Source organism: Arachis stenosperma, chromosome 3 (assembly GCF_014773155.1).
Source record: "Arachis stenosperma cultivar V10309 chromosome 3, arast.V10309.gnm1.PFL2, whole genome shotgun sequence".
Taxonomy (NCBI): domain Eukaryota; kingdom Viridiplantae; phylum Streptophyta; class Magnoliopsida; order Fabales; family Fabaceae; genus Arachis; species Arachis stenosperma.
In genome coordinates, this window is record NC_080379.1 from 96,705,272 (window position 1) to 96,836,914 (window position 131,643).

The window sequence follows — 131,643 nt, forward strand, 5'->3', positions numbered from 1 at the left end:
AACTTCTAAAATCATGCCTAGCTACCCATAATTTCCACTTTTGTATCACATACTCATGTATTAACTTTTCTTTTAATTTGTGTCACATATGCATTGATCTTAACATTGGGGTAATTTTGTCCCCTTTATTTATATATATATATATATATATATATATATATATATATATATATTTGTTTTTTTCTCTTTTCTTTTTTTTCTTTTTTTTCTTTTTTTTATAGAGACATAAAAACTAAAATAACATATCAATACATATGGAATTTTCAATTTCTATTTAACATGAGTAGATACCCAAACTTCCCAATATTCAGAATTAGAAACATGATACATTCCCTTATTAACCCATGTTTCCACAGTTTTCCCACACTTAGTTGATGCACAACCTCTATCTTAAGCTAACCAAAGATTCAATTGGGATATTTAATTTGTTTTTCTACTTAAGGCTAGTGATGTGGTTATAAAACAGAAGGGGATTAAAAAGTTCAAAGTGGCTAACAAGGGTGACATAAAAGGGTAGGCTTTTTTTTGGGATAAGTGAGCTAAAACAAGTAATGGCCTCAATCATATGCAAGCATGTAAATACACTAAATATTGGACATATAGATTGGAACAAAATAAAGATTACAATCATAGAGAAGAAAACGCACAAGAATAAAATATTTATGGTTAAATAATGTAACCATGTAAATAAGCTCAAATCTCACAGGTTGTGTGTTCTTTAGCTCAAAAACCATGTTCCAAATACAACTTCAAACAAATTTAACACAAAAGTTTTGATTTAAATTAGTGAATTCTTTTTTTCAAAAATAGGGTCTTAAAAAGAAATTTATTATTTTAACCAAGTAGTAACTAAATGCATAAAATCAAACAAACATGCAATTAAACATGTAAATGCAACAATGAACTAACAAATAAAAATAAAAATTGGTGTTGAGAAGGGACTAACTAACCCGCGGAGATCGGTATCGACCTCCCCACACTTAAAGATTGCACCGTCCTCGGTGCATGCAAAGCTGTGTAGATGGATGGGGGTTGTGGTTTCTCAGCTGGTGCTCTTTTGTTCCTTTCCTTGCCGGTGGTTTGGGAGTAGCTTTCTTTTCACCCTTTTTGGTGGCCATCCTGAAAAGGAAAAAAGTAAGTAACTTTAAAACTAAGGGTTAGAGCAAGGAAGAGGATAGTATAAGTGATAATCAATGCACGGTAAAGAAGGATGTTGTTAACACATGGTCATGACTACATGTGAAAAGGTCATCAATGAAAATATAGCAAGTGCATGTAATGGCAATTAGATGCAAGATGTTTATTGGCATGCTGGCAAAGGCATGAGTAGCATAGATCAAGCACTAAATGTCCAAGTTAGATTATCATCTCTTTCAAACTAATAAGCTGTTCGTATTGACAATTATATTTAATTAATAAAACATAAAAGGGGTTTTGTGAAAAGCAGGCATTAGAGTAGTAGAATAGAATAATTTAAAATAATGCACAATGCCATACGGGCTTTTTCACAAACACTTAGCATACATGGTAAATATGTTATTGAAAGTATTGAATTTTGAACATGCAAGTGACCCTAAAAATAATTAATAATTGTCAAACAATTCCTAAGTAATCCATAGAAAAATATAGAAAATAATGATCCAAATAAATTTCCAACACCAATTAAAAGAAAAAGAAAGAAAAAGAAAGTAAGGAAGAAAGAAATAAGAAGGGAAAGAAAAGATTTAGATTTGGGGAAGAAAAGATGAGATATTTGGATGATTTAGATAAGCTGTGCAGTGCAAGCGACGCGAACGCGTGGCAGACGCGGTCGCGCGACTTGTGCTTAAATTAATCGACGCGGTCGCGTCGGTCACGCGGACGCGTGACACATTTTGTGCTACTGGCACGAGGGCAGCCTCGCGCTCGCACAACTCTCTGTTCAAAAATTCATTATTGCCAAATTCCAGGGTGACGCGGTCGCGTGGTTGACGCGATCGCGTGAGTGGCCATTATATGGATGTGACGCGGACGCGTCAGCCATGCGTCCGCATGGTAGGGCTTACGCGTTCAGCACCAATCCAGCACCACTCCAGCACAACTTTCGGTCGTGCATCCTTTCTTACGTCGAATTTTAGGTCACACATCCGCGTGGGTGATGCGGACGCGTGGGAGGCATGTTTCCCATGGGACGCAGACGCGTCAGCGACATGGTCGCGTGGGATGATTTGTGCCAAAGGCAACCCTCTAGCCACACTTCTGCGTGACTCTATGTTCGATATATTATTCTCTCTGAGCCACCTGCGACGTGGTCGCGTCGGCGACGCTGTCGTGTCGCGTGCTCTCCCTTTCTCTTCTCTTTTTTTTTTTAACATGGAAAAATGCAGAATGCAATGCAAATGCGGATGTTATGAACAATTCCAGGTTCAATAGAAAAAAGTAAAACTTAAAAACAAATAAAATGAAATAGAATTAAATTGAAAAAGAACGACCATACCATGGTGGGTTGTCTCCCACCTAGCACTTTTAGTTAAAGTCCTTAAGTTGGATATTTGGTGAGCTCCCTATTATGGTGGCTTATGCTTGTACTGATCCAAGAATTCCCACCAATGTTTGTACTTCCAATAGCCTTCGAGATCCCAAACTAGGCGCAGAAAGCCTTCAAGCAAGCTAAAGCAAGTGACAAGGCCCCAAGAGTATTAATTTCTAGAATGAATTCCGGGGTCCCGAACCTTACTTTTGCACCCGTCTTCTTGTTGATCATTAGTGTTCCAACCGGGTGGCAAGCAATCTGAATTCTCACTAAAGCGGCCAAATAACTTCCTAGACCCATTCAGTTGAGCTCTACACCAACCTTTGCGTTTAAACTCAAAGCTTCCAACCATAATGAACTTTGCAGGACAATTCTTATCATTGACCATCTTCCTCTTACTCTTAATGCCAAAAAGAGCTCTAAGCTGACCATCCGTCTGTAGTAGCCCATATTCAAGTGGGAAAGTAAAGGATAAGGATAGGAATTTTACCCACTTGAATGTGTGTTGGACGGTAATGGTCTTGGGAGAGATATTTCTAATGAATTTGCAAGCTCCACTTCCTTGTGCTCTTCTCTGACAACTTCCACCTCTTTGTAAGCTTCTTTAATTTCAACCTCTTTCTCTTGGTGGATTTCTTCCAATTCAATCTCTTCTTCATTGTTTACCAAGGGCATGGGAGGTTGTGCTTCTTCTTCTTTAAACTCCATATCAAGTCTAATGGAAGAGGATTCAAATGTAGATAAGAATTCATCAATGATTGAATCCAGCTCTTGATCATCCCTTTCAAAGTCTTCAACCTTGAGATGCCTTGGAGGTTGTACACCCTCCTCAGCATCAGTTTCAAACGTCTTTGAAGGAGGCTCTATAACTTGACTTTCCCATGGAGGTTCAGCATCTCCTAAGTCTTCAATCACTGCCTCCTCTTTTTCTTCAATAATTCTGGCTTCCTCCACTTGTTCCAATACCAAATCATGCTGCTCACTATCCACCGGAGTGCCTAACTTCTCCTTCCTGCTACGTTCTTCAGTAGATTCTCCACATGAAGCCATGGGGGTTCCTTGAATGTCCAAACATCAGAAAGGTAATCGATTTATTGCTTGATCCAGGTGTTTAAGTATGAAATCATATTCATCCTTGATGATTTTCCTGTTCAACTATTTTTTCACCTTCAAGTACAAAATCCTCATTGTTGTCTTCTTTCACTAGTTCTTTAATCGCGCTGTCAACTTCAAGGGTCTCTACTACCTTCACCTTTAGTGCCTCCTCTAGCTCCTTATGAAGTATGGATTCGCGAAGATGATCCTCTCTCTCTTGTTCCATGTCAATAGTATCGGTGGGATCATGTTGCTCTTGGATTGATGGATGTTGGTGCTCTTCCATGGATGGTGGTGATGGGATGGGTGGATCATTATGTGGTTGAGATGGAAGTGCATTGGAGCTTGAGGGTTGAATATTGGGGGTATTTGGTGGTCTGATTTGGGTGGCGAGAGCTTGTATAGTAGAGTTTAGATCGGCAAATGCTTTCTCCATGGAGGTTTGGGTGGATAGGAGGGTTCATTTGTTGGGAGAAGAGGTTCATAACACGGAGGTGGTTCCTCTTGATAAGGATATGGAGATGGTGTATATTGAGGTGGTGGTTCTGGGTATGGTTCATATGGTGGTTGGTGTGGTGGACAAGGGTTGGGGTCATATGGAGGTGAATGGTGGAAAGGGACTTGTTGAGTATGGTGGTTCAAAGCTATGTTGAGGAGGTGGTTCATTGGCATATGATGGGACTTGTTGGTAACTACAAGGGTGTCCACCATATCTATCATCTTGGTATGCATTATAGAATGGTCTTCGTCCATGATATCTTGGAAGGTGTTGTCGCCTAAAGGGTTGATCAGATACTCTTGGCTCCGTCCATCTTTGATTGCTTTGACCTTGATGCATATTCCTGTTATAGCTTTCTCTTCCTCAAACATAGTTGTAACCAGACTCATAGCCAGAGGGGTGAGAGTTCATAGTAGTAGGAGAAAATAGAAACAAAAACTAACAAAAAAAAATATTTTGAAAAAGATAAGATTTAGGATTTTTGAAAAAGATATGATTTTTGAAAAAAGATTTGAATTTTGAAAAATAAGATAAGATAAGATAAAAAAATTTTAAAATAAAAATCTGATTTTTTTTATAAAAATATTTACAATAACCAATAATAAGGCACGCGTTTGCAACTCCCCGGCAACGGCGCCATTTTGACGTTAGGATTTTTGCTAGTAAAGAATTTTGTAAAAATATAGTCGCGTTGTAAGTATAGATTCTAAACCAACAAAAAATCCCTTTGTACAAATGTTTTGGTTGTCACAAGTAACAAACCCCTTTAAAATTGATAACCGAGTATTTAAACCTCGGGTCGTCTTCTCAAGGAATTGCAGGGAGGTATGTTCTTATTATTGGTTATGCAAAGGTATATTTTGGGGTTTTCAAAAGGGTTGAACAAGTAATATAAAATAACAAGTCGTCAAAATAATAACTAGTAAAGCTCTTGGCAAGGTATGGGAACTGGAAGTCCTATCCCAGCTATCCTTATCAATTGTGATGAGAATTGGATTTTTCTTCCACTAAGTCAACCTCTAACTATGAAGGTAAGTTAAGTGGATGAATTAATTTTAATTCCTCAAGTCCTAGTCTTTCCTTGCGAAATGCTAGAGTTAGTGAAACTCGAATTAATTCTTGAAGAATTTCAATTTTCAGTCAACAATGAGTTTGACAACTCAAGAGTTACCAATTAATTAACCAAAGCCAAGAATATAGAAAGCTAAACTAAAATCATAAATATCTGGAATACCTCAAACTGCATGAAGATGTCAATTCTAACATGGAAAATATTCATAAGCCAATTGGGCAACATAAATCAAACACAAATAAAAGCATTAGAATATCTAAAAATAGAAGAGAAATATAAAGTAAAAGAAATATTGAACATGTGGCTGAAGAAGAAATAAACCCTAATTTCTAAAAATCCTAATCCTAAATCCTAAGAGAGAGGAGAGAACCTCTCTCTCTAAAAACTATATCTAAATTGTAAAAAGTGAGTTGTGGTCTGATCTGAAGTGTCCCCTTCATTCCTCCACTTTGCAGCCTTTAATCTGTGTCTTCTGGGCTTGAAACTGGGTCAGAAACAGTCCAGAAATCGCTGATTGTGAAATCTAGTCCGTACAGGTCGCGGCAAAGTGACACGGAGGTGTCATCCACGCGTTTGCGTGGAATGAGATTTGCAGATGCGATACATCCGCATGGAACGCGCGTTCGCGTTGCCTATCTGTATGGCCACTATGGTGAATTATATATCAAATCGAAGCCCCGTACGTTAGCTTTCCAACGCAAGTGAAACCGCATTATTTGAACCTTTATAGCTCAAGTTATAATCATTTTAGTGCAAGTGGGTCAGGTTGACAGCTTTGCAGTTCCTTCAACTTCTTGTATTCCTTCCACTTTTGCATGCTTTCTTTCCATCCTCTGAGCCATTCCTGCCCTGTAATCTCTGAAATCATTTAACACACATATCAAGGCATCTAGTGGTAATAAGAGAGGATTAATATTAGCAAATATAAGGCCGAAGAAGCATGTTTTCAATCATAGCACAAAATCAGGAAGGAGAATGTAAACCCATGCATTTAGTATGAATAAGTGTATGAAAGATTGATAAAATCCACTCAATTAAGTACAAGATAAACCATAAAGTAGTGGTTTATCAGCACACAAGAACATGATGAATGTGATGATTATGTGGCACTCATCACCATTCTCACTTATGAACGCGTGATTGATAACCACTTTCGTTCTATATGAAGACAAGCTTGAATGTATATCTCTTGGGTTTCTAATCAACGATTCACATCGACTCCCCTCTGACAATGGGCCATCTGAATCCGAGATTAGAATCTTCGTGGTATAGGCTAGAATCCATTGGCAGCATTCTTGAGATCCAGAAAGTCTAAACCTTGTCTGTGGTATTCTGAGTAGGATCTGGGATGGGATGATTGTGACGAGCTTCAAACTCACGACTGTAGGGCGTGGTGACAGACGCAAAAGGATAGTAAATCATATTCTTACACGATCGAGAACCAACGGCTGATTAGCCATACGATAACTGTGCATGGTATTTTTTATCCGAGACGAGCAATCCGACAGTTGATTAGCCAGTACGGAAACCGTAGAGGACCATTTTCCCTGAGAGGACGGGAAGTAGCCATTGACAATGGTGACACCCAACATACAGCTTGCCATAGAAAGGAGTATGAAGGATTGGATGAAGGCAGTAGGAAAGCAGAGATTCAGAAGGAACAACGCATCTCCAGACGCTTATCTGAAATTTCCACTAATGAATTACATAAGTATCTATATCTTTATTTTATGTCTATTTATCTTTTAAATTATTAAAACTCCATAACCATTTGAATCTGCCTGACTGAGATTTACAAGGTGACCATAGCTTGCTTCAAGCCGACAATCTCCGTGGGATCGACCCTTACTCACGTAAGGTTTATTACTTGGACGACCTAGTGCACTTGCTAGTTAGTTGTGCGAAGTTGTGAAAAAGAGTTGAGATTACAATTGTGCGTACCAAGTTGTTAGCGCCATTGAGATCACAATTTCGTGCACCAAGTTTTTGGTGCTGTTGCCGGGGATTGTTCGAGTTTGGACAACTGACGGTTCATCTTGTTGCTCAGATTAGGTAATTTTCTTCTTCTTTTAACCATTATTTTATTTTCAAAAAGTTTTCAAAAATCTTTCAAAATTTTTCTTCTTTTTCATTTTTCTAAAAATAATTTTCGAAAAATCCGAAAAAAGGTTATAAAATCATAAAATCAAAAATATTGTGTTTCTTGGAGTCTAGAGTCAAGTTTTAAGTTTGGTGTTGATGAGCGGATAATTTATACGCTTTTTGGCATTGTTTTTAGGTAGTTTTTAGTAAGTTCAAGCTACTTTTAGGGATGTTTTCATTAGTTTTTATGCTAAATTCACATTTTTGGACTTTACTATAAGTTTGTGTGTTTTTCTGTGATTTCAGATAATTTCTGGCTGAAATTGAGGGACTTGAGCAAAACTCTGATAGGAGGCTGACAAAGGACTGCTGATGTTGTTGGAATCTGACCTCTCTGCACTCGAAATGGATTTTCTGGAGCTACAGAACTCCAAATGGCGCGCTCTCAACGACGTTGGAAAGTAGACATCCAGAGCTTTCCAGCAATATATAATAGTTCATACTTTATTCGGGAATTGACGATGTAAACTAGCGCTCAACGCCAGTTCTATGTTGCTGTCTGGAGTAAAACGCCAGAAACACGTCACGACCCGGAGTTGAACGCCCAAAACACGTTACAACTTGGTGTTCAACTCCAAAAGAAGCTTCAGCTCGTGGATAGATCAAGCTCAGCCCAAACACACACCAAGTGGGCCCTGGAAGTGGATTTATGCATCAATTACTCACTCATGTAAACCCTATTAGCTAGTCTAGTATAAATAGGATAATTTACTATTGTATTAGACATCTTTGGTCTCAGTTTTATTTTATTCTTCATCTTAGGAGACTATTCATCATGTTTCGGGGGGCCTGGCCATTCGGCCATGCTTGAACCTTTCACTTATGTATTTTCAACGGTGGAGTTTCTACACACCATAGATTAAGGGTGTGGAGCTCTGCTGTACCTCAAGTTTTAATGCAATAACTACTATTTCCTATTCAATTCCATTTATTTCTGTTCTAAGATATTCGTTGCACTTCAACTTGATGAATGTGATGATCTGTGACACTCATCATCATTCTCACCTATGAACGCGCGTGATTGACAACCACTTCCGTTCTACCTTAAGCCGAGCGCATATCTCTTGGATTCTTTAATCAGAATCTTCGTGGTATAAGCTAGATTGATGGCAGCATTCATGAGAATCCAGAAAGTCTAAACCTTGTCAGTGGTATTCCAAGTAGGATTCTGGGATTGAATGACTGTGACGAGCTTCAAACTCGCGATTACTGGGCGTGATGACAAACGCAAAAGAATCAAGAGATTCTATTCCAACATGATCGAGAACCGACAGATGATTAGCCGTGCCGTGACAGAGCATTTGGACCCTTTTCACTGAGAGGATGGGATGTAGCCATTGACAACGGTGATGCCCTACATACAGCTTGCCATGGAAAGGAGTAAGAAGGATTGGATGAAAGTAGCAGGAGAGCAGAGATTCAAAAGGAACACAGCATCTCCATGCACTTATCTGAAATTCCTACTAGTGAATTTACATAAGTATCTCTATCCTTTACTAATAAATTAATTATCTCTTTATATTTTCGAAAACCCACTAATAAATTATTATCCGCCTGACTGAGATTTACAAGATGACCATAGCTTGCTTCATACCAACAATCTCTGTGGGATCGACCCTTACTCACGTAAGGTATTACATGGACGACCCAGTACACTTGCTGGTTAGTTGAGCGAGGTTGTGAGGTTATATTTAGACCATAGTATTGAGCACCAAGTTTTTGGGGCCATTACTGGGGAATTAATTTTGAACAACAATTCAAGCATGAATCACAATTTTGCCCACCAAGTTTTTGGCGCCGTTGCCGGGGATTGTTCGAGTATGGACAACTGACGATTCATCTTGTTGCTCAGATTAGGTAATTTTCTTTTCAAAAAGTTTTCAAAAAATTTTTCAAAATTTTTTTTATTTTTCGTTTTTCTAATAATGTTTTTCGAAAAAAATAATAAAAATACAAAAAAAAATTCATAAAATCATAAAAATAAAAAATATTTTGTGTTTCTTGTTTGAGTCTTGAGTCAACTTTTAAGTTTGGTGTCAATTGCATGCTTTAAAAATTTTTCTTGCATTTTTCGAAAATTCATACATTCATGGTGTTCTTCATGATCTTCAAGTTGTTCTTGACCAGTCTTCTTGTTTGATCTTGATGTTTTCTTGCTTTGTGTTGTTTGTTGTTTTTCATATGCATTTTCGTTTGTTAGAGTCCTTGCATTAAAGATTTCTAAGTTTGGTGTCTTGCATGTTTTCTTTGCATTAAAAATTTTTCAAAAATATGTTCTTGATGTTCATCATGATCTTCAAAATGTTCATGGTGTTCATCTTGACATTCATAGTGTTCTTGCATGCATCTTGTGTTTTGATCCAAAATTTTTATGTTTTGGGTCACTTTTGTGTTTTTCTCTCTCATCATAAAAAATTCAAAAATAAAAAAAAATATCTTTTCCTTATTTCTCTCCAAAATTTCGAAAATTTGAGTTGACTTAGTCAAAAAATTTTTAAATTTAGTTATTTCTTGTAAGTCAAGTCAAATTTTCAATTTTAAAAATCTTATCTTTTCAAAATCTTTTTCAAAAATTATATCTTTTTCATTTTTTTCTATTTTTTTCAAAAATTTTGAAAATTATTTTCCAAAAATCTTTTTCTTAATTTTATTTCAAATTTTTGAAAATTATGCTAACAATTAATATGATTGATTCAAAAATTTGAAGTTTGTTACTTTCTTCTTAAGAAAGGTTCAATCTTTAAATTCTAGAATCTTATCTTTTAATTTCTTGTTAGTTAAGTAATTAATTTTAATTTAAAAAAAAATTTAAATCTATCTTATCCTATCTTTTATATCATATCTTTTTCAAAATTTTATCTTTTTCAAAAATTTGATTTTAAAATATCTTATCTAACTTCTTATCTTCTTATCTTTTCAAATTTGATTTTAATATCTTTTTCAACCAACTAATTAACTTTTTGTTTGTTTCTTATCTTTTTCAAAACCACCTAACTACTTTTCCCTCTCTAATTTTTGAAAATATCTCATCCCTTTTTCAAAATTCTTTTTAATTAATTAATTTTTTTAAATTTTAATTTTAATTATATCTTATCTTTAATTTTCGAAAATCACTAACTACTTTTTCAAAATTATTTTCGAAATCCTCTATGTCTCCTCTTCTTCTATTTAATTATTTATTTACCAACACTTCTCTTCACCTCTCTTCATCTCCAATCACTGCCTCTATCCTCACCATTGTGATTGGATTCTCCACTTTTATTCCTTTCTTCTTCTACTAACAATAAGGAACCTCTTTACTGTGACATAGAGGATTCCTCTTTCTTTTCTTGTTCTCTTCTTCCCTATATGAGCAGGAACAAGGAAAAAGGCATTCTTGTTGAAGCTGATCCTGAACCTGAAAGGACTCTGAAGAGGAAACTAAGAGAAGACAAAAGCTTCCACCTCTGAGTCATGGGAGATGGAGAGATTCATCTCAAGGGTCCATAGCTCAGTAGAAGAGCATTTGACTGCACATCAAGAGAGCATGAGAAATTCCCTCTTCAAGAAATCCCTGAGATACCTCAGGGGATACATGTTCCTCTACATAATTATTGGAAGCAACTAAGGATAGGAACACCAAAATCACTAGGGATCATGCAACAGAAGCAAGGAAAAGACATAAAGGAGCTCAAAAAGCACCATTGGACCTTCAAGAAGGCACCACCCTCACTCAGGTGGACTCATTCCTTGTTCTTATTTTCTCTGCTTTTTCGGTTTTTATCCTTCATGTCTATCTATGTTTTGTGTCTCTACTTCATGATCATTAGTATGTAGTAACTATGTTTTAAAGCTATGAATAAATTCTATAAATCCTTCACCTCTCTTAAATAAAAAAATGTTTTTAATTCAAAAGAACAAGAAGTACATAAATTTCGAAAATTGTCCTTGAATTTAATTTAATTATATTGATGTGGTGACAATACTTTTTGTTTTCTGAATAAATGCTTAAACAGTGCATATTTTTTATCTTGTTGTTTATGAATGTTAAAATTGTTGGCTCTTGAAAGAATGATGAACAAAGAGAAATGTTATTGATGATCTGAAAAATCATAAAATTGATTCTTGAAGCAAGAAAAAGCAGTGAAAAAGCAAAGGCTTGCGAAAAAAAACTGGCGGAAAAAAAATAGAAAGAAAAAGAAAAAGCAAGCAGAAAAAGCCAAAATCTCTTAAAACCAAAAGGCAATGGTAAAAATGATCCAAGGCTTTGAGCATCAATGGATAGGAGGGCCCAAGGAAATAAAATCCAGGCCTAAGCGGTTAAATCAAGTTGTCCCTAACCATGTGTTTGTGGCATGCAGGTCCAAGTGAAAAGCTTGAGACTGAGCGGTTAAAGTCGTGATCCAAAGCAAAAGATTGTGCTTAAGAGCTCTGGACACCTCTAACTGGGGACTCTAGCAAAGCTGAGTCACAATCTGAAAAGGTTCACCCAGTCATGTGTCTGTGGCATTTATGTATCCGGTGGTAATACTGGAAAACAAAATGCTTAGGGCCACGGCCAAGACTCATAAAAGTAGCTGTGTTCAAGAATCAACATACTTAACTAGGAGAATCAATAACACTATCCGAAATTCTAAGTTCCTAGAGAAGCCAATCATTCTAAACTTCAAAGGAAAAGTGAGATGCCAAAACTGTTCAGCAGCAAAAAGCTACAAGTCCCGCTCATCTAATTAGAATTAATATTCATTGATATTTTGGGATTTATAGTATATTCTCTTCTTTTTATCCTAATTGATTTTCATTTGATTGGGGACAAGCAACAATTTAAGTTTGGTGTTGTGATGAGCGGATAATTTATACGCTTTTTGGCATTGTTTTTAGGTAGTTTTTAGTAAGTTCAAGCTACTTTTAGGGATGTTTTCATTAGTTTTTATGCTAAATTCACATTTCTGGTCTTTACTATAAGTTTGTGTGTTTTTCTGTGATTTCAGGTAATTTCTGGCTGAAATTGAGGGACTTGAGCAAAACTCTGATAGGAGGTTGACAAAGGACTGCTGATGCTGTTGGAATCTGACCTCCCTGCACTCGAAATGGATTTTCTGGAGCTACAAAACTCCAAATGGCGCGCTCTTAACAACGTTGGAAAGTAGACATCCAGAGCTTTCCAGCAATATATAATAGTCTATACTTTATTCGGGAATTGATGACGTAAACCGGCGCTCAACGCCAGTTCCATGTTGCTATCTGGAGTAAAACGCCAGAAACACGTCACGACCCGGAGTTAACGCCCAAAACACGTTACAACTTGGCGTTCAACTCCAAAAGAAACCTCAGCTCGTGGATAGATCAAGCTCAGCCCAAACACACACCAAGTGGGTCCTGGAAGTGGATTTATGCATCAATTACTCACTCATGTAAACCCTATTAGCTAGTCTAGTATAAATAGGATAATTTACTATTGTATTAGACATCTTTGGTCTCAGTTTTGTTTTATTCTTCATCTTAGGAGACTATTGATCACGTTTTGGGGGGGCTGGCCATTCGGCCATGCCTGAACCTTTCACTTATGTATTTTCAACGGTGGAGTTTCTACACACCATAGATTAAGGGTGTGGAGCTCTGCTGTACCTCAAGTTTTAATGCAATTACTACTATTTCCTATTCAATTCCATTTATTCCTGTTCTAAGATATTCGTTGCACTTCAACTTGATGAATGTGATGATCCGTGACACTCATCATCATTCTCTCCTACGAACGCGCGTGATTGACAACCACTTCCGTTCTACCTTAGGCCGAGCGCATATCTCTTAGATTCCTTAATCAGAATCTTCGTGGTATAAGCTAGATTGATGGCGGCATTCATGAGAATCTGGAAAGTCTAAACCTTGTCTGTGGTATTCCGAGTAGAATTCTAGGATTGAATGAGTGTGACGAGCTTCAAACTCGCGATTGCTGGGCGTGATGACAAACACAAAAGAATCAAGGAATTCTATTCCAACATGATCGAGAATCGACAGATGATTAGCCCTGCCGTGACAGAGCATTTGGACCTTTTTCACTGAGAGGATGGGATGTAGCCATTGACAACGGTGATGCCCTACATACAGCTTTCCATGGAAAGGAGTAAGAAGGATTGGATGAAAGTAGTAGGAAAGCAGAGATTCAAAAGGAACATAGCATCTCCATGCACTTATCTGAAATTCCTACCAGTGAATTTACATAAGTATCTCTATCCTTTACTAATAAATTAATTATCTCTTTATATTTTCGAAAACCCACTAATAAATTATTATCTGCCTGACTGAGATTTACAAAATGACCATAGATTGCTTCATACTAACAATCTCTGTGGGATCGACCCTTACTCACGTAAGGTATTACTTGGACGACCCAGTACACTTGCTGGTTAGTTGAGCGAGGTTGTGAGGTTATATTTAGACCATAGTATTGAGCACCAAGTTTTTGGGGCCATTACTGGGGAATTAATTTTGAACAACAATTCAAGCATGAATCACAATTTCGCCCACCAGGTGTCAATTGCATGTTTTTATTTTTCTTGCAAAATTTTCGAAAATTCATGCATGGTGTTCTTCATGATCTTCAAGTTGTTCTTGGTAAGTCTTCTTGTTTGATCTTCATATTTTCTTGTTTTATGTCTTACCTTGTTTTTCATATGCATTTTTGAATTCATAGTGTCTAAATATGAAAATTTCTAAGTTTGGTGTCTTGCATGTTTTTCTTTTCTTAAAAATTTTTCAAAAATAAGTTCTTGATGTTCATCATGATCTTCAAAGTGTTCTTGGTGTTCATCTTGACATTCATAGTGTTCTTGCATGTATCATTTGTTTTAATCCAAAATTTTCATGTTTTGAGTCATTTTTGTGTTTTTCTCTCTCCTTATTAAAAATTCAAAAATAAAAAATATCTTTCCCTTATTTCTCTCATAAATTTCAAAATTTTGGGTTGACTTAGTCAAAAAATTTTTAAAATAAGTTGTTTCTTGTTAGTCAAGTCAAGATTTCAATTTCAAAAATTTATCTTTTCAAAATCTTTTTCAAAAATCAAATCTTTTTCATTTTTATTTCATATTTTTCAAAAAATTTTTAAAAAATTGATTTTCAAAAATCTTTTTCTTAATTTCATTTCAAATTTTGAAAACTTTACTAACAACAAATGTGATTGATTCAAAAATTTGAAGTTTGTTACTTTCTTGTTAAGAAAGGTTCAATCTTTAAACTCTAGAATCATATCTTTTAGTTTCTTGTTAGTCAAGTAATTAATTTTAAGTTTAAAAATCAAATCTTTTTAAATTTCTTTTTCAAATATTTTTCAAAATAAATTTCAATCATATCTTTTTCAAAAATTTGATTTCAAAAATCTTTTCTAACTTCTTATCTTTTCAAAATTGATTTTCAATTCTTTTTCAATTAACTACTTAACTTTTTGTTTGATTTTAAAATTCTTATCTTTTTCAAAACCACCTAACTACTTTTCTCTCTCTAAATTTTTAAAAATCACCTTCCTCTTTTTCAAAATTCTTTTTATTTAACTAATTGTTTAAATTTTAATTTTATTTTACCTTTTCTCTTAATTTTTGAATTTTAACTAATAATTAAAATAAAAACAAAAATATTTTTCTTTTATCTTAATTAAAATTCAAATTTCCTTCTCTCTTTCTTCTTTTTCTATTTTTTATTTACTAACACTTCTTTTCTTCTTATAATTCGAACCCTCTCTCCCTCTCTGTGTTCGAATTTTTCTCTTCTCCTTCTTCTATTCTTCTCTTCTTCTACTCACATAAAGGAATCTCTATACTGTGACATAAAGGATTCCTCTTCTTTCTCTGTTCTCTTCTTTTTCATATGAGTAGGATCAAGGATAAAAATATTCTTGTTGAAGCTGATCCTGAACCTAAAAGGACTCTAAAGAGAAAGCTAAGAGAAGCTAAAGCACAACACTCTGGAGAGGACCTGACAGAAATGTTCAAAAAAGAAGGAGACATGGCAGCCGAACCCAACAACAATGCCATAGATGCAAGGAAGATGCTTGGTGACTTCACTGGACCAAATTCCAACTTCCATGGAAGAAGCATCTCAATCTCTGCCATTGGAGCAAACAACTTTGAGCTAAAGCCTTAATTAGTTTCTCTAATGCAACAGAATTGTAAGTTTTATGGACTTCCATCAGAAGATCCTTTTCAGTTCTTAACTGAATTCTTGCAAATCTGTGATACTGTTAAGACCAATGGAGTTCATCCTGAGGTCTACAAGCTTATGCTTTTCCCTTTTGCTGTAAGAGACAAAGCTAGAATATAGTTAGACTCTCAACCTAGAGATAGCCTGAACTCTTGGGATAAGCTGGTCACGACTTTCTTAGCCAAATTCTTTCCTCCTCAAAAGTTGAGCAAGCTTAGAGTGGATGTTTAAACCTTAAGGCAAAAAGAAGGTGAATCCCTCTATGAAGCTTGGGAAAGATACAAGCAATTGACCAAAAAGTGTCCTTTTGACATGCTCTTAGAATGGACCATCATGGATAAATTCTATGATGGTCTGTCTGAATTGTCTAAGATGTCATTGGACCATTCTGCGGGTGGATCTATTCACCTGAAGAAAACGCCTACAGAAGTTTAGGAACTCATTGAAATGTTTGCAAATAACCATTTCATGTACACCTCTGAGAGGAATCCTGTGAATAATGGGACGCCTCAGAGGAAGGGAGTTCTTGAAATTGATTCTCTGAATGCCATATTGGCTCAGAACAAAATGTTGACTCAGCAAGTCAATATGATTTCTCAGAGTCTGAATGGTTTGCAAAATGCATCCAACAGTACTAAAGAAGCATCTTTTGAAGAAGAAGTTTATGATCCTGAGAACCCTGCAATGGCAAAGGTAAATTACATGGGTGAAGCCTATGAAAACACCTATAATCCGTCATGGAGAAATCATCCAAATTTCTCTTGGAAGGATCAACAAAAGCCTCAACAAGGCTTTAATAATGGTGCAAGAAATAGGTTTAGCAATAGCAAGCCTTTTCCATCATCCTCTCAGCAACAGACAGAGAATGTTGAGCAGAGCCCCTCTAGCTTAGCAAACATAGTTTCTGATCTATTTAAGGCCACTCTAAGTTTTATGGATGAAACAAGGTCCTCCATTAGAAATTTGGAGGCACAAGTGGGCCAGCTGAGTAAAAGAGTCACTGAAACCCCTCCTAGTACTCTCCCAAGCAATACAGAAGAGAATCCAAAAAGAGAGGGCAAGGCCATAACCTTACTTGGTGTGGCCGAACCTAGAGAGGAGGAGGACGACGTGAATCCTAGTAAGGAAGACCTCATGGGACGTCCTCTGGACATAAAGGAGTTCCCATTTGAGGAACCTAAGGAATCTGAGGCTCATCTAGAGACCATAGAGTTTCCATTGAACCCACTTCTGCCATTCATGAGCTCTGATGACTATTCTTCCTCTGAAGAGGAGGAAGATATTACTGAAGAGCAAGTTGCTAAGTACCTTGGAGCAATAATGAAACTGAATGCCAAGTTATTTGGTAATGAGACTTGGATGGATGAACCCCCCTTGCTCACCAATAAACTGAATGAATTGGTTAGGCAGACATTACCTCAAAAGAAACAGGATCCTGGTAAATTCTTAATTCCCTGTACCATAGGCACCATGACCTTTGAGAAGGCTCTGTGTGACTTGGGGTCAGGCATAAACTTAATGCCACTCTCTGTAATGGATAAACTGGGAATCTTTGAGGTACAGGCTGCCAAATCCTCATTAGAGATGGTAGACAAATCCATGAAAAAGGCTTATGGACAGGTAGAGGACGTGCTAGTAAAGGTCAAAAGCCTTTACATCCCTGCTGATTTCATAATCTTAGACACTGGGAAGGATGAGGATGAATCTATCATCCTTAGAAGACCCTTCCTAGCCACAGCAAAAGCTGTGATTGATGTGGACAGACGAGAGTTGATCTTTCAATTGAATAAGGACTACCTTGTGTTTAAAACTCAAGGATCTCCCTCTGTAACCATGGAGATGAAGCAAAAAAAGCTTCTCTCAACGCAGAGTCAACCAAAGCCCCCACAGTCAAACTCTAGGTTTGGTGTTGGGAGGCCACAATAAACTCTAAGTTTGGTATTGAACGCCCACATTCAAACTCTAAGTTTGGTGTTGGGAGGCCCCAACAATGCTCTGAACATCTCTGAAGCTCCATGAGAGCTCACTGTCAAGCTATTAACATTAAAGAAGTTCTTATTGGGAGGCAACCCAATTTTATTTGTCTATGTTATTTTCTTTTTTATAGGTTGATGATCATGTGGAGTCACAAAAACAACTGCAAAAATTAAAGAAAAATCCAAAATAGCAGTAAAAATAGCACACCCTGGAGGAAAAACTTACTGGAGTTTAAACGCCAGTAAGGGTAGCAGAATGGGCGTTTAACGCCTAGTCTGGCACCATTCTGGGCGTTAAACGCCAGAAAGAAGCAACAAGCTGGCGTTAAACGCCAGAAACAGGTTGCAGCCTGGCATTTAACGCTAGGAAAGGAATAAAAGCTGGCGTTTAACACCAGAAACAAGTAGCAGTCTGGCGTTAAATGCAAGGAATGCACACTAAGGGAGTTTACACGCCTAATTGGAGCAGGGATGACAAATCCTTGACCCCTCAGGATCTGTGGACCCTACAGGATCCCTACCTACCCTACCTCTCTCTCTCCTCCTCACACATCTCTATAACACTCTACCCAAAAACACCACTCACCTATCAAATCCTATCCTCTTCCCTATATTCTTTTCACACATCACAATCACCTTATACCCCCTTGGCTGAATTCAATCTCTCCCTCTATCTCCTCCATTCTCTTCTTCTTCCCCTTCTTTCTTTTTTTTTTGCTCAAGGACGAGCAAACATTTTAAGTTTGGTGTGGTAAAAACGTTGCTTTTTGTTTTTCATAACCATTTATGGCACCTAAGGCCGGAGAAACCTCTAGAAAGAGTAAAAGGAAGGCAAACGCTTTCACCTCCGAGTCATGAGAAATGGAGAGATTCATCTCAAAGGTCCATCAAGACCACTTCTATGAAGTTGTGGCCAAGAAAAAAGGTGATCCCGATGCAATTCAGCTAGAATTGTCATAGAGGAAAATACCCTCATTGAAGAGGACAAGCCCATCACTAAAAAGAAGATGGAGCAAATAAGAGAGCCCATTCATGGACCTCAACAAGAGCATGAGGAGGATCATCATCAAGAAACCCTGAGATACATCAAGGGATACATTTTTCTCCACACAACTATTAGGAGCAACTAAGGATAGGAGCACCAAAAGCACTAAGGATGGAGCAACAAAAGCAAGGAAGAGACATTGAGGAGCTCAAGCACTCCATAGGATCTTCAAAGAGGAAGACGCCACCCTCACTAAGGTGGACTCGTTCCTTAATCTCCTTGTCTATTTATTTTTCTATTTTCAGATTTGATGCTTATTGTTTGTCTATGTTTGTGTCTTCATTACATGATCATTAGTGTCTAGTGTCTATGTCTTAAAGCTATGAATAACTCCATGAATCCTTCACCTCTCTTAAATGAAAAATGTGCTTAATTACAAAAGAACAAGAAATACTTTCGGATTTGATGCTTATTGTTTGTCTATGTTTATGTCTTCATTACATGATCATTAGTGTCTAGAGTCTATGTCTTAAAGCTATGAATAACTCCATAAATCTTTCACCTCTCTTAAATGAAAAATGTGCTTAATTACAAAAGAACAAGAAGTACTTGGATTTCAAATTTTATCTTGAAATTAGTTTAATTATTTTGATGTGGTGGCAATACTTTTTGTTTTCTGAATGAATGCTTGAACAGTGCATATTTTTTATAGTGAAGTTTATGAATGTTAAAATTGTTCGCTCTTGAAAGAATGATGAACAAAGAGAAATGTTATTGATAATCTAAAAAATCATGAAATTGATTCTTGAAGCAAGAAAAAGCAGTGAAAAAGAAAAAAAAGAGTAGCGAAAAAAAGTGGCGAAAAAAACAAAGAAAAAGAAAAAGCAAGCAGAAAAAGTCAATAGCCCTTTAAACCAAAAGACAAGGGTAAAAAGGATCCAAGGCTTTGAGAATTAATGGATAGGAGGGCCCAAGGAAATAAAATTCAGGCCTAAGCGGCTAAATCAAGTTGTCCCTCACCATGTGCTTGTGTCATGAAGGTCCAACTGAAAAGCTTGAGACTGAGTGGTTAAAGTCGTGATCCAAATCAAAAAGAGTGTGCTTAAGAACTCTGGACACCTCTAACTGGGGACTTTAGCAAAGCTGAGTCACAATCTGAAAAGGTTCACCCAGTTATGTGTCTGTGGCATGCATTTATGTATCCGGTGGTAATACTGGAAAACAAACTGCTTAGGGCCACGACCAAGACTCATAAAGTAGCTATGTTCAAGAATCAACATACTGAACTAGGAGAATCAATAACACTATCTAAAATTATGAGTTCCTATAGATGCCAATCATTCTGAATTTCAAAGGATAAAGTGAGATGCCATAACTGTTCAGAAGCAAAAAGCTACTAGCCCGGCTCATCTAATTGGGACTAAGTTTCATTGATATTGTGAGATTCATTATATGTTCTCTTCTTTTTATCCTATTTGATTTTCAGTTGCTTAGGGACAAGCAACAATTTAAGTTTGGTGTTGTGATGAGCGGATAATTTATACGCTTTTTGGCATTGTTTTTAGATAGTTTTTAGTATAATTTAGTTAGTTTTTAGTATATTTTTATTATTTTTTAAGCAAAATTCATATTTATGGACTTTACTATGAGTTTGTGTGTTTTTCTGTGATTTTAGGTATTTTCTGGCTGAAATTGAGAGACCTGAGCAAAAATCTGATTTAGAGGCTGAAAAAAGACTGCTGATGCTGTTGGATTCTGACCTCCCTGCACTCGAAATGGATATTTTGGAGCTAAAAAACCCAAATTGCGCGCTCTCAATTGCGTTGGAAAGTAGACATCCAGGGCTTTCCAGCAATATATAATAGTCCATACTTTGCTCGAGTTTAGACGACGCAAACTGGCATTCAACGCCAGCTTTCTACCCTATTCTGGCGTTAAACGCCAGAAACAAGTTACAAGATAGAGTTAAACGCCCAAAACAGGCTGCAAACTGGTGTTTAACTCCAAGAAAGGTCTCTACACATGAAAGCTTAAATGCTTAGCCCAAGCACACACCAAGTGGGCCCGGAAGTGGATTTCTGCATCATTTACTTATTTTTGTAACCCTAGTAACTAGTTTAGTATAAATAGAACTTTTTACTATTGTACTAGGGAGCTTTTGGAACATCTTTGGACCATTGTTCACATTTTGGGAGGCTGGCCATTTAGCCATGCCTACCCTATTTTTACTTATGTATTTTCAACGGTGGAGTTTCTACACCATAGATTAAGGTGTGGAGCTCTGCTGTTCCTCGAGTATTAATGCAAAGTACTACCGTTTTCTATTCAATTCATGCTTATTCTTATTCTAAGATATCCATTCGCACACAAGAACATGATGAATGTGATTATTATGTGACACTCATCACTATTCTCACTTATGAATGCGTGATTGACAACCACTTCTGTTCTACATGAAGAGAAGCTTGAATGTATATCTCTTGGGTTTCTAATCAACGATTCACATTGACTCCCCTCTGAAAATGGGGCATCTAAATCCAAGATTAGAATCTTCGTGGTATAGGCTAGAATCCATTGGTAGCATTCTTGAGTTCCGGAAAGTCTAAACATTGTCTGTGGTATTCCGAGCAGCATCTGGGATGGGATGACTGTGACGAGCTTTAAACTCGTGACTGTAGGGCATGGTGACAGATGCAAAAGGATAGTAAATCCTATTCCTACACGATCGAGAACCAACAGCTGATTAGCCATACGATATCTGTGCATGGTATTTTTCATCCGAGACGAGCAATCCGACAGTTGATTAGCCGTACTGAAACCGTAGAGGACCATTTTCACTGAGAGGACGGGAAGTAGCCATTGACAACGGTGACACCCAACATACATCTTGCCATAGAAAGGAGTATGAAAGATTGGATGAAGACAGTAGAAAAGCAGAAATTCAGAAGGAACAACGCATCTCCAGACTCTTATCTGAAATTTCCACCAATGAATTACATAAGTATCTCTATCTTTATTTTATGTTTATTTATCTTTTAAATTATTAAAACTCCATAACCATTTGAATCTGCTTGACTGAGATTTACAAGGTGACCATAGCTTGCTTCAATCCGACAATCTCTGTGGATCGACCCTTACTCACATAAGGTTTATTACTTGGACGACCCAGTGCACTTGCTGGTTAGTTGTGCGAAGTTGTGAAAAAGAGTTGAGATTACAATTTTGTGTACCAAGTTGTTGGTGCCATTGAGATCACAATTTCGTGCACTAGCTCACACCCACATTCACTGAATTAAACCCCCTTCCAGAGTGAATAATTCACAATCAAAGCAGAAGATACCCAATAGCTACACAATTCAATTGAGAAGAAGAAGAATTTCATTGATTCATTATAATTACAGTAGATCACCTCCCCCTAATAAAATTGGGGTTTAGTTCATCATTTCTCTAGTACCAAAACAGAACAGAAAAGTGCAGAAGATGAAGAACCGAAAAGAAATTAAAACCAGATCTAAAATTCTAAAGAAATTTGAAAAGGAAAGGTGAAGAAGAAAAATATGCTGAAGAGATCCCCGAATAAAAGGTAAAAGTCCCCTAATGAAATTGAATTTTCTCCTATTTATACACTTTCTAATTTGGTCATCCCAGTACTTGAAATAGGCTTTCTGGCCTTTGATGAAACAGATCAGAATGGATCCTTAGTTAGTATGGTTGGGAGCTTGCTTCAGGAGAGCATAGCGTTCTTAAAGTGAACGCTGCGTTTATTTACCTACGCGTGCGCATCCTATATGCGTGCGTGTCCCTTGCAATGTTGCACCATCGACGCTGCGTGTACTGCATGCGTGCGCGTCGATGCGATCTTCAGCTTCAACCATGCTTGCGCGTACCATCCGTGCATGCGCGTCCTTTGTAGCGTTCATTGATTGAATGCTATGTTCGTGCCATGAACGATCTTCACATGTGCGCGCCTTGTGCACGAGGGCGTGGATGGTAAAACTTCACTTCTGCGTTCCAGCGTCATGTACGCATTCACGCCAACCACCACATCTGTCACATCGACGCGTGCGCGTCATGCACGCGTGCGCGTCGGTGACCAATTTCAAATCCCAACTCTGAAATTATCACCGGCGTTCATTCGAAGTGAACGTTGCGTTCGTGGCTTGTGAACGCTAATCCCTCACCCACGCGTGCGCGCCATGTACGCATACGCGTGGATTGCCAACATTGTCATCCTGCGCTAGAGCGCCTTGTACGCGTGCGCACCACTTGTGAACGTAGCGTTCTTCAAATGAACGTAGCATTCATCTGCACCTAGTGATTCTCTGTTTTTAAATATTCATCTTTTCTCCTGTCATCAACCAAACCAGCAATCAAAGTCTCACCAAAATCACAAGGTTTTGCATCATTCATAATAATCAACTAAATTGTTCATAAATCACATGATTTTGTATAAAATCAACCATGTTTGATTGAGCCAAGATAAACACGAAATTCCACTCTAATCACTTACTTATTGTGCAAGAAAGTGTAATAAACCTAATAAAAGTAAGGAAAAAATGCAAGTAAAACTAGCATAAGATGACTTGCCATCACCTAACACTAGCAAAAACCAACAAGGAAACAAAAGGCAAACATATTCACAATATTCACATATATACAATAACCAGTAGCAAGCGCACAATTGCAATTCCCCGGCAACGTCGCCATTTTGATGAACGGATATTTTGTCGGTAATGAATTTCACAAATGAAATCTCGTTGCAAGTATAGTTTATAAACCAACAAAGAATTCTCTCATACAAAAACTTGGTTGTCACAAGTAACAAACCCCAAAAATATAAATCGAAGTATTCAAACCTCGGGTCGTCTTTCAAAGAAATTGTAGGGAAGTGTTCTTGTTATTGGTTATGGGACAAGTATTTAAGGGTTTTGGATAAGGGACAAGAGAAGTAAATTGCGAGAATTAAACTAATAGCTAAGAAAGCTCTTGGCAAGGAATGAGAACTAGAAGTCCTATCCTCATTATCATCCTCAATTGTGACAAGAATTGTTCATTGCTCCACTTAGTCAACCTCTAACTATGAAGGAAAGTCAAGTGGAAATAATCAATTTGATTCCTCAAGTCCTAGTCAACTCCTAAGGAAAGACTAGCATTAGTGGAATTCAAATCAACTAGCAACTTTCAATTATTAATCAACAAAAGAGTTTGATAACTCAAGAGTCTCCAATTACTCAACCCAAGCCAAGAGGATAAAAATCTACTGTAGCATCCTTCCAAGCATTTTGTCAAACACTTAGAAGGCATAAAAGGAAAGCAGGATGAAATTGCAAGAAAAGTAGATCTACAACTACTAATTGCAAGAAATTAATAACAACAATTTAAATCAATAGCAAAGGAACATGAACATAAATTGCATTAAAAGGAAAATAGAAGAAGGAAGAGAGCATCAATATAAAAGTAAAGAATTACAAGAAGTAAATCACTAATCTAAGAAAGCAAAGGTAGAAGAACAAGAATTGATAAAAGAAAAGTAAATCAAAGCATGAATTAAACCTAGATCTAAGAATTCCTAATCTACATCTAACATAATTCTAGAGAGAAGAGAGAGCTTCTCTCTAGAAACTATCCTAAAGCATTCCTTCCAAAATTCAATTATGACATCCCCCCTTGACTCCTCTTGATTTTCGCATGAAATAGGCTCAGAAGTGAGTTGGATTTAGGCCTGGGAAGTCCAGAATTCGCCTCCAACATTTTTACTTTAATGAAGTCACGTGCGAGCATCGATGCGTACACGTGGGTCACACATACGCGTTGCTTGGCAATTTTCCATCCACGCGTATGCGTCATGTATGCGTACGCGTCGCCATGCAACTTCAAATTCACGCGTGCGCGTCGTTCTACGCGTGCGCGTCGGTGAATGCATCCCAATTCCTTGGTTTTCCATGATTTATCCATCTTGCATGCTTTTCTCTTCCTTCCTTTGATCCATCCCTTGCCTTTTCAACCTGAATTCACTTAACAAGCACATCTAGGCATCTAGTGGAATTAAAGGTGAATCAAAATTAATTAATTAAAGGCTTAAAAAGCATGTTTTCACACTTAAGCACAAATTAGGAGAAAATTATGAAACTGTGCTATTTCATTGAATAAATGTGGGAAAAGTGGATAAAATCCACCTAAATTAAGTACAAAATGTACCACGAAGTAGTGGTACATCAAATCTCCCCACACTTAAACCAAGCATGTCCTTATGCTTAACCAAGAAAGAGAAAAGGGTACTATCATTGATTAAATGCAAACTAAGCTATATGCAATCTATTTATATGCAACTATCTAGATGAATGTACTTACTTGGTCAAAATAAATCAACTTCCAAGAAAACATATGTAAGCGTAAGGGCTAAAGGTATTAACAACCAAGCCAAACCCACAATTGAATTGAGTTATTAAAGATTTTTGTAACTTGCACGAAAAGTGATGATTCTAGGTGAAAACATGTAATTGAGAAATCAAACCCTCACCGGAAGTGTTTGCACTCTAGTCGCTCAGTATTTAGGGTTGATTTACTCAATTCCCCTCTAATGATGCTTTCCAAGATTTATTTTTCATATAACAATCAACAATTATTCTATGCATGCATACATATATCACGAGGTCTTTTTATAGGTTGTAATGGGGCTAGGGTCAAGGTAGGATGCATATGATCAAGTGGACTAGAATTTGAATCTTTGATTAACTTAAACTTCCCACCAAACCTATATAGCAACCTATACAATTTCAAAGCTAACCTAACTACCCATTCTTCACTTTTTTACACACTCATGCATTCTCTTCTTGATCATAACTCATATGCATTGATTATTATTGAGCTTCACTTTGGGGCATTTTTGTTCCCTTTTTATTGCTTTTCTTTTTCTTTCTTTTTCTATTTTTTTTCTTTTTTTTATTTTCTCTCTTTTTTTTGCAATATATCATATACAAAAGCATCAATGCATATGGTTTCACATTTAATTAACACATGAGCATGTACCCAATTCCCAATATTTTTAACAAAACTACAACACACACACATCTTTTTCCAACCAATGTCCCAAGTTTCCCCACACTTGAATGATACACACTCACTAGCCTAAGCTAATCAAAGATCCAAATTAAGGATATTTATTGTTTTTCACTTTAAGGCTTGTAATGTGCTACATTAAAGAACAAAGTGGGTTACTCGTAGGCTCAAAGTTGGCTAACAATGGAAGATAAAAAGTAGGCTATTTGGGAAAGTGAGATAATGAAACAATGGCCTTAATTATATAAATGCATGTATACACAAAATAATGGACATAAAGAATCAAACAAATCAAAGATTATAATCATAGGAAGAGAATAATGTACACAAGAAGGAAGATAAGTGGTTTATAAGATGTAACCACACAATTAGGCTCAAAACTCATAAGCTTGTGTTCTTAGCTCAAAATATGTCCCACAAAATATAATTCAAGAAAGTTCAATGAAAAGTTTTCACTCAAATCAATTGGGATGTCAATGCCCTATAGGTAATTTTCTTGAAAAATATCATTATTTTGACTAAGCTTATTATGTATATGTATGTAAAATAAGAAAATACAACTAAAATCCTAAAAGACCTAAGAATGAAATGCAAAAGTGTTGGGATTAGAAACTTGTCACCCAAAAATACCGACTGGTCGGATGACCTCCCACACTTAAAGGTTTGCACCGTCCTCGGTGCATTTGAAGATGAGCAGTAGGGTACGACGACTCTCCGAATTGCTACCTTCAACTGGTAGGTTAACCGGTTGCTACATGTTCTTTCTCCTGCTTCCTTGTTTGCTTATAATGACTCATCTTGAAATTAGAAGGCATGATAGTAAGAAAAGTAAGTGCAAAAGTAAGGAAGCATACATTGTTGGAATGAGATAATAATCACTAGAATTGAGTGAGTGAATTAGTGTGATGTTAAGGAAAATAGGTGTGTGAATTCTAAATTAGGCGCCCTTTAGAACACTCACTAGCATAAAAAATGTCACAAGAGAAGCATGCACTTCACTCATTCTACTGTGCTTGAAATACTTTAAACTCGTAGGTTAAGATAACCAAACAAGCAGTAAAGAAGTATGAAAGCATTCAAGCCAAACACACATTTGGATGCATATGATCATGAAACACAATGCATTACGAGAAATGCACAACATCCAACATCAAGAAATTGCCTAATCAAAGAAAGGATTCAAATCACATGGTGGCCAAATCATGCAATTCAAAAAGATTTAACAAGCTCTAAAGGCAATGTTATTCACTTGGTATTCACAAAAGTTAAGCATGAAAGATTCAAAACCAAGTAATGAATTGTAACCTCAACAAAGAATCCAACAATGAAAATCAACAACAATGATGTTAGACTAACATCTCATCAGTAATCAATAGCAATAAACAGTAAACAAGATTAATAATCTAACACTTATCAAAGAAAAAGGAGAAAATTAAATGAAAATTTAAACTAACTAAACAACTAACTAACTAAAAGGAATTGTTATCAATGGTGTTTGGTAGTGTTGGATGAAAGGTAAGAGAAGGGAAGAAGAGAGGAGAAGAGAGGGAGAAAGAAGAAGGGAAGAAATGGAGAGGAGAGAAGAAAAGAGGAGTGTTGAAATAAGGCGATCCGCGTGTATGCGTCGTGCGACGCGTGCGCGTGGGATGGTGGAATGGGAGCGACGCGTACGCGTGTGTCACGCGTACGTGTGGTGGGTTATTGAGAGCGGCGATGCGTACGCGTGAGGTGACACGTACGCGTAGGTTAGCTTGTGCCAAAGGCACAAGTCTAGCACACTTCAGGCACAACTCTCGGGTTTTTTTGCTGGGAGGTGAAAATCTTGAATCCACGCGTACGCGTGGGTGATGCGTGCGGGTGGATGGTCGAAAATACTTGGGTCACGCGTATGCGTGGGGCACGCGTACGCGTGGGTTGGTGTTCTGTTTTTCAAAATTCTTCCAAGTTCTTGCACCAAACCAAGCATTCCAAACCTCCAAACAGCTACCAAAACACCATAAAACCTTATTTAACATACTAGACTACCAACTACACTCAACAAACCAATCAAAACATGAATTTAAACTAATTTTGCTAATATTCACAAAAGAGAAAATGAAAAAATTTTACCATGGTGGGGTGTCTCCCACCTAGCACTTTTATTTATTGTCCTTAAGATAATAAAGCTAATAGAAATGAATTTTACCAACTCAAATGTAGAAGTAGATGACAACCTAGGCAAAGAAGCTTCCAAGGATCTTGACAAAGCATATCCCGTCCTCCTTTTTCTAAGGCCCTCTACCTCCTCACAAGATCTCTTAATTTCAATCCTTTGTTCATCAATTTTATCTAAATATTTTCCCTTACTCAAATCATAAATGGGAGGATGAGAGATCATATGGAGGTGTTTGGTGGTAGAGGGCTTGTGAGTATGGTTGATGGTTATGTTGAGGATGAGGTTCATAGGTAAAGTATGATGGTTGTTGATTGTCATGAAGAAGTCCACCATAATAATTGCCCTGGTATGCATCTTGGAATGGATCTTGCTCGTGGTACATTAGAGGGGGTTATTGCCAAGAGGGTGGATCAAATCCTTGTGGCTCGTCCCATCTTTGATTGTTCCATCCTTGATGCATGTTGTCCTTGAAATTACCATTTCCTACAACATAATTTGAACCAAACTCAGAGCCAAAGGGGTGAGAATTCATGATAGCAAGAGTAAATGAAAACAAAATCTAATGAAAAACAAAGAAAACCAAATCCTAAGACTAGCAAAAACCAACAAGGAAACAAAAGGCAAACATATTCAAAATATTCACATATATACAATAACCAATAACAAGCGCACATTTGCAATTCCCCAGCAACGGCGCCATTTTGATGAACGGAATTTTCGTCGGTAAAGAATTTCACAAATGAAATCTCATTGCAAGTATAGTTTCTAAACCAACAAAGAATCCTCTCATACAAAAACTTGGTTGTCACATGTACCAAACCCCAAAAATATAAACCGAAGTATTCAAACCTCGGGTCATCTCTCAAAGGAATTGCAAGGAAGTGTTCTTGTTATTGGTTATGGGACAAGTATTTAGGGGTTTTGGATAAGGGATAAGAGAAGTAAATTGCGAGAATTAAACTTACAGCTAAGAAAGCTCTTGGTAAGGAATGAGAACAAGAAGTCCTATCCTCATTATCCTCCTCAATTGGGACAAGAATTCTTTATTGCTCCACTTAGTCAACCTCTAACTATGAAGGAAAGTCAAGTGGAAATAATCAATTTGATTCCTCAAGTCCTAGTCAACTCCTAAGGAAAGACTAGCTTTAGTAGAATTCAAATCAACTAGCAACTTTCAATTATTAATCAACAAAAGAGTTTGATAACTCAAGAGTCTCCAATTACTCAACCCAAGCCAAGAGGAGAAAAATTTACTCTAGCATCCTTCCAGGCATTTTGTCAAACACTTGGAAGGCATAAAAGGAAAGCAAGATGAAATTGCAAGAAAAGTAGATCTACAACTACTAACTGCTAGAAATTAATAACAACAATTGAAATCATCAACAAAGGACCATGAACATAAATTGCCTTAAAAGGAAAATAGAAGAAGGAAGAGAGCATCAATATAAAAGTAAATAATTACAAGAAGTAAATCACTAATCTAAGAAAGCAAAGGTAGAAGAACAGGAATTGATAAAGGAAAAGTAAACCAAAGCATGAATTAAACATATATCTAAGAATTCCTAATCTACATCTAACCTAATTCTAGAGAGAAGAGATAGCTTCTCTTTCTAGAAACTATCCTAAAGCATTCCCTCCAAAATTCAATTATGACTTCTCCCATTGACTCCTTTTGATTTCTACATGAAATAGGCTCAGAAGTGAGTTGGTTTGGGCTTGGGTAGCCCAGAATTTGCCCCCAGTGTTTTCACTTTAATGAAGTCACATGCCCACGCGTACGCGTCGCTTGGCAATTTTCCATCCACGCGTATGCGTCATGTATGCGTACGCGTCGCCATGCAACTTCAAATTCACATGTGCGCGTTGTTCCACGCGTTCACATCGGTGAATGCATCCCAAATCCTTGGTTTTCCATGATTTCTCCACCTTGCATACTTTTCTCTTCATTCTTTTGATCCATCCCTAGCCTTTTCAACCTGAATTCACTTAACAAACGCATCAAAGCATTTAATGGAATCAAAGGTGAATCAAAATTAATCAATTAAAGGCTTAAAAAGTATGTTTTCACACTTAAGCACAAATTAGGAGAACATTATGAAACCGTGCTATTTCATTGAATAGCACCAAGCGCGTTTGTTTTGGGTACAAAATGTCACGGGTTCAAATCCTGTCATCCCTATCTCGAACTAATACTTATCGTAGGAGAAGTAACAAGGGATCAATTGAGACTGATTCAAATTGGAGATACATATATATCAATATTTATATATAGCTATATTCGAGTAATTATGTTGGAATTGAGTCGTATAGCTTCTCACCTATTATGGCTGGGACCTTTTATGGCGGATATTGGTGCACAAACCCCTTTCTTCTATATTTTTAGAGAAAGAGAATTAATATATGATCTATTCGAAGCTGCGACAGGTATGAGAATGATGCATAATTTTTTCCGTATCGGGGGAGTCGCGGCCGATCTACCTCATGGTTGGATAGATAAATGTTTGGATTTCTGCGATTATTTTTTAACAGGGGTTGTTGAATATCAAAAACTTATTACGCGAAATCCCATTTTTTTAGAACGGGTTGAGGGAATAGGCATTGTTAGTGGAAAGGAAGTAATTAATTGGGGTTTATCAGGACCGATGCTTCGGGCTTCCGGAATACAATGGGATCTGCGTAAAGTTGAAAATTATGAGTGTTATGGGGAATTTGATTGGCACATACAATATTGGACCTTGGACATATATTCACTTGAATATATATTTATATTCATATATTCAAATGAATAAGAAGAATTCGTATATATAGAAAGAGCTTAACAAAAGATATAAACATTTCAATAATTATTATTATTATCTCGTCGGAAATGGAACAAAAAATTCGTAGTTTTTCATTTATTATCAAATCTTTTTTATTTCTATTTCATTTTTGAATCCAAAGAGATGCATATTCTTTTTTTCTTTTTTAAAAGAAATTCAAAAATTTATCATTTTTGGATCACCAATTTAGTATTCCATTCAAATATTCCATTCAAAATATTTTTTCTTCTTATAATAAATAGATTCTAAAATAGATATTTATATGAGTTATAAGTAAAAATTTTTATTTAATAGAATTATTTTTATTTAAAAAAAATAAAAAAAGATATAGATATTGAAATTCAAACTTTTTTTTACATGAAAACTTAGAAATTATATAATATTCTCTATTATATATGATATGATTTTATAGTAATATTGATTATATATTAATATTTTTGAATATGTGAAAATTTCAAATTATTGAATGAATATAGAAATTCTATTTCGAATATTTCGAAATTTTCTTATATATATAATATATATCAATGATTATATATATATATATTTTTTGTCCCATAATTCTCCACTACTTTACATAAAATGATATGCCCTAGTTGTGCACTTTGTTTTTTTATATCCATTAGGCTTTTTATTTAAAAACATAATATAGCATCCCCTTTTGACTTAATTTGCTTCTGCAGAATAAACGCAAAAACTGGAAAAAGATACTCAATTCAATAAAACGTAAATTATAGTATCATAACCATTTCTTTATCCACATCCACAAATCTCATTTATTCCTATTCATGTTTTGTGTTGTGAACAGACATTTCTATTTATATAATTTTCATTTTTTATTTTTCTAATATATAAATATTCTAATTGATCGAATTTGTTTGACCTAAAGATGATTCTAGTTTCTACTTTATCATAAGTAAGGTTATGCTTTTACTAAAAAAAGAAACATTTCTTATTTTTCAAATCGATTTTTCTTTTCATTTCTTTAGTATTTATTCAAATTTTTAATATAAAAAAGAAATTGTTTTATTTTTGAGTAATCTTATTATTATTAGAAGAACATGAAATTTCACCTTAAGGACGAGACCTATTATCATTTTTCGCATGTCCTCGGAAGTTTAGAGTAGGTGAAAAAAAAGAGGGGTATTCTCATGGGTTTGCCTTGGTATCATGTTCATACTGTTGTATTAAATGATCCCGGCCGCTTACTTTCTGTCCATATAATGCATACGGCTCTGGTTGTTGGTTGGGCCGGTTCGATGGCTCTATATGAATTAGCAGTTTTTGATCCCTCTGATCCTGTTCTTGACCCAATGTGGAGACAGGGTATGTTTGTTATACCCTTCATGACTTGTTTAGGAATAACCAATTCGTGGGGCGGTTGGAGTATCACAGGAGGTACTACGCCGAATCCGGGTATTTGGAGTTATGAAGGTGTGGCTGGAGCACATATTGTGTTTTCGGGCTTGTGCTTTTTGGCGGCTATCTGGCATTGGGTCTATTGGGATCTAGAAATCTTTTGTGATGAACGTACAGGCAAACCCTCTTTGGATTTGCCAAAAATCTTTGGAATTCATTTATTTCTTGCAGGGGTGGCTTGTTTTGGTTTTGGCGCATTTCATGTAACAGGATTGTATGGTCCTGGGATATGGGTGTTCCTTATGGCCTAACCGGAAGGGTTCAATCCGTAAATCCCGCATGGGGTGTAGAAGGTTTTGATCCTTTTGTTCCGGGGGGAATAGCCTCTCATCATATTGCAGCAGGGACATTGGGCATATTGGCGGGCCTTTTCCATCTTAGTGTACGTCCACCCCAACGGACTTGTTTTGAGTGCCTATTTATTTTCTATCGGTATCTATGGATTGATCACGAGCCGAAATATGGTTAGAGCCCTTATGTGTCTTGAACTTATACTGAATGCAGTTAATATAAATTTCGTAACCTTTTCTGATTTTTTTGATAGTCGCCAATTAAAGGGAAATATTTTTTCTATTTTTGTTATTGCCATTGCAGCCGCTGAAGCTGCTATCGGACCGGCTATTGTTTCTTCAATTTATCGTAACAGAAAATCAACTCGTATCAATCAATCGAACTTGTTGAATAACTAGTATTTATATTATTTATATTGAATAAAACTAGTATTTATATTGAATAAATAGTATTAATAGTGATTTATCATATAAATATTAATTTTGAATAGTGTAATTCAACAAACTCGCACGTTTGCAAAAACGTAAGAAATCAAAGTATCTTGGTCCCCTCTCCTCTTATGAATTGATCCAGAAGTCGGTTTTGAGTATCAAAATTCAGGTAAATCGTTGATTCATCTAGTGTCTAAATATATGATTTATTTACGAGTTTACTAGATCGAAAATTTTCCATTTTTGGTGTTAAAAAAAAATTATAGATCCAAATCCAATGTCACATTCAGTAAAGATTTATGATACATGTATAGGATGTACTCAATGTGTCCGAGCCTGCCCCACCGATGTATTAGAAATGATACCTTGGGACGGGTGTAAAGCTAAGCAAATAGCTTCTGCCCCAAGAACGGAGGACTGTGTCGGTTGTAAGAGGTGTGAATCCGCCTGTCCTACAGATTTCTTAAGTGTTCGAGTTTATTTGTGGCATGAAACAACTCGAAGCATGGGTCTAGCTTATTGAGACCGCCCCTTTCTTTTTTTCAAAAAACAAACACCACGAGAATACGTTTTTTACTGGCAAAAATCTGCGCTCAAAATAGAAAGATATTTCTATTATCTTTCTATTTTGAGCGCGGGTTTTTCTAGCCCAAGTGTATCTTATTTTTATCACGAATTATTTTCCTTGGTTAACAATAGTTGTACTTTTACCAATAGCCGGGGGTTCCTTAATATTCTTATTTCCTCATCGAGGAAATAAGGTAATTAAGTGGTATACAATTTGCATATGTTTAATCGATCTGCTGATAACAGCCTATGCATTTTGTTATCATTTCCAATTGGATGATCCATTAATCCAACTGACAGAAAATTATAAATGGATTAATTTTTTTGATTTTTACTGGAGATTCGGAATAGATGGACTCTCTATAGGACCCATTTTATTGACGGGATTTATTACCACTATAGCTACTTTAGCGGCTCAACCGGTTACTCGAGAATCCCGATTATTCCATTTCCTGATGCTAGCAATGTACAGCGGTCAAATAGGACCTTTTTCTTGTCAAGACATTTTACTTTTTTTCATCATGTGGGAATTGGAATTAATTCCAGTTTATATACTTTTATCCATGTGGGGGGGAAAGAAACGTTTGTATTCAGCTACAAAGTTTATTTTATACACTGCGGGAAGCTCTATTTTTTTATTAATGGGAATTCTAGGTATCGGTTTATATAGTTCTAATGAACCGACATTAAATTTTGAAACATTAACTAATCAATCGTATCCTGGGGTGCTCGAAATAATATTTTATATGGGATTTCTTTTTACTTTTGCTGTAAAATTGCCGATTATACCCTTACATACATGGTTACCGGACACCCACGGAGAGGCACATTACAGCACTTGTATGCTTTTAGCCGGAATCTTATTAAAAATGGGCGCATATGAATTGGTTCGAATTAATATGGAATTATTACCTCACGCTCATTCCATATTTTCCCCCTGGTTAATGTTATTAGGTTCAATTCAAATAATCTATGCAGCTTCAACATCTCTTGGTCAACGTAATTTAAAGAAAAGAATAGCTTATTCCTCGGTATCTCATATGGGTTTCATAATTATTGGAATTGGTTCTATAAGTGATACGGGGCTCAACGGGGCCATTTTACAAATTATCTCTCATGGATTTATTGGTGCTGCGCTTTTTTTCTTGGCGGGAACTGGTTATGATAGACTACGTCTTCTTTATCTTGACCAAATGGGTGGAATGGCTATCCCAATGCCCAAAATATTCACAGTTTTCAGTATCTTATCAATGGCTTCTCTTGCATTGCCAGGCATGAGCGGTTTTGTTGCAGAATTGATGATTTTTTTTGGAATACTAACCAGTCAAAAATATCTTTTAATGACAAAAATACTAATAATTTTTTTTAAACACAATTGGAATTATATTAACTCCTATTTATTCATTATCCATGTTACGGCAGATGTTCTATGGATACAAGCTTTTTAATACACCAAACTCGTATTTTTTTGATTCTGGTCCGCGAGAATTATTTATTTCGATTTCTATCCTTATACCCGTAATAGGTATTGGTATTTATCCAGATTTTATTTTCTCATTCTCGGTTGACAAGGTTGAAGCCATTCTATCAAATTTTTTCTAAATTTTTTTAATGAAAATTAATACAACCCCCCAAAAAAAGAGAAATAAACCACATAACAAAATTGGAATTAATTATATGTAAATATGTTTGTTGTTTGTGAGAACCCCTTGAATCATTACATTACTACTTGATTTAAAGGGTTCTCGACAATTCCATTTTTTCTTTATTCTTTCTATATTCATATCAATTGTATTGGGTAGCTGTCGTTAAACCCGGTAGAATACTTTATGAAATGGGCGGAGTCGCAGAAAATATAGCCAAAAGGGCTATCTCAATAGCCGCATCAAAAATGCCTATCCAAACTCAATTCATTATTTCAAGATAATAAATAATAAAAACCAAAGGAAAGAGGTCTTTTGGAGGAAAAAACATGGCAATTTTTCCTTGTTTTGAAATACTGTACTGCGATTCGAAAAATTGTTTGAAATCCTTGTTTTGTTTGTATTACCTCAATTTTCCGGTAATATATTAATTGAAACGAAATTGGATTTAGAATTATCAACTTTTATTTCTTTGTCATTTTTTAGACAAGGACTCCGTTTTTTCCTCTTTTCGGATGGTAAATATTTCTCAGAACATGGAGTGTGAATCAAACCCACGTTTGAATTCAAATTGAGATACTGATGCAAGTTCTTCCCTTCTGAATCAGGTAGATTCATATCTGAAAGAGGTTTACAATAAGTTCTTTCAAAATTGACTATTTGTCCCTCTGTTAGAGGTGTTCCCGAAATGTCTGCGATCGAGTAAATAGCTCTACGAACGAATGGATCGAATCGAATTGGAAAATGGAAAGATTTGTACAAGTTATACCCTTCGTCACCACTTTGCGGAAAATGGTTAGATATCAATATGTTAGATACCTGTGACTCGATTGGTGGAATAGTATCTCTCTCCAAGAAAGCATGTTTTTTTTTACCGCCGCACAAAGAAAATATTTTGTTCCGAATGAACAAGATATTGAGGAATTGTCCATACGTAAAATAATAATTATTGATACAGGCCCTTTCCACAAAAAAAGGGAATCTTTTGTTACAATAGAAACAGAAGTGATATTGATTATTCAAGAATCGAAGTCGATTTGCTTTAAAAAAAGAGGATATCAATGAACTTCTATGAAATGGTTTCACGGGATTCAGCCAATTATCTTGATCGTGGGATATCATTGAAACATAGGAATCCGTGTTATCAAAAGATTTCCTGCGATTCTTTCTAGTATGGAATGAGTCAATCATCCACTTTGGTATCTTATTGAAAAAAGATGGTGATATTGTTCTTCCATTGATCAAGAATTTCGATTTTTGGGAAGTATCACGGCCATCCAATAAGAAGGGTTTCAATTTTTTCAAATTTTACGAACAGAGGCCCGTATTTTCATATTTATCATTCCTTCAACTTAATCTCGGATCCATTTTAATGGAAGAAAATAAGGTTTCCTTCAATTTTTAACTTCTATTCTAATCGTACCCCTCAAAACCAATAATATTGAAGTTAAAAAAAAGTCTAATTAAAGAATTTATACTTGCATTTTTTATTTCTCTGTGGTAGAAATATATATAAAGAGTATGTTGAACCTTTTCAGAAATATAGCCTAGACTGATATTTTCATTATTTAAAATTGAAAATAAATGAACCAACCCCGAACATACCCCACAGGGGAAATTGATTCAGCAATATTGAATTAAACCCTCATGAATCCGTTTCTTTATAACAATTCCTGTTAAACCCATTTCACGCATTCATTAAGGTATGAGGAGTGATATGAGAGACTTGTGTTTTGTTTTATCTCTCTTTACTTTTTTACAAAAATTGATAGAATTTTTTCTATAATTCGGATATCAGAAAGATTACCATATATAACATAAAACTTCTCCGCCGATTCGTTCTAATCGAGCCTCTCGATCTGTCATTATACCTCTCGAAGTAGAAATAATGACAATTCCCATCCCCCCTAAAATTCTTGGAATTTGTTGATAATTAGAATAGATTCGTAGACCAGGAGTACTGATCCGTTTTAAATTCAAACGCGTTTTAGATTATCCTTTTCTATTTCTTCTATATGGTAGAGTTAAAACTAAAAAAAGATTTCCCCCTTCCCTATGTTTTCTCACGTTTTCAATAAAACCCTCTCGTAAAAGCATTTTAGCAATGTTTTCAGTAATGTTAGTACATGGTATTAGAACCGTTCCTCTTCCATTCATGTCAGCATTTCGTATAGAGGTTATTATGTCGGTGATGGTGTCCTTACCCATAGGAAAATAAATGTTACCCTTTACTTACTTTTGATATAATCAGCATGCTCCGTGTTCTATATTTTCTAATATATATTAGAGTAATATAATTTGAAAATATTTTAGTTAAAATTAAAGAAAGATATCTAGTATATTTATATATCTTTAATAGAAAGATATCTATATAATATCTTATTTATATATTTCTTTTTATATTTTTATATTTATTTTTATACTTATTTTTATTCAAAAAGAATAATATATATTAAAAAAATAAAAAACGAAATCCAATTTTATTAATAATTAGATATATGTGTAAGACATAATTTATTAATTTATCTATTTCATTTTCATTAAATAAAAAAATGTTTTTTCTTATAATACCTCAGGTGCTAATGAAACTATTTTAGTGAAATTTAACTGTCTCAATTCCCAGGCGATTGCGCCAAAAATTCGAGTTCCTTTTGGATTTCCCTCTTGATCAATGACAACCGCGGCATTATCATCATATTGTATTATCATGCCATTGCTACGTTTAAGTTCTTTATTTTAATAATATAATATTATTATGTTATTAAAAAAAATAAATAATAAGCGCTCTTAGTTCAGTTCGGTAGAACGTGGGTCTCCAAAACCCGATGTCGTAGGTTCAAATCCTACAGAGCGTGATTCGATTCTTGTTATATTGGAGAATGACAATGAAATAATTAAACAGTAGTTTAAAGGCTGAATTTGACCTCCTGGGGATTGTGGTTAAAACAAAGAAAAGAAATAGGAGGTCAATAAACATCACTAAACAAACGAGATGTTAATTAATCAAAGGTCCAATTGATCACCACGTCGGTATTGTAAATATGCAGTTAGGAATAATCCAGCCAAAGTAATAGGGATTAGTCCTAACACAATTCCAAATAGAAAAACTTCAATCATTCTTTTTTGTTTGAAAGGGAAGGAAAAGGGGAGATACACACGAAATACGTGCAGGATCATCATTAAAACCATCATACTTGCCGACCATCGATGAACAGATCGGATTAACCAACCAAAGTTAGCCTCAGTCATTATATATTGAACCGAAGCAAAAGCCTCAGTAACGGTCGGACGATAATAAAAGGTCATAGCAAACCCCGTTGCTACTTGGACTAAAAAGCAAGTAAGTGTAATTCCACATAAACAATAGAATATGTTGACATGAGGAGGGACATATTTACTAGTTATATCATCAGCAATCGCCTGAATCTCAAGACGTTCTTCGAACCAATCATAGACTTTATTGAGATAGGTAAACCAAAGGAACTCCCCCTCTGAGAACCGTATATGAGAATTTCATCTCGTACGGCTCAAACAGAAAAACCCAATACTGGTTGTAACGGAAACGGATATGTTAAATTTAAATAATAAAAAGTTTTAAACTTCTTAATTTAATCCTATTATTCCAAATCTTATTTGAAGATAAGAAAAATATATAAATCCTTAAATTGATCTGTGCAGGGTTATAATGCCAAAATCTCAAGTCGGCGCACTCGTCTTTATCTTGATCTTTACAGGCCTCTTGAATATTCTATTTACTTCATTTTTTCTTTGATTTTTTTGTAGAATGTGACTTTTTTAGTGCCGTCTTCTTTATTATTAGTATTGATAAGAATTCTCTTGTTAAGACCCTATGAACAATTAAACAAAACCTCAGATTCATACCAGAACCACAATGATTCAAAAAAACCTTTAATGTCCAAAAATTCCCTGAGTAAGAACTGCTGGATTATCACTTATTCAAGAAATAGATAGGATAGAATGAAAAAAAGAAATCAAAAGACATTTTTTTGCTTTGATAAAAAAAAAGACAAACAGTGGCAATTTTATTTGAAAGAATCAAAATTTTTTTATTTATTCTAACTTACGTATCTTCTAATAAAAATTTATTAAAGTCCGGTTGCGAGGTCGAAATATTAAGTATGAATCATAGTTCTAATACTTTATAAAATCTATTTTATATATTCCGTGCTCCAGATACTAGAAAATAATATCTGACGGGGTAAAACCATCTCTATCAAGATGACAGATCCTTTATTTTTGTTCTGTATTTGCAATAAGATCAATTAGAACAAGTCACACACTCATATTCCGGAAATAAAGAAAGAACGAAATTCCACGGTTAAACTACCAAATTCAAAATGAACTGGCCTAGAAATAAAAAACCAAAATGGGTAAATTTACCCCTTTTATTTAAAAAACTATATAAATAAAAAAGATAGTTAGTCGGTTCTTATGAATCTAATTCATAGAAATTCCGTCCAGTAAAATGGACGAATTATAAATTTCTAAAATAATAGATAGAAATATAGCAAATAAAGCCATTGCAACACCCATTAAAGGAGTAGTTCCCCACCCCGGAGCTACTTTACCATATTCTGAATTCAACGGTTTCAATAAAGCCCCTACAGTAGTTCGTCTTGGACCAGATCTAGAACTACTCTCAACGGTTTGTGTAGCCATAAATCCTATTTTTTATTCATTGAGATCTGTTGACTTTGTATACCATTTCACTGTAAATATAGGATTTTATCCTATAGATTCATTGTGGTTTTGAAATTTGAGAAAAATGGAAACAGCAACCCTAGTTGCTATCTCTATATCTGGTTTACTTGTAAGTTTTACTGGGTATGCTTTATATACTGCTTTTGGGCAACCCTCTCAACAACTAAGAGATCCATTCGAAGAACACGGAGACTAGTTGAAGTAATGAGCTCCCAATATACCAATATTGGGGCTCATTATTTCAATCGAGATAATGAAAAATCATTTCGTCTTTTTAGTTGGAACTTTAGGGGGTTCTCTAAAAAAGATAGCAAAAAAAATTATTCCTAAAGTCGAGACTAAGAGGAATGTATAAACCAATGCTTTCATAGATTTCATCCTGGTTTACAATTATAGCTTTCATACCTGTTTATTAGATTAGAGTAAAAAAATACAATCATTCAAATCAAGATTAATCAAATTCCCTATGATTTAATTTAAATCACCCCAAACAAAAGTATAGTAAAAAAGAAACAACAAAAAAAATAACGTTTTATCCGAATCAGACTATTTGCCTTCTTGTAGTCGGATCGCCCAGTTTTTGGAATGCTCCAAATTCTACTTGAGCATCCAAATCGGGGTCGATGCCAGCAAAAACATCTCGGAACAAAGTTCTAGCACCATGCCAAATGTGCCCGAAAAAGAAGAGAAGAGCAAACGAAGTGTTCATACCCTGACCGGGCTCCTCCAACTCGGCAAATTCATAAAAGGTCCGACCTCGTCCTAAGGCTCACGCCTAAAGGTCGGACCTCGGACAAAAAGCAAGGAAGACCCATCAAAAGGAACGCAGCCCAAAACCTAAAGGCCGAAAAAGGCCTAGAAGAGGCGGTTCCGCAAAGATAGAGATAAACTCCCAAAAGATAAGATAAGATAAGAATATCTTATCCAGAGAAGATCACGGCCAACTACTATAAATACACTGGAGCACCCAGGTATGGCATTCATTCCACATTCTACGCATATCTGCTTGGACCCATGCTAACTTAAGCATCGGAGTGTCATTGCAGGTACAACCACCAACCACTCCGCATATCAAGTTCGGGTCCCTGAACCCCCACCTCGGGCCTCTCCAGACGACCGAGCTACACGTTTCAGGTAACCCTCGGAACATTGGCGCCGTTGCCGGGGAACCTGGAAGTCATCCCTCTATCATGGCGGACGACCCTCTCAACAATGGCCACGCTGCATCTGAACAAGAGGACGAAATTGACACCGGAGAACGACCGGACAGCCCTCTATCACCACGCACTCCAGGAGGAAACAAACAGAATCGCCCAAAAACATCACCCCCAAACAAAGATCCACAAAATTCCAAAAAAGAGAAGAGCTCGGAAATTCTAGAAGCAGTCCGAGCACAACAAGACCGACTAAAACAACTCGAAGAAGACATAAAAAAGCAAAAAGAAACTGAACAAGATCTGAAAAGGGAAGCTCGAAAGCGCAGAGAATTAGAAGAAAAACTGCGGAAAATAGAGGCCAACCTGAAAGACCGGACAGAACGCGGCACCACCACCGAGGGCAACCACGATCCCTTCACGCAAGAGATCATGAAGGAGAAGGTACCGCGAAACTTCAAACCACCCGATATGGACCTCTACGACGGCACCACCGATCCAAGTCATCACCTCAGCAACTTCAGAAGCAGAATGTACCTAGTCGACGCCTCCGACGCAATTCGGAGCAAAGCCTTCCCCACCACTCTCACCAAGTCAGCCATGAAGTGGTTCGACAACCTGCCACCAAGATCGATCACCAGCTTCGAAGACCTAACCAAAAAATTCCTAACAAGATTCTCTATTCAAAAGGACAAGACAAAACATGCCCCCAGTCTACTCGGGATCAAGCAAGGTAACCAAGAAACCCTCCGAGAATACATGGAGCGATTCAACAAAGCCTGCCTGGACATACAACACTTGCCCACAGAAGCAGCCATCATGGGACTAGCAAACGGCCTAAAAGAGGGACCGTTTAGCCAATCCCTATCCAAACGATACCCGACCTCCCTATACGAGGTGCAGGAGCGGGCAGAAAAATATATCAACATGGAGGAGACCTCCCAGCTAAGAGACTCTTCTAGGAAGGAATCAACCTACCCACTCCGAGATCGGGATCGGGAACAGAAGAAGAAAGAAGACCCCAACTCGGACAAGCCACGGAAGTACCACAACTACACCCCCCTCCGAGTCTCCCTGGTAGACGTCTACAGAGAAGTATGCCACACCGAAAAGATCCCACCGCCCCGACCGCTAAAACACAAGAGAGCGGGGAGAGATCGGTCCGAATACTGTGAATATCACAAACTCTATGGTCATTCTACTAACGACTGCTACGACCTAAAAAATGTCATAGAAAAGCTAGCCAGAGAAGGAAAACTCGACAGATACATAGCAGAGAAAGGAGAAGAGACCAGGAAGAGAAGGCGGGGAGACAACGAAGATCGGGCCGAACAAACCCCGCGAACCCCTGAAAGACATGTTCACATGATAAATGGAGGTTTTGCAGGCGGAGGAACCTCCAAATCCTCGCGAAAAAGACACCTCAAAGAAGTCTATCACGTCCGAGAAGACAGTCCCCTGCCCGAATTACCTACTATCTCATTTACCCGAGAAGATGCTCAAGGGATCATTCCCGGGCACGACGATCCAATGGTAGTCACCATTATCCTAGCAAACGCCAACTTACATCGAACCCTGATTGACCAGGGAAGCTCAGCAGATATCCTGTTCAAAACGGCCTTCGACAAGCTCGGACTTGAAGAAAAAGAACTAAAGGCCTATCCCACTGACCTATTTGTACTAGGGGATACCCCGATCCATCCCTTAGGATACATCTCACTACACACTACCTTTGGAAGAGGCGAGCAATCCAAAACATTAAGCATCGACTACATCATAGTCGACGTCACTTCAGCATACAATGCCCTCATTGGGCGACCAACCCTAAACAGGCTGGCAGCTATAGTCTCAACCCCACACCTCTGTATGAAGTTCCCTACCGCAAAGGGAATCGCTACCCTAAAAGGCGACCAAAAACTAGCGCGGCGATGCTACAACGAAAGCCTAAGCCTAAAAGGGAAAGAGGTCAACACAATAGAACTCGGACGAGTTCAAGCCCGAGAAGATCTTCGGCCACAACCAGAGGGAGAAACCGAAAAAGTCCAGATTGGGAACACACCTGAAAAAATAACAAACATAGGAGCAAACCTCGAAGCAGGCCTAAAAGAGGAACTCATAACCCTCTTAAAGGAGAATTCCGACCTCTTCGCCTGGAAAGCCTCCGACATGCCAGGCATAAGCCCCGACCTGATGTGCCATAAGCTATCAGTGTACCCGGGATCCCGACCTGTCCAACAAAGACGCCGGAAGCTCAGACCCGAGCGCATGCAAGCAATAGAAGAACAAGTACAAGCACTGCTAGATGCAGGGTTCATTAGGGAAGTAAAATACCCCCTATGGCTCGCAAACGTGGTCCTGGTAAAAAAGCCCAACGGAAAATGGAGGATGTGCGTCGATTACACGGATCTCAACAAAGCCTGCCCCAAAGATCCATATCCACTACCAAACATCGACGCCTTAGTAGACGCAGCCTCAGGCTATAGATATCTCTCCTTCATGGACGCATACTCGGGATACAATCAAATCCCGATGTACGGACCCGACCAAGAAAAGACCTCGTTCATAACCCCAAGGGCAAACTACTGCTACGTAGTAATGCCCTTCGGGCTGAAGAACGCAGGGGCAACCTACCAGAGGCTAATGAACAAAGTGTTCTCAGAGCACATCGGATTACAGCTGGACGTGTATGTCGACGACATGCTGGTAAAGACACAAGAAGACAAAAACTTGCTGACCGACCTCACTAGTGTCTTTGGCACCCTCAGAAAACACAACATGAGACTTAACCCGACGAAGTGCACCTTCGCCGCAGAAGCCGGAAAGTTCTTAGGCTTCATGCTAACTCAAAGGGGCATCGAAGCAAACCCGGACAAATGCCAAGCGATACTCAATATGAAGAGCCCGACATGTGTCAAAGAAGTACAACAACTGAATGGAAGGCTAGCCGCCCTATCAAGATTCTTGGCAGGATCAGCAATAAAGTCACTACCTCTCTACTCACTCCTAAAGAAGGGGAAACCCTTCTCATGGACCCTGGAGTGCGAAAAAGCCTTTCAAGAATTCAAGAAATTCCTCGGGCAGCCACCAATCCTAACCCGACCTTTAAAAGAAGAAGAACTCGTACTATACCTCTCGGTTGGAAATCGAGCAATCGCTTCAGCGTTAATACGAGAAAATGACCGAGGACAACACCCCATATACTTCGTAAGCAAGGCACTACAAGGGGCCGAATTAAACTATCAGAAGATAGAAAAATTCGCCTACGCCCTAGTGTTCACAGCTCGGAGGCTCCGTCCCTACTTTCAAGCCCACACCATCAAAATCCGGACAAACCAACCCATGAGACACATCCTCCAAAAAACAGACCTGGCAGGACGGATACTGCAATGGGCAGTAGAATTGTCCGAGTTCGACCTCCGCTATGAAACCCGGACTGCCATAAAATCTCAGTATCTAGCCGACTTCATCGCAGAATACACTGAGACCCCTGGAACCCCACTCTCATGGAACCTGTATGTCGACGGGTCCTCAAACAAAACTGGAAGCGGAGCCGGGGTTATACTCGAAAGCGACCAAGGAACGCGGATAGAACTATCCCTAAAATTCGAGTTCCAGGCTTTGAACAACCAAGCCGAATACGAGGCCCTACTAGCAGGTCTAAAGCTAGCCGAAGAGGTCGGAGCCCAGAAGATCACGATCTTCAGCGACTCCCAGGTCGTCACATCACAAGTAAATGGAAGCTACCAGGCCAAAGACCCCACCATGAAAAAATACCTGGACCAAACACAGGCACAACTACGCCACTTTTCAGAGATACAGATTCAGCACATACCTCGGGAACAAAACGCCCGGGCAGACGCCCTCTCAAAGCTCGCCAGCACCAAGCCCGGAGGCAACAACAGAAGTCTCCTCCAGGAAACCTTACAATCCCCCTCCGTGCTAAAAGAAGAAACGCTAAATATATCCAACCAACAGCAAGGATGGATGACCCCCATACTCAACTACCTGAAGTCGGGAACTCTTCCCGCCGAAAGAAAGGAAGCTAAAAGACTCACGAAAGACGCCCAGAATTATACACTAATTCACAACGTATTATACAGAAAAGGATTCTCAAACCCCCTCCTTAGGTGCGTCCCGACCTCAGTAACAAAGAACGTCCTCGAAGAAGTCCACGGAGGCATGTGTGGGAACCATCTCGGAGCTCGGGCATTATCCAAAAAAGTAGTCCGAGCCGGGTTCTACTGGCCGACTCTGCAAAGAGACGCAACGGAATTTGTGAAAATATGCCTCCCCTGCCAAAAACACGCCAATTTTCACAAAGCACCACCCGAAGACCTTATCAGCGTCACCGCACCATGGCCCTTCGCAAAATGGGGACTTGACCTACTCGGCCCGTTCCCCCAAGGACCGGGGCAAGTCAAATACCTCATAGTAGGGGTCGACTACTTCACAAAGTGGATCGAAGCTGAACCCTTAGCCACCATTACGGCTCAGAAAAGTCGCAAATTCCTATACAAAAACATCGTCACAAGGTTCGGAGTCCCCTACTCCATCACCACAGACAATGGAACACAGTTCACAGACACAAGTTTTCGGAGCTTGGTGGCCGAGCTAAAAATCAAACAGCAATTCACCTCAGTCGAGCACCCACAAGCCAATGGACAAGCAGAGGCCGCAAATAAAGTCATCTTGGCCGGATTAAAACGAAGACTCCAAGAGGCCAAAGGGGCATGGGCCGAGGAGCTCCCCCAGGTACTATGGGCATATCGGACAACTCCACACTCTACAACGGGAGAATCGCCATTCCGACTAGCCTACGGGATGGAGGCAATGATTCCTATCGAAATAGATGAAGGGTCACCCAGAGTCATCTTCTACAACGAAGAAGGTAACCCGCAGGCACAAAAGGAAGAACTCGACCTCCTCCCCGAGGTCCGAGAGAGAGCTCGGATCCGAGAAGAAGCCTTAAAACGGCGAACGGCCCTCAGATACAATCAGAAAGTAATAAAGCGAAGCTTCTCCATTCACGACCTGATTCTAATCCGAAATGACATCGGAACACAAAAGTCGGGAGAAGGGAAGCTAGCTGCAAATTGGAAGGGACCCTACAAGGTAACAGAAGTCTTAGGAACAGGCTATTACAAAATATCCGACCTAGAAGGCAATGAGTTGCCCAGGGCCTGGCACGCCTGTAATCTAAGACGATACTACAGCTAGAAGAACTTGACCCGAGGTGTACTCTTTTTCCCTACAAGGGTTTTTTAATGAGACACCCGGACAAGAAAAACACCCGACCTAGCCAAGGGTAAACACTCTGTAAATATTCTTTCTTTTTTAAATACTAATCAAATTTTTCTTTTTCTTTTCTTTTTCCCTTCTCGTGATAAAACAAATCCTGAAAAGTATCCCGCCAAGGCGCATTAATTTATGCTCGGCAAAACGCAAAAAATCATTTGCCAAGAGACCACACAAGGTCGGCAAAGATAAAGCGACGAGGTTCAAATTAATGTGAGAAGTTATAAAGCAACTCTGAAAAGGCTCAAAAGCCAAAATAAAAGAGGTTGCAAAAATAACTTAAAGAACCGACCAATAACAAGGTCGGACCCAACAAAGGGAATACACCGAGGTCCGAGTAAAAGCCCGGATACAAGAAGAAGCCTTAAAACGGCGAAAAGGCCAAAGAAAACAAAGATTTCGAAAAACGCTTACTAAAAGGTTGCTATACAAAGACAACTAAAAAGTACAAGCGAAAAAACGAAATCAATTGGTAAAACAAAGTTTCAAAAAGCGCTAGCTAAAAAGTTGTTATCCAAAAACAACTAAAAAGCATAAAAGCGGAACTAAAAGCCAAAACGCAAACAAACACCACATAATAAGCTAAAAAGTTACTACAAGTAGCTAATAGCAAAAAGGTGTTCAAAGTATTTAAACCATCCAAAAAGAGCCCACAGGCCGGGCACAAAACCAAAGACAAAGGATTACAGAGAATCAAGATCCTTTCCGGACTCCACGTCAGTAGGAGGCTGCGGAGGAAGAACCATAGAAATCGGGACAGCCTTGACAGCACCGTCATCTCGGTTTAAAACCTCCACACCAGACTCCTCCCTGGTCGGAGGTGAGGTCGGGTTCGCAACCGGAACTTCGGGGTCAGACACCGAAACTTCATCCTCATTGGGAGCAGGAACAATCCTTCCCTCCACGACAACATTATCCATACTGAATAAACTCAGATCCAGGTCAGGGGCAAGAACCCGGACCTGAGCCTTCAAATTTTCAAACATAGCATCCATACCCTTAGCCACATGACCTTCTAGCTCGAAAAAATCATCCTGAGCGGATTGCAATCTCTCCTTTGTCTCCACAAGCTCGGCAAATGTTCGAGTATAACTCTCCTTCGCCGCCTTCGCCATCTCCTCAGATGCATTCGCTGCCGCCACAGCCGCGATAGCTTTAGCTTTCTCCTTCTCCAAAGATGCCTCCAGCTCAGTAATCCTAGCAGCCTTCAGCTTACTAAACCTCTCGAGCTCAGACTGAGCTTTCTCAAGTCGGGAACTGGTCGCACCAATGGGGGATTTCTTGAACTCCCGGGCAATAGCGGCATGAAGACTAGCCATCCGGACACAGCTCCGCGCCATATACTGAAAATGGTGCTCCATAGACACATCATCAGTAGAAATAAAGGTCTGAGGGAGAATATGCTGTTCAACCCAACCAAGAGCATCAAAATCCTTATCATTAAAACCGGCAAGCTCTTGAGAGGTCTTCTGCTTCTTGGGAGGAGGACCCGAGGACGAAGGAGGAGAAGAGGTAGCAGGTCCAGAAGTCGGAGGATCTTGATTTATAGGTCGGAACTGGGGAGTCGGAATAGTCTTCGACCGAGTAGTAACACCCACAGTAGCCTTCTTCGGAGAAGATCGGGCAGAAGCCTCCCCAGCCTCAATATTTCGAGCAGCCACAGACTTCTTCGTCCGACGAAGGTACTTCATGGAATCCGCCTGAGAAGACATCTCTGTAGAAATAAAAGAAAAAGGATTACCACAAACAGAAAATCCACCAAAACAAGCAAAACCAAAAATACTAAAAAAAATGAAATCTCGGAGAGGTCGGGAACTACCTAACTCGGAACGGAGAAGGCTTGGATCTCCCAACATTTTCTTCGTGTCCAAGTGAGGTGCCCGACCCCATAAACTGCTTACCACACCCACAAAAGCCTGCTCCACCTCATCTAGACTCTCAAGGGTATACTTAGTAGACACTACATTCTCCTGCCAACAAAGAGGAAAAGAAGGCTCCCCACTCTCATCTAGAAAGAAAGGTCGGACGTCTCCAGTAGCCCGGACCTTGAAATAAAAGTTCTTAAAATCATGAAAGGACTCGTCATATAGGGTACAAAACTTCCTTCCCTGGTTAGCCCTAAAAGAGACCCAAGATACCTTCCCTCCACCCGACCCCGGCTTCGTCAACACAAACAAATAGGAAAAAAGAGAAATAGAGGGAGAGACGCCCAAAAACTGACACAAAAGTTGAAACAGCTTTAAAAACGCCCAAGAATTTGGATGGAGCTGCGTAGGGGCAAGGTTACAAGACCATAACACCTCGGACTCCAGATCGGTAAAGGGAAGTCGGACACTCAGCTTAGAGAAAAAACAATCATAAGCATAAAAGAAGAGCTTCTCGGAACTATCTAAAGGCGGGAAGCACACTCTCTCCTCGGAATCCGGGGCTATTAGTTCATAATCCCTCTCAGACTCTCTATTTTCACATATGCTACAGTGCCTACGGAACCTAGCTAAATACTCAGAATCTACCACAGAAGGGACTCTTAGAGGAAGAGGGTCTACCCAACCAAGACCACATGGAATCTTAGTCGACATCGCTTGAAGAACCTTTCGAGACATAAAATTCTTACCTACAAAGAAAGAATACAACAGCAAGCAAAAATCACATAAAGAAGACAGCGAAAACCCATTCAGCAAAGCAAGAAACAAAGAAAATGCGGCAACCCGGAACTAAAAATACCAAAGAACAAAAAAGAGCCCCCCCCATATACAAACAACAAGCAATGGCGGCACCTCTTTTCGGGGCAACCCAGGCATAAAGAAAAAGAAACAAACAAGAGCCACACAAAGAACAGAAGCATATGTGCACAAGAAAAAAGAAACATGGGAACAAACCTGGAAAAAGGAAACAAAGACGACGAGCTCCGAAGCAAGGAGAACGAAACGACGGCACAGAGAAAAACCCCAGAAAGACACACGGAGAGATTCTGAGAAACAGAGCAAAGAGAAAGAAGAAGCAGTGCTCGAAAAAGGATAAAGAAAAACAACGCAGAAAAGGAGGAAAGGGGCAAATAAATAAAGCCTTCACAGGGCCCGAACGGAAATCGAGGAAAAACGGTAAAATGCAATAAATGCAGGAGCGGCCATTTTTGAATTTTGAAAAACTACTATGCCCGAGCTCGACCTCCCAAAAAGGACGAACTCAGGCAGGGGCACTGTTCATACCCTGACCGGGCTCCTCCAACTCGGCAAATTCATAAAAGGTCCGACCTCGTCCTAAGGCTCACGCCTAAAGGTCGGACCTCGGACAAAAAGCAAGGAAGGCCCATCAAAAGGAACGCAGCCCAAAACCTAAAGGCCGAAAAAGGCCTAGAAGAGGCGGTTCCGCAAAGATAGAGATAAACTCCCAAAAGATAAGATAAGATAAGAATATCTTATCCAGAGAAGATCACGGCCAACTACTATAAATACACTGGAGCACCCAGGTATGGCATTCATTCCACATTCTACGCATATCTGCTTGGACCCATGCTAACTTAAGCATCGGAGTGTCATTGCAGGTACAACCACCAACCACTCCGCATATCAAGTTCGGGTCCCTGAACCCCCACCTCGGGCCTCTCCAGACGACCGAGCTACACGTTTCAGGTAACCCTCGGAACACGAAGCATGTCCAAAAGTAAACCAACCCCTTGGACTGCTACGAAAAACACCATCTGATTTCAAAGTGGCACGATCTAATTCAAAAATTTCACCCAATTGAGCACGTCTAGCATATTTTTTCACAGTAGCGGGATCACTATAACTGACTCCGTTGAGTTCGCCACCATAGAACTCAACAGTTACACCTACTTGTTCAACACTATACTTCGATTCTGCTCTTCGAAAAGGAACATCGGCTCTAACAATTCCGTCTCCGTCTATCAAAACAACTGGAAATGTCTTAAAAAAAGTAGGCATACGCCTTACAAAAAGTTCATGCCCCTCTTTATCTCTAAAGATAGGATGTCCTAACCAACCGACGGCTATTCCATCTCCATTATCCATTGAGCCCGAGCTCATTACTTCAACTAGTCTCCGTGTTCTTCGAATTGATCTCTTAGTTGTTGAGAGGGTTGCCCAAAAGCAGTATATAAAGCATACCCAGTAAAACTTACAAGTAAACCAGATATAGAGATAGCAACTAGGGTTGCTATTTCCATTTTTCTCAAATTTCAAGACCACAATGAATCTATAGGATAAAATCCTATATTTACAGTGAAATTGTATACAAAGTCAACAGATCTCAATGAATAAAAAATAGGATTTATGGCTACACAAACCGTTGAGAGTAGTTCTAGATCTGGTCCAAGACGAACTACTGTAGGGGCTTTATTGAAACCGTTGAATTCAGAATATGGTAAAGTAGCTCCGGGGTGGGGAACTACTCCTTTAATGGGTGTTGCAATGGCTTTATTTGCTATATTTCTATCTATTATTTTAGAAATTTATAATTCATCCATTTTACTGGACGGAATTTCTATGAATTAGATTCATAAGAACCGACTAACTATCTTTTTTATTTATATAGTTTTTTAAATAAAAGGGGTAAATTTACCCATTTTGGTTTTTTATTTCTAGGCCAGTTCATTTTGAATTTGGTAGTTTGACCGTGGAATTTCGTTCTTTCTTTATTTCCGGAATATGAGTGTGTGACTTGTTCTAATTGATCTTATTGCAAATACAGAACAAAAATAAAGGATCTGTCATCTTGATAGAGATGGTTTTACCCCGTCAGATATTATTTTCTAGTATCTGGAGCACGGAATATATAAAATAGATCTTAAAAAGTATTAGAACTATGATTCATACTTAATATTTCGACCTCGCAACCGGACTTTAATAAATTTTTATTAGAAGATACGTAAGTTAGAATAAATAAAAAAATTTTGATTCTTTCAAATAAAATTGCCACTGTTTGTCTTTTTTTTATCAAAGCAAAAAAATGTCTTTTGATTTCTTTTTTCATTCTATCCTATCTATTTCTTGAATAAGTGATAATCCAGCAGTTCTTACTCAGGGAATTTTTGGACATTAAAGGTTTTTTTGAATCATTGTGGTTCTGGTATGAATCTGAGGTTTTGTTTAATTGTTCATAGGGTCTTAACAAGAGAATTCTTATCAATACTAATAATAAAGAAGACGGCACTAAAAAAGTCGCATTCTACAAAAAAATCAAAGAAAAAATGAAGTAAATAGAATATTCAAGAGGCCTGTAAAGATCAAGATAAAGACGAGTGCGCCGACTTGAGATTTTGGCATTATAACCCTGCACAGATCAATTTAATGATTTATATATTTTTCTTATCTTCAAATAAGATTTGGAATAATAGGATTAAATTAAGAAGTTTAAAATCATATCAAGGAATAGATCGCTTTTTCGAGAAATACGAGACATCTAAGTCATACAGGTAAAGCGATCTATTCCTTGATAAGAAAAAGAAAAAACGTGAATGGTGATTGGATTGATGATAAAATAGAATCCTGGTTCTCGAACAGTGATTCGATTGATGCTAAAGAAAGAGAATTCTTGGTTCAGTTCTCTACCTTAACGACAGAAAAAAGGATTGATCAAATTCTATTGAGTCTGACTCATAGTGATCCTTTATCAAAGAATAACTCTGGTTATCAAATGATTGAACAACCGGGAGCAATTTACTTACGATACTTAGTTGACATTCATAAAAAGTATCTAATGAATTATGAGTTCAGTACATCCTGTTTAGCAGAAAGACGGATATTCCTTGCTCATTATCAGACAATCACTTATTCACAAACCCCCTGTGGGGCTAATAGTTTTCATTTCCCATCTCATGGGAAACCCTTTTCGCTTCGCTTAGCCCCACCCCCCCAGGGGTATTTTAGTGATAGGTTCTATAGGAACTGGACGATCCTATTTGGTCAAATACCTAGCGACAAACTCCTATGTTTCTTTCATTACAGTATTTCTGAACAAGTTCCTGGATAACAAGCCTAAGAGTTTTCTTTTTGATGATAGTGACGATATTGATGATAGTGACGATATCGACCGTGACCTTGATACGGAGCTGGAGCTTCTAACTATGATGAATGCGCTAACTATGGATATGATGCCGGAAATAGACCGATTTTATATCACCCTTCAATTCGAATTAGCAAAAGCAATGTCTCCTTGCATAATATGGATTCCAAACATTCATGATCTGGATGTAAATGAGTCGAATTACTTATCCCTCGGTCTATTAGTGAACTATCTCTCCAGGGATTGTGAAAGATGTTCCACTAGAAATATTCTTGTTATTGCTTCGACTCATATTCCCCAAAAAGTGGATCCCGCTCTAATAGCTCCGAATAAATTAAATACATGCATTAAGATACGAAGGCTTCTTATTCCACAACAACGAAAGCACTTTTTCACTCTTTCATATACTAGGGGATTTCACTTGGAAAAGAGAATGTTCCATACTAATGGACTCGGGTGCATAACCATAACTATGGGTTCCAATGTACGAGATCTTGTAGCACTTACCAATGAGGCCCTATCGATTAGTATTATACAAAAGAAATCCATTATAGACACTAATATAATTAGATCTGCTCTTCATAGACAAACTTGGGATTTGCGATCCCAGGTAAGATCGGTTCAGGATCATGGGATCCTTTTCTATCAGATAGGAAGGGCTATTTCAAAAAATGTACTTCTAAGTAATTGCTCCATAGATCCTATATCTATCTATATGAAGAAGAAATCTTGTAACGAGGGGATTCTTATTTGTACAAATGGTACTTCAAACTTGGAACGAGCATGAAGGAATTAACGATACTTCTTTATCTTTTGAGTTGTTCTGCCGGATCGGTCGCTCAAGACCTTTGGTCTCTACCCGGACCTGATGAAAAAAATGGGATCACTTCTTATGGACTCGTTAAGAATGATTCTGATCTAGTTCATGGCCTATTAGAAGTAGAAGGCGCTCTGGTGGGATCCTCACGGACAGAAAAAGGTTGTAGTCAGTTTGATAATGATCGAGTGACATTGCTTCTTCGGTCCGAACCAAGGAATCCCTTAAATATGATTCAAAAAGGATATTGTTTTATCGTTGATCAGAGATTTCTCTATGAAAAATATGAATCGGAGTTTGAAGAAGGGGAAGGAGTCCTCGACCCGCAACAGATGGAGGAGGATTTATTCAATCACATAGTTTGGGCTCCTAGAATATGGCGCCCTTGGGGCTTTCTATTTAATTGTATCGAAAGGCCCAATGAATTGGGATTTCCCTATTGGGCCAGGTCATTTCGGGGCAAGCGGATCATTTATGAGGAAGAGGATGAGCTTCAAGAGAATGATTCGGAGTTCTTGCAGGGTGGAACCATGCAGTACCAGACACGAGATAGATCTTCCAAAGAACAAGGCTTTTTTCAAATAAGCCAATTCATTTGGGACCCTTGTCTTGAAATTTATTCTATGTTTTCTATTTTTATCTTTTGTTTTACATTACACACGTCGTTTTTTAGGGGACCTACACCCATTATGTGGCATAGGGGTTACATCCCGTATAAAATTTAAGAGTATGCCACTTCTACGAATAGCTCTTAATGCCGCATCTCTTCCGAGACCGGGACCCTTTATCATGACTTCTGCTCGTTGCATGCCTTGATTCGCTACTGTTCGAATAACATTTCCTGCTGCAGTTTGGGCGGCAAATGGTGTTCCCCTTCGCGTACCTTTGAATCCACAAGTACCTGCGGAGGACCACGAAATTACCCGACCCCGTACATCGGTAACAGTGACAATGGTATTGTTGAAACTAGCTTGAACATGAATAACGCCCTTTGGTATTTTACGAGCATGTTTACGTGAACCAATACGTCCATTTTTACGCGAACCAATTTTGGGTATAGGTTTTGCCATATCTTATTATCTTTTTATTATTTCATAATTATTATCTCATAACCTAAAAGGAAGTCTGAGATGTATGGATATATTCATTTCATGTCAAAAAAATAGATGTTTTACTATATTTCTTTTTTTTTAATTAGAAACTAGAATTAATATTCTCAAAATTGGCATTCTATTTGTGTTAATATACAACTAACAAAAGATTTACTACTTAGTCTATTTAGTACTTAGTCTATTTAGTAAACAATATTGGACATACAATATTTAGTAAACAATTTCTACTTAGTCTATTTAGTACTTAGTCTATTTAGTAAACAATTTCTACTTAGTCTATTTAGTACTTAGTCTATTTATAAAGTAGAACATTTTTATCAGTCTCTTTTTTTAATTTAATGAATAATGATATCTTCTTTATATTGCTATTTTCGATTATTCCAATAATAAAATTTCGAAACATTAAAAAAAAAGTAAGTGGACCTAACCCATTGAATCAGAACTATATCTACTATTCTGATATTCAAATTCGATAAGAACATAAATCCAGTAGCCCAAACAAGATGTCCAAATAAGAACATCCATGCCCAGACGGATAAACTATTCATACCAAAGGGGTTATATCCATTGATAAGTTGTGAAGAGTTTAACCATAGATAATCTCTTAACCATCCCATCAAATAGGTAGAAGATTCATTTATGGAACATTCTCTTTTCCAAGTGAAATCCCCTAGTATATGAAAGAGTGAAAAAGTGCTTTCGTTGTTGTGGAATAAGAAGCCTTCGTATCTTAATGCATGTATTTAATTTATTCGGAGCTATTAGAGCGGGATCCACTTTTTGGGGAATATGAGTCGAAGCAATAACAAGAATATTTCTAGTGGAACATCTTTCACAATCCCTGGAGAGATAGTTCACTAATAGACCGAGGGATAAGTAATTCGACTCATTCACATCCAGATCATGAATGTTTGGAATCCATATTATGCAAGGAGACATTGCTTTTGCTAATTCGAATTGAAGGGTGATATAAAATCGGTCTATTTCCGGCATCATATCCATAGTTAGCGCATTCATCATAGTTAGAAGCTCCAGCTCCGTATCAAGGTCACGGTCGATATCGTCACTATCATCAATATCGTCACTATCATCAAAAAGAAAACTCTTAGGCTTGTTATCCAGGAACTTGTTCAGAAATACTGTAATGAAAGGAAGCAAGAGTAATAATACTGTGTATAATGCTACAGCAGCGGGGATAGTAAAAAAAATCATACGAAAAGAAAAGGGGGGATACGAAATAACTATAGCGGATGCATCGGATGGACGTGAAGTGATTGATATTATACCTCCAGGACCGGAACTTCTTGTTTCGGAGGGTGAATCTATCAAACTTGATCAACCATTAACGAGTAATCCTAATGTGGGTGGATTTGGTCAGGGGGATGCAGAAATAGTACTTCAAGATCCGTTACGTGTCCAAGGTCTTTTGTTCTTCTTGGCATCGATTATTTTGGCACAAATCTTCTTGGTTCTTAAAAAGAAACAATTTGAGAAGGTGCAATTGTCCGAGATGAATTTCTAATTTACAGGTCCGCGAATTTATGAACATATTAAGCCTAAGCCGGTAAAAGAACTAAATTTTAGTCGATAAATTCTGTACTGTAATTCTATTTTGTATAATCAAAAATTTAAGAAAAAGGACCGAACCTTTGATTCTTTCGAGTCTTTTTCTACCGTATTTAGAGAATTCCTTGTACTGCAGTACTAGTCAGTCATACGCAATAATATATAAGTGTGGGAAAAGTGGATAAAATCCACCTAAATTAAGCACAAAATGTACCACGAAGTAGTGATGCATCATTCAGCCCTTATCAACTATCTCTAATCTCGGTTCTTTCCAACACTAAGCTATTAACTCTCTCAAGATCATTATTATTCAATCCAATATTAAACCCTTCTAGTTTTATAGTCCCCAACAATTATTATTATCAACATTTAGTCTCAACAGTCTTAGTAAATCTTAACAGTCTCAACTGTCTTAGTTATTTTAATACTCTCAATTTTCTCAACCCGAAGCAAGTTGGGTGAACTACAACCCTTGTATCTACCCAGGGAGTTCCATTCTCGACCCAGAGCAAGTGGGACAAACCACTCCCTTGCATCTACCTAAGGTGCTCAAATATTATCCAATACTCAATTAGCATTATCCAACCTTTCAATTATTAACATTTCATCCAGGACAGCCCTCAGTGTCACCATCGCTAGCATAAGGGACCTCTCGGTTATGCAACCACAAACCAGACATTACAAGGAATACATAAGTAAGGAGAGCATATACAGTAATTAGATTAAATAGCATATAAGTACAATTAATCAAGAAGGCAAGTCAAATACAAGATGCACACCCAATCGATATACACAAATGCAAATGATGCATGCCTGTCCTACTGGCCATGAGATCATGTGTCGGTTATGTTGCCAGACCCGACTTAGGTAAGCAGAACTCACCAACTGTCCTTAACCGTAGGTTTCACAAGCAAGCAGGATTCACTAACCATCCTCGCCTAGAACACACAAGCGGAATTAACCACCGTCCTTACCTATCACATTAGACCACGAGTAAGTGGGATTAACCAACCATCTTTATTGGGTACCTTGAACAAGCAGGATTAACTAGTCGTCTTTGTCTAGATCAGATAACATTCAATACGCAAGCAGGATTAACCATTATCCTTATCTAGAAATCGACGAACAAGCAGGATTAACCAGTGTTCTTGTCCTGGTATAATTCAACTCAGTGCGCAAGCGGGATTCACCACCATCTTTACCACATTAATTAATCATACTTATTGTCTTCTAATCAATTTTACAAGTTATTGTATTAAAAAATCTCCATTTTTATCACTTCATTAATTTATTTATCTCGTGAGTAGGACAATGCCACCGTCCTCACCACTCTGGTCACTCATACTACATTTCATCATTATCGTTTACTTAAATCAGTTCCGTAAATTATTCTGTTCTCAACCCCAACTCCTTACTAAGAATTCAGTTTTATTTTCTCGTTAGCGGGATAACACCACCGTCCTCACAACTATGCTGCAACCACGGAACAAGCAGGACGAGACCTCCATCCTTACCTGGTGTAGGAGCCAAAGCAAATTAACTCAAAACGCAAGCGAGATAACACCCGAACATTGCCACAAACAAATATTCAATCAATACTTGAGCAGGATATCACCCAGACCTTTGCAAATCAGTCAATTAGGCCCTCACCGGTCTTGTCCATCATTTCTTAAGACAATTTTGTATTCAATCAGTTTATTAATCATAAGCTCTCATCATCCCATCATTATCTTCAATACTCCAATCCACAATCCTATTCAACTTCATCGAATTTATTTTCACACTCATGCTTATTCTCAAGCCTAAAAGAAGTTATCAGAACTTAAACAGGGGTTATAGAGGTGAAAAAGCAGACTGGATAGGAAATAAAAGTTGAAAATAACATTTCTTGAAAAATAGGGAATTGTGCATATATATGCCTCGTGCGTACGCATGAACCCCCTTTCTATGCGTACGCGTGAAACGCGCACGAAAAAAATCTAATTAGAAAATGCAAGTTGTGCGTACGCATGACCTTGCTTTTTCGCATACGCATAGCATGCACACAAAATTTGCACAAAACTCTTTCATTTCTGTAACACCCCTCATACGTACGCATGGGTCATGCGTACACATAGGTCATGCATACACATAGGTCATGTGTACGGATGACCTCAATTTTCTGCAACATTCAGATTTTAGTTTAAAGTACCAAATTTTAAACTCTCGTGACTTCCTCCACAAAATTCCTTTTCCCTCATCCTTATATGGTTTTAAAGATCTTTCACCTAGCTTTAATTTTAAGACTAATTTCACTTGATTTTGAACTTCAACCGCCAAGTTTTGGCCCGTCAAAGTTGGACAAAAGTACTAACTTACCTAAAATCTGGATAAGTACAAATTCACAAATCCTCAATCCAATTTGGTTCAAAACTATTCCAATACCGTCTCTAAACATTCCAAGTACTTAATTATCAATTCCTAACCATTCAATACCTAAAAAATAATTTCCAATCAAGCAAGCATCCTCAATACATTCCTCAACACTTTCTCAGTAATCAATTATCCAACTCACTCTCATTAATTTAATTTCAATCACATATGAACATAACTCAACGACAATCTCAACTCACAAATCATATCAACCACACAACAATCACATCACTAATTGCTCCAATCATAAATTCATACACTTACCTCTAGTTACCATATAGGGGACTTTTCTCACCCTATCCGGCCTTCGGTCCAAATTTCTATATCAATTGGTATTATAGGCAATCATACCACACCAAATCAATTAATGCATATCTAGTTTCAGTCATTCGATAATAAAGCACTCGTCAACACCCAATTTACATATACAACTATAACCTAGGTTTTCACATAGTCTTACATCATGCCTAGTCGAAACTAAAACCCGTACCTTAATAACGACGGTTTCCAACTCTTCAATTTTCTCACTGAATTGGAATCAAGCTCCAACCAAAGCCTCCAAGCTCGATCAATCCTCCTCCAATCACAAGCTTCACAGCAATCCACACCAAAAATCAATTCCAAACAGGTCAAGCTAATCAACACAATCTCATCACAATAATAACTCAACATTCCTGCTAGGGCTTGACTTAAAAATATGGATAACGAAAGGTTTGAGCTTCCTTACTTTAACCCACTCGATTTTGAGGTGGAACCCACTTAGAATTCATGTTAGAGCACTCCTAAAGAACCAAAAATGCAAAATTGAAGGAAATGGAGAGTTGTGCAAAGAGTTCAAGATTTCTTGTAAAATTTGAGAAAATTAAATTACGTAAATTAATTAATTAGAACTGCATTAATTGGGATTAAGACATTCAAAATGGGTAAAAATATTAAAATTTACAATTGAGAAATTAAAGATAAAATTTGATTTAAGAAAATTAAATTGAGTGCGAAAATATAACTACTTTGGGGAATAATGTGTACCGGCATTAAAATAATTGTACTGGCTTAAAGTTGGTCGGTACTTGCCAGTGAGAAAGTTAATTATGAGCCAAATATTTTAAGGATATAATTTGGAACAGCAAAAATCAATAGTATACTTATTTAAACGATAATCTTAAAGGTTTTTTGGCGCAAAATTGGGCCAACGGACTAAAACGAGTCAACCGGGCCTAAGTGGGCCCAAGTCCACATATATAACACTCCAAACTTAATCGATTTTAGCACATTTGCATTGAGAGAGTGAGAGACACACGAATAGAGAAGAGAAGGGAAGAACGAAAACCTAGAGCACCATTCACCTTCTTCTTGTTTAGCTCATAACTTTTGATTCGGAGCTTCAATTGACGAGCTGTTTATGTGCTACGCGTTCATCTTGAAATTCTCTTCGATTCTATTTGATCAAAGTAGTAGGAAAATTCAAATTTTGTGCCCAGTTCTTTCTTCTCTTCATTTTCACCAATATGGTTTTGAGTATTGAGAGATTTTTTAATTTTGATGATTTAAGGGTGCTCTAGTATGAGGTATTGCCAGGTTTCATCCATATGAGCAGTGAATAAAGGTGAAAAACTCTTATCCTCTTTGGATTTTTTGATTTCATGAAGATTAGGTATTGGGAATTGTGATTATGTATGAATTCGTGAAAAATTAGATTGATTAGCTTGGTTGGAACTTGCTTGGCATGGTTTGGTATGGATTTGAATTATGGAATCAAGTCGTGAGGCTTTGGCGAATGTCGGGTTTGCTGAAGGAAATTCAAGCTAAAGAAAAATCGCTGTCTTTGAGGTACGGGTTTTAGTTTCAGGTAGGTATTTTGTAAGATTATGTGAATGCCTAGGTAAATTGTCCTAGGCTAGGATTAAATGAAATTTGGTTGTGTTGAGTTGAACTAGTTGTGATTTTGTGAATTGAGTGGGTATTGATTTTGTATGAATGTATATTGTATGAGTTATATTGATTATGATGTGAATTAATGAAAAAATTAGGCCGGAGGGCAAGATAGGGTAAGTTATCTCCTATATGGTAAGTCAAGGTAAGTGATGAATTGCCATGATTAACTTGATGATTGGGATGATGAGTATTTGGTTGTGTGATTTGGTGAATTGTGATAATGAAGTTGAAAATGTGATATGTTGAGTGATTAAGTGTTAGACTGATTAATGGATTTTGAATAGAATTGTTAGGTGATTAATGGTTAGAGGGGTAGAGAATGAATAAACATATGTTGAGATTGTTTAAGAATGAATTTGATATGGTATGGTTTGAATTAGATAGAGATTTTGGTGAAATAAAGTAAGGGTTTAAAATCGGTAAAAGTTGGCTCTCGAACCTTCAAAATTTTGTGAAACTTGTTTTTAATGAAATTTCGGTCTAAGTAGTTTATATCATTCGAAGAACGGATGGAAGATAATTTTTAACAAAAAAGTTATGTGAGTTTGAAATTTTGAGTTAAAATTTAAAGTTCTGTGATTATGCAACAAAAACAAAAATTTCTAGTATGTGTGCCCACACACACAATAGTGCCTATGCACAGAACAGGGTGGGTGTAAAGGCTCGTGCGTATGCACAAGGGGCATGTGTACGCATTGTAAGACATAAAACTTTTGAAAAGGTTTATTATAAACTAATTTCAAATTCAATTATTTATTTCTAGTTTTAATTTCAGGAATTACTTTATTAAAGATAATTAAAGCTAGTTTTGATTATTTGGTTTTGAAATAAATTAAGATTCTTATTCTATTTTATAATTATTAAGTTATTTTCTATATTTAAACTATAACGTTAGTGGTTATGAAATAACAAGAATTTTACATGGTTTAATTTAAATAGTTGTATTTTTATACTTCAATACTTTAAGTTTTAGAAATAAAGTAAATTAATCTTACTATCTTATACTTTCAATTAAAGTATTTGATTTTAAATTAAATAGTATTTTAGAACAACAAATAATATTTTAAAGTAATTTTTAAGGATTTTAATTAGAGTTCAAATTAATACCTTATGCCCCAATTTTATTAATTTGTTACTCTACCCTCTAATTTTACCAATTTACCTACATTAGCCACAAAATCTCTAATTCCACTTTTCCCCAAAATTAAACCCTAACCCTAATTTTTCCACACACACTCTTCCTCATTCAACACACACAACATACTTAGCAGCAACAACTGCAATAAGAAAGAAAAAGAAGAGAAAGGGAAGAAAGGAGAAGGGAGGCCGCAGGAAGAAGAAAGGAAGGGGGAAGGGAGAAGGAGATCCGAGAAGAGAGCCGCTACGCGTCTTGCCACTGCCGGTCCTACCGGTCCGCCGAACCCGCCACGCCTCGCCGCCAGCTACGCCTCGCCGCTGCCCAGCTTGCCATCGCGCCAGCCACCCACGCCAGAGGAGGAGAGAGAGAGAGATTGTACAGAGAGAGAGACGCAAAGAGGGGGAAGGATTTGCACCACCACCGCGTTACCATTGCCGAGCCGCATCGTCACTGCCATTGTTGTCTCATGCTCCATCGCCGCTGCTAGAGGTCCACCATCAATCTGATTTGAGGGAGAAGAAACGTGAACAGAAGAGTAAACGGGCAGCCACCGCTGCTGTTGTTGAACCCCTGGAGCTTCACACTGCCTCTGCCGTCTGAAACCTCGCTGCCGTCACTGTCACCGGGTTTTGCTCGTGACTATCACTTGGGGTTATTGTCAGAGCTACTGCCTGGTCAATTCAGAGTCGCAGCTGCTTTGTTTTGTTATTTCAATAAGTAATTATGTTTTGAAAACTCTCGCGTTAGTATTCTGTTATGTTTGGTTAATAAATCTGAGTTTTGGTAACGTGGGGTCGAGTCCTGATTATTATATATTGCAATTAGAGTCGTTTTGGTGCCTGAGAAAGTGGTTTGGAGCTGATGTTGCGGCTGCCGCAATTGCGGGCCGATGGAAAGCGAGTTGTGATGCGTTTTAAAGTTTTTGAGTTTCGACAATCGAGGTAGGGGCTTTTTTCTAAAAAATCAATTTTATAATTTAGAATTGTTATAAATAGATATTGATATGAGAAATACGTTTTAGTGGTTGTACAAGTCTTATTGTTGTCTGGCTATTTTGGATGAATATGATTATATGTTTGATTGTATTATTGTTTGGTTTTGATAAATGAATTGTTTCTTTAAATTTTTGAAATGAGTTTGATCAATTGATAATGATTTGATTTTGAAATGGTTTCCTTGACATATGAAAATGAGATGAATGGTTGGATTTAGCTTTCTTTTGAACTGATTTTTGGTTTTGGACCATTGAAAAGGATTGTGGAGTGGTTTGGTTGGGACCCAAAAAGGGTGACAAAGTCCAAGTTTTAGGAGATGTGCTGCAGAAATTTCTATAAAAATCTTAGACTTTATTTGAAATGTTATTTAGAAAGGTTTGGATTTGAGAAATTATATTATTTGACTTATTAAGAAAATAGTTATGTTTTCGAGTTTAATTTATTTAAGAAAAATATATGTATTGAGTTCGAATTATTTAGAAAAGAATTGCTTTACAATTTTAAATCACTGAAGAAAAGTATTATGTTCCAATATCGATTTTAAATATAAAAATGGCTTATGTTTTTAGTTATACTTAAAGATTTCGTTCAGATGAGCTTTTATTGATTTAAAGGAAATTGGATTTTGATTGAATAATCGCATTTGTGATGTTTTGGAAGAAGTTAGAGAATTCATTTTCAAGAGGGAACCTGAAAGTGGTTTTGATTTAAATGGATTGGTTTCATTTCAAGTGAATTGGTTTTGGATTGGGTTGGGACTTTTGACTTTATATGATTCGGTTTTATAATAAATTCGGTTTTTATTTAGTCAAACCAAAAAGCTATGATTTTAACAGTTTCAATAAATTTTTAAGAAATTGAGATATGTTGTACTCCCCCTAAAGTTTTGAGACTCTGCTGTGGAATTTCATTACCAAATCCTAATTTAAACTGAATGATTTTGATGACTGTTGTAAGAGATTTACAAATGATATGATGTTGAAGTTGTTTGGAGTTTTGGAGAATATTACCAAGGAAACGGGATTTTGGTTTTAAAGGAAATTGATTTGAGAAATTGGAAACTGATGATGGGTTTTGGAACTTGGAAAAGGACGATGGACTTATTGAAAGTGTGCCAGACACTATATCCTTAGAACGATAGTGTGCAGGGTACTATATCCCTGTGTAAGATTTTGATGGATAATCTTTTCTGTCGCAAGAGTGTGCCAGGCGCTATATCCTCGGACGTAGTAGAAAAGTGACATCCCAAAGGATGTATCGGGTTGGCATTTATAGACCAACAAGTCATATCACAAGCCAATAGAATAGACATTCATCATATGCATCTATGTGACATTGTTTGGGCGTGCAACTTGTAATTGGTTTGCCTATGTGAATAACTATGTTTAACTGCTAATTGCTATACTTGATGTAACTGCTTTTGTTGTGTTTGAACCTCTCTACTTGTGTTTGTAACTGATATTTGTTGGATTGTGGTGAATTGGATGCTAATTGAGTTGTTTGGGCCTGAGGCCGTGATTGATTGATTTTGTGATGGGCTGGAGGCTGTGATTGGTTTGAGTTCCTGGTTTAGGAAAGTATGAAAAATCAAACTGGTTCAGTATAGACTTAATGAACCTATATTTGGAACAGCTTGGTCATTCATACTGTCTAGAAAACTTTTACTATTTGATATAAAAGATTTTGGATTTTGAAGAATAAATAGGTTACTCTTTTAAAAGGGATTTCAGATTTTTCAATGTAAACCCTTGGTTCTTGAAACGATACATAAGGCGAACAACAATCACTGTACTCTAAAAATAGATTTATTTTATATATCTTATTATAATAATTCTGTAACCCTATAGTGAGAACCCTTTCGAGGACGATGTTCTCACTCCCCTACAGGTGTTTTCTTTTTAGGATACGGACGAAGAAGTCTCGAAGAGTTTATTCTTGTTTTTGTTTTTATGATGTATTTTTATTGTATTGTTTTAGATATTATGTTTTCCCTCGCCTTTATCTTTATACTTTTTGTAAGAGGGATAGGATTTGTATTATGTAATACTTGTAAGTCAATATTATATAAATATATGTACACATTCCTGCTAAGTGTTGTATATGGTTTGTGAGTATGTAATTAAGTGTTCAACTAAAAGTCTTTTGAAAAGTTATACAGTTTAAGTTTTAGCTAGACTTCTATCTTAGTATTGAATATATTTAGAGTCGTCATAATATCCGAGATATCAGAGTAACGCAGCCGGAAGCATGACATTCTGATAGTGAGGGTGTTACACGCATACCTAGGATTTTTACAAGTTGTGCATACACACAGGGGACATGTGTATGCACAAGCTGAGAAACCTCTCGGGTGCGTGCGTACACACAGTATAATGCGTACACATAAGTCCTATTTTCACACTCAAGCTCTGTGTTTAACTATTTGGCTTTTCCGGCAAGCTTGTAAACTTCTGTAACCCCTAATTGAGATTCGATAAGTTGTTTTTAGTCCTAAGGATGAGTGGAAACACATGAGTTGGATGAAACATGAGATTTTGGATAAGTTTGTGACTAGAGCCGATGAATATTGATAAACGCTTGTGAGTAATGAACCTACTAAGCAATAGATTGAGATAAGACATGGTTAATGAGACTTATGATGATTGAGTTTGGCAGACTAGCTGAGATGGCAATGTTTGGGTGATATCCCGCTTATGGATGGATTGATTATGTGTTTGTGGCAGGGTCTGGGTGTTATTCCACTTGCGTAATGAATTCAATTTGAGCGAAATCGAATTAAATTTGGTTATTCCAAAATGAACAATTGGTTAAACCAGATGACATGGTTGCAGAAATCTTGGTTTGTCCCACCCGCAATGAGGATGGTGGTATTATCCTGCTAACAGGTCAATGGAAGAGACAAATTGATAAGAGACTAGGGTTTATGAGCTTACACTTAATAAGTAATTAGGAATTGGAACTAGCGAGTTTAATAATTTGTACAATTGCTAAAAGACACTAATGTCGATTGATTGTGGTCTAAATGGTTGGAATAGCAAGGACGGTGGTGTCATCCCGTTTGCTCAATGCGTTAGTGGCTATCTGGGGATGGTAATTTTATCCCGTCCGTTGTGAGGATGGTAGTCTTATTCTGCTCTCCAGACAAAGGAATGGATAAACTAAACGAGAATACGGCTAATAAACTTAATAATTTTTAAAATCTGATTAAAAACTTTGCCATGAACTGATGTTTACTTGTGGCAAGGATGGTGGTTAAATCCCGCTTGTTCGAGGTACTCGGTAAGGACGGTTGGTGTTTTCCCGCTTACTCGTGGTTTTTTGAGATTGGCAAGGACGGTAGTAAATCCCGATTGCGTATTCCTGACGAGGACAATTGTTGTTATCCCACTTGCTTGTGGAACCTACGGGTAAGGACGGCTGGTAAAATCTCGCTTACCCGAGTCAGGCCTGGCAACATAACCGACGCATGTGCTCATGGCCAGTAGGGCAGACATGCATCATTTGCATTTGTATGTATTATTTTGGTATGTATCTTGTACTTGGTGTTCCTTCTTGATTATATATATATATATACATGCTACTTTATCTAAATGTTTTATTTGTATCTCTATCTGTGTATTCCTTGTATTGTTTTTCCTGTGATTGCATAACTGAGAGATCCCTCATGCTGGTTGTAGTGATGCTGAGGGTTTGTTCTTGTTTTGAGGTAATGATTGGAGTTATGACACTAAAATACTGAGTTGGAACCATTGTGATTAAAAGAGAACATGAATGACTAGAATTGAGACGAATTGGAAACCTAAGAACATGTATTAGTTGAGACTTTGTTTTTGATTACCCTCTTTGGTTTAGAAGGACACTAGGCTTGAACATTAGGATGATTGGAGTATAAGATTGCCTAGTGAGTTCGAGTCGTTTTACTTTATCTCTATTTGGAACTGTTACCTTTACTGAGAATTTTAAAGGATGATGTTCTCACCCGTTTAGGGATTTATTTATATTACACATGCAGGACACAAAGCACCTCGTTGAGCATGCTGGATTTCTTTAGAAAGCAAAGATTTAGTTTTGGGAGTTTATATTCTGTAATTAGTTTATGTATATTCTCCACTTTTGTATTTTTATTTGTATATCCCTCTTAGAAGTTGATTATGGAGAAACAGAATTTACGTTTTTGTCTCAGTTTCTATTAACTTTTGGGCTGTACGTATATATATTTCTTGTCGGCCATACTTTGCGGGTCGAGTCTAGAGCTTGATTATGTATCTCTCTTGTATATATCTTCTATTTCTACACATCAATGTTTTATTTCATTAACGCCCTGTGTGTGATGTCGACTTACCTAAATTTGAAGTTTCTTTTCTTTCAACGCTCCTAGATAAATTATCCTTTAAAATATATGTACGTATTTTTCTTTTTAGACATCGTATCGCCTCACTACCTCTAATTTACGACTCAAGCGTAATACTTTTTATGACTAGGTGTTACAAATCTTACGATGTCTAAATAGAATTGAAGAGAATTCCGAGATGAATGTGTGGCTACAAGTGGCTCGTCAATCAAAACTCTAGATTGAAAGTTATGGTGGTTTGAAAAAGAGGATGAATAGTATTTTTGGTTGGGCATTCCTTCCCCTTTCTTCTCTTCTTGTCGGCCTCTCTCTATATGAAATAGGGGAATGGAGGCTCAAATGTGGCTTTGTTAAGTGTTATATGAGTGGGCTTGGACCCACTTGGGTCTGGTTCACTTGTTTTAGCCCATTGGCCCGATTTTGGGCCAAAACTTTTAAGGTTAACATTTTAATTCATATTCTAATTATCTTCACTTATCCAAATCATAAATTTTAATCTCTTAATCTTTTTGGCTCATAATTATTTTATTATTAAATTATTTATTATTTTTCAAGATTTTACAACAAGCTTGTTGTAACCATACTTGGTCTAAGCATGTAATATTACCCCAAATGTTATTTAAAAAATCCTTCACTTTTTTGCATTAATATACTGCAAGATGTGTCATTTACATTTATATATTAGAAGCTTCACTAGATAATATACACCATTATGCAAATATTTAAATATAATATTGTGAATATTTTTTAATATTTTACTATATTATTTTAGCCCCAGACGAATTTTTTTCTAGACCAGTCACTCATGACAGATATGTCTGGTGCACGAAATTGCAATTACACTTTTGCAATCCCGCACAACTAACCAGCAAGTGCACTGGGTCGTCCAAGTAATACCTTACGTGAGTAAGGGTCGATCCCACGGAGATTGTCGGCTTGAAGCAAGCTATGGTTATCTTGTAAATCTTAGTCAGGATATCAGAATTTATCAGGATTGATTGTGAAAAGCAAAAGAACATGAAATAAGTACTTGTTTTGCAGTGATGGAGAATAGGTTGAGGCTTTGGAGATGCTCTGTCTTCTGAATCTCTGCTTTCTTGCTGTCTTCTTCTTCAAACACGCAAGGCTCCTTCCATGGCAAGCTGTATGTAGGGTTTCACCGTTGTCAGTGGCTACCTCCCATCCTCTCAGTGGAAATGTTCAACGCACCCTGTCACGGCACGGCTATCCATCTGTCGGTTCTCAATCAGGCCGGAATAGAATCCAGTGATTCTTTTGCGTCTGTCACTAACGCCCCGCCTTCAGGAGTTTGAAGCTCGTCACAGTCATTCAATCATTGAATCCTACTCAGAATACCACAGACAAGGTTTAGACCTTCCGGATTCTCTTGAATGCCGCCATTAGTTCTGGCTTATACCACGAAGATTCCGGTTAAAAAATCCAAGAGATATCTACTCAATCTAAGGTAGAACGGAGGTGGTTGTCAGGCACGCGTTCATAGTTGAGAATGTGATGAGTGTCACGGATCATCACATTCATCCGAGTTAAGAACAAGTGATATCTTAGAACGGAAGCAAGCATGATTGAATAAGAAACAGTAGTAATTGCATTAATCCATCAAGACACAGTAGAGCTCCTCACCCCCAACCATGGGGTTTAGAGACTCATGCCGTGGAAGGTACACAAAGAAAGGTGTAAAGTGTCATGAGGTACAGATACAATGTCAAAAGATCCTATTAATAGTGAACCAGTAACCTAGGGTTTACAGAATTGAGTAAATGACAGAAAAATCCACTTCCGGGCCCACTTGGTGTGTGCTTGGGCTGAGCATTGAAGCATTTTCGTGTAGAGACTCTTTCTGGAGTTAAACGCCAGCTTTTATGCCAGTTTGGGCGTTTAACTCCAAGTTTTATGCCAGTTCCAGCGTTAAACGCTGGGAATTCTAAAGCTGATTTGCAACGCCGGTTTGGGCCATCAAATCTCGGGCAAAGTATGGACTATTATATATTGCTGGAAAGCCCAGGATGTCTACTTTCTAACGCCGTTGAGAGCGCGCCAATTGGGCTTCTGTAGCTCTAGAAAATCCACTTCGAGTGTAGGGATGTCAGAATCCAACAGCATCTGCAGTCCTTTTCAGCCTCTAAATCAGATTTTTGCTCAGATCCCTCAATTTCAGCCAGAAAATACCTGAAATCATAGAAAAACACACAAACTCATAGTAAAGTCCAAAAAAGTGAATTTTAACTAAAAACTAATAAAAATATAATAAAAACTAACCAAAATATACTAAAAACATACTAAAAACAATGCCAAAAAGCGTACAAATTATCCGCTCATCACAACACCAAACTTAAATTGTTGCTTGTCCCCAAGCAACTGAAAATCAAATAAGATAAAAAGAAGAGAATATGCAATGAATTCCAAAAACATCTATGAAGATCAGTATTAATTAGATGAGCGGGGCTTTTAGCTTTTTGCCTCTGAACAGTTTTGGCATCTCACTCTATCCTTTGAAATTCAGAATGATTGGCTTCTATAGGAACTCAGAATCCAGATAGTGTTATTGATTCTCCTAGTTAAGTATGATGATTCTTGAACACAGCTACTTTATGAGTCTTGGCCGTGGCCCAAAGCACTCTGTCTTCCAGTATTACCACCGGATACATACATGCCACAGACACATAATTGGGTGAACCTTTTCAGATTGTGACTCAGCTTTGCTAGAGTCCCCAATTAGAGGTGTCCAGGGTTCTTAAGCACACTCTTTTTGCCTTGGATCACAACTTTATTTCTTTCCTTTTTCTTCCCCCTTTTTTCGTTTTTTTTTTCTTTTTCTCTTTTTTTTTTCGCTTCCATTTTTTTTTTGTATTCACTGCTTTTTCTTGATTCAAGAATCATTTTTATGATTTTTCAGATCCTCAGTAACATGTCTCCTTTTTCATCATTCTTTCAAGAGCCAACCAATCATGAACAACAAATTCAAAAGACATATGCACTGTTTATGCATACATTCAGAAAACAAAAGTATTGCCACCACATCAAAATAATTAATCTGTTATAAAATTCAAAATTCATGCAATTCTTCTCTTTTTCAATTAAGAACATTTTTCATTTAAGAAAGGTGATGGATTCATAGGACATTCATAACTTTAAGGCACAGACAATCAGACACTAATGATCACAAGACACAAACATGGATAAACATTTTCTTGAAATTCGAAAAACAAGAAAATAAAGAACAAGGAAATTAAAGAACGGGTCCACCTTAGTGATGGCGGCTTGTTCTTCCTCTTGAAGATCTTATGGAGTGCTTGAGCTCCTCAATGTCTCTTCCTTGCCTTTGTTGCTCCTCTCTCATGATTATATGATCTTCTTTAATTTTATGGAGGAGGATGAAATGTTCTTGGTGCTCCACCCTTAGTTGTCCCATGTTGGAACTCAATTCTCCTAGGGAGGTGTTGATTTGCTCCCAATAGTTTTGTGGAGGAAAGTGCATCCCTTGAGATGAATCTCTCCATCTCCCATGGCTCTGAGGTGGAAGCTTTTGCCTTCCCTTTCCTCTTTCTAGAGGTTTCTCCGGCCTTAGGTGCCAAAAATGGTTATGGAGAAACAAAAAGCAACGCTTTTACCACACCAAACTTAGAAGGTTTGCTCGTCCTCGAGCAAAAGAAGAAAGAAGAGAGAGAGTGGTGGGGTAGGTGGGGATCCTGTGGGGACCACAGATCCTGAGGTGTCAAGGATAATTCATCCCTGCACCAAGTGGCGAGCAAAAATGCTCCTTCTGCCAATCCTGGCGTTAAACGCCGGGCTGGTGCCCATTTCTGGCGTTTAACGCCAGCTTGGTGCCCATTCCTGGCGTTTAACGCCAGTCTGGTGCCCCTTTCTGGCGTTAAACGCCCAGAATGGTGCCAGACTGGGCGTTAAACGCCCATTTGCTGCCCTTACTGGCGTTTAAATGCCAGCAAGGTTTTCCTCCAGGGTGTGCTATTTTTCTTTCTGTTTTTCATTCTGTTTCTGCTTTTTCAATTGAATTTGTGACTTCCCATGGTCATCAACCTATAGAAAACATAAAATAACAAAGGAAATTAATAAATATAACATTGGGTTGCCTCCCAACAAGCGCTTCTTTAATGTCAGTAGCTTGACAGTGGGCTCTCATGGAGCCTCACAGATGTTCAGAGAAATGTTGGAACCTATCCAACACCAAACTTAGAGTTTGGTTGTGACCTCCCAACACCAAACTTAGAGTTTGACTGTGGGGGCTCTATTTGACTCTGTTTTGAGAGAAGCTCTTCATGCTTCCTCTCCATGGTTACAGAAGGAGAACCTTGAGTCTTATAGTTTGCACTGTCTGCAAGCCACGGAGCTTCCTGAATAGCAAATAATTGCTCATCCGGAAAGGCTTCAGAGATCTCAGTAGGAGGGAGAGATGCTCCTGCTACTGGTTCTATCCGGGACAGGTGATCAGCTACTTGATTCTCTGTCCCTTTTCTGTCTCTTATTTCTATATCAAACTCCTGCAGAAGCAACACCCATCTTATGAGCCTGGGTTTTGAATCCTGCTTTGTGAGTAGATATTTAAGAGCAGCATGGTCAGTGTACACAATCACTTTTGATCCTACTAAATAAGATCTAAACTTGTCAAGGGCATAAACCACTGCAAGTAACTCCTTTTCCGTGGTTGTGTAGTTCTTCTGTGCATCATTTAGAATACGGCTGCCGTAATAAATGACGTGCAGAAGCTTACCATGCCTTTGTCCCAAAACTGCACCAATGGCATGGTTACTGGCATCACACATTAGTTCAAATGGTAATGTCCAGTTTGGTGCAGAGATGACTGGTGTTGTGACCAACTTAGCTTTCAGAGTCTCAAACGCCTACAGACACTCATTATCAAAGATAAATAGAGTGTCAGCAGCTAGCAGATTACTCAGAGGTTTGGCAATTTTTGAAAAATCCTTTATAAACCTTCTGTAGAATCCTGCATGCCCCAGAAAGCTTCTGATTGCCTTAACATTGGCAGGTGGTGGTAATTTTTCAATTACCTCCACCTTAGCTTGATCCACCTCTATTCCTTTGTTCAAAATTTTGTGCCCAAGGACAATTCCTTCAGTCACCATAAAGTGACATTTTTCCCAGTTTAAAACCAGGTTAGTCTCTTGGCACCTTTTCAGGACAAGTGCTAGGTGATTAAGACAGGAGCTGAATGAGTCTCCAAATACTGAAAAGTCATCCATGAAGACTTCCAGAAATTTCTCTACCATATCTGAGAAGATAGAGAGCATGCACCTCTGAAAGGTTGCAGGTGCATTGCACAGACCAAAAGGCATCCTTCTATAGGCAAATACTTCAGAAGGACATGTAAATGCTGTTTTCTCTTGGTCCTGAGGATCTACTGCAATTTGGTTGTAACCTGAGTAGCCATCCAAAAAGCAGTAGTATTCATGACCTGCTAGTCTCTCTAGCATCTGGTCTATGAATGGTAAAGGAAAATGATCCTTTCTGGTGACTGTATTGAGCCTTCTGTAGTCAATACACATGCGCCACCCTGTAACTGTTCTTGTAGGAACTAGTTCATTCTTTTCATTATGAACCACTGTCATGCCTCCCTTCTTAGGGACAACGTGGACAGGGCTCACCCAGGGGCTATCAGAAATAGGATAAATAATCCCAGCCTCTAGTAACTTAGTGACCTCTTTCTGCACCACCTCCTTCATGGCTGGATTTAGCCGCCTTTGTGGTTGAACCACTGGCTTAGCATCATCCTCCAATAGGATCTTGTGCATGCATCTTGCTGGGCTAATGCCCTTAAGATCACTTCTGGACCACCCAAGAGCTGTCTTGTGTGTCCTTAGCACTTGAATTAGTGCTTCTTCTTCCTGTGGGTTTAAAGCAGAGCTTATGATCACTGGAAAAGTGTCACCTTCTCCCAGAAATGCATATTTCAGGGATGGTGGTAGTGGCTTGAGCTCCGGTTTAGGAGGCTTATCTTCTTCTTGAGGAATTTTCAGAATTTCTTTTATTTCCTTTAGTTCCTCCAGATCAGGCTGAACATCTTTAAAGATGTCCTCTAGCTCTGATTCAAGACTTTCAGTCATATTGACCTCCTCCACCAAAGAGTCAATAATATCAGTGCTCATGCAGTCATTTGATGTGTCTGGATGCTGCATAGCTTTGACAACATTCAACTTGTACTCATCCTCATTGACTCTCAGGGTTATTTCCCCCTTTTGTACATCAATGAGAGTTCGTCCAGTTGCTAGGAAAGGTCTTCCTAGAATAAGAGTTGCACTCTTGTGCTCCTCCATTTCCAGCACTACAAAGTCAGTTGGAAAGGCAAATGACCCAACCTTGACAATCATGTCCTCAATTATGCCTGATGGATATTTAATGGAGCCATCAGCAAGTTGGAGGCATATCCGGGTTGGTTTGACTTCTTCAGTCAACCCAAGCTTTCTGATAGTGGATGCAGGTATTAGATTGATGCTTGCTCCAAGGTCACACAGGGCTGTCTTGGTGCAAGCACCTTCTAATGTGCATGGTATCATAAAGCTCCCTGTATCTTGAAGCTTTTCTGGTAAACTTTTCAGAATGACTGCACTGCATTCTTCAGTGAGAAACACTTTTTCAGTTTCTCTCCAATCCTTCTTATGACTTAAGATCTCTTTCATGAACTTAGCATAAGAAGGTATTTGCTCAAGTGCCTCTGCAAACGGAATCTTTATTTCAAGAGTCCTTAGATAGTTTGCAAAGCGGGCAAATTGCTTATCCTGTTCCGCTTGGCGGAGTTTCTGAGGATAAGGCATCTTGGCTTTATATTCTTCAACCTTAGTTGCTGCAGGTTTATTTCTTACAGAGGTGGTTGGAAAAGCCTTTTTAGAGGGGTTACTATCAGCACTTTCAGATGTCTGGTTCCCCTTTTGCGTTTGAACGCCAGACTTGGCTACCCATTGGGCGTTTAACGCCAACTTTTCTCCCTTTTCTGGCGTTTGAACGCCAGAACTGGGCAGGGAATGGGCGTTTAACGCCAGCTTTCCCCCCTTTTCTGGCATTTGAACGCCAATAGTATTCCTCTCTGGGCTCTTACTGTCCTCAGAGGGATTTTGAACAGTGGTTTGGTTATCCTCTGTCAATTGTTCCTTGTTTGGTTTTTTGCTACTTTGAGCAGTGTTATTCAATATCTTCCCACTCCTCAGTTGAACTGCTTGACATTCTTCTGTTATCTGTTTAGATATCTGCTGTTTTGCTTGATTCAACTGCAGTTCTAGGTTCTTGTTAGCAACTTTAGTTTCATGGAGCATCTCTTTAAATTCTGCTAACTGTTCTGTCATAAGGAGCAATTGTTGATTAAGCTCAGTCATCTGTTCTTGAGGATTAGGATCAGTGACTACTGCCATGACTTCCTCTTTTGGAGAGAACTCATTGCTAGAGTACAAATATTGGTTTCTAGCAACAGTGTCTATAAGCTCTTGAGCCTCTTCAATTGTCTTCCTCATGTGTATAGATCCACCAGCTGAGTGGTCTAAAGACATCTGAGCTTTTTCTGTAAGCCCATAGTAGAAGATGTCTAACTGTACCCACTCTGAAAACATTTCAGAGGGGCATTTTCTTAGCATACCTCTATACCTCTCCCAGGCATTGTAAAGGGGTTCATTATCCTCTTGTTTAAAGCCTTGGATGTCCAGCCTTAGCTGTGTCATCCTCTTTGGAGGGTAAAAGTGATTCAGGAATTTGTCTGATAACTGTTTCCATGTTTTTATGCTTGCTGTAGGTTGGTTATTCAACCACCTTTTAGCTTGATCTTTTACAGCAAATGGAAACAGTAATAGTCTGTAGACATCCTGATCTACCTCTTTATCATGTACTGTGTCAGCAATTTGTAAGAACTGTGCCAGAAACTCAGTAGGTTCTTCCTGAGAAAGACCGGAATACTGGCAATTTTGCTGCACTATGATAATGAGTTGAGGGTTTAGCTCAAAGCTGCTTGCTTTGATGGGAGGTGTACAGATGCTACTCCCATATGCAGCTGTAATGGGGTTGGCATATGACCCCAGAGTCCTTCTGGACTGATCAATCCCACTTAGGTCCATAATGGATAAAGGGAAATGATATGGATTGCAACAGATAAATTTTGTTTTTTTTTTTGAATTAACCGAAAAAAATAAAGTAAAACAAAAGGAAATTAAAATAAAAATTCGAAAATCAAAAAGAAAATAAGATCAAAGCAAATTGAGAACTGAATCAATTAGTTAATTAAAAAGATTTTGAAAATAGCAATTAAAAAGATATGATTGAAAAAATTTTTATGATAAAGATTTGATTTTTGAAAAGAGGAAAGAGAAAAACAACAAAATGACACCAAACTTAAAATTTTTAGAAAATCAAACACAATTTTTCGAAAATTTTAAAGGAAAAACACAAAGAGGACACCAAACTTAGAATTTTTACGGATCAAAAAGGAACTAAGGACATGCACAATCGAAAATTAAAAGAAAAACAAAAGCATGCAATTGACACCAAACTTAAAATATGAAACTAGACTCAACTAAAAGACTCTAAACCAACAAAAATAAAACAGTCCTAATCTAAGCAACAAGATAAGCCGTCAGTTGTCCAAACTCAAACAATCCCCGGCAACGGCGCCAAAAACTTGGTGCACGAAATTGCAATTACACTTTTGCAATCCCGCACAACTAACCAGCAAGTGCACTGGGTCGTCCAAGTAATACCTTACGTGAGTAAGGGTCGATCCCACGGAGATTGTCGGCTTGAAGCAAGCTATGGTTATCTTGTAAATCTTAGTCAGGATATCAGAATTTATCAGGATTGATTGTGAAAAGCAAAAGAACATGAAATAAGTACTTGTTTTGCAGTGATGGAGAATAGGTTGAGGCTTTGGAGATGCTCTGTCTTCTGAATCTCTGCTTTCTTGCTGTCTTCTTCTTCAAACACGCAAGGCTCCTTCCATGGCAAGCTGTATGTAGGGTTTCACCGTTGTCAGTGGCTACCTCCCATCCTCTCAGTGGAAATGTTCAATGCACCCTGTCACGGCACGGCTATCCATCTGTCGGTTCTCAATCAGGCCGGAATAGAATCCAGTGATTCTTTTGCGTCTGTCACTAACGCCCCGCCTTCAGGAGTTTGAAGCTCGTCACAGTCATTCAATCATTGAATCCTACTCAGAATACCACAGACAAGGTTTAGACCTTCCGGATTCTCTTGAATGCCGCCATTAGTTCTGGCTTATACCACGAAGATTCCGGTTAAAAAATCCAAGAGATATCTACTCAATCTAAGGTAGAACGGAGGTGGTTGTCAGGCACGCGTTCATAGTTGAGAATGTGATGAGTGTCACGGATCATCACATTCATCCGAGTTAAGAACAAGTGATATCTTAGAACGGAAGCAAGCATGATTGAATAAGAAACAGTAGTAATTGCATTAATCCATCAAGACACAGCAGAGCTCCTCACCCCCAACCATGGGGTTTAGAGACTCATGCCGTGGAAGGTACACAAAGAAACGTGTAAAGTGTCATGAGGTACAGATACAATGTCAAAAGATCCTATTAACAGTGAACTAGTAACCTAGGGTTTACAGAATTGAGTAAATGACAGAAAAATCCACTTCCGGGCCCACTTGGTGTGTGCTTGGGCTGAGCATTGAAGCATTTTCGTGTAGAGACTCTTTCTGGAGTTAAACGCCAGTTTTTATGCCAGTTTGGGCGTTTAACTCCAAGTTTTATGCCAGTTCCAGCGTTAAACGCTGGGAATTCTGAAGCTGATTTGCAACGCCGGTTTGGGCCATTCAATCTCGGGCAAAGTATGGACTATTATATATTGCTGGAAAGCCCAGGATGTCTACTTTCCAACGCCTTTGAGAGCGCGCCAATTGGGTTTCTGTAGCTCCAGAAAATCCACTTCGAGTGCAGAGAGGTCAGAATCCAACAGCATCTGCAGTCCTTTTCAGCCTCTAAATAAGATTTTTGCTCAGATCCCTCAATTTCAGCCAGAAAATACCTGAAATCACAGAAAAACACACAAACTCATAGTAAAGTCCAAAAAAGTGAATTTTAACTAAAAACTAATAAAAATATAATAAAAACTAACCAAAATATACTAAAAACAATGCCAAAAAGCGTACAAATTATCCGCTCATCAATGTCAAAACTAAAAAAAAAATGGAACTAACGTTCAAATGAAAAGTTATTGACTAAATTAATGACATGCACAAAGCAAGGGCTCTATACAATTCAATCTTTATGCGAACATTTCTTTTCGTTTGATTTTTCCAAATTGATAACACATTTTATTTTAGATTACTAAACAATGATTTTATTTATACTCCATGATAATATATACTTAACCATGCATGTTGTATTGAGGGACCTCATGATACATAAAGATCTTCATGATTCCATTGCTTAACACACTGATAAAACAGTAATCAGAGAATATAAGAAAGCAAACAGTGAATGATTGTGATAACAATATAAGAGAACAGTTAAGATTTTGGAGATGTTTAGATTTTTGAATTAATAATTCTTGTTAACTACCTTCATTATGCAAAGATTCAATTCATAGCAAAATTTAAGTGATTAGACTCCAATTCCTTGGTCATTTAATTCTCCTCTTACTCAATCAACCGCCAATTCTTTGGTCACTTAATCTAATTAGAGGGTTTAATTTCAAATCCTAGTTTATAAGCCACACAAAACCCTAACAACCAAAAGATGATATGATTATATGTCACGTATCACATTAAATCTAGATAGTTAGAGAGTTATCAGAGATCAGTTTCAAGTTGTAATTCAAGTGATATAACTTTTCCAGGATTCAATAAGAATTCAATTTAGAAGAGGCTTATTTTCCAATATATTCTAATCCGTAGGATGAAGAATGAAACTGATTCTTGAATGTAAATCAATGCATTAATCAAAAGTAGAAAAGAATAGGATTAATCCATCCAAATAAATAGAGCTCCTAACCTTAACAATGAAAATTTAGTTGCACATGGTGCAGAAAATCCTAAAGTTGTGAAAAATTGTAAAAACAGAAAGTGCAGAAGAAGGAAGAGAGTCCCTAGGCTCAGTTCTCTTCTCCTTTATATCTAATCCTAATTGATTCAAAAATTAAATTCAAAAACCTAAATTAATATCTTTTATTTAATTATAAATTGAATTAAAAAATAAAATTGAAGCACAAAATTTGATGCTGATTCACGTAGGGATCACTCTGATTATCACTACTGGCGCCAAACGCCGGTAAGGTGGCATTTAGCGCCACTTGGGCAACAACCTTTTCACGTTTCACGAGGTCCATGGCGCCAAATGCTGGGTCATGGCATTTGGCACCGCCATGGCAGAGGTGAAATTGAGCTTTCTGTGTTTTGGCGCCAAACACCGGTGAGGTTGCATTGGCAGCCTTGAATTTGAAGCTTTTTTTCTCTCTAAACTCTACCAAACTCGCCCGAATACTACCTGTAATAAATTAAATTTCAAAACAACTCAAAGTAGCATTCATGGTGGCTTAAAACACCTTAATCTTAAAATAATTTGACAAATTCACATGCAAATCATTAAGAAAAGATAAGAAAAATTCTCACACATCATTCATACGTTTATACGAAAATGTTTGGGAGCCTTAGTTTCGACCGTTTGTATACAACGACCCTCCAAGTAAGTAAAATTTTTGGCGATGCCATTGCACATAACCGAGGGCTTCGATGACCTTCTTGCCTCCATTGAGGTTGTATGATATGACAATGTTTCCTATTAATGATAGCACTTGTACCATGACTTTTAACACTCACAACCGCATAGTTGCTCGTGCGCCACGTGGCAACAATTGTCTGGAGCTCAGGCAGTGGTTGTGCATCTGCTCTAACCACTTTTGTGTTACTACCTTGTGTATCCTGGAGCTATCTAAAAGGTTTTATATATATTATGTCTTGTTCTGTCCGTGCCTACGCGTTTAATTATCGTATGTGAATGGTTCGCGTTTCATAATTCCGCTTTACGCAACTTTGAGCTTTATTCCTTCATTGGGCTTCTAGTTATATAAATTCTTGGATAGATATTTTATATTATAAGTTTCAGAACTGTCGTGTCACTTTGTTATCCTTTGCTTTATGGCTAGAGGTAAAGTTTAAGGTAACGGGGTGTTACAGGAGGGACTGCGGCGCCAGAGGTGGATCCAAGAGTTAAGGTAACTTGTCAATCACATTGCCCTGCAATCATGGTTTTTTCATTACCTAGGGTCAGTAACTGTTGATACTCATGCTTGCTTAATGGTGGTTTTCTTCACCTACAGACAGAGCATCCTCTACCAAGCATGGATGACTTCGTACCAACATTCTTCATCTGTGACTTAACCATAATCCCTCGAAGAAAGACCTCTAAAAGTGCCTAGCACAACACAGGGTGAAACTGGTGTCTTCAAGGTCCCTCATCTGCCGATAAGAGAACCCTGCACCAACAACGGATCCGGCAGAACCACCTACCCACGGCAAGAGCCAGTAATTCGTCAGCACAGGAGGTGTGGTCGACGGGATGGCATAATGGCAAGATTGGATTTGCCAGCATTCCTTATTCCTTTGGATATCGTCAGCATATCCTTGTCTATTACTTTGTTGCTATCAAGTTGACCCTTGGTCACAACTGTCACATGGTGCCAAATGCAGGGATTTGAAATAGCGTTCCGTCCAACTCCTGAGATGGACCTCACATACGACAAATGCAAGTTGGCAGCATATATCTTCAAAAAACCGAGGTGTATGGGTAATGTGCCTTTCTGTTAACATCTAGAGATTAATTATTGTTGATGTAATTTGAACGTATAGCTATGTACTTAAGTCCCCATTCACCTTCCTCGCAATTTTGATGTTGACTCTTTCTGACAAGGAGGTGTTGTGTGAGTTCAAGACGATGAAGCTGGAGCATGGAAACATACTATCATTGTTGCCAAGGTTCCCCCCAGTCCGATGTTAGTCTGGATGGAACGTGGTTGTTTGTTTATAGCATATGTCTATCACGTTTTAAATGAACCCAATTTGAGTACTAGGCAGACCTGCTAATTGCTGCAACATTCATAATTTGCAGATTCTGAGCACCATTGCGATGATGGTTAGCAATGCTGCGAAGCATGCAAGGCCTCCGCGTAAATGGGTTTGGCCCTCTGTGTTTGCAGACCATGTCCTCCAAGGTACAACGATTGAAAGGATCATTAACATCTTCAAGGAAAGGTAGATGCCTGAGACGGATCGACTGGAATTGGTACCAAAAAATCCATTTACCTTATGAGTATAAAAGTTGCATGTACGATAGGATGCCTTTTTTGTGTGTAAAAGACTTTTTCGTGAGCCCATCTGAATCCAACCCGCCAAGTTTTTGTCTACTCGGGGACATTATTTTATTGGCCCACTTTGTGATTTGAGTTGAGAGGGTCCATTATATCAGTATCCATCCCATCAACACAGATAATCATCATGGTGAGGGGATCAAAGCACGAAACCGTCCCAGCGGGTCCTTGGTGCACGAAATTGTGATCACTACTTTTCACAACTCAAATAATCCCTAGTAATGGCCCCAAAGACTTGGTGCTCAATACCATGGCATAAACACAACTTCGCACAACTAACCAGCAAGTGCACTGGGTCGTCCAAGTAATAAACCTTACGCGAGTAAGGGTCGATCCCACGGAGATTGTTGGTATGAAGCAAGCTATGGTCACCTTGTAAATCTTAGTCAGGCAGACTCAAATGGGTATGGGTGATATATGAATAAAACATAAAGATAAAGATAGAGATACTTATGTAATTCATTGGTTAGAACTTCAGATAAGCGAATGGAGATGCTTTGTCCCTTCCGTCTCTCTGCTTTCCTACTGTCTTCATCCAATCGTTCTTACTCCTTTCCATGGCAAGCTGTATGTTCGGGCATCACCGTTGTCAATGGCTACAGTCCCGTCCTCTCAGTGGAAATGTTCAACGCACCCTGTCACAGCACGGCTATCCAGCTGTCGGTTCTCGATCATGTCGGAATAGAATCCAGTGATTCTTTTGCGTCTGTCACTAACGCCCCACAATCGCGAGTTTGAAGCTCATCACAGTCATTCAATCATTGAATCCTACCCAGAATACCACAGACAAGGTTTAGACCTTCCGGATTCTCTTGAATGCCGCCATCAATTCTAGCTTATACCACGAAGATTCCGATTAAAGAACCCAAGAGATAAACATTAGAGCCTTGTTTGCTTGTAGAACAAAAGTGGTTGTCAGTCACTTGTTCATAAGTGAGAATGATGATGAGCGTCACATAATCATCACATTCATCATGTTCTTGAGTGCAAATGAATATCTTGGAATAAGAACAAGCTGAATTGAATAGAAGAACAATAGTAATTGCATTAATACTCGAGGTACAGCAGAGCTCCACACCTTAATCTATGGTGTGTAGAAACTCCACCGTTGAAAATACATAAGAACAAGGTCTAGGCATGGCCGTGAGGCCAGCCCCTAATGATCTAAGATAGCATAAAACTCGAAGATAGCTACCCAAGATCTCTAAATACAATAGCAGAGGGTCCTATTTATAAGGAACTAATAGCTTAAGAATTACAAAGGTGAGTAAATGACATAAAAATCCACTTCCGGGCCCACTTGGTGTGTGCTTGGGCTGAGCATTGAAGCATTTTCATGTAGAGACTCTTCTTGGAGTTAAACGCCAGCTTTTGTGCCAGTTTGGGCGTTTAACTCCCACTTTGGTGCCAGTTCCGGCGTTTAACGCTGGGAATTCTGAGGGTGACTTTGAACGCCGGTTTGGGCCATCAAATCTTGGGCAAAGTATGGACTATTATATATTGCTGGAAAGCCCAGAATGTCTACTTTCCAACGCCGTTGAGAGCGCGCCAATTGGGCTTCTGTAGCTCCAGAAAATCCACTTCGAGTGCAGGGAGGTCAGAATCCAACAGCATCTGCAGTCCTTTTCAGTCTCTGAATCAGATTTTTGCTCAGGTCCCTCAATTTCAGCCAGAAAATACCTAAAATCACAGAAAAACACACAAACTCATAGTAAAGTCCAGAAAAGTGAATTTTTATACTAAAAACTAACTAAAACATACTAAAAACATACTAAAAACAATGCCAAAAAGCGTACAAATTATCCGCTCATCACAACACCAAACTTAAATTGTTGCTTGTCCTCAAGCAACTGAAAATCAAATAAGATAAAAAGAAGAGAATATGCAATGAATTCCAAAAACATCTATGAAGATCAGTATTAATTAGATGACCGGGGCTTTTAGCTTTTTGCCTCTGAATAGTTTTGGCATTTCACTCTATCCTTTGAAATTCAGAATGATTGGCTTCTTTAGGAACTCAGAATCCAGATAGTGTTATTGATTCTCCTAGTTAAGTATGATGATTCTTGAACACAGCTACTTTATGAGTCTTGGCCGTGGCCCAAAGCACTCTGTCTTCCAGTATTACCACCGGATACGTACATGCCACAGACACATAATTGGGTGAACCTTTTCAGATTGTGACTCAGCTTTGCTAGAGTCCCCAATTAGAGGTGTCCAGGGTTCTTCAGCACACTCTTTTTGCCTTGGATCATAACTTTATTTCTTTCTTTTTCTTTCTTTTTCTCTTTCTCCCTTTTTTTTCGCTTCTTTTTTTCTCTTTTTTTTTGTATTCACTGCTTTTTCTTGCTTCAAGAATCATTTTTATGATTTTTCAGATCCTCAGTAACATGTGTCCTTTTTCATCATTCTTTCAAGAGCCAACAATTTTAACATTCATGAACAAAAAATTCAAAAGACATATGCACTGTTTAAGCATACATTCAGAAAACAAAAGTATTGCCACCACATCAAAATAATTAATCTGTTATAAAATTTAAAATTCATGCAATTCTTCTCTTTTTCAATTAAGAACACTTTTTTATTTAAGAGAGGTGATGGATTCATAGGACATTCATAACTTTAAGGCATAGACACTAAGATACTAATGATCACAAGACACAAACATAGATAAAAATAAAGCATAATTTTCGAAAAACAGGAGAATAAAGAACAAGGAGATTAAAGAACGGGTCCACCTTAGTGATGGCGGCTTGTTCTTCCTCTTGAAGATCTTATGGAGTGCTTGAGCTCCTCAACGTCTCTTCCTTGTCTTTGTTGCTCCTCTCTCATGATTCTTTGATCCTCTCTAATTTCATGGAGGAGGATGGAATGTTCTTGGTGCTCCACCCTTAGTTGTCCCATGTTGGAACTCAATTCTCCTAGGGAGGTGTTGATTTGCTCCCAATAGTTTTGTGGAGGAAAGTGCATCCCTTGAGGCATCTCAGGGATTTCATGATGAGTGAGATCTCTTGTTTGCTCCATCCTTTTCTTAGTGATGGGCTTGTCCTCATCAATAAGAATGTCTCCTTCTATGTCAACTCCAACTGAATAACAGAGGTGACAAATGAGATGAGGAAAGGCTAACCTTGCCAAGGTAGAGGACTTGTCTGCCACCTTATAGAGTTCTTGGGCTATAACCTCATGAACTTCTACTTCTTCCCCAATCATGATACTATGAATCATGATGGCCCAGTCTAGAGTAACTTCGGACCGGTTGCTAGTGGGAATGATTGAGCATTGGATAAACTCCAACCATCCCCTAGCCACGGGCTTAAGGTCGTGCCTTCTCAGTTGAACCGGCTTCCCTCTTGAATCTCTCTTCCATTGGGCGCCCTCTTCACAAATGTCAGTGAGGACTTGGTCCAACCTTTGATCAAAGTTGACCCTTCTAGTGTAAGGGTGTTCATCTCCTTGCATCATGGGCAAGTTGAATGCCAACCTTACATTTTCCGGACTAAAATCTAAGTATTTCCCCCGAACCATTGTAAGCCAATTCTTTGGGTCCGGGTTCACACTTTGATCATGGTTCTTGGTGATCCATGCATTGGCATAGAACTCTTGAACCATTAAGATTCTGACTTGTTGAATGGGGTTGGTAAGAACTTCCCAACCTCTTCTTCGAATCTCATGTCGGATCTCCGGATATTCACTCTTTTTGAGTTTGAAAGGGACCCCGGGGATCACCTTCTTCAAGGCCACAACTTCATAGAAGTGGTCTTGATGCACCTTTGAGATGAATCTCTCCATCTCCCATGACTCGGAGGTGAAAGCTTTTGCCTTCCCTTTCCTCTTTCTAGAGGTTTGTCCGGCCTTGGATGCCATAAATGGTTATGGAAAAACAAAAAGCAATGCTTTTACCACACCAAACTTAAAAGGTTTGCTCGTCCTCGAGCAAAAGAAGAAAGAAGAGAGTTGAAGAAGAAGAAATGGAGGAGATGGATGTGGCTTTGTGGTTCGGCCAAAGGGGGAGAAGTAGTGTTTAGGGTGTGTGAAAATGAAGGAGTGAAGATGGGTTTATATAGGGGTGAAGAGAGGGGTATGGTTCGGCCATTATGGGTGGGTTTGGGAGGGAAAGTGGTTTGAATTTGAGTGGTGAGGTAGGTGGGGTTTTATGAAGGATGGATGTGAGTGGTGAAGAGAAAGATGGGATTTGATTGGTGAGGGGTTTTTGGGGAAGAGTGGTTGAGGTGATTGGTGAATGGGTGAAGAAGAGAGAGGGTGGTGGGGTAGGTGGGGATCCTGTGGGGTCCACAGATCCTGAGGTGTCAAGGAAAATTCAACCCTGCACCAAGTGGCGTGCAAAAATGCACCCTTTTACCAATTCTGGCGTTAAACGCCGGGCTGATGCCCATTTCTGGCATTTAACGCCAGGTGCTTGCCCTTTTCTGGCGTTTAACGCCAGTCTGGTGCCCCTTTCTGGCGTTAAACGCCCAGAATGGTGCCAGACTGGGCGTTAAACGCCCATTTACTAACTTCACTGGCGTTTAAACGCCAGCAAGTTCTCCTCCAGGGTGTTCTGTTTTTCTTTCTGTTTTTCATTCTGTTTTTGCTTTTTAAATTGATTTTGTGACTTCTCATGATCATCAACCTATAGAAAACATAAAATGACAAAGGAAAATAGATAAAATATAACATTGGGTTGCCTCCCAACAAGCGCTTCTTTAATGTCAGTAGGTTGACAAGGGCTCTCATGGAGCCTCACAGATGCTCAGAGCAATGTTGGAACCTCCCAACACCAAACTTAGAGTTTGAATGTAGGGGTTCAACACCAAACTTAGAGTTTGGTTGTGGCCTCCCAACACCAAACTTAGAGTTTGACTGTGGGGGCTCTGTTTGGCTCTGATTTGAGAGAAGCTCTTCATGCTTCCTCTCCATGGTGACAGAGGGATATCCTTGAGCCTTAAACACAAAGGATTCTTTATTCACTTGAATGATCAATTCTCCTCTGTCAACATCAATCACAGCCTTTGCTGTGGCTAGGAAGGGTCTGCCAAGGATGATGGATTCATCCATGCACTTCCCAGTCTCTAAGACTATGAAATCAGCAGGGATGTAATGGTCTTCAATCTTCACCAGAACATCCTCTACTAGCCCATAAGCTTGTTTTCTTGAGTTGTCTGCCATCTCTAGTGAAATTCTTGCAGCTTGTACCTCAAAGATCCCTAGCTTCTCCATTACAGAGAGAGGCATGAGGTTTACACTTGACCCTAAGTCACACAGAGCCTTCTTGAAGGTCATGGTGCCTATGGTACAAGGTATTGAAAACTTCCCAGGATCTTGTCTCTTTTGAGGTAATTTTTGCCTAGACAAGTCATCCAGTTCTTTGGTGAGCAAAGGAGGTTCGTCCTCCCAAGTCTCATTACCAAATAACTTGTCATTTAGCTTCATGATTGCTCCAAGGTATTGAGCAACTTGCTCTTCAGTGACATACTCATCCTCTTCAGAGGAAGAATACTCATTAGAGCTCATGAATGGCAGAAGTAAATCCAGTGGAATCTCTATGGTCTCAGTGTGACCCTCAGATTCCCATGGTTCCTCATTAGGGAACTCAGTGGAGGCCAGTGGACGTCTATTGAGGTCTTCCTCAGTGGTGTTCACTGCCTCTTTATCCTCTCCAAGTTCGGCCATGTTGATGGCCTTGCACTCTCCTTTTGGATTTTCTTCTGTATTGCTTGGAAGAGTACTAGGAGGGAGTTCAGTAACTTTCTTACTCAGCTGTCCCACTTGTGCCTCCAAATTCCTAATGGAGGACCTTGTTTCAGTCATGAAACTTTGAGTGGTTTTGATTAGATCAGAGACCATGGTTGCTAAGTCAGAGTGGTTCTGCTTAGAATTCTCTGTCTGTTGCTGAGAAGATGATGGAAAAGGTTTGCCATTGCTAAACCTGTTTCTTCCACCATTATTGTTGTTGAAACCTTGTTGAGGTCTCTTTTGATCCTTCCATGAGAGATTTGGATGATTTCTCCATGAAGAATTATAGATGTTTCCATAGGGTTCTCCCATGTAATTCACCTCTTCCATTGAAGGGTTCTCAGGATCATAAGCTTCTTCTTCAGATGAAGCGTCCTTAGTACTGCCTGGTGCATTTTGCATTCCGGACAGACTTTGAGAAATTAAATTGACTTGCTGAGTCAATATTTTGTTCTGAGCCAATATGGCATTCAGAGTATCAATCTCAAGAACTCCTTTCTTCTGATTAGTCCCACTATTCACAGGATTCCTTTCAGAAGTGTACATGAATTGGTTATTTGTAACCATTTCAATTAGTTCTTGAGCTTCTGTAGGTGTCTTATTCAGATGAAGAGATCCTCCAGCAGAGCTATCCAAAAACATCTTGGACAGTTCAGACAGAGCATCATAGAAGATACCTATGATGCTCCATTCAGAAAGCATGTCAGAGGGACACTTTCTGATTTGAAAAACAATTTTAAAAAGATTTGATTTTAAAAATTAATGACTTGCCTAACAAGAAAAGATATGATTCAAACATTAAACCTTTCTCAACAGAAAAGGCAACATACTTGAAATGTTGAATCAAATCATTAATTGATAGCAAGTATTTTTGAAAAAGGAAAGAAATTGATTTTGAAAAAGATTTGATTGAAAAGATATGATTTGAAAAAGATTTGATTTTGAAAATCTTTGAAAACTTAAAAAAAATTGCAATAAAAACAAAATCTTCCCTCTTGTGCCATCCTGGCGTTAAACGCCCAGAATGGTATCCATTCTGGCATTTAACGCCCGAAATGCTACCCTTTTGGGCGTTAAACGCCCAGCCAGGCACCCTGGATGGCGTTTAAATGCCAGTCTGTCCTTCTTCACTGGGCGTTTTGAACGCCCAGCTTTTTCTGTATAATTCCTCTGCTACATGTACTGAATCTTCAGTTCCCTGTATTATTGACTTGAAAATAGAACCAATATCAAATAAACAATGCATGCAAGACACCAAACTTAAGATGAGACATTAGACTCAACAAGAAACATAAAATATTTTTGGTTTTTATGATTTTGTAATTTTTTTTGGATTTTTCGAAAATTAAGTGGAAGAAGAAAATAAAGATATCAAAATTCTTAATGAGAATTCCAGGAATCATTGCAATGCTAGTCTAAGACTTCGGTCCAGGAATTAGATATGACTTCACAGCCAGCCAAGCTTTCAAAGAAAGCTTCGGTCCAAAACACTAGACATGGCCAATGGCCAGCCAAGTCTCAGCAGATCATTGCTTCAATAGCAAGATTGATAGAAATCAACAAGGTCTTGTGATGATAAGTTGAAACCTCGGTCTAATAAGATTAGACATGGCTTCACAGCCAGCCAGATTTCAATAGATCATCATGAAACTCTAGAATTCATTCTTAAAGAAATTCTGAAAAAAATACCTAATCTAAGCAACAAGATGAACCGTCAGTTGGTGCACGAAATTGTGATCACTACTTTTCACAACTCAAATAATCCCTAGTAATGGCCCCAAAGACTTGGTGCTCAATACCATGGCATAAACACAACTTTGCACAACTAACCAGCAAGTGCACTGGGTCGTCCAAGTAATAAACCTTACGCGAGTAAGGGTCGATCCCACGGAGATTGTTGGTATGAAGCAAGCTATGGTCACCTTGTAAATCTTAGTCAGGCAGACTCAAATGGGTATGGGTGATATATGAATAAAACATAAAGATAAAGATAGAGATACTTATGTAATTCATTGGTTAGAACTTCAGATAAGCGAATGGAAATGCTTTGTCCCTTCCGTCTCTCTGCTTTCCTACTGTCTTCATCCAATCCTTCTTACTCCTTTCCATGGCAAGCTGTATGTTCGGGCATCACCGTTGTCAATGGCTACAGTCCTGTCCTCTCAGTGGAAATGTTTAACGCACCCTGTCACGGCACGGCTATCCAGCTGTCGGTTCTCGATCATGTCGGAATAGAATCCAGTGATTCTTTTGCGTCTGTCACTAACGCCCCACAATCGCGAGTTTGAAGCTCGTCACAGTCATTCAATCATTGAATCCTACTCAGAATACCACAGACAAGGTTTAGACCTTCCAGATTCTCTTGAATGCCGCCATCAATTCTAGCTTATACCACGAAGATTACGATTAAAGAACCCAAGAGATAAACATTAGAGCCTTGTTTGCTTGTAGAACAAAAGTGGTTGTCAGTCACTTGTTCATAAGTGAGAATGATGATGAGTGTCACATAATCATCACATTCATCATGTTCTTGAGTGCAAATGAATATCTTGGAATAAGAACAAACTGAATTGAATAGAAGAACAATAGTAATTGCATTAATACTCGAGGTACAGCAGAGCTCCACACCTTAATCTATGGTGTGTAGAAACTCCACCATTGAAAATACATAAGAACAAGGTCTAGGCATGGCCGTGAGGCCAGCCCCCAATGATCTAAGATAGCATAAAACTCGAAGCTAGCTACCCAAGATCTCTGAATACAATAGCAGAGGGTCCTATTTATAGGGAACTAATAGCTTAAGAATTACAAAGGTGAGTAAATGACATAAAAATCCACTTCCGGACCCACTTGGTGTGTGCTTGGGCTGAGCATTGAAGCATTTTCGTGTAGAGACTCTTCTTGGAGTTAAACGCCAGCTTTTGTGCCAGTTTGGGCGTTTAACTCCCACTTTGGTGCCAGTTCCGGCGTTTAACGCTGGGAATTCTGAGGGTGACTTTGAACGCCGGTTTGGGCGATCAAATCTTGAGCAAAGTAGAACTATCATATATTGCTGGAAAGCCCAGGATGTCTACTTTCCAACGCCGTTGAGAGCGCGCCAATTGGGCTTCTGTAACTCCAGAAAATCTACTTCGAGTGCAGGGAGGTCAGAATCCAACAGCATCTGCAGTCCTTTTCAGTCTCTGAATCAGATTTTTGCTCAGGTCCCTCAATTTCAGCCAGAAAATACCTGAAATCACAGAAAAACACACAAACTCATAGTAAAGTCCAGAAAAGTGAATTTTAACTAAAAACTAATAAAATATACTAAAAACTAACTAAAACATACTAAAAACATACTAAAAACAATGCCAAAAAGCGTACAAATTATCCGCTCATCAGTCCTCAAGTAGACTTCAAGCTAGCTTCACCCAAGCACGAAATTACCCTTCAAATGTAAGACCCAATCAAATGGCTGAATACTCTTTCCCAACCCGGTTATTCAACGTGATGTTTTGTGCCACAACAGTCCTCACCTAAGCAAATAATGCTACCTTCGTGCATTTATTGCCAGCCGAAAGCATTATCTCCTTGAGATCAATAACGCAGGAGTGGTCAGAGCAGATACACAACCACTGCCTGAGCTCCACACATTCGTTGTCACGTGGCGCACGAGCAACCGTGGGGGTGTGAGTGTCAAAAGTCGTGGTACAAGTACTATCATTGATGGGAAAAAATTTTCATATCATACAACCTCATTGGAGGCAAAAAAGGTCATCGAAGCCCTCGGTTATGTGCAATGGCATCGCCAAAAATTTTATTTACCTGGAGGGCTGTTGTATATAAATGGTCAGAACTAAGGCTCGCGCACATTATCAGATAAATGTATGAACGTAAAGGATCAGTGCATTAAGCAATGGAATCATGAAGATCTACATGTAACATTAGGTTGCTCAATACAACGTGTATGGTTAAGTTTATATTATCATGGATTATATATGTAGTCATTGTTCAGTAATCCAAAATCAAATGTGTTATCAATTTGGAAAAATCAAACGAAAAGAAATATTTGTATAAAGGGCTCTGGTAGCAGCGCTAGCATAGGTTGTGCACGCGCACATCAATGAAGAATTACGACCTGTGCGGACGCACAGCCTTGTGCACACGCACAAGTCAGGAAGGGATGTCTGTTAGGGACACTCGCACAGCTTATGCGAGTGAACAGACTTTATAAATTTTAGTACTTGTGCATACGTACACCCCTGTGCGTACGCACACTTTTAAAATCTTTCTGGGTATGTGTACGCACACACCTATACGGATGCACACGCCTTGTTTCATAATTTTAAACTTTATTTTTAACTATTTCACCCTCCTGATAAGGTTGTAAGCTTCTATAACACCATTTTAAGACTCTTTGACTTATTTTCGGGTACTAGAACATGGAAAAGGACCTAGGGGGTTTGATTTGGATTTTTCTCTGAAAAGCTAGCAAACGGAGGTTTAGGTTTCTGGTGTATTGTAGAAGAGTTAGTGGAGAGGGAAGGAAGAGTGGTGCATATGGTGATTATTGACAATGAATTGGGAAATTGATGAACTAATGAGCCCAGAATGGAAGTAATGAATTGATGATGGTTATGATGAGTTGAAGACTCAAAGAGGAATGATGATCTTGTTGAATAATGAGAGTGTGACATGCACTATATCCTTGGGATAAGTATGATAAGTGTGCAAGGTAATATGCCCTTGGGATTGACCTATGATTGATAATCTTTTCTGCTGCAAGAGTGGGTCAGGCACTATATCCTTGGGTTACGCATGCGAGTGTGCCCGACACTATATCCGTGGGTGAATAGTGTGTGCTCGACACAATATCCGTGGGTCAATAGAGTGTGCCCGACACTATATTCGTGGGTGCAGCAGAAAAGCGACATCTGAAAGGATGTGTCAGGTTGGCATTTATGGACCGACAAGTGATATCACGAGCCAATAGGATAGGCATTCATCATATGCATCTTTTATGTGCTTGTTTGCTTTGATTACGTGAGTTTGCCTAATTGTATAACATGGCTATTTGCTTACTTGAACTACTTGCTTTATATGATTCTACTTGTGTTTTATTTGTTTGTATTAATTGTGATTGTCTGGTGCTGAGGAGGTTAGGTAGGAGGTGGCGATGGGATCGCACGGAGGTAAGGTTGGCGAAGGCTGTGGGATATAGCGATGTGATTAGTATTAGTTAGAATCCCCCTAAGTTTAGATAACCCTGGTTTATGGTTTAAGTTCTTTTATTTATTTCGTTCTAAGCTTGAATATTCGTATGTGATGTGGAGTTCTAGGATTACCTTCGGCATCCCGGAGCCTTACATCTTACATCATTGGGCACTGTTACCATACTGAGAACCGGAGATTGCGGATATGGTGACAGAGCGGAGTATGGTTCCTCCTTGGTTTAATTTATTTTACTTTGTTATAGTTACTCTCACATCTTTTTGTGTTTTATCTTTATGGCCTTAGAGGCTTACTTGAGAGATAGGTTGTATAAGCTGTTTTAATTCAAAAACTCTGTATATTTTTATTTGTAACTAGTCAGCTTAAACTCCACAAGCTGCGGCTAGTTCTCTATGATTATTATATTCTTATATTTATATATGTTTTATTCTCTTATACCTATACCTTGTATCTTATGCGTTAGCTTTGTGTGAATGTCTCACACTTTTGTAATTCTGTTTTGAGCTTACTCCTTCATCAGGCTTCTAGATTATATTATTTCCTTCTATATATAAATATATATAAACCTTAGGATTATCGTAACCTCTGATTAACCTTTGCCTTGCGGCTAGAGGTAAGGCTTAGGGTAATTGGGGTGTTACAATAGTATGAGAATTAAATTTGAAAATTAATTAAAAATGAGGTTATATATATATATATATTGATAAGCATAATAAGTCAACTTTAAAAAATTCTACCTTTGATATTGATGAGCGGATAATTTGTACGCTTTTTGGCATTGTTTTTAGTATGTTTTTAGTAGTTTGAGTTGAGTTTTTAGTATATTTTTATTAGTTTTTAGTTAAAATTCACTTTTCTGGACTTTACTATGAGTTTGTGTGTTTTTCTGTGATTTCAGGTATTTTCTGGCTGAAATTGAGGGACCTGAGCAAAAATCTGATCCAGAGATTGAAAAGGACTGCAGATGCTGTTGGATTCTGACCTCCCTGCACTCGAAGTGGATTTTCAGGAGCTACAGAAGCCCAATTGGCGCGCTCTCAACGGCGTTGGAAAGTAGACATCCTGGGCTTTCCAGCAATATATGATAGTCCATACTTTACCCAAGATTTGATGGCCCAAACCGGTGTTCAAAGTCACCTTCAGATTTCCCAGCGTTAAACGCCGAAACTGGCACCTAAATGGGAGTTAAACGCCCAAACTGGCATAAAAGCTGGCGTTTAACTCCAAGAAGAGTCTCTACACGAAAATGCTTCATTGCTCAGCCCAAGCACACACCAAGTGGGCCCGGAAGTGGATTTTTATGTCATTTACTCATCTCTGTACACCCTAGGCTACTAGTTTTCTATATATAGGACATTTTACTATTGTATTTTCATCATCTGATCTTTGGAATCTTCTGATCTTTGGAATCGTTTGTTCTTTAGATCTTTTGATCACTTTAGGAGGCTGGCCTCACGGCCATGCCTAGACCTTGTTCTTATGTATTTTCAACGGTGGAGTTTCTACACACCATAGATTAAGGTGTGGAGCTCTGCTGTACCTCGAGTATTAATGCAATTACTATTGTTCTTCTATTCAATTCCGCTTGTTCTTTGTCCAAGATATCACTTGTTCTTCAACTTGATGAATGTGATGATCCGTGACACTCATCATCATTCTCACCTATGAACGTGTGACTGACAACCACCTCCGTTCTACCTTAGATTGGGTGAATATCTCTTGGATTCCTGATACACGATGCATGGTTGATCGCCTGACAACCGAGTGCTCGCCTGACAAACGAGCCAGCCATTCCGTGAGATCAGAGTCTTCGTGGTATAGGCAATAACTGATGGCGGAATTCAAGAGAATCCGGAAGGTCTAAACCTTGTCTGTGGTATTCTGAGTAGGATTCAATGATTGAATGACTGTGACGTGCTTCAAACTCCTGAGGGCGGGGCGTTAGTGACAGACGCAAAAGAATCACTGGATTCTATTCCGGCCTGATTGAGAACCGACAGATGGATAGCCGTGCCGTGACAGGGTGCGTTGAACATTTCCAATGAGAGGATGGGAGGTAGCCACTGACAACGGTGAAACCCTTGCATAAGCTTGCCATGGAAAGGAGTAAGAAGGATTGGATGAAGACAGTAGGAAAGCAGAGAGACGGAAGGGACAGCATCTTCATACGCTTATCTGAAGCTCTCACCAATGATATACATAAGTATCTCTATCTTTATCTTTATGTTTTATTCATCATCTATACCCATTTGAGTCTGCCTGACTAAGATTTACAAGGTGACCATAGCTTGCTTCATACCAACAATCTCCATGGGATCGACCCTTACTCGCGTAAGGTTTATTACTTGGACGACCCAGTGCACTTGCTGGTTAGTTGTGCGGAGTTGTGTAGTGATCACAACTTCGCGCACCCAGTTTTTGGCGCCGTTGCCGGGGATTGTTCGAGTTTGGACAACTGACGGTTCATCTTGTTGCTTAGATTAGGTATTTTTCTTCAGAGTTCTTAAGAATAAATTCTAGTGTTTCATGATGATCTGTTGAAGTCTGGCTGGCTGAGAAGCCATGTCTAATCTTATTGGACAGAGGTTTCAACTGATCATCACAAGAGCTTGTTGATTCCTATCAATCTTGCTATTGGAGCAATGATCTGCTAAGGCTTGGCTGGCCATTGGCCATGTCTAGTATTTTGGACCGAAGCTTTCTTTGGAAGCTTGGCTGGCTGTGAAGCCATGTCTAATTCCTGGACCGGAGTCTTAGACTAACATTGCAATGATTCTTGGAATCCAAATTGAGAATTCTGAAACTTTTATTTCCTATTTTCATATAATTTTCGAAAAAAGCACAAAAAAATTACAAAATCATAAAAACCAAAAATATTTTATGTTTCTTGTTTGAGTCTAGTGTCTAATTTTAAGTTTGGTGTCTTGCATGCATTGTTTATTTGATCTTGGTTCTATTTTCAAGTCAACAGTACAGGGAACTGAAGATTCAGAACATGCAGCAGAGGAATTACACAGAAAAAGCTGGGCGTTCAAAACGCCCAGTGAAGAAGGACAGACTGGCGTTTAAACGCCAGCCAGGGTACCTGGTTGGGCGTTTAACACCCAAAAAGGTAGTGCATTGGGCGTTAAACGCCAGAATGTGCACCATTCTGGGCGTTTAACGCCAGGATGGCACAAGGGGGAGGATTTTGTTTTCAAAATCAATTTTTTTTCAAGTTTTCAAAGTTTTTCAAAATCAAATCTTTTTCAAATCATATCTTTTCAATCAAATGTTTTCAAAATCAATTTCTTTCCTTTCTCAAAGATACTTACTAACAATTAATGATTTGATTGAACATTTTAAGTATATTGCCTTTTCTGTTGAGAAAGGTTTAATGTTTGAATCATATCTTTTCTTGTTAGGCAAGTCATTAATTTTTAAAATCAAATCTTTTTAAAATTGTTTTCAAATCATATCTTTTCAATCATATCCTTTTTAAAAGCATAATTTCTTATCATATCTTTTTAATTACATCTTTTTCAAAACAGTTTTTAATCATATCTTTTTGATTTCTAATTTCAAAAATCTTTTTCAAAACTTACTTGATTTCTTTCCCACTCTTGATTTTCGAAAATTAATTAAATTTTTTTTCAAAAATGTTTTCAAAATATTTCACTTGATTTTCGAAAATTTCTTCCTCTCTTCCCACATCCTTCTATTTATGGAGTACCACTCCTTCTCAATGCACAATTCGAACTCTATCTAATTAAGTTCGAATTCTTCTACCTCTTCTTTCTATTTTTCTGTTCCTCTGACACTTCAAGGAATCTCTATACTGTGACATAGAAGATTCCATATTTTCTTGTTCTCTTCTCTTTCATATGAGCAGGAACAAGGACAAAGGCATTCTTGTTGAAGCTGACCCTTGAAGCGAAAGCTAAGAGAAGCTAAGGCACAACTCTATGTAGAAGACCTGACAGAAATCTTCAAAGAAGAAGAAACCATGGCAGCCGAAAACAACAACAACAACAACAATGCAAGGAAGGTGCTGGGTGACTTTACTGCACCTACTCCCGACTTCTATGGGAGAAGCATCTCTATCCCTGCCATTGGAGCAAACAACTTTGAGCTTAAGCCTCAATTAGTTTCCTCTAATGCAACAGAATTGCAAGTTCCATGGACTTCCATTGGAAGATCCTCATCAGTTCTTAGCTGAATTCTTGCAAATCTGTGACACTGTCAAGACTAATGGGGTTGACCCTGAGGTCTACAGACTTATGCTATTCCCTTTTGCTGTAAGAGACAGAGCTAGGACATGGTTGGACTCACAACCTAAAGAAAGCCTGGACTCATGGGAAAAGCTAGTCAATGCCTTCTTGGCAAAGTTCTTTCCACCTCAAAAATTGAGTAAGCTTAGAGTGGAAGTCCAAACCTTCAGACAGAAGGATGGAGAATCCCTCTATGAAGCTTGGGAAAGATACAAACAATTGATCAGAAAATGTCCATCTGACATGCTTTCTGAATGGAGCATCATAGGTATTTTCTATGATGGTCTCTCTGAACTATCCAAGATGTCTTTGGATAGCTCTGCTGGAGGATCTCTTCATCTGAAGAAGACGCCTACAGAAGCTCAAGAGCTAATTGAAATGGTTGCAAATAACCAATTCATGTACACTTCTGAAAGGAATCCTGTGAACAATGGGACAAGTCAGAAGAAAGGAGTTCTTGAGATTGATACTCTGAATGCCATTCTGGCTCAGAACAAGATGTTGACTCAACAAGTTAATTTAATTTCTCAAAGTCTGTCTGGAATGCAAAATGCACCAAACAGTACTAAGGATGCTTCATCTGAAGAAGAAGCTTATGATCCTGAGAACCCTTCAATGGAAGAGGTGAATTACCTAGGAGAACCCTATGGAAACACCTATAATTCTTCATGGAGAAATCACCCAAATTTCTCATGGAAGAATCAAGAGAGACCTCAACAAGGTTTCAACAACAATAATGGTGGAAGAAACAGGTTTAGCAATGGCAAGCCTTTTCCATCATCTTCTCAGCAACAGACAGAGAATTCTAAGCAGAACCCCTCTGACTTAGCAACCATGGTCTCTGATCTAATCAAAACCACTCAAAGTTTCATGGTTGAAACAAGATCCTCCATTAGGAATTTGGAGGCACAAGTGGGACAGCTGAGCAAGAAAGTTACTGAACTCCCTCCTAGTACTCTTCCAAGCAATACAGAAGAAAATCGAAAAGGAGAGTGCAAGGCCGTCAATATGGCCGAACTTGGAGAGGAGGGAGAGGAAGTGAACGCCACTGAGGAAGACCTCAATGGGCGTGCACTGACCTCCAATGAGTTCCCTAATGAGGAACCATGGGAATCTGAGGCTCAAAATGAGACCATAGAGATTCCATTGGACTTACTTCTGCCTTTCATGAGCTCTGATGAGTATTCCTCCTTTGAAGAGGATGAGTATGTCACTGAAGAGCAAGTTGCTAAATACCTTGGAGCAATCATGAAGCTAAATGACAAGTTATTTGGAAATGAGACTTGGGAGGATGAACCTCCTTTGCTCACCAAAGAACTGGATGACTTGTCTAGGCAAAAATTACCTCAAAAGAGACAAGATCCTAGGAAGTTTTCCATACCTTGCACCATAGGCACCATGACCTTCAAGAAGGCTCTGTGTGACTTAGGGTCAAGTGTAAACCTCATGCGTCTCTCTGTAATGGAGAAGCTAGGGATCTTTGAGGTACAAGCTGCAAGAATCTCACTAGAGATGGCAGACAACTCTAGAAAACAAGCTTATGGACTTGTAGAGGATGTTCTGGTAAAAGTTGAAGACCATTACATCCCTACTGATTTCATAGTCCTAGAAACTAGGAAATGCATGGATGAATCTATCATCCTTGGCAGTCCCTTCCTAGCCACAGCAAAGGCTGTGATTGATGTTGATGGAGGTGAACTGATCATTCAAGTGAATGAAGAATCCTTTGTGTTTAAGGCGCAAGGATACCCCTCTGTCACCATGGAGAGGAAGCATGAAGAGCTTCTCTCAAATCAGAGTCAAGCAGAGCCCCCACAGTCAAACTCTAAGTTTGGTGTTGGGAGGCCACAACCAAACTCTAAGTTTGGTGTTGAACCCCCACATTCAAACTCTAAGTTTGGTGTTGGGAGGTTCCAAACATTGCTCTGAGTATCTGTGAGGCTCCATGAGAGCCCTCTGTCAAGCTACTGACATTAAAGAAGCGCTTGTTGGGAGGCAACCCAATGTTATATTTTATCTATTTTCTTTTGTTATTTTATGTTTTTTGTAGGTTGATGATCATGAGAAGTCACAAAATCAATTGAAAAAGCAAAAACAGAATGAAAAACAGGAAGAAAAATAGCACACCCTGGAGGAAGAACCTACTGGCGTTTAAACGCCAGTAAGGCTAGCAGTTGGGCGTTTAACGCCCAGTCTGGCACCATTCTGGGCGTTTAACGCCAGAAAGGGGCACCAGACTGGCGTTAAACGCCAGTAAAGGGCAAGAACCTGGCGTTAAACGCCAGAAATGGGCACCAGCCCGACGTTTAACGCCAGATTTGGCACAAAATGTGTTTTTGCATGCCATTTGGTGTAGGGATGACTTTTCCTTGACACCTCAGGATCTGTGGACCCCACAGGATTCCCACCAACCCCACCACTCTCTCTCTTCTTCTTCACCCATTCACCAATCATCTCAACACCTCTTCCCCAAAAACCCTTCACCTATCAAATCCCATCTCTCTCTTCACCACTCACATCCATCCTTCATAAAAGCCCACCTACCTCACCTTTCAAATTCAAACCACTTTCCCTCCCAAACCCACCCATACATGACCGAACCATGACCCCCCTCTCTCCTATATAAACCCTTCTTCACCCCTTCATTTTCACACAACCTAAACACCACTTCTCCCCCTCTTTGGCCGAACACAAAGCCATTCCCCTCTTCCTCATTTCTTCTTCTTCTACTCTCTTCTTTCTTCTTTTGCTCGAGGACGAGCAAACCTTTTAAGTTTGGTGTGGTAAAAGCATTGCTTTTTGTTTTTCCATAACCATTTATGGCATCCAAGGCCGGAGAAACCTCTAGAAAGAGGAAAGGGAAGGCAAAAGCTTCCACCTCCGAGTCATGGAAGATGGAGAGATTCATCTCAAGGGTGCATCAAGACCACTTCTATGAAGTTGTGGCCTTGATGAAGGTGATCCCCGAGGTCCCTTTTTCACTCAAAAAGAGTGAATATCCGGAGATCCGACATGAGATTCGAAGAAGAGGTTGGGAAGTTCTCACCAACCCCATTCAACAAGTCGGAATCTTAATGGTTCAAGAGTTCTATGCCAATGCATGGATCACCAAGAACCATGATCAAAGTGTGAACCCGGATCCAAAGAATTGGCTTACTATGGTTCGGGGGAAATACTTGGATTTTAGTCCGGAAAATGTGAGGTTGGCATTCAACTTGCCTATGATGCAAGGAGATGAACATCCTTACACTAGAAGGGTCAACTTTGATCAAAGGTTGGACCAAGTCCTCACTGACATTTGTGAAGAGGGCGCCCAATGGAAGAGAGATTCAAGAGGGAAGCCGGTTCAACTAAGAAGGGATGACCTCAAGCCCGTGGCTAGAGGATGGTTGGAGTTCATTCAACGCTCAATCATTCCCACTAGTAACCGGTCCGAAGTTACTCTAGACCGGGCCATCATGATTCATAGCATCATGATTGGAGAAGAAGTGGAAGTTCATGAGGTTATAGCCCAAGAACTTTATAAGTTGGCGGACAAGTCCTCTACCTTGGCAAGGCTAGCCTTCCCTCATCTCATTTGTCACCTCTATTATTCAGTTGGAGTTGACATAGAGGGAGACATCCCCATTGATGAGGACAAGCCCATTACTAAGAAAAGGATGGAGCAAACAAGAGACCCCTCTCATCATGAGATCCCTGAGATGCCTCAAGGGATGCACTTTCCTCCACAAGACTATTGGGAGCAAATTAACACCTCCCTAGGAGAATTGAGTTCCAACATGGGACAACTAAGGGTGGAGCACCAAGAACATTCCATCCTCCTCCATGAAATTAGAGAAGATCAAAGAATCATGGGAGAGGAGCAACAAAGACAAGGAAGAGACATTGAGGAGCTCAAGCACTCCATAAGACCTTCAAGAGGAAGAACAAGCCGCCATCACTAAGGTGGACCCGTTCTTTAATCTCCTTGTTCTTTATTTTCTTGTTTTTCGAAAATTTATGCTTTATGTTTGTTTTCTGAATGTATGCTTAAACAGTGCATATGTCTTTTGAATTTGTGGTTCATGAATGTTGGCTCTTGAAAGAATGATGAAAAAGGAGACATGTTAATGAGGATCTGAAAAATCATAAAAATGATTCTTGAAGCAAGAAAAAGCAGTGAATACAAAAAAAAAAGAGAAAAACGAAAAAAAGAGGAGAAAAGAAAACGAAAAAAAAAGAAAGAAAAAGAAAAGAAAAAGAAAGAAAAAGAAAAGAAAAAGAAAGAAATAAAGCTGTGATCCAAGGCAAAAAGAGTGTGCTTAAGAACCCTGGACACCTCTAATTGGGGACTCTAGCAAAGCTGAGTCACAATCTGAAAAGGTTCACCCAATTATGTGTCTGTGGCATGTATGTATCCGGTGGTAATACTGGAAGACAGAGTGCTTTGGGCCACGGCCAAGACTCATAGGGTAGCTGTGTTCAAGAATCATCATACTTAACTAGGAGAATCAATGACACTATCTGGATTCTGAGTTCCTAAAGAAGCCAATCATTCTGAATTTCAAAGGATAAAGTGAGATGCCAAAACTGTTCAGAGGCAAAAAGCTAAAAGCCCCGCTCATCTAATTAATACTGATCTTCATAGATGTTTTTGGAGTTCATTGCATATTCTCTTCTTTTTATCTTATTTGATTTTCAGTTGCTTGAGGACAAGCAACAATTTAAGTTTGGTGTTGTGATGAGCGGATAATTTGTACGCTTTTTGGCATTGTTTTTAGTATGTTTTTAGTAGTTTGAGTTGAGTTTTTAGTATATTTTTATTAGTTTTTAGTTAAAATTCACTTTTCTGGACTTTACTATGAGGTTGTGTGTTTTTCTGTGATTTCAGGTATTTTCTGGCTGAAATTGAGGGACCTGAGCAAAAATCTGATCCAGAGACTGAAAAGGACTGCAGATGCTGTTGGATTCTGACCTCCCTGCACTCGAAGTGGATTTTCTGGAGCTACAGAAAGCCAATTGGCGCGCTCTCAACGGCGTTGGAAAATAGACATCCTGGGCTTTCCAGCAATATATGATAGTCCATACTTTGCCCAAGATTTGATGGCCCAAACCGGCGTTCAAAGTCACCTTCAGATTTCCCAGCGTTAAACGCCGGAACTGGCACCTAAATGGGAGTTAAACGCCCAAACTGGCATAAAAGCTGGCGTTTAACTCCAAGAAGAGTCTCTACACGAAAAATGCTTCATTGCTCAGCCCAAGCACACACCAAGTGGGCCCGGAAGTGGATTTTTATGTCATTTACTCATCTTTGTAATCCTTAGGCTACTAGTTCCCTATAAGTAGGACCTTTTACTATTGTATTTTTCATCTGGAGATCTTTGAATCTTTTGATCACTGGGAGGCTGGCCTCACGGCCATGCCTAGACCTTGTTCTTATGTATTTTCAACGGTGGAGTTTCTACACACCATAGATTAAGGTGTGGAGCTCTGCTGTACCTCGAGTATTAATGCAATTACTATTGTTCTTCTATTCAATTCCGCTTGTTCTTTGTCCAAGATATCACTTGCTCTTCAACTTGATGAATGTGATGATCCGTGACACTCATCATCATTTTCACCTATGAACAAAGTGACTGACAACCCCTTTTGTTCTACAAGCATACAAGGCTCTAGTGTTTATCTCTTAGGTTCCTGATGCACGATGCATGGTTGATCGCCTGACAACCGAGTGCTCGCCTGACAACCGAGCCAGCCATTCCGTGAGATCAGAGTCTTCGTGGTATAGGCAAGAACTGATGGCGGCATTCAAGAGAATCCGGAAGGTCTAACCTTGTCTGTGGTATTCTGAGTAGGATTCAATGATTGAATGACTGTGACGTGCTTCAAACTCCTAGCAGGCGGGGCGTTAGTGACAGACGCAAAAGAATCACTGGATTCTATTCCGGCCTGACCGAGAACCGACAGCTGGATAGCCGTGCCGTGACAGGGTGCGTTGAACATTTCCACTGAGAGGATGGGAGGTAGCCACTGACAACGGTGAAACCCTTGCATAAGCTTGCCATGGAAAGGAGTAAGAAGGATTGGATGAAGACAGTAGGAAAGCAGAGAGACGGAAGGGACAACATCTTCATACGCTTATCTGAAGCTCTCACCAATGATATACATAAGTATCTCTATCTTTATCTTTATGTTTTATTCATCATCTATACCCATTTGAGTCTGCCTGACTAATATTTACAAGGTGACCATAGCTTGCTTCATACCAACAATCTCCGTGGGATCGACCCTTACTCGCGTAAGGTTTATTACTTGGACGACCCAGTGCACTTGCTGGTTAGTTGTGCGGAGTTGTGTAGTGATCACAACTTCGCGCACCAGATACTTTTACAAGCATTTCTATCTTTTGAAAGTTGTAAATATAAATAAATGATCTTTTTATTTACAAAATACAAAATGAGGAGTTTATATTTTGAAAAAATATAAGCACCTTGTATGTATAAGAAAAGAAAATGTATAAGAAAATAACTATTGGGGCAATCAAATGCACTCAACTAAAAAAAAGTGCAATTAGGAGAAAAATTAGCACCTAAAGAATCAATCTAATTTCATTCACACCCCAAGCCTATTCGCAGTTTAAAATAAAAACCAAACCAAACCAACTCTGCTCCTTCTTTTCCTCTGATAGCCGCACAGCATGTTTCTCTCCATCAGCCATGCGAATTTGAAATAAAACAAAGAAATGAAAGTTTTACTACATGATTCATTTACTGTTTCTACCACCGAAAGTCAATGAAAGATCAATCAACTCATGTTGCAACTATAGCCACCAGGAAACAAATGTTGTTGGCTGTTCATTTTTGTCTTGGCGAACACATTGGATGTCCATTTGAGTAATTTTGCAGGGCGCTAAAAACAAAGCACAACCTACTACTTGTCCATACTTGGATGATTGAAATTCCATTAAAGACAATGGCATATCAGAAACTCTTCCTATACTATAAATATACTGACATCTTTGGGTATATTCAGGATCTAATTTACTAAAAGCCTACTCTAATACCCTAGCTAACTTAAACATCGGAGTCCCTTGTAGGTAGCAACCCCCTCCACGTCACGAGAAACTTGGACGGCAGTATCTCGACACCAATACAAGTCGAAGGAATATGGCTTCACATCTAGCCCTCACCAATACAACTCTCTGAGAAGACTTAGTTAGATTTGATTTGATTTGATTCAATTTTTTTGTTAATTCAATTTGAATTTTGAAGTATATTTTAGGGTTAGTATTTAAAAGGAAGGAGACACACACGTGATCCCTTTCCTTCAGCCATTTTAAATTCATTGTTTTTTATTTTCAAGCACACTATGAACAACTAATCTCTTCGTTAAGGATAGGATCTCTGTTAATCTTTTTATGGATTATTAATCTAAGTGTTTTACTTTATTTAAGGTTTATGCTTTGATTTATTTCATGATTGAGTTTTCGTTCTTCATCCCTAATGATTTAGAATTGTTAGAAAATATTTTAACTCCGTTTTAGATTCTAAATATTATTTTGGAAAAAGTAATATTGGAATTTGCTTGAAACTCTTTCTCACAACTTTTTAATTTAACTAAGAATAGTGTTTCAAAGATTGTGCGACACTTTGTGATTTTCAATTGCTCTAGTTTGAATAAGTGACAAAATTCGGATTAAAAAACTTTTGAAAATCATTCTTTCTTGTAAGTTTCAATTGTTTAGGACTAAATTGAATACGTGACATAAAATTCAACCTGAGAACTATTCTTGAATCTTATTTGAAATTAAATCGGTTTTGTACTTAACCTCTTTACTTAAATAATTGACTAAGGAATTAGCGATTAATTATGTAAAGGAGAAATTGAATTGCCAAGAAATTGAGATTTGATTATTTATGACTTGTCGTGATTCATCTCTGCATTTCTCAAATAAATGAACACAAGAATTGTTTTCCTAGAGAGTGAATATCTCTGAAACCTTAATGTTCTCACCATTATTGTCTTCACATTCATTTTTTGCTATTCATATTGCTCTCTGTACAGACGTTTCATTCTTATTCCTCTGTTTCTTTGATTTGTTTACAATACATAAGAAACGGGAATTTGTGGCGGTTTTTTGATGAATTTGCGGCGGTTTTAAACCGCTACAAAATGACATACCAGCGCTTCTAAAAATGTTGCGTTTTAGGGGTGGAGATTTGATTTTTCTATTTGGTTAGTGGATTTTAAAAAAAATTGCGGCATATTTAAAACCGCCGCAAATCTGTGTGAAGTTTTTTAAAAAAAAATGCGATGGTTTTGAACCGCCGCAATTTGATACATGGGATTAAAAAAATTATAATTATAATTATTTAGGCCATTTTTCATTAACTCTGTCACGTGCTCAATACTTCAAAGGCAAACATAAAAATGAATATAAATAATGTACAAGAAATATCCTCCTGGATTTTATCTCCCTCAAATAAGAATAATCAATTAAGTGCACTAAAATGTTCGACATCATCAATCTGGGGAACAGATTTAAGTGAAAGTTAAAAATTTGTGTAAATAGTAATTAAGTAGATGACAACCTCAAATCATTTATCCAGGACTTTTGAGGTTGGAAACAGTAACAACTCCATCAAATCCCTGACAAGTAATGATGTATTATAGTCAAAAATAGAGTGTACATCAACAGATAAGACATCTATTTGAGAAGATGAAGTCCCAATTCCAACAAAATTAAAACTAATCTGGAGAAAGTAAATCTTACACTATGCATTTTTGTCCCAAGGAGAGTGTATGCCGTAAGAGCTGATCCCAAAACTTAGAATTCTCCAATTTATACTTCAACTAGTCAACTATAGAAGCACTCCCATGCAGAACTTCAGGTCTAAGAGAATAAAAAAAATCCATTAAATTACAAAACTTTTGGAGTTAAGCTTCATATTTAGAAACAGAGAAGAACAAACTTTTCCACATAAATTAGAATATGACAACATCTTTACATTCAAAGATCACCTGAATTGTTTGGTTCCAATAATGGATTTCAAGAGTTTAAAATGAAGAATTAAATGCCTAAAGCAACAAATGCATTTTGGTATCTTAGAAGGGCATAACCACTAAAAGGAGCATCCACTCCAATGCATACCTTAGTTGATCATGGATAAGAAATTGAGGAGCATCGATTTAGTTCACTTCTCTTCAAATTTCTAAATTTCAACTTCACTTGTTCCATTATTTCCTCTTTTCATATCCAGAACAATTAACAGCAAAAATAATGGAAAAGTAATAAACACAGCATTTCTGAACTCGTGAATATATATTTTGTAGACATGAGTATCAATCAAGTCATCAACTTCCAAATCATGAGCTCTCTCAGCATCTACATAACTCTTCTTTTTTTTTTCTTTTTGTAGGGAAAAATTCTTTTTCCAGCTTCATGCAGATTCAAAAGAAGAAAAAGATCTTTTTTAAAAAAAAGTTTACAATGTGTCGCATTCCTTCATCTAGTAATGTCCCAATTAAAGATCCAAATTAGATAATACACTAGGAGCTCTATTCATTTAGTAAGTAGCAACACAAAATCTATAGTTAAAGGAATTTTTAGCCACTGTGAACTTATTTAATGCACTATAATCTATGTTGAGTCTATAGTTATAAGAATTTTTAGCCACTGGTAACATTAATTTAGTTGATTTCTTTTGGTATTTTAACAATTTAAATGATATACAGAATGCAAGATATGGGGTTTTGAAGTCAATACCTCTTATGTATAGTCACCATTGGCTGCACGGTGGAATGGTTTTGGATCTCTTTTCGCCTGTTCTCACATTTACATTCCACGTGAAATATAAAATTATACGATAAGACAAATGCAAGATAACATGAATTTACAAAGCATTGCCATGGGTTTTTATATAATACATGCATCAACACAGGTGGGATATGTATAAGCTAGTTAAGTTTTTTTTTTAAAATGTCGAAGTGACAAATTATCCTACCTCAATGAAGAATGGATTTAGTGCAATAATAAACTAATTAGTTCAAAACCATGATAGCAGCACAAAAGTAGCAAATATTTTGCTGTATATACCGGTCCAGTAGCAATGAGAGCCAGCAAGGCCCACGTGTGTTTACAAGATGAGCCCTGTTGTTTTCAAGATTTGAATACACCTGAAAATAGACATTGGGAGAAACATAACTATAACCCTCAGTCTTTAGATTCCTGAAAGTAATAGAGTATTCTAATTGAATGTTACTTAAAAACAAAATGCAATATATTATATCAGAATTGTATCAGTTTCATAAAATTCATCATCTTATACTCCCCTTTCCTTCCTACACACTTTCCAGAAAGTTATAATCTTGGCAACTTCGTTATCGTGTTTATTCATGCACTACTCAGAAAAGACTCTCCCACAAGAAAATGCTTAGAAGTTTTAGGGATTTCTAAGAAGAAAAATAAATGATATTGGCATTTAGAAATAGTAAAATTAACCTTGTTTTGACAAGACAAGTAACCTCTCTCCAGCCACCATTTGAAAGCTACTTAGACAGCAAAAATTCAAAAGCCTTACGAATGGCTGGGGAATCACTGTAACTCTTTCCAAGAGCAATCAACCTATTTATCTCAAACTGTGTGACATAGGTGAAGCAAACTTCCCATGAGCCATACCTATTAGTAGATTTGGGTGGTTTAGAGGTCTACTAAACTAACAAAGTTCCATTCATGCTAAAAGCAAGAGAGTGAAACCACAACATGCATAAATCAACTATCAAATAAGTAGAAAAATCTTGAAAATGGTGGTTTCCATAAAGGGAGTAGCAAACCATAAACTATCCAAAGCTTGAATGCTTTTAATATATGCAGTGGCTTTTTTAATACATCGACTTATTTCTTCTGGGCAATGCATGGGATATAATTTCCAAAATGATGCCAATGCTTGCAGAGAGACTGATGTACATTTCACATAACTATATAGCACATAGCAAATAGAAATATTAAAAGATTAAATGATGGGTTTAGGGATAGGAAGAGGAATGCAAAAACTTATACTGATCAAGCATTTGACAGCTTACCAATAATCAATAACTATATTGCTTTCTGCTGGATTTATTATCTGACAAAAGAGAAAGCATTCATCTAAGTGTGTATCAATGACAATGAAAAAAATATTAAATAAATACCGTTAGATGCAGATAAGATAACCACAAAACAAGATAGCCAGGAATGTGTGGAAAGAGCCATCAACTCCTTATCCTCCAAATATGATTTATCTCAATACCAAATAATAAGACCTTTCATAGTGTCATATTCTCACAATTAACATTCTGTTGAGGTATTCTCTTAACCCAATTAAACATAAAGTATCATCTGAATCAAAATTAATCAAATATATAGACAAAATCTGAATCAAAATCCTTAACTCTAAACAGCCAAAATTAAACTGAATTAATCAAATATAAAGACAAAAAGTTAACAAAGAACCTTTATAATAGTGTAAAAGATGGGCTTTCTTTTTTTGTGCTCTTTTTTCTCCTGCTCTTTCTTCAACCTCTCCTGCAAATCATTCATTGTACATGCTCAGTGCAAATTTCTCAAGAATAGAGCAACTAAGATTACACAATAGAAGCTTAACTAACAACAACAAATGGAGTTTAACATTGACTCTAAATACTCGTCATAATGAACTTCCCAAGAGAAAAACAACATTTATCAGCTCGAAAGAACCAGACTTCTAAATAAGGTTCAATTGGGACCATTCACATTGGATGCAAAGGCTAATCATGAGTTAATATTCTTGTAAGACCCAAAACCTTTGAAAAGCCTTTTCATGAGTAAGTCTCAAATCATATAGTTATTTTTATAACATTAATTTTTGAAATTATTTTATCAAAGATAATTAAGGCAATTTTTGATTTATTGGATTTGAGACGAGTTATGATTATTATCCAATTTTATAATTATTGGATTATTTTCTATATTTGAATTATAAGGTTGATAGTTGTGAAATAATAAGGATTTTATATGTTTTGGACTAAGTAACTAATATTTTAAATATTAGTACTGCTATTTTGGAAAATAGAGAAATTAAGTATATTATTTCTAATTATTTGATTTGGGCATTTTATTGAAAGTAATTTGTAAAAATTGATGATCAAATAGTATTTGCTATATACAATTAGTGTTGGATTTGATTTGGATTTCAATTACTATATTATTCCCAATTTTATGTGAAATTACCATAATGCCCTTAACCCTAATTTTCAAAAAAAAAAATGAACCCTACCCCCCATTTGCTTCAGCCGAAACCCTCTCCCACTAAACCTAACAGCCGCAATGCAAACACTACTCCCTTTACCATAGAAGAAACCGAGACAGAAGCAGAGAGGAGGAGAGGGAGAAGAGCATCGCGCCTTACCACCGCCACCGTGCCTTGCCGCCGTGGCCTAACAGCGTCGCCGCCGGCCCGTGAAGCTGCCGCCATAGTTCGTCGTGGCAGCTGCAAGCTCACCGCGTCGCACCGCCTTGGAGTCCGCCGTCAGGTCCGAGGCGAAGAGAGAGGTTGAAACAGAGGGCTACGCGAGGAAGAGGGTGGTCGTGGGTCGCCGTTTTGCCTCGCCATTGCCACTGAGGCCACGCCCAGCCCAGCCACGCCACCATCCCTACGCCGTCACAGAGAAAATCTGAGGTGAAGGGGAGGACCGCGAAAGGGAAAAAGGGGTCGCGCCGCCCAGTCACCGGATTGCTCGCCGCCAGCGTCGCCGGTGTTGTCGCGAGGAAGAGAGGGGGAGCCCCGCCAGAGGAGAACCGTCGCGGAGCTGTTCCTGCTGCTGTGCCCAGCTGCTGTTGGGGCCTTATCACCGCTTATGAGGGTGCGCCGGTAAGCCTCTGCCGCTGGAAATGCAACTGCCGTCGCCGGAAGGTCTCGTCGGTAAGGATTTTAAGCTGGTTCTCCTTTCCGTTGAGTTTCTGGGAACCTCATTGTCACTGCATATGGTTCAGGTCATCACTGCCGCTTGAGGTGGCTGCTGGGTTGCCGCCGAACCGGTTCGGAGACCGCCGCCGTTTTGGTTCAGCCGTTTCTCCTTCGGTTCGGTAAGCATTTTCGGTTTGAAAGTCTTTTGGTTACTATTCTGTTATCTCACGCTGGGGTTTGTGGCGTTAATTGCTATACGATTGAGTTTCGGTTGTTGTATGTTGCGATTAGAGTGTTGAGGCTGTTGCGAAAGTGGCTTGGAGCTGAGGTTTTGGTTGCCGTCAGTTCGGCTTGAGACGGAAAGGACTTGATGAGGCATTTGGGTTATGGAATTGTGTTTTGAGGTAGGGGCGCTTTTCAAAAACTATGTTTTATGTATTGGAATTATTACATATGGATACTGATGTGAGATATTGTGTATTTGGTGATTGTATCTGCCTTATGTATTATTTGTTTGACTCGAATGATTATGGATGTTGGTTTGGCTGAATTGTTGTGCGGCTTTGTGAAATGTAATGTTTGAAGTTGATTCTTTAAAGATTTGAATCTGAGTTTAATCCGTTGAGGATTGATTTGATTTGAGTTAATTATTTGATGATTTGAAAAGTCGAATGCACTTTTGAATTCAGCCTGGTTTACTTTAATTGACTTGGTTTTGGACAAATAATTTGTTATTGAACCGTTTCTTTAAAGCTTTGGAAATGAGTTATATTGATTGATATTGAGTTGTTTTTGAAATGGTATCCTTGAGATACGCCACTGAGGTGATTGTTGGATTTAGCTTGCTTTAAACTGATTTCTGGTTTGAGCTGTTGAAAAGGGATGAGAAACGGTTTAGTTGGGACCCGAACCGGGTGGCAAAAGTCCAAGTTTTAGGGGAGGTGCTGCCGAAATTTCTACAAAATTCTACTCTTGTTTGTAAAGTTATTTAAAAAGGGTTGGATTTGAGAAATTGTATTATTTGATTTATTAAGAGAATATTTATGTTTTCAAGCTTAATTTATTTAATGAACTTTATGCGTTGAGTTCAGCTCATTTAGAAATGAACTATTTGTACAGTTTGAATCACTGAAGGAAAGAATGATGCTTTAATATTGATTTCAATATAAAAAAGGATTTTTAGTGATTTTTAAAGGAACCTAGACTTTTGATTGAGTAATCAAGTTTGAGGCATTTTGGAAGAGTTGGAAAAATGGGTTCCAAAAGAAACCTGAAAGTGGTCTGATTCAAATGAACCGGTTCCGTTTCAAATGAGTTGATTTTTGGACCGGGTTGGAACTTGTGATTTTGTATGATCGGTTTTATAATAAATTCAGTTTTATTTACTTGAACCGAGGATTTATGATTTTAAGAGTTTCAATGAATTTTAAAGAATTGATATAGTTTAACCTTCCCTAAAGACTTGGGACTCTGCCAAGAAGCTTTTGTTATAAAATCCCATTGTTGGATGGGGGTTTGAATACTTTGACATAAATCCTTAACTTGCCATGGTTTTGGAAGTTTTGGAAAGAGAATGCCGAGAGTGGCTTTGTTTTAAAAAGAGAACTCACTTTGAGTAAATTTGGCTTATGAGCCTGAGATGATTTGGGAAATGAGATCTTTAAAGCCAAGGCTGAAAAGAGTTAAAATTTGATTTCAAAGTGAAATGGCTTGAGAAAAATGAGTTATGGCTTAAATGCCGGTTTTATGAATTTGATGATATTAAATGATGGAAGTACTGTTTTGTTATGAGCCGGAATGGCTGTGTGTGATATTGATTTATGGCTGATTATCGAATGAGTTATAAGCCGTATGGCCGGTCATGAATTATGAATTTAAGCCGAAGGGCTGTATTTATCAATAAGTTGATTGGTTCTGGATTGAACCGTGAGCCGGATGGCTGAGATGGATAGTGATCCATGGTTGAATATATGTGCATGTATGCAATTGAATGATTTGTGAATTTAAGCCGAATGGCTGAGATGAAAGTTGTAAGCGAGTATGCTTGTGTTTTCTCTCTGGTTGTAAGGGTGACAGGGCACCGATACCCTCTAATGGCGACAGGGCGCAGATACCCTCTAATGGCGACAGGGCGCAGATACCCTCTAATGGCGACAGGGCGCATATACCCTCTAATGATATTAATGCGCAACAGAGAGACTGTGTCTGGGTTAGCTACCGGACACGTCGGGTTGGCTTGGTAACCGACAGATGATATCATCAGCCACTAGGGACAGGCATGCATCATGCATCTATGTGACATTGTTTGGGTATGCATATTGTACTTGGTTTGCCTATGTGATTAACTGCTAATTGTTCTACTTGCAATAACTGTTTGTTTGTGTTTGCATCTTCCTACTTGTGTTTGCATCTGGAACTCTGTTGGATTGTGGTGGATTGGTTGAGGTTGGATTGTTTGGGCCTAGGGCCGTGGTTGTAATGAGATGAACCGATGGTTGATTTCGGTTTTGTGTTTCTGGTTTGGAATAAATATGAAAGGCTATTTTGGTTCAGTTTAGATAAACCTTTTTCGAAAGGCTTTTGATGTTTTTGAAAATTGAACGGCTCCTCTTTCAGAAAGGATTTCTGACTTACTTTCATTGTAAACTGTTGTTTTTGAAAAGAGGCATAAGATGGTTATTAATCACTGGTACGGTTTATCTTCATGTATCCTATTACAGTAATTCCCAAAAACCCTCTACTGAGAACCCTTTCGAGGATGATGTTCTCAGCCCTTACATTTTTCCCCTTTCAGGATTTGGGCGCAGAAGTTATGAAGAGTTTCATTATTTGTTATTGAGATGCTCTGTATTGTTTTAGATTATTATTTTTGTGCCCTCGCCTTTATCTTGATATATTCTGTGAGAGGGATAGGAATTGTACTGTATAATGGTTGTAATATTATTTATGTATATGTATGTATATATATATGGATGTACTCTTCATGAGTTTCTGTAAGATGTATGGTATGTATGGACGTACGCTGTATGACGAAAACGTTTTTGGGAATGGTATTGTGGTTTAAAGTTTTTAAACAGGCTCATATTCTAGTATTAAATAGTATAAGTGTCGTCGTAATGTCTGAGCTATCAGAGTTGCGCAGCCGGAAGCGTGAGCTTTGGTAGTTAGGGTGTTACATTATGGTATCAGAGCAGTCCTTCCTGTAGAGCCTGAGGAATGGACCGACTATGCTTCAATTGCATACTCTGAGCTTTTGTCATGTATTAGGTCTTGTTGGATGACGAGAATTAGAGATTTATGCACATGACGATCTATTGATTAACGCTGTTAGTCTTGCATTGCATAATTCTTGGTATTAAGTTTGGCCGGCTTAATACTAGTGAATTTTGTATATGAAAGCACTAATGAGTTATCATAGATGAAATCCGAGTTTTGAGTTAAGCGAATCGCGGGTTCTGGGAACGTTGAAAACTTTTCTTGAGGCTGCTCAGTTATGTGTCTTGGATTTTGTTCGAGTCGACCTGTTCCTTCATATCCTGACCTGAAGTTCTTGTTTGCTACTCCTTTTGAAAAGTAGTTTGATGCTTCCACCCTATTTCTCTATTCATATGCATTCTTGTTTGATCTCAATTGCATATACTTGTTTGGAATCCTTGTTGCATCTGTCTTTCTCCGTTTGAGTCCTTCCAGATTCCAATATTCCTTGATATAGTTTTGAACTTGTCTTGACGTGCTGTGACTTTTAACTTCGGGTTCCGAATTCATTCTTAAAGAACTGGTTGATTCAGTTTTCCTCTTATTTGACAGTTATTACAGCTAATTTTGAGATTTTCACAAAAGTTGCGCAGAGATTTGATATATACTTATCTACACATGTGGAATTTGAGGATTTCTTATACAGTTTAACAACTATTTATCTCTACTATCTTGCCTGTACTTTTACTGGTTTACGGAACTACATTTACTTTAAAATTACAGTTTGACTTTCTAGCAATTTTACTATAGTTCCAATGCACGTCCTCATTTGATTATGTATTTGGGGTGTTTTTCAAAATTCTGGAAAGAAAGGGGATTCCTCGCTTTTATCCCGGTTGAGTTTCGTTTGATAAACTTTACTTAATTCATTTTGAATTGAGTTTGATTCAGCAGGCTATATGGTTTATGCCATTATTGTTCTTTTGAAAATGTTGGACTCATAGCTTTCTTCCTATGAACGGACTAAATCCTCTAGTAAACCTTCCATTTCTATGAATGTCATACTTGACTTTATTTTAACTAATCTTTTACATTTTGTGAGCATTGCCATTGATCTTGGTTTTTCTTCTCTGGTGAATCTCATTCTTATATGAGTCAGTTTAATTTGTTTCAAATTAGTGCATTGTTTATTCTCTCATTTCTCTACAAGAGTTTTTAGTTAAAGATTTATCATTGAGAAATTACTAATGATTGAGTTGTCTTTTCCTTATGACTTTTGTATTCTTTTGGATCAATTGAAAGCTTGTTTGATGACTCATGCCTAGTGAATCTTGTTTGAACTACTTTGGTTTAAGATTCTTTCTTGTATGGCTTGACTCTTTTTAAGTACATCCTAATTTTCTTGAATATCCTTCTGAGATGGTGATTTCAAGTATACTTTTGGAGTCTTGTTTTGAACCTTTTAAAAAAGTTTTGAATTCTCTTTGAAGAAGTTCTAAATGGAATTTATTTTCTTTTGCTTGATTGAGATTGAAACCATTGTTCGATTTTTTTGACAAAATTGTTTTAAAATTGACATGCGCTATTTTAAATGAGGTTTTGAAAAGTTTCCTTGTTTAGTGGAAACCGGTTCGTTTGTAACGCACCACTTATTTCCTTTACCAAATTGTAAGCAAATTTTTACTTCGGAATTTCCTTTCTAAAAAGAGTTTAACTCATCTTTTGTCCTTGCTATAAATGTCATACACGCTTGTTTGAATATGGACTTTGGAAAATTTTGAACAAGCATTTGATTTTTCTTCCGAGTCTTCTGAACTACCTTTGGCTGAGTTTGTGCACCTGACTATCTTTCTAAAATACTTGAGGAAATATTTTGGCTCTTAGCCAAACTTGTGTGCATTTTGTTTTAAAACTCTACATAATCTACTTCAACGTGAAATTGATTTAGAGCAAAGCCACATTTATGCTTTTGTTACTCTCTTGAAGAATGTTTATTACTTGATTTTCTTCTAAACTGCGAAGTGATTTTTCTGCAAGTTTTCGATTCTTTTATGAACAATGTATTTGGAAGTATTTTTTTATCATGCTCTTAAGTTCTGTGAGCTTTGCCTTGGGTTTGAGATATTCTCTTCTGTAAACCTCATACTTCTTCGACTCAGCTTGAATTTGTTTCAAACCAATGCGCTGATTCTCATCCTTATTGATCCTATTGGATTTCCTTGATCCAAGGGTTATCTTGAAGCTGTCAATTGAATTGAGTCTAGCAAACTTCATTGCTTGAGTGTCCTTGTTTATTTGGAATTGGATACATTCTCTCAAATCTTTGAGTACTATCCTTGACATTTGACTCTCCTTTTTAAATCTTGTATCCTTCTGAGTAGACTCGAGAATTGTTTTGATATCACGTGTGACTTGTAGACGTAGTAATGCGATGCGTTAGTTCTTTAAGACATGATATGCGTATATGGAAGACGACGCGATAGGTGTGCAACATTATGAGTTGTGGGTGTTTTGTTCCTTGCGGACGGGTTTGCGATCGTTAGGCTTATGATCAGATATGGGAATTGTAAAGTGCTTGATGGAGTTGGAAGGTTGAAGCTTTGAGGTTGAGATGAGATTAGTGTGCGGATGTTGAGCACGTCGTTGTAACCTCATCCTGTTTTATAACCTTCAATGCCTTGCCTTACTATCACATGTTTGACCCATGTCACCTTTTGCATTGAGCTTACCTTGTAATATTTTCTTTGCAATCACACTCCTACCCTTGTATCCTTATACATACGACCATCCAAGTACTTGAAAACCGTATATATGTTTATATTTTGAGATATTTTTGCTTCTTCCTTAAATGTGTTTAAGGGTGAACTGTTATGAGATTTCTTTCATTTTGTATCAATTTTCGAGGGCGAAAATTTTTATAAGGTGGGTAGAATGTAAGACCCAAAACCTTTGAAAAGCCTTTTCATGAGTAAGTCTCAAATCATATAGTTATTTTTATAACATTAATTTTTGAAATTATTTTATTAAAGATAATTAAGGCAATTTTTGATTTATTGGATTTGAGACGAGTTATGATTATTATCCAATTTTATAATTATTGGATTATTTTCTATATTTGAATTATAAGGTTGATAGCTGTGAAATAATAAGGATTTTATATGTTTTGGACTAAGTAACTAATATTTTAAATATTAGTACTGCTATTTTGGAAAATAGAGAAATTAAGTATATTATTTCTAATTATTTGATTTGGGCATTTTATTGAAAGTAATTTGTAAAAATTGATGATCAAATAGTATTTTCTATATACAATTAGTGTTGGATTTGATTTGGATTTCAATTACTATATTATTCCCAATTTTATGTGAAATTACCATAATGCCCTTAACCCTAATTTTCAAAAAAAAAAAAATGAACCCTACCCCCCATTTGCTTCAGCCGAAACCCTCTCCCACTAAACCTAACAGCCGCAATGCAAACACTACTCCCTTTACCATAGAAGAAACCGAGACAGAAGCAGAGAGGAGGAGAGGGAGAAGAGCATCGCGCCTTACCACCGCCACCGTGCCTTGCCGCCGTGGCCTAACAGCGTCGCCGCCGGCCCGTGAAGCTGCCGCCATAGTTCGTCGTGGCAGCTGCAAGCTCACCGCGTCGCACCGCCTTGGAGTCCGCCGTCAGGTCCGAGGCGAAGAGAGAGGTCGAAACAGAGGGCTACGCGAGGAAGAGGGTGGTCGTGGGTCGCCGTTTTGCCTCGCCATTGCCACTGAGGCCACGCCCAGCCCAGCCACGCCACCATCCCTACGCCGTCACAGAGAAAATCTGAGGTGAAGGGGAGGACCGCGAAAGGGAAAAAGGGGTCGCGCCGCCTAGTCACCGGATTGCTCGCCGCCAGCGTCGCCGGTGTTGTCGCGAGGAAGAGAGGGGGAGCCCCGCCAGAGGAGAACCGTCGCGGAGCTGTTCCTGCTGCTGTGCCCAGCTGCTGTTGGGGGCCTTATCACCGCTTATGAGGGTGCGCCGGTAAGCCTCTGCCGCTGGAAATGCAACTGCCGTCGCCGGAAGGTCTCGTCGGTAAGGATTTTAAGCTGGTTCTCCTTTCCGTTGAGTTTCTGGGAACCTCATTGTCACTGCATATGGTTCAGGTCATCACTGCCGCTTGAGGTGGCTGCTGGGTTGCCGCCGAACCGGTTCGGAGACCGCCGCCGTTTTGGTTCAGCCGTTTCTCCTTCGGTTCGGTAAGCATTTTCGGTTTGAAAGTCTTTTGGTTACTATTCTGTTATCTCACGCTGGGGTTTGTGGCGTTAATTGCTATACGATTGAGTTTCGGTTGTTGTATGTTGCGATTAGAGTGTTGAGGCTGTTGCGAAAGTGGCTTGGAGCTGAGGTTTTGGTTGCCGTCAGTTCGGCTTGAGACGAAAAGGACTTGATGAGGCATTTGGGTTATGGAATTGCGTTTTGAGGTAGGGGCGCTTTTCAAAAACTATGTTTTATGTATTGGAATTATTACATATGGATACTGATGTGAGATATTGTGTATTTGGTGATTGTATCTGCCTTATGTATTATTTGTTTGACTCGAATGATTATGGATGTTGGTTTGGCTGAATTGTTGTGCGGCTTTGTGAAATGTAATGTTTGAAGTTGATTCTTTAAAGATTTGAATCTGAGTTTAATCCGTTGAGGATTGATTTGATTTGAGTTAATTATTTGATGATTTGAAAAGTCGAATGCACTTTTGAATTCAGCCTGGTTTACTTTAATTGACTTGGTTTTGGACAAATAATTTGTTATTAAACCGTTTCTTTAAAGCTTTGGAAATGAGTTATATTGATTGATATTGAGTTGTTTTTGAAATGGTATCCTTGAGATACGCCACTGAGGCGATTGTTGGATTTAGCTTGCTTTAAACTGATTTCTGGTTTGAGCTGTTGAAAAGGGATGAGAAACGGTTTAGTTGGGACCCGAACCGGGTGGCAAAAGTCCAAGTTTTAGGGGAGGTGCTGCCGAAATTTCTACAAAATTCTACTCTTGTTTGTAAAGTTATTTAAAAAGGGTTGGATTTGAGAAATTGTATTATTTGATTTATTAAGAGAATATTTATGTTTCAAGCTTAATTTATTTAATGAACTTTATGCGTTGAGTTCAGCTCATTTAGAAATGAACTATTTGTACAGTTTGAATCACTGAAGGAAAGAATGATGCTTTAATATTGATTTCAATATAAAAAAGGATTTTTAGTGATTTTTAAAGGAACCTAGACTTTGATTGAGTAATCAAGTTTGAGGCATTTTGGAAGAGTTGGAAAAATGGGTTCCAAAAAGAAACCTGAAAGTGGTCTGATTCAAATGAACCGGTTCCGTTTCAAATGAGTTGATTTTTGGACCGGGTTGGAACTTGTGATTTTGTATGATCGGTTTTATAATAAATTCAGTTTTATTTACTTGAACCGAGGATTTATGATTTTAAGAGTTTCAATGAATTTTAAAGAATGATATAGTTTGACCTTCCCTAAAGACTTGGGACTCTGCCAAGAAGCTTTTGTTATAAAATCCCATTGTTGGATGGGTGGTTTTGAATACTTTGACATAAATCCTTAACTTGCCATGGTTTTGGAAGTTTTGGAAAGAGAATGCCGAGAGTGGCTTTGTTTTAAAAAGAGAACTCACTTTGAGTAAATTTGGCTTATGAGCCTGAGATGATTTGGGAAATGAGATCTTTAAAGCCAAGGCTGAAAAGAGTTAAAATTTGATTTCAAAGTGAAATGGCTTGAGAAAAATGAGTTATGGCTTAAATGCCGGTTTTATGAATTTGATGATATTAAATGATGGAAGTACTGTTTTTGTTATGAGCCGGAATGGCTGTGTGTGATATTGATTTATGGCTGATTATCGAATGAGTTATAAGCCGTATGGCCGGTCATGAATTATGAATTTAAGCCGAAGGGCTGTATTTATCGATAAGTTGATTGGTTCTGGATTGAACCGTGAGCCGGATGGCTGAGATGGATGGTGATCCATGGTTGAATATATGTGCATGTATGCAATTGAATGATTTGAATTTAAGCCGAATGGCTGAGATGAAAGTTGTAAGCGAGTATGCTTGTATTTTCTCTCTGGTTGTAAGGGTGACAGGGCACCGATACCCTCTAATGGCGACAGGGCGCAGATACCCTCTAATGGCGACAGGGCGCAGATACCCTCTAATGGCGACAGGGCGCATATACCCTCTAATGATATTAATGCGCAACAGAGAGACTGTGTCTGGGTTAGCTACCGGACACGTCGGGTTGGCTTGGTAACCGACAGATGATATCATCAGCCACTAGGGACAGGCATGCATCATATGCATCTATGTGACATTGTTTGGGTATGCATATTGTACTTGGTTTGCCTATGTGATTAACTGCTAATTGTTCTACTTGCAATAACTGTTTGTTGTGTTTGCATCTTCCTACTTGTGTTTGCATCTGGAACTCTGTTGGATTGTGGTGGATTGGTTGAGGTTGGATTGTTTGGGCCTAGGGCCGTGGTTGTAATGAGATGAACCGATGGTTGATTTCGGTTTTGTGTTTCTGGTTTGGAATAAATATGAAAGGCTATTTTGGTTCAGTTTTGATAAACCTTTTTCGAAAGGCTTTTGATGTTTTTGAAAATTGAACGGCTCCTCTTTCAGAAAGGATTTCTGACTTACTTTCATTGTAAACTGTTGTTTTTGAAAAGAGGCATAAGATGGTTATTAATCAATGGTACGGTTTATCTTCATGTATCCTATTACAGTAATTCCCAAAAACCCTCTACTGAGAACCCTTTCGAGGATGATGTTCTCACCCCTTACATTTTTCCCCTTTCAGGATTTGGGCGCAGAAGTTATGAAGAGTTTCATTATTTGTTATTGAGATGCTCTGTATTGTTTTAGATTATTATTTTTGTGCCCTCGCCTTTATCTTGATATATTCTGTGAGAGGGATAGGAATTGTACTGTATAATGGTTGTAATATTATTTATGTATATGTATGTATATATATATGGATGTACTCTTCATGAGTTTCTGTAAGATGTATGGTATGTATGGACGTACGCTGTATGACGAAAACGTTTTTGGGAATGGTATTGCGGTTTAAAGTTTTTAAACAGGCTCATATTCTAGTATTAAATAGTATAAGTGTCGTCGTAATGTCCGAGCTATCAGAGTTGCGCAGCCGGAAGCGTGACATTTGGTAGTTAGGGTGTTACAATTCTCATATCCATCATAAAATTAACTAAGTTATCCTAAGGCACATTAATTCTAATTACATGATTGCACTTACTTGACTGTAGTTTGAAGTCAAATGATCCTCTTTCAAGCACAATCATGAAAAAATTAATAAAATACCTTAGGCCTCTAGCATACCAATAATGTTTATTATTGTTACAACTTGGAGCTTGGGAAAAATTAAATTTGAAAAACAAACACGACACACCTCCACAAACTAACCGGAAAGTGCACCGGGTCGTACCAAGTAATACCTTGGGTGAGTGAGGGTTGATCCCACGAGAATTGATGGATCAAGAAACAATGATTGAGTGATTGACTTAGTCAGACAGCAGAGAATGGTGTTTGAGGTTTCAATTATATAAAACAGAAATTCAGAGAATTAAGAAAGAAAACAGTAAATTTGTGTGAAGAATATGGAGAAAACAGTTAAGGTTTCGGAGTTGTTTATCTTCCAAATTTCTATTTCTTACCAACTATTTTAATCATGCAAGATTCAATTCATGGCAAACTATATTTGAATAAACCCTATTTTAACATTTTCAAGTGGCAAAGTATTCATAATTGTAAAACCCGGTTAATTAATGGCTAATTAACCCATAAATGAGAATTTATTCTAGAAAGCCCTAAATGTGATTTTTATGGCTAAATATGATAGAGGAGTTTGAGACGAGAATTTTGGTACCAATTTTATAGAATTCGGACCAAGATTGGACCGAACGGGCCAAACCAGGCCAACCGGACCCAAAGTGGGCCCTTGGCCCAACTAAACTAAACCAAAACCCTAGTTTTCAGCGTTCTCTCTCCTCACAACACTCAAATTCACGCTGAAATTAGAAGAGAGGGGGGAAGAACACTCTCTCAAGTTCTATCTCTCCTTTGATCTTCAAACCACCATAACTTTTGATCTAGAGTTCCGATTGCCGCACCGTTTATGGCCACGCGTTCACCGCGAAGAGCTCTACGAAACCCATACAATCAATCTTGAGGTAAGCCATGTTTTGCTCTTCGAATTTCCAGCCTTGTTTTCGAGTTTCATGAGCAAAAATGTTGAAATTTTGGGCTCTTTGATGTTATAGGACCCAACTCTCTTGAAGGAGAAGGTTAATCTTGTCTCCTTGGACCTTGGGTGTGATAAGATTCTCAACCCTAGTATAATTTGTTGTTCTATGGTGTTTGGGTATTGAGATGTTGTGTATGGGTATGATGGTTGTGCCTTAGGTTGTGTATATGTGAATATTGAAGCTTGATTGGTGATTTTGGAAAGCTTAAAAACGGATTTGGTGGTAAAAAATCTGTTCTTGGAGGTGTTGAGGCCTTGAGAGCTTGAGGAAAAAGTGGTTTGGAAGTGCTCCGGTTGAGCTTGGAAAATCGGCTAAGGTATGGTCTCGGTTTCCCGTATCTAATATGTAATGTGGTAGGAAATACTTAGGCTAGAGGCCCTAAGATAGGCATTGAATTGTTGATGTTGTTGAATGGTTGAAATATGTGATGTTGTCATATATGTGATGATGATTATTGATGCCTTGATGGTATGATGTATGAGAAATATGCATGTTGTGATATATGCTTGATGATTGATTATGGTTGAATTATGGGTGAAACCATGATGATGGTGAGTATGATATTGATTATGTACAATGATGGTTAATTGGAATTGGTGTTGTTGAAAATTGGCATGAGGAAGAGTATATGATATGTCAATGTATTTGAGTTTGAGCCACTTGGGTAAAGTGGGTTACAATGATGAAATAGTGATTTTGTAAATTATGGTAAAGTGTCAATGTGTGAGTTGAGGAGGCTTGATGCTGAATTTGATATATTTTGATTGATTTCAAAGAAAAGGGATGAAATTGGCATGTTTTGATTGATTTTGAAAAGAGTTGAAAATTGCTTGTTTTGAAAATGGCACTTTGTGGTTTTGTATGAAAAACATGGTTTTTGGGCATACTTTGATGGGACATAACTTGGACTACGAATCTCTGTTTTGTATCAAATCTGTTTAGAAATGAAATTAGATCCGGGATGTCCATACCATTTAAATAACGGGTGAAAAACGATTTAAAATGAGAAAGTTATGTCCGTTGGAAGATTGGGGTTTGAATTTGTGAATTCTGCAGCTTTTAACTTAGAAAATTTTTAGCAGAATGACCCTTCGCGCGTAGGCGCACTTGGCGCGTACGCGCCGTTCTTCCATAAAATTCCACCCACGCGTGCGCGTGGTATGCGCGGGCGCGCCAATGTGCTGCACCCAATGCCCAGTTATTTTCCAGAGAGTTGTGCCAGAATTGTGCCAGTTTTGTGCCTGGGGCACGAGAGTACCCACACGTACGCGTGGCTGACGCGTGCGCGTCGCTTGGCTATTTTTCAATCCACGCGTTAGCGTGCATGACGCATACGCGTCGATGAGTTTTGTGGCCATCCACGCGTGCGCGTGGAGTGCACGTACGCGGGGCCGTGTTTTCATCCCAAAGTTGATTTTTGAGTTTTAAAAGCCAAATCTCATACTTCTAAGCCTCCGATCTCACCACTTATGTCTTAAATCGTTATGATATGCCTAGCTATTAGAAAAGGAGCTAGGGGATGTGGTAACTTGCGAGTGAAGCAAGGGAAAAATGAATGATCAATAAGGATCAAAGATAGTTATGCGAGATGCGGAGGATGGCGGTGGAAGTGCTTGTTAAGCCATGGGCCGAAAGGCTGTAATTGTTAATGAAATGGCTGGTTATGGATTTAACCGTGAGCCGAATGGCTGGTTCTGGATTTAACCGTGAGCCGGATGGCTAGATTATTGCCGTGTTACGGCGGAGCCATGATTATGGCTATGTATAAATGCATATATGCTGTTGAATGAATTGTGAATGTTGTACTTCCACTGTTGGAGATGAGAGTTTCCCTGGGGGGAAGCAGTGGCTAGCCACCACGTGCTCCAGGTTGAGACTCGAAGCTCTTTTGACCCTATGTCGTAAGTGTGGCCGGGCACTGTGAAAGACCCGGATGATCTCGCCCCCGTAAATATTCACCAGTGAAGGTGATGGATATAGATCATGATTATGATCAAGTTTATGATGAGTATAACTCGAGTTGGAAATGCACGACAGAGGGACAGTCCAATGGTTAGCTACCAGGACTTGTCGGGTTGGCTCTATAACCGACAGATGATATCATCAGCCACTAGGGACAAGCATTCATCATATACATACTATATGAATTGTTTGAGATTGCCTATTTGACTGCATATTACTTGCTAATTGTCTAAATGCCTTATTTATTTCTATTTGTATATTTCTTGTTTGATATAACTGTGTTTGCTACATTATACTCCTGCTGGTGGTTGGGAGGTGTGAAGGAATTGGAAAAGGAAGTATTAGTTAGACTGAAGAATCTTTAGTCAATCGCCACATATGGTTTAACTTGTTTATAAGCTTTGATATTATCTGGAGGAAGTTCTAGGATTGCCTTTGGCTTTCCTCTATTATTATGTATTATATATGTGGAAGCTGTTACCATGCTGGGGACCTCTGGTTCTCACCCATGCGGATTTTGTGGTTTTCAGATGCAGGACGTGAGGTTTCCCGCTGAGGCATGCTGGAGACTTCTAGATTTGCGAAGATCCTTTGTTCTCAGGACTATGTTTTGGTTTATATGTTTTGCTTAGATACTTTTATCTCCACTAAATAATACAAACTGTGATGACTCCTCTTATGGGAGATTTTGGAGAATAGGTTTCCGTATTTGTGTCCCTTTGGGTTTCCTTTGGGATTTTCCTTATTTTATCATATGTATATATTGCTATGCTCGGACCGGTTATCTTCGCAGCTGGATTTTGAGTCTTGATATTCCTGTTTTTGACACTCCTTTGTATATATAATCTCGCGTTGGTTTATCCTTTGTTCGTTACGTTATCAATCGGAGTGTTGCGCTTTAGGATTTTGATTTTTGTTTACCCCTTTTTCTACAAAGGCTCCTCGTTATAATCAATCATTCATACTACTCTACTTACTAAATTTTTATTTTAGAGGTCATAATACCTTGCCATCTCTACATTATGACTTAAGCATAAGACTCTGTATGGTAGGGTGTTACAATAATAATAACTACTATGTATGTTTTTTGTTTGAATTTTTCTTGAAAAATTGTTATATAAGTTTAAGTATTATTCGATGTAGGACACAGGAACATACACTAACTGGTTTATAAATACACAATTTTCTTGAGTTTGAATGACACACACCATTTATATTTTAGTTTACATTTGTTTATCACTTTTTGACATTTTATTAGAGTTCAAACAGGAAATATTTTTTCCTTGACAATTATGACTAACATATTTGTCACCACAACTTGGCAAGCAGGGGCTTAGAAAATTGAAGTGATTATTTTATTTTATAGTTTTGCTGTTAGTACTTCTGAATACTCATTTCTTTTGGTATTTTACAAGTTATGACGTCGAATTAACAAATTCCATGCATAAATGTGAGTATACAACATAGCAAATGAATACTTTTTTTTTTCAATAAAAAATAACAACATAAGAGGCTATAAAATAAAGCTACAAATGGTTATTATTTTCATGCAATAAAGTTATTAATGGCTTAGATTAATGTTAACATATTAAGATAATTGGATTCACTAAGTTAGGGTAAAGGAATTACGAGAAAAAATTGTTGTGTGTGCCATGTCATTAATTACATCTCAATTGAAACAATTGATATAATAATAAATTAGTTCTAATTGATTTTAATTGATTTAGCGTAATCAATAAAACAAAATAAATTCAAAAATTAACATGCACTACAACATTTTCAGTCTGAGACAACATTTAAAAAGTATTGCTTAAAGGTTGATAAAAGGTTGCTTTTGATATATAGCAACATTTTTGGACCTAAAGCAACATTTTCAGATCCCTTGCAGATGCAGCCATTGCCTTAGGTCAAAGCAACGCTTTTTTTCTTCAAAAGCAATGTTTTTGTAAGCAACACTTTAAAAGCGTTGCCTATTCTAAAGCAAAAACAATGCTTTTGGTCAAACTCTAATGCAACATTTATTAAGTGTTATCTTTTTAATAATTTTATAACTAGTGAAAAATGTTGCCTATTCTATTATTATAGCAACGTTTCATGTTGCATTAAACTATAGCATCACCTTAGAAGCATTGCCACTTCTTTTATTACTAAGACATCAATTTAAAGGCATTGTCTCTTCTTTAAAACTGTTGTTTTTTCTTGTGATAGTACTAGGTACATTTTGTCACTATTTATTAGCTATCAGTACAATAATTTAAACATTTCATTAAAATTTGATACAATAAAATTAACAATATGATAAAAGAAACAAAATCTCAACTTATTCTACTTGAATATATATTAAGAAGTTAAAATATATTATTATATAACTGATGACAAGTCATCATATACCCATTTTTCAAGCTAATTTCACTTGTTTCACTAGTTTTTATGCACTTTCTTGCACTATAAGTAAGCAATTTAGAGTGGAATTGCATATTTTATTTGAATCAAACAACCACCCTTTAATTGATACTAAAGCATGAGGTTTAAGCTAAATTTAATTGATTTTTAATTGATTTATAAACCTTGTGAATTTGGTGATACTTTGATTGGTTGTTTTGATTATTTGTAGGTGAAGAAAAGAAGAAAAGAAGAAAGTGTGGCTTAAGAAGCGTGACTCAATGAAGAAGAAAGTGTGGCAAAGAAAATGAGGAAGCGTGGTGCATGGAAGGAGGAAGCCACAATGCTCTCAACAAGAGCACAATGCTCTCCAAGAGAGCACAACAATGAACCAAGCATGCAAAGCTTCAATGCTCTGCCACCCTTGAGAGCGGAGCACAATTTGGAACCAAGAAAACAAGGGAGGGAAGAACACTACTCTACTCTCCTTGAGAGCATTATCGGGCTCATCAAAGAAATAAATTCAAGGAAAAAGCTTACAATGCTTGCCACAAGGTTCGAACTCATGAGCAAGGGGGAGTGGGGGAGCGCTACTCACAAAGAAAAATAAGCCAAAAATTGGCCAAAATGCTACCAGCAAGTCTCGAACACGGAGGCTTCACTAACAAAGCAAGGAAACTGCACTCTTAGCACCACTTGAGCGCTACTGGTGCACGAAATTGTGATCATCAATGGCACCATCAACATGGTACGCTCATTGCAATCTCAACTCTTTATCACAACTCCGCACAACTAACCAGCAAGTGCACTGGGTCGTCCAAGTAATAAACCTTACGCGAGTAAGGGTCGATCCCACGGAGATTGTTGGTATGAAGCAAGCTATGGTCACCTTGTAAATCTTAGTCAGGCAGACTCAAATGGTTATGGATGATATATGAATAAAACATAAAGATAAAGATAGAGATACTTATGTATTCCATTGGTGAGAACTTCAGATAAGCGTATGAAGATGCTTTGTCCCTTCCGTCTCTCTGCTTTCCTACTGTCTTCATCCAATCCTTCTTACTCCTTTCCATGGCAAGCTTATGCAAGGGTTTCACCGTTGTCAGTGGCTACCTCCCATCCTCTCAGTGGAAATGTTCAACGCACCCTGTCACGGCACGGCTATCCATCTGTCGGTTCTCAATCAGGCCGGAATAGAATCCAGTGATTCTTTTGCGTCTGTCACTAACACCCCGCCCTCAGGAGTTTGAAGCACGTCATAGTCATTCAATCATTGAATCCTACTCAGAATACCATAGACAAGGTTAGACCTTCCGGATTCTCTTGAATGCCGCCATCAGTTTTTGCCTATACCACGAAGACTCTGATCTCACGGAATGGCTGGCTCGGTTGTCAGGCGAGCGCTCGGTTGTCAGGCGATCAACCATGCGTCGTGTATCAGGAATCAAAGAGATATTCACCCAATCTAAGGTAGAACGGAGGTGGTTGTCAGTCACACGTTCATAGGTGAGAATGATGATGAGTGTCACGGATCATCACATTCATCAAAGTTGAAGAACAAGTGATATCTTGGAACAAGAACAAGCGGAATTGAATAGAAGAACAATAGTAATTGCATTAATACTCGAGGTACAGCAGAGCTCCACACCTTAATCTATGGTGTGTAGAAACTCCACCGTTGAAAATACATAAGAACAAGGTCTAGGCATGGCTGTGAGGCCAGCCCCCAAATGATCTAAGAACTAGATGTCCAAAGATGATCTAGAGATCTAAAGTGATCAAAAGATGAAAATACAATAGTAAGAGGTCCTATTTATAGGAAACTCGTAGCTTAAGAATTACAAAGATGAGTAAATGACATAAAAATCCACTTCCGGGCCCACTTGGTGTGTGCTTGGGCTGAGCATTGAAGCATTTTCGTGTAGAGACTCTTCTTGGAGTTAAACGCCAGCTTTTGTGCTAGTTTGGGCGTTTAACTCCCATTTTGGTGCCAGTTCCGGCATTTAACGCTGGAAATTCTGAAGGTGACATTGAACGCCGGTTTGGGCCATCAAATCTTGGGCAAAGTATGGACTATCATATATTGCTGGAAAGCCCAGGATGTTTACTTTCCAACACCGTTGAGAGCGCGCCAATTGGGCTTCTATAGCTCCAAAAAATCCACTTCGAGTGCAGGGAGGTCAGAATCCAACAACATCTGCAGTCCTTTTCAGTCTCTGAATCAGATTTTTGCTCAGGTCCCTCAATTTCAGCCAGAAAATACCTGAAATCACAAAAAAACACACAAACTCATAGTAAAGTCCAGAAAAGTGAATTTTAACTAAAAACTAATAAAAATATACTAAAAACTCAACTAAATATACTAAAAACATACTAAAAACAATGCCAAAAAGCGTACAAATTATCCGCTCATCACAACACCAAACTTAAATTGTTGCTTGTCCCCAAGCAACTGAAAATCAAATAAGATAAAAAGAAGAGAATATGCAATGAACTCCAAAAACATCTACGAAGGTCAGTATTAATTAGATGAGCAGGGCTTTTAGCTTTTTGCCTCTGAATAGTTTTGGCATCTCACTTTATCCCTTGAAATTCAGAATGATTGGCTTCTTTAGGAACTCAGAATCCAGATAGTGTTATTGATTCTCCTAGTTATGTATGATGATTCTTGAACACAGCTACTTTATGAGTCTTGGCCGTGGCCCAAAGCACTCTGTCTTCCAGTATTACCACCGGATACATACATGCCACAGACACATGATTGGGTGAACCTTTTTAGATTGTGACTCAGCTTTGCTAGAGTCCCCAATTAGAGGTATCCAGGGTTCTTAAGCACACTCTTTTTGCCTTGGATCACAACTTTATTTCTTTCCTTTTTTTCTTTCTTTTTCTCCTTTTTTTCGTTTTTTTCCTTCTTTTTTTTTTGTATTCACTGCTTTTTCTTGCTTCAAGAATCATTTTTATGATTTTTCAGATCCTCAGTAACATGTCTCCTTTTTCATCATTCTTTCAAGAGCCAACATTCATGAACCACAAATTCAAAAGACATATGCACTGTTTAAGCATACATTCAGAAAACAAAAAGTATTGCCACAACATCAAAATAATTAATCTGCTATAAAATTTGAAATTCATGCAATTCTTCTCTTTTTCAATTAAGAACATTTTTCATTTAAGAAAGGTGATGGATTCATAGGACATTCATAACTTTAAGGCATAGACACTAATGATCATAAGACACAAACATGGATAAACATAAAGCATAATTTTCGAAAAACAGAAAAATAAAGAACAAGGAGATTAAAGAACGGGTCCACCTTAGTGATGGCGGCTTGTTCTTCCTCTTGAAGGTCTTATGGAGTGCTTGAGCTCCTCAATGTCTCTTCCTTGTCTTTGTTGCTCCTCTCTCATGATTCTTTGATCTTCTCTAATTTCATGGAGGAGGATGGAATGTTCTTGGTGCTCCACCCTTAGTTGTCCCATGTTGGAACTCAATTCTCCTAGGGAGGTGTTAATTTGCTCCCAATAGTCTTGTGGAGGAAAGTGCATCCCTTGAGGCATCTCAGGGATCTCATGATGAGAGGGGTCTCTTGTTTGCTCCATCCTTTTCTTAGTGATGGGCTTGTCCTCATCAATGAGGATGTCTCCTTCTATGTCAACTCCTACTGAATAACAGAGGTGACAAATGAGATGAGGAAAGGCTAACCTTGCTAAGGTAGAGGACTTGTCTGCCACCTTATAGAGTTCTTGGGCTATAACCTCATGAACTTTTACTTCTTCTCCAATCATGATGCTATGGATCATGATGGCCCGATCTAGAGTAACTTCAGATCGGTTGCTAATGGGAATGATTGAGCGTTGGATAAACTCCAACCATCCTCTAGCCACGGGCTTGAGGTCATGCCTTCTTAATTGAACCGGCTTCCCTCTTGAATCTCTCTTCCATTGGGCGCCCTCTTCACAAATGTCAGTGAGGACTTGGTCCAACCTTTGATCAAAGTTGACCCTTTTTGAGTTTGAAAGGGACCTCATGGATCACCTTCTTCATGGCCATAACTTCATAGAAGTGGTCTTGATACACCCTTGAGATGAATCTCTCCATCTCCCATGACTCGGAGGAGGAAGCTTTTGCCTTCCCTTTCCTCTTTCTAAAGGTTTCTCCGGCCTTGGATGCCATAAATGGTTATGGAAAAACGAAAAGCAACGCTTTTACCACACCAAACTTAAAAGGTTTGCTCGTCCTCGAGCAAAAGAAGAAAGAAGAGAGTAGAAGAAGAAGAAATGGGGGAGAGGGAGATGGCTTTCTGGTTTGGCCAAAAGGGGAAGAAGTAGTGTTTAGTGTGTGTGAAAATGAAGGAGTGAAGATGGGTTTATATAGGGGTGAAGAGAGGGGTAGGGTTCGGCCATTATGGGTGGGTTTGGGAGGGAAAGTGGTTTGAATTTGAATGGTGAGGTAGGTGGGGTTTTATGAAGGATGGATGTGAGTGGTAAAGAGAATAGTGGGATTTGATAGGTGAAGGGTTGTTGGGAAATAGGTATTGAGGTGATTGGTGAATGGGTGAAGAAGAAAGAGGGTGGTGGGGGTTGGTGGGGATCCTGTGGGGTCCACAGATCCTGAGGTGTCAAGGAAAAGTCATCCCTGCACCAAATGGCATGCAAAAATGCATTTTGAGCCAATTCTGGCGTTAAACGCCGGGCTGGTGCCCATTTCTGGCGTTTAACGCCAGGTTCTTGCCCTTTCCTGGCGTTTAACGCCAGTCTGGTGCCCCTTTCTGGCGTTAAACGCCCAGAATGGTGCCAGACTGGGCGTTAAACGCCCAACTGCTACTCTTACTGGCGTTTAAACGCCAGCAAGGCCTTCCTCCAGGGTGTGCTGTTTTTCTTCCTGTTTTTCATTCTGTTTTTGCTTTTTCAATTGATTTTGTGACTTCTCATGATCATCAACCTACAGAAAACATAAAATAACAAAAGAAAATAGATAAAATATAACATTGGGTTGCCTCCCAACAAGCGCTTCTTTAATGTCAGTAGCTTGACAGAGGGCTCTCATGGAGCCTCACAAATGCTCAGAGCAATGTTGAAACCTCCCAACACCAAACTTAGAGTTTGAATGTGGGGGTTCAACACCAAACTTAGAGTTTGGTTGTGGCCTCCCAACACCAAACTTAGAGTTTGACTGTGGGGGCTCTGTTTGACTCTGTTTTGAGAGAAGCTCTTCATGCTTCCTCTCCATGGTGACAGAGGGATATCCTTGAGCCTTAAACACAAAGGATTCTTCATTCACTTGAATGATCAGTTCACCTCCATCAACATCAATCACAGCCTTAGCTGTGGCTAGAAAGGGTCTGCCAAGGATGATGGATTCATCCATGCATTTCCCAGTCTCTAGGACTATGAAATCAGCAGGGATGTAATGGTCTTCAATTTTCACCAGAACATCCTCTACAAGTCCATAAGCTTGTTTTCTTGAATTGTCTGCCATCTCTAGTGAGATTCTTGCAGCTTGCACCTCAAAGATCCCTAGCTTCTCCATTACAGAGAGAGGCATGAGGTTTACACTTGACCCTAAGTTACACAGAGCCTTCTTGAAGGTCATGGTGCCTATGGTACAAGGTATTGAAAACTTCCCAGGATCTTGTCTCTTTTGAGGTAATTTCTGCCTAGACAAGTCAACCAGTTCTTTGGTGAGCAAAGGAGGTTCGTTCTCCCAAGTCTCATTACCAAATAACTTGTCATTTAGCTTCATGATTGCTCCAAGGTATTTAGCAACCTGCTCTTCAGTGACATACTCATCCTCTTCAGAGGAAGAATACTCATCAGAGCTCATGAATGGCAGAAGTAAGTCCAATGGAATCTCTATGGTCTCATTTTGAGCCTTAGATTCCCATGGTTCCTCATTAGGGAACTCATTGGAGGCCAGTGGACGTCCATTGAGGTCTTCCTCAGTGGCGTTCACTGCCTCTTCTTCCTCTCCAAATTCGGCCATGTTGATGGCCTTGCACTCTCCTTTTGGATTTTCTTCTGTATTGCTTGGAAGAGTACTAGGAGGGAGTTCAGTAATTTTCTTGCTCAGCTGTCCCACTTGTGCCTCTAAATTCCTAATGGAGGACCTTGTTTCAGTCATGAAACTTTGAGTGGTTTTGATTATATCAGAGACCATGGTTGCTAAGTCAGAGTGGTTCTGCTTAGAATTCTCTGTCTGTTGCTGAGAAGATGATGGAAAAGGCTTGCCATTGCTAAACCTGTTTCTTCCACCATTATTGTTGTTGAAACCTTGTTGAGGTCTCTGTTGATCCTTCCATGAGAAATTTAGATGATTTCTCCATGAAGAATTATAGGTGTTTCCATAGGGTTCTCCCATGTAATTCACCTCTTCCATTGAAGGGTTCTCAGGATCATAAGCTTCTTCTTCAGATGAAGCGTCCTTAGTACTGCCTGGTGCATTTTGCATTCCAGACAGACTTTGAGAAATCAAATTGACTTGCTGAGTCAATATCTTGTTCTGAGCCAATATGGCATTCAGAGTATCAATCTCAAGAACTCCTTTCTTCTGATTTGTCCCATTGTTCACAGGATTCCTTTCAGAAGTGTACATGAATTGGTTATTTGCAACCATTTCAATGAGTTCTTGAGCTTCTGCAGGCGTCTTCTTCAGATGAAGAGATCCTCTAGCAGAGCTATCCAAAGACATCTTGGATAGTTCAGAGAGTCCATCATTGAAAATACCTATGATGCTCCATTCAGAAAGCATGTCAGAGGGACACTTTCTGATTAATTGTTTGTATCTTTTCCAGGCTTCATAGAGGGATTTACCTTCCTTCTGTCTGAAGGTTTGGACTTCTACTCTAAGCTTACTCAATTTTTGAGGTGGAAAGAACTTTGCCAAGAAGGCATTGACTAGCTTTTCCCAAGAGTTCAGGCTGTCTTTAGGTTGTAAGTCCAACCATATTCTAGCTCTGTCTCTTACAGCAAAAGGGAATAGCATAAGTCTGTAGACCTCAGGGTCAACCCCATTAGTCTTGACAGTGTCACAGATTTGCGAGAATTCAGCTAAGAACTGATGAGGATCTTCCAATGGAAGTCCATGGAACTTGCAATTCTGTTGCATTAGAGAAACTAATTGAGGCTTAAGCTCAAAGTTGTTTGCTCCAATGGCAGGGATAGAGATGCTTCTCCCATAGAAGTCGGGAGTAGGTGCAGTAAAGTCACCCAGCACCTTCCTTGCATTGTTGGCATTGTTGTTATTTTCGGCTGCCATGGGTTCTTCTTCTTTGAAGATTTCTGTTAGGTCCTCTACAGAGAGTTGTGCCTTAGCTTCTCTTAGCTTTCGCTTCAAGGTCCTTTCAGGTTCAGGGTCAGCCTCAACAAGAATACTTTTGTCTTTGCTCCTGCTCATATGAAAGAGAAGAGAACAAGAAAGTATGGAATCCTCTATGTCACAGTATAGAGATTCCTTGAGGTGTCAGAGGAACAGAAAAATAGAAGGAAGAGGTAGAAGAATTCGAACTTAGTGAGATTGAGTTCGAATTGTGCATTGAGGAGGAGTGGTACTCCATAAATAGAAGGATGTGAGAAGAGGGGAATAGATTTTTTTTTTCGAAAATTAAGTTAAAAAGATTTTAAAAACATTTTGAAAAACTTGAATTGATTTTCGAAAACTAAAAGTGGAAAAGAAATCAAGTAATTTTTGAAAAAGATTTTGAAATTAGAAATCAAAAAGATATGATTGAAAACTATTTTGAAAAAGATATGATTAAAAAGATATGATTTGAAAAACAATTTTAAAAAAGATTTGATTTTAAAAATTAATGACTTGCCTAACAAGAAAAGATATGATTCAAACATTAAACCTTTCTCAACAGAAAAGGCAACATACTTGAAATATTGAATCAAATCATTAATTGACAGCAAGTATTTTTGAAAAAAGGAAAGAAATTGATTTTGAAAACATTTGATTGAAAAGATATGATTTGAAAA

The 131,643-nt window shown here is 38.3% G+C and overlaps 4 protein-coding genes and 3 non-coding genes across 7 annotated transcripts; 3 read left to right on the forward strand and 4 right to left on the reverse strand.

Moving 5' to 3' along the window:
• Positions 1 to 15,705: 15,705 nt before the first annotated feature.
• Positions 15,706 to 15,809, reverse strand: LOC130971403 (small nucleolar RNA R71). Its single transcript, XR_009082624.1, has one exon. It is a non-coding gene; the product is annotated as a small nucleolar RNA R71 (small nucleolar RNA).
• A 15,831-nt stretch (positions 15,810 to 31,640) lies between these two features.
• LOC130968495 (photosystem II CP47 reaction center protein-like) lies at positions 31,641 to 32,159 on the forward strand. Its single transcript, XM_057893793.1, has one exon. The coding sequence runs from the start codon at positions 31,641 to 31,643 to the stop codon at positions 32,157 to 32,159; it is 519 nt and encodes a 172-aa protein (XP_057749776.1).
• Positions 32,160 to 37,621: 5,462 nt separating this feature from the next.
• TRNAW-CCA (transfer RNA tryptophan (anticodon CCA)) lies at positions 37,622 to 37,695 on the forward strand. Its single transcript has one exon. It is a non-coding gene; the product is annotated as a tRNA-Trp (tRNA).
• A 148-nt stretch (positions 37,696 to 37,843) lies between these two features.
• Positions 37,844 to 50,042, reverse strand: LOC130966440 (photosystem II CP47 reaction center protein-like). Its single transcript, XM_057891245.1, has 3 exons — positions 49,685 to 50,042; positions 38,035 to 38,169; positions 37,844 to 37,923 (listed from the first exon to the last, which is right to left on the reverse strand). Exons 1-3 carry the CDS (start codon positions 50,040 to 50,042, stop codon positions 37,844 to 37,846), a joined length of 573 nt encoding a protein of 190 aa, XP_057747228.1.
• Positions 50,043 to 50,303: 261 nt separating this feature from the next.
• LOC130966441 (protein Ycf2-like) lies at positions 50,304 to 52,822 on the forward strand. Its single transcript, XM_057891246.1, has 2 exons — positions 50,304 to 50,394; positions 51,978 to 52,822. Exons 1-2 carry the CDS (start codon positions 50,304 to 50,306, stop codon positions 52,820 to 52,822), a joined length of 936 nt encoding a protein of 311 aa, XP_057747229.1.
• Positions 52,823 to 53,459: 637 nt separating this feature from the next.
• Positions 53,460 to 54,009, reverse strand: LOC130969574 (30S ribosomal protein S11, chloroplastic). Its single transcript, XM_057895360.1, has one exon. It carries the CDS (start codon positions 53,920 to 53,922, stop codon positions 53,506 to 53,508), a length of 417 nt encoding a protein of 138 aa, XP_057751343.1. The 5' UTR covers positions 53,923 to 54,009; the 3' UTR covers positions 53,460 to 53,505.
• A 41,042-nt stretch (positions 54,010 to 95,051) lies between these two features.
• Positions 95,052 to 95,155, reverse strand: LOC130971239 (small nucleolar RNA R71). The gene has a single exon (XR_009082469.1). It is a non-coding gene; the product is annotated as a small nucleolar RNA R71 (small nucleolar RNA).
• Positions 95,156 to 131,643: the final 36,488 nt, after the last annotated feature.

Coding starts and splice junctions, on each gene's coding strand:
- LOC130968495 (XM_057893793.1), top strand. CDS start 31,641: ATGGGTTTGCCTTGGTATCATGTTCATACTGTTGTATTAAATGATCCC.
- LOC130966440 (XM_057891245.1), bottom strand. CDS start 50,042: ATGGATAATGGAGATGGAATAGCCGTCGGTTGGTTAGGACATCCTATC. Junction 38,170..49,684: donor TTTTCGTAGCAGTCCAAGGG/GTTGGTTTACTT, acceptor CTTGCTTTTTAG/TCCAAGTAGCAACGGGGTTT. Junction 37,924..38,034: donor TGTTCATCGATGGTCGGCAA/GTATGATGGTTT, acceptor GAATTGTGTTAG/GACTAATCCCTATTACTTTG.
- LOC130966441 (XM_057891246.1), top strand. CDS start 50,304: ATGGCTACACAAACCGTTGAGAGTAGTTCTAGATCTGGTCCAAGACGA. Junction 50,395..51,977: donor ACCGTTGAATTCAGAATATG/GTAAAGTAGCTC, acceptor CTTTCATTACAG/TATTTCTGAACAAGTTCCTG.
- LOC130969574 (XM_057895360.1), bottom strand. CDS start 53,922: ATGGCAAAACCTATACCCAAAATTGGTTCGCGTAAAAATGGACGTATT.